Source organism: Rattus rattus, chromosome 10, assembly GCF_011064425.1.
Source record: "Rattus rattus isolate New Zealand chromosome 10, Rrattus_CSIRO_v1, whole genome shotgun sequence".
Classification (NCBI taxonomy): domain Eukaryota; kingdom Metazoa; phylum Chordata; class Mammalia; order Rodentia; family Muridae; genus Rattus; species Rattus rattus.
In genome coordinates, this window is record NC_046163.1 from 59,503,532 (window position 1) to 59,647,710 (window position 144,179).

The following is a 144,179-nucleotide window of genomic DNA, read 5'->3' on the forward strand; positions in this document are numbered from 1 at the left end:
ACATCAAAGCATATAAAATAAAACGTTAATAAAATAAAAATACTGTCAATGTCAGAGTCTCCTGGGCCTCTGCAGTGTTTCACCCCCCTTGGCAGACCCTTCTGGGTCCCCTGCAGGGTTTGACCCCTGCTGAGTCCTGCTGATCCAAATGGAAACCTTTTGTTCCTAACTATGGAACAGTCTGGCCCCGTAAGGACACACCTGGTCAATTTGTTCCTGTCTTTTGTCTTCCCCGTCTTTTGTTTTTGAGACGTAGGCTGGTCTTCCTGGATTTCTCCCCAGCAAATTGGGGGCACAAATTCGGTCTTTTGTTACCGAAGACTTGAGCCGGGATTTCCCACTGTGCTTCCTAGATTTTTCCACCTGGTCAACTTGGGGTATATATTCGAAAAATAAAGCCACAGAGTGGGCATTCTTTCTTAACAGGAATAACCCACGTGTGTGTGTGTGTGTGTGTGTGTGTGTGTGTGTGTGTGTGTGTGTGTGTGGTTTGTTTTTTTTTTTTCTTCTTTTTTTCCGGAGCTGGGGACCAAACCCACGGCCTTGTGCTTGCTAGGCAAGCGCTCTACCACTGAGCTAAATTCCCAACCCTGTGTGTGTGTTTTTTAATCCCGCAGGCTTATACCCGGTTGTTCTCGGTGCTGTGTCGGTTTGGGCATCGACAAAATACTTAATTTTTTTTTTTTTTTTTTAAAGGCAAAATCTGGGGCTGGAGACAGCTACCAGTCACTGAGGAGCGGTAACTAGGAAGCTGGCTATAAAGAATTCAAGAGACCTTGTCTCAAAACAGTAACAAAAAATAGGTAAGTACACCCTTTGGGTAAAGAACTCTATGGCTGGTTGGTGGTGGACCGTGACACCTTCATTCCCAAAACTAAGAAGGCCGAAGCCAGCCTGATCTACAGAGTGAGTCCCAGAACAGCCTGGGCAACACAGAGAAACCCTGACTCGGAAAGCAAAAAGAAAACAAAACCAAACAAATTTGGGTGGCAAAGTACATATCTCCTATTTAAAGGTGTTAGGTTGAATGAGATTCAGCAGAAAATATGGGAATAAGAAGAGTACGAAGAAAAAAAGGGAGACAGGAAGCACAAGGGATTGAGAACTTAAGAGAACTTTCGGACCCCAAAAGACCCAAGGGCGGCAGGTAAAGGAAAAACATGCGAAGTTGTTGAAACTCCAATTTGAAAAACTCTGCAACTCCACCAGTGAAAAATGGGAAACAAATACAAATGCCTTGCGGGGCGTGGTTGGTGAAGCCTTTAACCCAGCACTGAAGCAGAGGCAGATGGGTCTCTATGAATTCAAAACTAGTCTGGTCCACAGAGCGAGTTCCAGGCTAGGCAGGGCGACGGAAAAGAATCCAAGTCTCTCCTTCCCTTTAATTCGTATTGGTGACTGCTCCACTGAAGGCATCCATCACACAGTGCTCCCTAGTTATAAAAATAAGAAAAACGCCGGCAAAGTATCCAGGCTCCTGGGCCTGTTTTACTGTTCCCTACGGTCCCTACGGTCCCCGCAAACTCTGGAGAACGGCAATTAATGTTTGAATTATGGCACTGGAAGAAACCCCCCCGTCCTCATGAAGAGGTCCGAATCCTGCTCTCAAAGGGGAAGATAGGCCGTTGTGGACCTCCACTGTGGAAACATCCACAGACCATGCCGGAACCTAGCGGCGGCCTGAGGCACCAGGCCACTCAGCCACGCGAAAATGGAGTTGCAGTGTCCTCAGATACACACGCACCTGAATGACTCGTTGCTTCAGTTTCCTGTCTACGAAAACCGCGGGTCTGGGCTTCATGCTCCCACTGCCTGGGGCTGATGTCTCACGTTACCGGGGAAGACTGCAGCAGCCTCCCTCTCCGCCGCACCGGAAGCTCCGCCCACGCGTGGTCCTGCGACATCGGAAGTTCCCCCCGCAACTTCTGCTCAACACGAAAGCTCCGCGAGTAGGGAGGACCGCGCTGTTAAGGAATTCGGGAAGACCTGGAAGTGCGCGCGAGTTTCCAGTCTGGCTCCTTTTCGGGACTGCCCAGCAATGCCTAAGCTGCTAGGCCCGCTTTGAAGACATTCAACTTTATTGGTTCCCAACTGAGCAAACGGACACGGACTTCATTCTTTGCGGCTGCGCAGACTCTCACAAGCAAGCAAACTTGATGCCAAGCCAGGAAAAGCAGGAAAAAACTTATACTTTAAGTATTCGGGAAACCGAGACAGGGATGATTGAGGAAGAGTTCAAAGGCAGCAGGTCCAACCAGTAAGATGCTGTCTCAAAATAAGAAAGTTTGGGAACCGCAGTGTGTTCGCGGTTTTTGTTTGTTTGTTTGTTCTGTTCTGAAAGAGAGAGTCTCACACTGTAAGCCCAGGATAGTGTAAAACTTAGTCTGCAGCCTAAGAACTTTTCCCCATAGGTACGTCTTCTCAGGAATATACAAGATTCATGACTTTGTTGCAGAAAATAATTTCAGGACAAACGTATATGAAGCAGAATTGGAATTTATTAAAAGATCGTTTTAACACTCTTAAGCACAGCGGTTAATAGAGAGGTGCTCAGAGAAAGAAGATAGAACACAAGTGTGAGTATGGGCTTCTTGGCCTTTTCAAGGGAGAATTGTGCGTAGGAGTTTTTTGCAACGGCTATATGTAGGAGCCTCTGGTTATTGGTGTTTTTAAGGGAAATTATTCAAAGAGTAATTTACAAGCTTTAAATGGTTGTTCAGAAAGTTGGATTTGGGTGGATGCGATGACGCACACTTTTAATCCCAGTGCTTAGGAGACAGAGGCAGAAAGATCTCTGAGTTTGAGGCCAGCATGGTCCACAGAGAAAGTTCTAAGAGATTTATGAGGGAGACATGCCTAAGGTACTGTCAGTTACTTTCCTATGATAAAACGCATGACCAAGGCACATGCAGAAGGGTTTATTTGGGTCTCACGGTTCCAGAGGGATAGCTGTCCATTATGATGGTGCAGAGGTAGCAAGCACCTAGGGCAGCAGCTGAGAGCATATATCTCTGAGCACAAACAGAAAGCCTTGAGCTAATTCAAGTGGATAGGAGTCTTTTGAAACCTCAAAGCCTGTTCTCAATGACATACTTGCTCTAGTAGGGCCACACCTGGTCCTCCCCAAATAGCCACAACTGGAAGCAAGGGTTCAAATGCCCAAGTCTGTGAGCAACATCTATTCAAGCAACACAGTAACCATGCCTGGCAGTCTTAAGTTTTCAGTTCTGGATATCAAACCCCAAAGTCTCATACATGATAGGCAATCGCTCCACCAGTGAGCTACATCTAGTGAATTATATTCCTAGCTTCATTCTTCTTAATGCCAGAATGATATTCCATTGTATATGTATATATTTTAATCCATATCTTGGTGGGTGTCTGGGGTTGGTTCTGTAACTTGTCTGTTGTGGGAGTAGCGTTGTGATAAAATATGGGTATTGTAGGCCTCTCTTGTGTACTGACAACCATCCATTTGTATATATACGTGTGTGTGTGTGTGTGTGTGTGTGTGTGTGTGTGTGTGTGTGAGACCTAGATCATACAATAGCTCTAGTTTTAGGAATCTTTCTACTGTCTTTCATAGTATCTGTTTATAGCCCCACACATAGTATATAAAGGTTCCCTTCTTTCCAAACCCTTGCCAGCATTTGTTGTTAATTATTTATTTTTTAATGATTGCCCTTCTGACTGGAGCGAGATGGACTCTCAGCAGAGTTATTCGCATCGGCGCACACAACACCGCTCTCAATAGCAGGTATATAATTTTACATTGCCACCAACAAGCATAAGAATTCCAACTGTTCAAGCTCAACACCTTGGCTCATTTTGTAATTCCGGCATTCAGGAGGCTGAGGCAACAGGATTGCTGCAAGTTTGAGGCTAGCCTTCGCTACTTAATGAGTCCCAGGCCATTCTTGGCTACTGTGTGAGACCCTGCCTCAACAACAATGAATAACATTTCATATCTTTACGCGTATTGTCTGCTCTTTCGATAGTAGCCATTCTAATAAATGCATCATCTCATTGTAAATTTGACTTACATTTCCCTAGTGATTAGTAATACTAAAAGTCTTTTCTTGTGCTTATTGCCTATTTGTATAATCTTGGGGAATTGTTCTTGAGTTCTTTTTCCTTTCTTTCTTTCTTTCTTTCTTTCTTTCTTTCTTTCTTTCTTTCTTCCTCATCCTTCTCCCTGTCCCCTCCCCTCCCCCTCCTCCTCTTTCTCTGTATTACAGCCCTGGTTATCCTGGGACTTGCTTTGTAGACCGGACTGACCTCGAACACACAGAGATCTGCCTGCCTCTGCCTCCCAGGTGCTGAGACTAAATTAGGAATGCACACCATGTCTGTCTTCCATTGACACCTTTTAGTTCAGTTTGCTAGATATGATGGCTGTGTTGCATTTCAGGAATTCTTGTATGTTTGAGATTACTAATCTCTGATGAGATATTCAAATCATAAATATTTTGTTTAATTCTAGGGGTAGCCTTTTGCTTTCTTGAAGCGATTTTGTTGTTTTTTGAGACAGGTTCTCTCTATTATATATCTCTGGCTGTCCTGGAACTCCTATGTAGACCAAGCTGTCCTCACTGAGATCCACCAGCCTCTGACTTGAGCTGACATTAAAGGTATTCAACATGATGCCCAGTGCCTCTCTTTTTTCTTTTCTTCTCTTTCTCTTTCTTTTTCTTTCTTTCTGTTACTGTTTTGAGACAATGTGCTACTTGGCCCTGTTGCCTATATTTTTATATTATAATATATATATTTACATTTTCATTTAGATTCATTGTTGAGATTACTTAGAGATGTTCACCGCTCATTTCTTCTGTCATTTCTCGTTTCCTCTTTGGTTGTTGAGTAACGGACGTTTTGACATCGCATAGCAACTTCCTCCATCTGTTTCGTGTCTGACTCAGTTAAGCCCCATGTGCTTTTCTTTTTCTTGTCTTTCTTTCTTCCTTTCTTTCTTTTTTTTTGTTTTGTTAGACAGGGTCAGAACTCACAGAGATCCACCTACCTCTAACCTTTTTTTTTTTTTAAAGATTTATCTATTTATTTAATGTATAGGAGTACACTGTCGCTGTCTTCAGACACACCAGATCCCATTACAGATGGTTGTGAGCCACCATGTGGTTGCTGGGAATTGAACTCAGGACCTCTGGCAGAGCAGTTGGAGCTCTTAACCACTGAGCCATCTCTCCAGCCCCGACCTCTAACTTTGAGTGCTAGGATTAAAGGCCTGTGTCACCACACCTGGCCTCAGCTGGTTTTCTTCTAAAAAAAGATTATTAGGTTTATTATTTTTGTGTGTGTGTGTATCAGTAAAACTCCTTTGAGACAGTATCTAGCTATATAGTCCTGCCTGGCCTAGAATTCACTCTGTAGACCAGGATACCAGGATGGTTTTGAATTCAGAAAACCACCTGCTTCTTCTTCCTGAGTGCCAGGATTAAAGGCATGTGCCACCTTGCAACCACTTAAATCTAGTGTTTATACTTATAATAAGTCTAGACAGGGGAGGCATAAACTGAGGTAAAAAACCTTCTGGCTCAGCAAAGTCACTTTATTTTCTTTACTATGTAAAAAAAATCTATTTACAAACCTGATCCTACAACTAACAATCTCTATCTTCATCATTCTACTGAGCTAGTCTACATTTCTCTCCGGCTCCTCCAAATGCAAAAAGGCTCCTTAGCGCTGTTTGCTGGCTTCTCTGTTGTTCAAGAAAGCCCAAAGAGAGAATCCCTATCTCTTAACCAGAGCTCCTTCCATAAAGGCTCTGCCGAGCCAAAAGAAAGCCACAGCTCTAGTAAAAGTCGGTAGCTCCTCCCACACACCGTTGGCAGGCTGAACACCTTAGATCTCACTACAGATGGTTGTGAGCCATCTGTAGTGGTTGGGATTTGAACTCATGACCTCTGGAAGAACAGTCAGTACTCTTAACCGCTGAGCTATCTCTCCAACCCACAAAGCAAGATCTTACCACACACATACAAAACGCATTCCACAGAATCCAACAATGGTAGGCAAGTAAGGATGGATAGAAAGTAAAAGAGACAGAAAATTTCATACAAAGTGAGTAAAACTTTCTTATAGTGGATATTCTTGAGGGTGAGGCCCGCCTCCTACGCGCCCGGGGTACTATTGAACTGCATTTCCCATCATGCATTTCCATGCTTTTCTGGACCACAACTCCCGGCATGCCGCCTGTCCGGGCGGCGCGGCCCGGAGCTGGTTTGACGGGCGGAGCGGCGGCAGAGGATGGAGGCGGTGGTGTTCCTCTTCTCGCTCCTCGACTGTTGTGCGCTCATCTTCCTCTCTGTCTACTTCGTATCCTTGGTTGAAGCGGGCCGAGGTCCCTGCTCCTTCCCAGGGCTACCGCCGGGAATGTGGGCGGAGGGTGGGCCAGGCGGGCGCTGGCAGGTGTGGGGTGAGGGGGCGGCGGCGCGGGCCCGGGTCGCAAGCAGAGGAGCCGCGCTGAATCTCTGGCGGGCCTGAGCCGGCTCCCTCGCCTCCTCTCTCCCTGCCCTAGCCGCCGGGACCCCGAGAGAGCGAAGCCATTCCGAGCGTAGCCGGCGGGCGGAAGGCTTTGCTGCCTTCTCTGGTCCCCGGCAGCACCCTTGCCCCTTTGTCCTCGTGGGTGTCTGCGCTTCTGGGCTCTCCCCACACCCAGGAGATGACTCATTCCAAGAACCCGCGATGCGCTTCCTTCACGTGCAGTTCTTTAGAGAGTTTTTGAAAGGAGTTAGGGCAGAAGCATCGGCAAAGTGTTTCTGGTTGCCTTCAGCAGTGGAAGATCTGTAAACTCAACAGCTACATGTGACTTAGTCCCCAATTTCTAAACTTAAAAAAATTACATTGTACGTGTTAAAATTCAATATTTTTCTGTAGTTGTCTCTGTTACAGGCTTCAGACATTATTTTCCAGACCAATAAATGGTGTTCATCAACCTAGCACTGTAGTGGTTGTGTGGCAACAGTTCCCCCAGTCCTTGAGGGGTTGGCAGTCTTTGTTATAGCAATGTTGTAATGCAGTACTGTAACGCACAGACCAGTTTTAAGTAATTACATATGACTAGAAAAGTGCTTTAGGACCTTTGGCTGTTGCCCCCTTTCTTGTGAAATCACGTCCTCTTTTCTGATCGAATTTAACTTTTTATTTGGCACTGTGCAACTTTGGAATGGCTGCACAGAGTATATTTCCCACTTTATGGTGAAATGACAACTTTGTTTTTTTTTTTAATAATAAGGAGCAAAATTTAGAACTACGAATCTTGCCCAGTACTGTATCTTACCTGCTTTGATTTTCTTTAGAATTGTATTTATTTATTTCCTAAATATACGCAGTGAGAATTTTCCTTAAACACCCAGTGGCTGCCCTATTGCAATTGTCTAGTATCAGCTCTTACTTTGATGAGTTCTGATGTAAAGAGCCCTGCGTTTTATTAGCTTTGAGGAACCGATTAAAAGGGCAGGCTCTCCTACTTAAGTTCTGATGGCCAGTGCTTAGCTTGTGATGTAAGGGGCCAGAGCTGCTTGACAGAAGTGCAGCAACAGTTTTTTTATTATTATTATTTTTTTTTTACAGTTTGGAAAACTTGACCACTAAAACAGTCTTGGTGTATACCAGGTCATGTATATATGTACATGTTAACTGGAATGTTTAACAGTGGCTACACAGGGCGCATTTTGGTGAGAATTTGGCATTTTACAGTGTTGTAGGATTGTTGCGGTAATAACTTTATAGGGACTTGGTAGAAAAGGTCAGAATAGGTTTCAGGTAGACTATAGGGGTGTGTGGAATTTGAATAATGAAAAAATCCACAGGAAAGGGGGGCAGGTATTTGCAGTCACTGGCAAGAGCAAGGTGCAGAGTGGGTATGCTCACTTTGGGGTGGTGGGAAGAGATCATCAGGAGTACATGGTTGCTTTTGGTTGTAGCAAGAGATCAGGTTGGGAAGGAGGAATTAGATCAGATTGGGGGGGGCGGTGCTTTTTTATCCTGCAAGCAGTAGTGAGTCCCTGAAAACTTTTGACATAAGCAAAGTAGCTTTAGGTCAAGGATGCACAGCATAGAAATCAGTTTAAGAGATTTTTGCTGATGTAGGGGCGTGGCTCAGTGGTAGAGTGCCTCCACAGAATGGATAAGATGTTGAACTTGGAGTAGGGGAAATAGATTCATCTGGTGACTACAGTTAACAATGTATCCCATTTGTAAAAGGTGCCAAGACAAAAAATAGCCATTTTTACAACAAAGTTACCATGTGAAGCCATGAATCTTGATTGGCTAAATTTTATCATTCTATAATATACATATTATTTCAAATATGTTATGTATGATAAAACATATAATTCTGTTACTTTAAATGCTCAAAATACAGTAGGTTATTAAAAAGATGAATCTGCAGAGTAGATTAAATATACGAAATATTAGAAGATAAACCAGTTGAGATGAGAATATTCTGAATTTGAATTATAGTGTTAATTGTATTAGCATTAACTGATTATGAATTTGTGGGGAAAGTGGTGAGTAGGAGATACTTGGTTGAGAATATTTTACTTTTAAACTAAATTTACTTTTTTTTTTTTTTTTTTTTTTGAGACAGTGTTTAGTGTATCCCATCATAACCTTGCAATTCAAATTCCTCTGTAGCTGAGGGCAGGCTTGAACTTCTGATCCACTCATCTCCTGAGTGCTAAAATTGCTTTCTGAAACATAAATAATCAGAAATTGTAATTCCTGAGGCTTGACAGATGACTCACAAGGTAAATCGGGTGCTGTGCAAGTGTGAAGACTTAGTTCTGAGCCCCAGCAATGGAGAAAGAAGAAAACAGAAAGGTCCCAGGGCCTGTCAGCCAGCCAGTCTAGTCAAACAGCAAGTTTCAGTTTTAGTCAGAGGCGATGTCTCAAGAAGTAAGGTGGAAAGAAATAGGAAAAAAAAAAGGCCATTATCAACCTCTGCTGCATACATGTGTACATACCTTACAAACACCAGCATTATGTATATATAACTCCTTATCTCAGTTACCAGATCATTACACTGTCTGATTTAGAATGTGATTACATTAACGCTAGATCATGTTGCTCAAAATTAAACAAGGTAAGACATTTCTCTGCTCATTTTTTGGTTAGTGCCAATTCTTTTCATATTAAGTTTTATTATTATAAATATTTGCATTTTTTATTTTAGCATTTTTTGTATTCATTGTAATGTCCTAGATAGAACTGCTGTGTTTTACAGTATTTTAGATCATAAGTTACACTAGATCTGACTTTAGATTGGTTTCTTTACTCTGGAAGTTCCTGGTTGTCTTGTGTGCAGGAGGCTGGCTCTTGTTTTCTGTGCCATACTGCCACCTCCCACTCATGGAAGAAATGTTCAGTCTGTCTTTTGTTGAGTGAAAGAAGCCCTTCCTTGTGTGGTTTGTGGACTTGATTTGTCTTAGGGTCATTTTATATTTAATATAATAAGAACTTTATATTGGCATAAACCCTCTAAGTCAAGGAGTTTAACATAGATACAGGGAAAACATTTGTCCCTGACTCTTTTTATGAAATGAGCAGACAAAGAAGCTTTCTGGATGAAAGTCTGTGTAAAACTATACTGAAGGGCCCTATTGCTTGACTTGAAAAACAGTTCCCAGGGAATGGAGAGATGGCTCAGCAGTTAAGAGCACTGACTGCTCTTCCAGAGGTCCTGAGTTCAATTCCCAGCAACTACATGGTGGCTCACAACCATCTGTAATAGGATGTGATGCCCTCTTCTGGTGTGACTGAAGATAGGAACAGTATACTCGTCATATAACTAAAATAAATAAATCTTTAAAAAAAGAAAAGAAAAAGAAAAACAATTCCCATGTGACATCACATCTTCAGTCTACTGGAAAAAACAACAGCAAGAGGTTCAAAGAAGAGTTGGTTGTTAGGCGTTCCCTCACTGAAAACACCCACTTCCTCAGTGCTGTACCCGGCTTGTGCTAGTTTCTTTTTGTCTTTTTGGAGTAAGTTGGTCCAGCATTTGTGTCCTTGTGCTCTGTTCTACTCTGGTAAAATCCATCCTTGTTGCTGCACCTCAGGAGACAGTGATAGTATTTCCCTTGAGTTTCCCCTTCCTCCACTCCCAAATCTTTACTCTCCTGGTGTTAATTGTCACATTTCAGCCAGGCAGAGATGGCACACACTTTCCAAGCACTGGGGAGGCAGAGGCAGGCGATCTCTGAGTTTGAGGCCAGCCTGGACTACAAAGTGAGTTCAGGACAGCCAGGGCTACACAGAGAAACCCTGTCTCAAAAACAAACAAATGAGCAAACAAGAAAGAAAAAGAGGCAGAAAGGGAGGGTACTTCAATACTATTTTCTACAAGGTAAAGTGCTGGACATAATAATGACTGCCTGTAATCCCAGTATTTAGGAAGCTGAGGGAAGAGGCCTGCCTGGGCTTCCAAGTAACACCCCTTTCACTGTTTCTCCCACAAATGAATTAGGAAAAGATGAAAAGGATGTATCAGTTTTTCCCCAGGACAGGCAGTTGGGGGCCACCCCTTACAGTGCTGGGAAACAAACCCAGGTCTTCTATGAGTAACAAGTGCTCTTAACCACTAAACCATCTCCTCAGCCTGCTTTTTAAAAAATTTCTATTCTTATTTTGTTGTTGTTTTGAGGCTGAGTCTCACTAGGTAGTCCTTGCTGGCCTTGAACTTGCCATGATTCCCTCTGCTTACCTAGTGCTGGGATTGCTGGCACTTACTACTCCACCTGGACATTTTTAAAAATTTTATCTTTCTGCATGGCATTTGCTTCCTCGGGATTTTGGACATGGGAAAATTTTCGCAGGGTGCAGGGGCTGTTACTTTAAGATGGGCATTTTGATTGGAAAGGCATGCGTGTGGATATGTGCCCTGTGTGGTTATGTGCTGCGTATGGATATGTGCTGTGCTAATCTAGAGCAGGAGGCTTTAGCATATCAGCACAGATGCTGGAACAGAAAGTAACTAATACTCTGCTTTTTCCTTAGTTATTCCGAGCTGTTCAGTGAAAGAGTCAAAAGCCTTTGCTTAGGGTGAAATAATACTGAAATTTAATTGCTTTAGGTTTGAGCTGTTACCTGATGTATTTGCCTAGGTTAAGAAGCTATATCTCTGTGTGGGGTTTTGGGTCTAAAGTAAAAATCTCTGTTTATTCATCCATTTGGCTTGAATGTCGTGTTCAGCCAGGAAACAGGTCAGTGATGTAATGCTCTGTTCTTGGATTGTAGTGGGTGATACCAGAGTTGGTTGGCCACACCATTGTCACTGTGCTGATGCTTGTCTCCTTGCACTGGGTCATCTTCCTTCTCAACTTACCTGTTGCCACATGGAATATATATAGGTAAGTATAGTCTGTTTACTGTTTTCTGACAGTAGTCCTTAAAAAAGCATTAATAGCCCAGTGTGATGGTGCATGTCTGTCCTCCCAGCCTTTGGGAGGTTGAGTTAGAAGGAGCAGGAGTTTAAATCTAGCTTTGCCCATTTAGTGAATTGGAAGACATCCTAGGCTACATAAAACTGTAGAGAAAAGAAAATAATTAACAGGTTCTCCCCACAGAAACATCCCAGTGATTAAATAAAGAACAACAACAACATATGAAATCAGAATAAATTATTGTTCACTCTGGTATATTGGGCAGATAAGTTTGCATGGCTCGATCTCGTGCTAAAGCACAAAACTCACATGTATAAGAGTAATCTAGTGTTTAGTCATGGAGCCTACAGACTTGTGCGATGTTTGCATGCCATGAGTATCATTTTCCTCTAGAGCAGTCAAAGGCTTGAGACAGTTGGGCCTTACTTAAATCTGTAATCTGAGAGTCCACCAGACAGGGCTGCATTTAAATCTGTAATCTGGGAGTTCACTAGACAGAGCTGCATTTAAATCTGTAATCTGGGAGTCCACCAGACAGGGCTGCATTTAAATTTGTAACCTGGGAGTCTACAAGACAGGGCTGCATTTAAATCTGTAATCTGGGAGTCCACCAGACAGGGCTGCGTTAGTGCCTGCAGCAGGTGACTTGGGTTTGGGATGTTTGTTTGTTTATTTGGAAATCTTTGTTTTTGCAGTGAAGATTAACACTAAAATTTTGATTTTAAAAAAAATTAAGAAGTAGGGAGCTAGGTAGTCAGTGGTTAGGAGGACTTACTGCACAATAATGAGTTTAGTTTAGATCTAGCACTCAGAAGCCCTGAATCCTGCATTCCTACACAGGCAAACACACACACACACACACACACACACACAAAGAAAGAAAGAAAGGAAGGAAGGAAGGAAGGAAGGAAAGAGAGAGAGGGGGGAGGGAGAAGGGAAGGGAAGGAAGGAAAAGAAAAGAAATTAATTTAAAAAAATTAGGAAGTGTATTAGCCAATTTTCTCATGGCTGTAACCAAAATGCCTTATAGAAACAGTTTAAAGAAGAATTATCTTTAGCTCACCATGTCAGTTTTCAGTTCATGGTTGCTTGGACCCCAAGCCCTTGGCCAGGAGGTGCTTCTTCACTCCATCTCAGCTGAAAGTAGAGAAAAGGGAAAATGGAAGGGACTAGGGCGCGAGGTACAACCCCAGCACAGTCCTCAGTGACACATGTCTGTGCAGGCCCCACCTGCTGCCTCACTACTTCCAATGATGACTTCCCATTATAAGTACACTGAGGGACTGATCCGTTGGTAGAGTCCTAGTTCTCACGATCTAATTGCTTCTGGAAACTTGTCAGGCACACTCAGAGGTGTGCTATACTAATCTGGCCTCTCTTTATCTTCTTTGTTGACAGTCAAGATTAGTGATCCCTAGCTGGGCAGGTGTGGTGGAGAGAGCCTTTCATCTCAGCACCCAGTGGGCCAGACTGAGCTCTGAGTTCAAGGCTAGCCTAATCTACAGAGCAACTTCCAGGATATCAAGGACTAAAAAGAAACCCTGTACTTTAAAAAACCAAAATATCATCATCATAACACACACACACACACACACACACACACACACACACACACACACACACATACACACACACCCCAACCAGGAAATTTGTTTAGAAATAGAAGTCACCCATAGTCAGGCTATTATAGTTTGTTATCTAGTGAAGAATTGTAGAATAATACTTACATACACACACATACACATACACATATTAATATATATATATATATATATATATATATATATATATATATATATATATATATATGTCATTGTGTAGGTGCCCATGGAGGCCAGGAGAAAGTATTGGATCCCCTGGAACTGGAGTTACAGGTTGTTTTGAGCCATGTGGTATTGGGACCCAAACCTGGGTTTTATGTAAGAGCAGGCAATGAGCCTTTACCACTGAGCCATTTCTCCTGCCCTAGAATTATTTTTTATGTTAATAGATTCTCTCTCTCTCTCTCTCTCTCTCTCTCTCTCTCTCTCTCTCTCTCAGCTTTTATTTTGTTTATATTTAGTCTTTTATAAGGGCAAAACCCACTCATTGACTGACAGTTAAGTATGATGTTATAAAATACTGTTAGGATAAAAATAAGTCATGTGTGGTGACAAACACCTTTAATCTCAGTACCTGGGATGCAGAGGAAGCCAGCCTGGTGTACATAGAGAGTTCTAGGACAGCCAGAGGGAGACAGTGAGACCCCTCCTCTCAAACAGCAAAACATACAGTAAGGAGTGGTAGTGTGATGCTCAGTGGGTAGAGGTGTTGACCGCCAAGCTTGATAGTCTGGCTTTGATCCCTGCACTCCACATAGGAGGACAAAACTGAATCCTGCAAGCTGTTCTTGGACTTCACCCTTACTCCTCCGATCTCCGTAGTTTTCTCATGACAGAAGCATGTGCCCTCCTTTCCATCCCCTCCTGCCTGAGGCCAACCTAGGTACACAGCAAATCCTGTCTCAAAAAACAAACCAAGACTTCCTAGGACTGGTCCTAACCAGACTGTAAGGAACCTATATTCCCAGGATGAGGCTCAGATTAGGATGTTGGCCTGTCATGAGAAAGCAATAAGAAAGTTCAGGGGCTGGGGACTTAGCTCAGTGGTAGAGCGCTTGCCTAGGAAGCTCAAGGCCCTGGGTTCGGTCCCCAGCTCTGAAAAAAAGAACCAAAAAAAAAAAAAAAAAAAAAAAAAAAAAAAAAGTTCAAATTCTACCCTGGTGTATGCTGTGCTATAGAAAAGAGGTAGATAGACAGCAACTTCCACAGCGGAGGCAGGGACTGATAACAGGCCATGGAGGAGTGCTGTTTACTGGCCTGCTCTCCCTGGACCACCATCTCACATCAATCAATCATTGGTAAATACAATGCACCACAGGCTTGCCCATAGGCCAGTCAAGTAAATTCACTTCTTAATTGAGGTTCCTTCCTAAATGACTCCATCTTGTATCAGTGTGCCATCCAGTCTTATGGCAATGTGACATAAGCTAGAGTCATCTAGGAGGATGGAACCTCAGTTGAGAAAATACCTCCATAAGATGAGGCTATAAACAGGCAAGCCAGGGCTGGAGAGATGGCTCAGCAGTTAGGAGCACCGACTGTTCTTCCAGAGGTCCTGAGTTCAATTCCCATAACCACATGGTGGCTCACAACCATCTATAATGGGATCTGATGCCCTCTTCTGGTGTGTCTGAAGACAGCTACATTGTACTCATATACATGAAATAAACTTTTAAAAAAAAAAAAAAAAAAACCAGGCAAGCCTATAAGGCCATTTTCTTAATGATTGATGGGGAGAGGACCCAGCCTGTTTTGGGTAGTTATACCCCTGGGCTGGTAGTGGTCCAGGGTTCCATAAGTAAACAGGCTGAGCAAGCCATGAGGAAAGGTTTCTGCCCTGCTTGAGTTCCTTCCCTGACTTCCTTTTTTGATGAACTGTGATACAGAAGTGTATGTCAAACGAACTCTTTCCTGACCAAGTTGCTTTTCATCATCGAAATAGTAATCCTAACTCAGAGAGTCAAGCTGATGTAAAAACTAGCCAGGACAGTGGATAGGGATGTTCCTGAGTCTCTGACTTCTCCCTTCTAAGTCCTGAGAAAGCAGGCACACACTTGCACGCTCACTTTAGTCAATGCCAGGGCCACACCCAGTGCTTTGTGCATGCTAGGCAAGCACTTGACTAGCAGATTCCACCCACGGCCCTAGCTACCTGAGCAACATGTACAGATTCTAGAAAGACATATATAAAGATGTGTAAAATGTAATGTTTATTCCAGTGATCTATACCTCTAAGCCTTCCTGCCTCAGTCTGCTAACCTAAGCATAGTCCTGGAAGCTTCTAGCCTCCATGTAATCTAATCCAGGCCTAGAATGTTCTCAGCCTCTGAGACTGACTGCTGAATAAGCTCACCCTTTCTAGCTTTGCTGAACTCTGGCTGGCTGGTTCAACTCTTGTTCTGCCTCAAACTCCTCTCCAAGCTGACTGACTCAGCCTGGCTCAGACTAATTCTAGCCGTCTGTTCTGATCTTCCGGCTCCTTCTCCCTCTCTGGCTTTGTTCTGTCTTCACCTGGAGCTTATATTTTCTCTCTCTGCAACCTCTCTGTACAACTGTCCCAGTAAAGCCGCCTACTCCTCTCTCTCTGCACTGTTCTTAAGCAGATCCTTTTTCCTCTCTCTTCTCATGAGAGTTGAGCGTATCCTATTCTGTCATATCTTTCCCTGATTGGTCATTTGGTCTGCCACCTAATTAGACATCACTTCCAAACATGGTATTTCCTTCTACAAACTAAATTTATCTTTATCATTTGTGATTAAAGGTGTATACTAAGGATGTGTCTGTATCCAGCCAGAGGTCTTAAAGGTGCATGTAAGGGTGGAGCCACACCACAACTACAAACAGGCTTTTCTAGTAGGTAAACAATCTCGGGGTTCACTGTGTGGTCAAATAGCCTGCAGCAAGGCCAAGTGCATGGTCCTTCTTGACTGGCCACTTAGAACGTCAAGGTTGATTTGCAGTTCATTTCATCACTTAATGAATTTGGGATTAGAGGTGTGCCCACCACAGATGGCTGAGCTCCAGCTTGGGAAAGGCTGTTCCACTGAGTCCTATCTCCAGCCCACGTTTTATGTTTTTAAGCAGCAAGATGACATAAATGCTTTGAGGAGATTTTTTTCATAAGTAGTATGTGTTGAATAGAGAAGTATTCACTCATACTAAATAGAGAAGAGCCAGGACATTACAAATTCAGTTCAGAGAATGGAGAAAAGATTGTATTGTTGGTACAGGGTTGTATTAGTGGGAGTGAAACAGAGACAGCCGATAAAAGGGCAGGAGAAAGCCAATTAGCAGGAGTTCAGTGGGCTGTGAGAGGTGAGAGAGACAAGAATTGCATAGGAAGAAAGTTTTAAGGATCACCACGGGGCTTAAATACCAGGTTCTGAGCTGGAAAACTTTTTGAGACTACTTGGAGGTATTACTTGATATTCAAGTAAAAGCACCTTCTGTTCAGGTACAGATAGGCTAGTAGGATTTAGGGGACAGTTTAAGATGTGCGAAGCTCAAAGAGGCTTTCATGTTTCACAGAAGTGACATTGAGAAACTATGTGTGGCAAGAGTAAGGAAGTCAAGAAGTCTGACATGCAAGCAGTGGGAGGTCATTTACAGATCCAGGCTCAGACATCACACATGGCACAGCAGAGGAGGTCATTTACAGATCCAGGCTCAGACATCACACATGGCACAGCAGAGGAGGTCATTTACAGATCCAGGCTCAGACATGTACATCACACGTATGGCGCAGTCTGGATGGTAATCATAGTTTTCCTTCTTAATTCATAGAAACAAGTTTCTGAAAGCCAGATGTGATGCATGCCTGGAATCTCAGCACTCAGGGTCAAAGCTAGACTGGGCTGTATAGTGAATTAGAAGACAGTTTGAGCCACAGGGCTGGACCCTGTCTCAAAAAAGGGGCCAGGGGGCTGGGGATTTAGCTCAGTGGTAGAGCGCTTACCCAGGAAGGGAAAGGCCCGGGGTTCGGCCCCCCGCCCCAAAAAAAAAAAAAACAAAAAAAAAAAAAAAAAAAAAAAAAAGGGCTACGGAAATGGGTCAGTGGACCAAGTGCAAGCACAACGACAACTGGAGTTCAGACCCCAGCCCCAACCTGAACTCCAGATGGGCATGTCCACCTGGGCCTTCTGTAATCTCTCAGTTGGAGGCAGGCTATCCCTGGAGCAAGCTTACTATCTCAACAAGCTGGATTAGGGAGTTATTGGTTTGAGCAAGAAACACTGCTTCAATATGTAAGATGAAGAGCAATTGAAAAATATACTTGATGTTGTCCTTTGCCCTCCACATGTATACACACACATAAGCAAACATAGATACATGTACACCACATACACGAACACACAAAAAGATCCTTAGAAGTTTCTGAGAACTTTATGACATTAATTTGGCTTTGGAATCTCCTTTAACTTGTATCCAATGAGAATGAGCTAAAGAAAGACAGATGTATTAAAGTTTCTCAGTATTTATTAGGTATTATACTATGTTTGTTTTAGTGGAAAGAAAAGTAAATGAAAAGTCAAGAGTAGCTTCCAAAGGAAAGTCAGATGGTAGACTTCATCAAACAACTTTATTTTGTCTGAATTTGAGGCTGCAGGACCTGGTTCACATTTGCAGGTTTACTACTTGTCTTAGGGTGAACAGACACCATGATCAATGTAAGTCTTATAAAGGACAACATTTAATTAGGGCTGGCTTACAGGTTCAGAGGTTCAGTCCGTTATCAACAAGGCAGGAACATGACACCATCCAGGCAGGCATGGCACAGGAGGAGCTGAGAGTTCTACATCCTCACCTGAAGGAAGCCAGGAACAGACAGCATCCTCATCAGCTAGGAGGAGGTCTCCAAGCCCACCCCACAGTGACACACGTCCTCCAACAAGGCCCACTCCCTGGGCCAAGCATATGCAGACCATCACATTCCACTCCCTGGCCTCCATAGGCTTGTTAAACACATGAGTCTATGGAAGCCATACCTAAACATAGTATAATAAAAAAGTACATTAGTCCAACTTCCAAAGTCTCCATGGGCTATAGCATTATCAGCAGTGTTAAAAGTTCAAAGTCTCTTCTGAGATCCATCCAATCACCTAACTGTAATCCCTAATTAAGACAGGCAACTGCTGGGTACACACTAAACTGCCATCTCCATGGCTGATATCAAAGCGGTCTTCAGATCTTCAACTCCTTTTTATCCTTGTTGACGGTAACAAGCTTCTTTCTCCTGAGCTGCTTCCACTCCCTGTTAGCAGCTTTCCTCAGCAGATAGCCTGTGGCTCTGGCATCTTTAACATCTTTGGGTCTCCAAGGAAGCTTGTTTCAGTGTCTTAGATCCACACATGATCCTCCAAAAGGCAGGCTTCACTTCTCCAGCTCTGCCCTCTGTAGCACTCAGGTTGATCCACTCCATTGCCTCAGCTGTTCTTGGGGATCATCCCACGGTACTGGCATCTCCAATACACTGGGGTCTTCCATTGCAACTAGGCTTCACCAGTAGCCTCTCACAGGCTCTCTTCATGGTGCCAAGCCTCAGCTCCTTTGCATGACTCCTTCAGTCCTGGGCCATCAATTACAACTGAGGCTGCACTTTCACCAATGGCCTTCCATGGCCTCTCCCAGTGCCCAGCCTCAGCTGCTCTTCATGACCCCTTCATGCCTTCAAAACCAGTACCACCTGGGCGACTCTTACACATCACCAAGTCCAGCTGCAGCATTACAGGTTCAGAGATTCCGTCCATTATCACCAAGGTAAGAACATGGCAGCATCCAGGCAGGCATGGTGCAGAAGGAGCTGAGTTCTACATCTTCATCTGAAGGAAGCCAGGAACAGACTGAGCATCCTCAGGCAGCTAGGAGGAGGGTCTCCAAGCCCACCCCACCTCCAACAAGGCCACACCTTCTAATAGTGCCACTCCCTGGGCCAAGCATATGCAAACCATCACACTACTGTTTTGAAATTGTTTTTTAGTATTAATGCCGAGATCTGATTTCCTTTTATGTGTGTGTCCTTTGTCAGGTTCATTATGGTGCCAAGCGGTAACATGGGAGTATTTGATCCAACAGAAATACACAACCGGGGACAGTTAAAGTCACACATGAAAGAAGCCATGATCAAGCTTGGTTTCTACCTACTCTGTTTCTTCATGTATCTCTACAGGTAAGTGTAGAATAGTCTTCACAGCGTACCGAATGCCATGCCTGCTTTTGGTTCATGAGGTATTAACATTGTAACACTTATGGGAATTATGTGAGTTTATTGTAGCTGTGTACATTTTTAATTAAATTAGTGTTCTATCTAACCTATAGAAGAGTTTTCTATACCACATATGTCTTAGCTGCTGAAGCGATTAATACACTTAAAACTGCCATTGCTATTCTTTACTCTTAGAATCTGAGAGCTTTCACTGTTCTGTTTCAGAAAACCAGAAGGAAAAATATGTCCATGCATACATATGTATGCACACATACATACCCAGAGACAGACGGACAGATGGACAGATAGACATACCGAAAACCCTAGAACTTGAGTTACAGTTATGAGCCACTGTATAAGTGCTGGGAACTGAACCTAGGTCCTCCACAAGAGCAAGAAGTGTTTGGCTTGTTTTAAAGATTTATTTATCTTCAGACACAGCAGAAGAGGGCATCAGATCTCATTATGGATGGTTGTGAGCCGCCATGTGGTTGCTGGGAATTGAACTCAGGACTTCTGGAAGAGCAGTCAGTGCTCTTAACCACTGAGCCATCTCTCCAGCCCCTGGGAGGTGCTAATAAGCTTCTGCATACCTCGGGTTTTCATCTGAGCATGGGCTCTTACTACAACTTACCTCATGGGATTGTAGCATGAGCTAAGTGCTATGAAGTGCTTGAGTTTATCATCTATAGTAAACTCAGAATCTTCAAAATATCAGCGACTGCCTTTACCCTGCACTGTGCATTGAGTGTTTACTGGGCCTGACCTTTGGTAGCCCAGTAACCCTGAGGGTTTGTCCCTGTGCTGCAGCAGTTTTAGTCTGTTAGTCAAGGTTGACCCCTGCACATCAGGGGAAAGGATTATATTGCTCTGTTTTATTTCATTGTTTTCAAGACATGGTTTCTCTGTGTAGCCCTGGCTGTCCTGGAACTCACTCTATAGATCAGGCTGGCCTCCCAGGTGCTGGGATTAAAGGTGTGCACCAATATGTCTGGCTATATCTCAGTTTTTTAATTGTTTATTTTTATTTTTTATGTGCATTGGTATTTTGCCTGTGTGTGTGTGTGTGTGTGTGTGTGTGTGTGTGTGTGTGTGTGTGTGTGTGTCTGTGTGTCTGTGCAAGGGTGTTGAATTCCCTGGAACTGGAGTTAGAGACAGTTGTGAGCTACCATGTGGGTGCTGGGAATTGAACCTGAGTCCTCTGAAAGAGCAGCAGGTGGTCTTAACCACTGAGCCATCTTTCTAGGTCCTTTATTTCATTTTTTTAACTGAGGTGATTTTCTTGAGTATTTCCTGTCCTGATGTCACCTCAAGTGACAAGAAGAAACAGTATCAATTCCGACAGTGAAAGTGTTCAGCTTGGCAGTTGCAGTCTGTGATAGCACAGACTGAAGGAGGAGATGCCTGGGTCTTGCTGTCCTCACACCAGCTTGTAAGCCAGACTATATAGGAGCATGATGGGCTGAGGCGGAGGCCTCACAACTGCACTGAGCTAAGGTCAGCTCCGAGAGGAAAGTGCATCAGAGGCCAGTCACTGGGCTCATAGCAAAGTGCTAGGATTCTGCATGAGGCAGAGATCTGGATAGGGAATTAATGTGGCTTGTTTTGGCCTGGGCATAGCTTTCATTTATTTGTTTTAAATTTATTTATTACTATTATTTACACAGTCTCTCTCTGTATAGACCAGGATGGCCTCACTCTCAGAGATCTACAAGCCTCTGCCTCCTCAGTGCTAAGATAAAGGGCATATGCCTGGCCACCATATTTTATTTTTAAGGGGGGGGGGGAGAGTGAGTATGTATGTGTGTGTGTGTGTGTGTTGGTGCACACATGTAGATCACATATTCGGATATGTGCATGTGAGTGCAGGTGCCCATGGAGGCCAGAGGCATCAAATCCCCTGGGGTGACAGGTAGCTTTTGTGAACCACCTGACATGGGTCCTCTGGAAGCAATGAGTGCTCTTAACTGCTGAGCCTGCTCTCCATCCCCGATTTGTACTGACAGCACCAAAGTGGTTTTAGGTTTACTCTCCCCCTCGTCTCCATCTGTTTATTGTTTTAGTGATAATGTTAGAGGCTCTCAAGAACATTTGTCCTATTAGGTATTAAGTGATGAACTGAGTGTTTCTCAATGGACCTGTGCACACAGGTCTGAATGTATTGGATTCCAGGGGAGCCCTAAGGAAACACTAGTAATTCAGTGTCTTCTTTCCACAGTATGATTCTAGCGTTGATAAATGACTGAAGCTGGAGTAGCCGGTTGAAGCCAGCCTACACTACACCCTGCACAATCGAGGAGCCAGAGACTAAAACCACCCTTAGAACCGTGACCAGAGCAGTATATATTTTGGTCTTTGAACAAAAGAACTATTTTTGCTGTATTTTTACCACATAAAGTATTTAAAAAAATAAATTGAGTTTTTGTAGATTTCTGATTTCTCAACCCCAACACATGAAGGTGTTTTGTCTCCTCTGTGGCTGTTTGGTAGAAGTAGGAATATATGCCAGCTTTGCATGCCAAAGAGATAAAGGACATACCTGAGAGTCCTTAATCCAGTGTTCTCAACCTGGGGGTCGCACCACCCCTTTAGGGATCAAATGACTCACAGGGGTCACCTAAGACCACTGAAAACCTATTTACATTGTGATTCCTAACAGTAGCAAAATTACAGTTATGAAGTAACAACAGAAATGATTTTATGGCTGGGGGTTACAACATGAGGAACTGTGGCACAGCATTAGAAGGTTAGAACCACCTTAGTAGATGGCCGACTGTCTGAAAAGCCAGAGCAGAAAGCAACACAGCTAACCTGGACAAATGAAGAAAGTCACGTTAATGTCGCCCACGGATCTGAAGACATTTCAGCTAAGCCTTTCAATAGAAAATGACGTTTTAAAATATATTTATTTGCAGTATTTGAAACCTTATGAGCCATGTGCCCAAGTACAATGTAAGTCCTGCTTACAGAAAGGGAAAGTAAATTTAAAATCAAGATTCTATTAAGGGCTTTCATTTTAAAGCTTGTACCTCCATAATCATCCCCACCTCTGTCTAATCACCTCAGCTCTTGCCAGACCTTATTTTTGCACTGTAACTGTTCCATTTATATTTGATTTCTTTAATAATATGTTTTAATGGATTTGGAGAAGTGATTTGGTAGAGTCACCCCACGTCAGAATGAGGAAATCGGTCAGTCATTGTTAAACAACGGAACAAGAACAGCCTGCGAGTTGTTCACTTGTGCGGAATTCACCGCAGCTCCTTTCTCTGGCACCGACCACACTGTGGACTGGGAACCCAGCGGAGCCACTGTGCGCACGTGGCAGTACCTAGCTCCTCCGGGAGAAAGCCCTTGCTCTGGGTCAGAGCAGGCGGTTAGCCTAGTCTGTGCTTATCATATCTCGCAGGGTGGTGTGAATCTGGCAATCCACCCTCTTTCCTAGTTGTACTTTGGTATCATAAGCACTGACACGTAAGGAAGCGTGACTGCACACTCTGGCATAATGAACCCTGGTGGCAGAACAAAGTGTGTGGTTCTCCAAAAGATCAAATGTTTAAATGTTGCCTGTCTTACTGAGGTGGTAGAAGGGCCAGGATACTGGCTTCCCTGTTAGAATGGGACCTGTGCTCTGACCGCAGAGGAAGGAAGGATTGGGATGGCATGCAAAGGAAACTTGGTTCCCTGGCCTCGTGAAAGCAGGGAAACTCTCCCTGTAATAATCTTGTGTTTCTGCTTAGAAAAGCAGCCACAACAAAGGAGTTGTTATATGTTCTCGTACCTTTCCCTCTGGGGCACCTTCTGCTTACAGCTCCGCCCTACCTTCCAGTGTCCTCAGTGTTTGTTATTCAAGCTTTTCAAACACACCTGCTGGGGGCTTCGTAGGACACACACAATGGAGGGCTTTTGTCTAAAATGTTTTGAGTTTAACCCAAACTGAAAGCCAAGTAGCTAAGTACCTTGGGCTGTCGGTTACTTGTCTTGTTGGGCAGAAGCTGGAGGAGTGAATGAGAAAGCTGCCTTGTCTATAAAGACCCAACTTAACTCTGAACCACTAGTTACAAACGAATGCCCTTCATTCCTCATAACGCTTGTGTGTATCAAAGCTGGGAAAGAATGTTATTGTGGGGGAGAGGGTTGGAGGGAGGAGGATGCTTTTATAAATGCTGAGAAAGAGAACAGGAGTGCTGGCCCTAAGTGGCTGTGGCTCTGATACCTGTGGTGCCACTGTGTAGTGATCAGAGTGAAGACCTTTGAGATCATGTGCTCCGGCATTTTCATCTCAGAAAGAGAGAAAGCAGAGGCCTAGAGGTTGTGAGCGGTCTCAAAGGTATGACCATGGGGGTTCAGCTCAGTGTCCTCTCACACCCTCTTCCCAGCCCTCTTTAAAGCTCTAACACGGAGAGCCTGGCCAGTGCAGCCACACCTGTCCTGTCCCCCTTTCCCAGACTTTTAACCATAGCAGATGCTGTGTCTAGAGCTGGAAGTAAAGCCCAAGATGCAGTCCCACTCCTCACATCTAGCAGGTCCCCTTTTGTGCCTGCTGCCCAAGAAGACAGTGTAGCAAGAGCCCAGCGGCTTCCTTCTGACCCGGTCTGACTTTAAACCTCTGTGCTGTTTCCTCTGGGAAGTATTCACCACTTTCCATGTGGCATCTCTTGTGTGCAAACTAGATTGTGCGCTCCTCGAGAGCAGAGTCTACTCTGATCATTTGTGTTGTCTACCTTTCCCTTCTGGCGCCTAAAACAGTGCCTTGCACACAGAAACAATAAATGGCTGTTGAATAACAAGTTAATCTGACTGTTCTGTTGCTTTAGTCTGACTTAGCGTCCTTTAGTTCAGAGATTATGGAACAACATAATCACACTCACCAATACATTTCTTTTTCTTCAAGGTAGTGAGCTTGAGGAGTATTCTCTTAAATGGTTTATTTTTATATGGTCTTGGTGTTTTAGCTGCATGTAAGTCTGTGTGAGGGTGTCAGATCCATGCAACTGGAGTTACAGTTTTAAGGTCTCATTGGTGCTGGGAATTGAACCCAGGTTCTGTGAAAGAACAGCCAGTGCTCTTAACCTCTGAACCACTTCACCAGCCCAATAGCACAGTGAACATTAGAAGAACTGTAAAACCTTCTGGATGTATAAAAGAAACTTTTATTGAGTTTACTTCTGACTGCTAAAATTGATTTTGCTTACAAGTAACATTTTATCAGAAGTTATGAATTATCATGTACTAGGTGTTATTCTCTTTTAGAAAAATTTGACTTAATAATGCCGAAATAGAATAAGCCAGGGAGTGGCTCAGTGTTAGTGCAACTTTCTGGCATGAGCAAGGCAATAATAGGTCCAACCCCAGCTCCATAGAAGGGGGGAATCTGAAACGTTTTGTCATCCAGGGTCAGCAACCTGAGGTTTTGTCTTTTTTAAAGTGTGCGTGTGAGTGCGTGTTTGTTCTGCCTGCTTCCATCTGTGCACAAGTGTGCAGTGCCTGTGGAAACCAGAAGAGGGTATCACATCCCCTGGAAGTAGACTTACAAATGATTTTGGCTAAGTGGTTTTTTAGAGCAGTCCTCTCTCCTTCACCTGTTTGTTTTTAAAGACGGTCTGGAACTCAGTACCAATCAAACTGTATCCCAAACACGCGATTTTGCCATGTACTTAATAGATTGAAATGTAACGCTGGTTAGCAAAGCTGTTCAAAAAATGGCTGTACTCAGGATTTTCAGTGAAGCCACTTCAACTTAGAGGATTAAGGCCACTTTTCTCAAATATTTTTAAAGGCAGAAGGCTAGCCAGGGTCACTCAAAGCCTCAACTGCAGCTAGCACAGTAAGCCACAGCACTAACTGCACTCAAGTTACTCTTAGGTCTTTTCAGATAAGAAAGGTATCGTTTCAGTTGCTCCCGTGAGGTTGGGTGTGTTGTCAGTCAACTGGAAGAAGCTGGGAGCTTTGGTGCAGCTTCCTCTTGTCTGCTCTGCTACCTTTGCTCAACTGCAGTTCTGGGTCTCTTCCGTGCCATTACGACCTAGTCAAGTGTGGCTGGCGTAAAAGCCAGCGGAGGACTCCTGTAATGGCCGAAGCAGCACTGCTCCCAAGTGTGCTACACTGCCAGGCATGTCTCAAAACTGAAAACAGAAAAGCCTCCAGTAAATCAGGTTTCTGCTTTCTCAGAGAACCTCTGTATGTCCATACTGGAAGGTCGTGGTTAAGGTTTTGTTTTTGCAGTGCTAAGGAATGAACCCAGAGCCTTGCATATATTAGGTAACTACTCTACCAGTGAGCTCTACACCCCAACCCTGGTATAAAGATGTTACTATTCCATGGCTCTGACAGCTCTTCCCTATACCTCACTGCCCAGGGCCTGTGATGTCAGCGTAGGGAACTGGACCTCATCTTATATCCACTAACTCCTAACCTATCTATTGGCACTGGAACAAAGTAGTTTTACTCATTCCCAAAGGAAGAGAACACGGACCCAGTTGTGGATAGTTTCCTTCTAGACCTGCCCAGGGCCTGCTTATTCCACACACTAGATCGTTGAACCTCACTTAATTGAAGGCAACATATTAACTGCTATGATTGCTGATGAGATCTCCACAGGGCAAAGCAAGTAATTCCTCCATAGCATATGTATAGATCCCACCCCCACCTCCAGCTAGGGAGGGCATATGGATTTCTGGACAACTTTGTGGACTTAGAACACTTGATTCTGGGGCCGGAGAGACACAGTCCCCGCAAACATGCCCAACGCTGCACACTGCTAAAACTCCAGGGATCCCACTCCTCTGGTTTCAGAGTGGGAGCAGATGTACATGTGCTTACACAAAAAAAGATTTTCCTTTAATTTCCTTAAAGATTCTTTCGTGGCGGGGGTGGGGGGGGCACATTGTTGCGGACGTCAGTTCTCTTCATACAGGTACTGGTAACCAAGCTTGGGTCATCAGGCTTGGCCCACTGAGCTAACTCAACGTTTTTCCCTCTAATGAGTGATTGGAAGATTGAAGTCTTAACCCAGCACCACTGAGGTGAGTCTCCCATGCACTTCTACTTAAGTACAGGTTTGGGATCTACCTTCTCTGTGACTGGATACACGGCGGCCTTCAAGTACACTAAAAACTGTTCTCTTAGACTCCGTCATCCACGAACCTAGGTCTGGCTATGGCCACCGGCTCAGCAGTCTGTTGAGATGCGATGCCACAAGAATTACTTCATTACTCATTCTGTTTATTGAATCGACAGAGGGAATACAAAGACTGGGCAAGTGCTGGGCACTGACACGGAAAAGGTGGAATTCAAACGAAATTTCAAAATCCCAGGAAAGCAAATCAAAGTTACTGTAATTTCAGTAAAACAAAAAAATTAAAGACATTTAATATACCACACATTTATAAAATAAATGTCAACCAAAAGGTGTCTTGTAAATAATTAGTAGAACAAGTGAAAATAAATATAAGACCTGAAGTTTTTATACTTTAATGAAATAATAAAACAAAGAAATTTAAACTACTAAATATAATCTGAGAGGCAGTTAAAAAGCAAACCCCAAAGTTTAAGAACACAATCCTCTGGCAACATCTTATCAGTCCATGGTTAACTCCATACCAACAGCTCTGTTAGCTACACACACCACAATGCCTTAGCACTTTCCACAGCTCAGAGATCTCTGGAGCAGCACCCAGGTTCTTTACATGATCTCTACAGCTTGGTTTATAAGCATATACATGCCTTTGTGATCTATCTCCCCACACACACACACACACACACACACACACACACACACACACACACACACACACACACACACACACACGCTCTCTCTCCCCTCTCTCTCTCCCCCCACCCTCTCTAGGGGCCAATAACATTTACCATCGAGCCTATAAATGTTGATTTAATTCTAGCATGTTGATCCTGATAATGTAAATGTCTAAGTTAAAGATGGGACACAATTTCATTCTTATAAAAATAGACAAGTATTAACCAAGCCTTAAACTCAAGAGAGTACTTTACATGTGCACAAGACGTTCAGTAAAAATGACAACCTAAAAATTGTTCCTAGTATATTTTATGAATCAAGTTCTTTCTTACACACTTAAACACACACACACACACACACACACACACACACACACACTTTTATACGATTAACTTCATTAAATCCAGGCAATCTGGATTAAGTAGATAGGGATGGGTTTTTGCAACTCTAGGGCAGCTGCTATGACAGTAACTCAACACTGCAAAGTTCAGGTTGGTCTCACCCTGTTTTTAGAAAGTGTCTAAGTGTAACTGCAAATTCACCTCTTTTAAGTTAGCAGTTTATGTGAAATCAGGTATGGTTTTGGAAATGGTGGTAATGCTTTGGCCAGCAACACAAAGGGAGAGTTGGTGAAGTCTAAATGAGACATTAAAGTAAAATTACTAAGTAAAAATGTGTTTTTAGAAATGGGAACAACGGATCTTAAGACAATTATCTTCTTTCCCCCCATCCTTCTGCTGTAAAGCAAGCGATGAGAGGTGTGCGAGACATGCACCCACTGGGAGGCAGGGGTCAGCTCTTGTTTGCAGGAACCAACATCCTAAAAAAGAAAATTTCAACATGGGGAGGGGTGGGGAAAGAATTTTCTATTAATGCCACAGAACGCCAGTTGAGGCAGTGTACTCCTAATTGACTAATCTTGCAGAATTACTGTTTCGGTTTCCCTAGCAGGTTAATTTAATTACTTATAGTTCAGAGAATTCCATTTTTTGTTCTCCCACCCAATAAAATGAGTCAATTTATGGGGACATTTGCAAATAAAATGTCCTGTTATGACCACTTACCTGGGTTACCAGAACATTTATCTGGCCAGGAAGAGCAGCGCCATACAGCTGGCATGAATACTAGTTAGAATCAAAACCCAAATCTCCCCTCACTCACTCCCTCTCCGATTCTTTCCATCACCACCCACAAACCAACCTCAGTGATCCCCGAATCCAACACTTTACCACTAAGAACCAGTTATTTAGAGGAAAGAGACATTTAATTTCATTCTTACTCTAGCCCTTAATCGATGCATTAACAACAAAAGCATTTCAAGCACATGGAGTTGAGCCTACTAACCTGATTTTTGGAGGCAAAATTCTCCACTACTTTGATCTATGTGCAAAAAGTCTTGGTACTTTTCAGCTCAGACACTGGCTAACGCCCTGTGGCAGGCCTGACAGGATTCTCTCAAGCCTTCCTAGAGTTAGCACATTGTCAGAGACCCTCACTTAACTCCTGCCACCAGGCTCTTCCACCACAAACCCTAGGTCTCTTCACCACCTCTCTACCACACTCACTTCATGGCAAGTGTACGAAACAGACACTTACAGCACATTGGCACGGTCAAGTAGCAGTCTCTAGAGGAAGCTGCCAGCTATGACAGACCTGGAACCCAAACTCACCTAGCTTCTATGAACACCTCTGCATAGCTCTAACTCCCCTCTAACAGGGTTATGTTCTGCTGATGTCCCTCACCTTCCGTGTTTTAAATGTACTTCAGAAGCACTGTGAAAACTTCAGAAGCACTGTGAAAACTCAGCTCTAGGTGCAGCGGGGTGTGCTAGCAGAACTTAAGTGCCAACTGCCCTGCTGGGTACAAACCTCAGGGAACACTATGTATGTGCCACGTAGTACAATGTAACCACATCTGTAAACAGCTGTGGAGTTCTACGCCCACACGTTGTTAGTGATTGTTACTGTAGAGACTGGGGTATGTGGGTTAATGGCTTCAGGGTCTATCAATCAAAAGATGGTTTTAACTGCACTGAGGTAAAGAGGAGTTGCCACTTAATTATATACAGTTATGAATGAAAATTTTTATTCAAGCTTAAAGTGAAAAGTAATTTTAGTCAAGAAAATGAAGTACCAGATAAACGGTAACATATTATTTTAACTAAGAAGTATCAAAACAGGATTTCTTTGATTTTCTAAAGTGGTGGTCTTTGAAAAATGATGCTTAAAGGATTCTCTTACATACCCATTCGAATTAATAATCTGCTGACTATGATCTGTCATCTCCTTGCTGTGGCTTTGGGAGAATGAACACTATCTTAAGGCCAAATGTGTTTTCTTCTCCCACTTACTACCTTTTCCCTCCCTCTGACCCCCACAGTGGGAAGACTCCTCAGTACAGGCCTGGCTCTTCTCAGGGTCCTGAAGGGTGTGATCATGGCAACTGCTATGGACTTGGCTTGCCTCAAGGGCAAGTTGTACAAGATTCTTTTTTTTTGTTCACCGGAATACATTGGGAGTAATTCCACTTTCCAATAGCTGTGGTCACCCTGGTTATCCCCGATTGGAAAACATGGATTTCGAGGGAAACTGTTAGACCCAACAGTTATGAGGTTTAAAGCGCATCATGAACATCAGTTGGGCTTATGTTAGCTAGAAGGTCTTCAAAATGAGTAGTCTTTTCTTCCATAAAGGAAACATTCCCGTGAACTAAAGGGGAGGAGAGGGAAAGACTGTCCACAGCACCAGTTTGAATGAGGTTCATTATGGCAACATCTGAGAAGCTGAGAAGGAATCTTCTTTAAATGAGTGTCCCTACGTATGTTGGACATTAAGGGCAATTAGGAGAAACGATTCAGGCTTTAATTCCAGTTTACATGTTCGGAGCCTGCTGAATTCCTCTACGATTCAAAATTCACCTACACTACCAATCCCCGAAGTGGGTCTATCTCCTGATGTCTACTTTTGCTAGATCACACCAAAATGATTCCCGCAAGTTCAGAAGAACTTGGAACAAGCTGTCTTGAAAACCTAGACTGATGCTGATCTCCCGTGTTTATTTATAAAATTTTCCTTTTTGAATCTTGAATTTCTTCAGTATTGTGTACTGATGTTCCTTCGGGAAGAAAATAAAAAGGGGGACCCTTCAGAGTATCTTTCTGGCTTTCCTGTGCCATGTCCTTCTAACACTTTCTGACCATGCCATGTCTCACGTGGCACTCAGAAGAGCATCGGTTACACTGTGTATCTCAATCACAGAGGACACTGTTTTTAAGCTGGTTTAGATTTCAAATGTATACAAATGAAGTCACTTTAATCCTATAAATACTTCTTAATTTATTTTTAAAAAATTGTGCTGTTAACCCTTTTACGGGGCAACAAGCTATGTGAAAAGTACAAAACTTTTTGTCAAATGTAATATTGAGAGTGCTTTAGACATAGTTCACTGGTTTATCATCTGATCAGTATATACTGCGCAACGGGCAAGGCTAGAATCCATGAACCAAGCTGCAAAGATCTCAAGCTAAATAAGGCGGAAAGATTTGGAGAAACAAAAGGAAATTCTTTCCTGTCCAATGTATACTCTTCAGACTAATGAACTCTTCCTATCAAGCCTTCTAAACTGTTAAATAAAGTTTCCAAACAAGCATTTGAACTTCATTACACAGAAGAGCAACAAGAATGGTATCCCACCAGACAAAAGGCAGGAGGGAAAATATATATACTGAGTTCAATGGGTAAGCCTGAATGTAGCACAGTTCTTCACAACCGATGGGGATAATTCAACATGGTGTCCAACAACGTTCTAAAGACGTGCTTCATCACTGGTTACTATGAAGCAAGGTGTAAATGTTTGGCCCCAATCGGGCTTCAAAATGGTTCTTTTTTCACGACGAGCATGTCTGTCCAGCTATCAATCATGTTTGTTTGCACCAAATCCCAAGCCATTAAAATACGACTAATTTTAAGTTAAACAGAAGTCGTCTGCTCCAAATTCGCCATCAACTATCCATGCTACTGCATTCCTCTGAATGAAGACCAGATGAAATGTGCAGAGAAAAGGGAAGAGAGAAAAGAGACCAGTTAGAAACTTTCAACATCTGCATCAAGAAATAACAGAGTAAGTAACAATAAACAAATTATTAATACTTTCATAATCATTGAACAACAGGCCGGCCTCTCAGTTTTTAGGTGATACATTAAATTATAACCTTGTGATTATTTTGAATAATGGAGAAGAGGGGATGAGTAATTATGTTAGAATTTCCCATTTCTATGTTACTCTTGAAGGAAAGGGTAGGGTTGAGACAAAGTCTCACTGGGTCAGTCTGGCTGGCCTGGCACTCACTAGGTAGACCAGGATCGTCTTGAACTTGAAGAGATCTACCTGCCTCTGCCTCCTGAGTGCTAGGATTAAAGGCGTAAACAACCATGCCTGTCAGATTTCCTATTTTTAAAATAAAGCTTGAAATAGATAATTAAATAAGAAAATTTTTGCTAGTTTACAACAAAAAAGATGGAAAGGGAACTCTGGGTGGTATGAGGCGGAGCGGAACATTCTGTCTGCTCAACTCCTCCAGCTGGTCCCAGTCCACCTCATTATCCAGCTCTGTATGGGAAAAGGATATGTGACATTTCTTAAGTTCACATACACCAAGATACGTTCATTTAGAGTGTCTAAGTTTTAGTAAACCCAGTTTGTATTATCAGTATACAACGTTAGACCACCTTCTCAATCTTATAGCAATCATACATTCTGATAAAAACAAAACCGTTCCTCTGGCCTGTGGATTGGCCTATTTTTATATCACTTTAATATAAAATGCAATTACAGCACATGCTATGTCTGGTATATTTTTGTTTCTAGTATGTTTCATTCAGCCTACTGATTTCTAGGTTCATGCACCTTACGCTAATAGCATGTGTAAATATTCCACTTATTCATTCTATTTTATACCGCCCCCAAACACACAATCAAAAATCAGAAAGTAATCAATTCTGCAACTTAACACAAAAAAATCAGCAACTTCTCCTTAAAAAAGTTTTGGGGCGGGGGTTGGGGATTTAGCTCAGTGGTAGAGCACTTGCCTAGCATGCCCAAGGCCCTAGGTTTGGTCCCCAGCTCCGGAAGGAAAAAAAAAAAAAGTTTTGGAGCTAGGAGCTATGATGATAGACAAGCAGCTAAAAACAATGGCTGTCCTTGAAGGGGACCATGATTTGATACCTAGAATGCACATGGTGGGTTTGTAAACCTCTAACTCCTGTCCCAGAGAAGATGGCCTCTTCTGGTTTCTGGGAAAACACCCATAACATAAAAATAAATTCATTTAAAGAAGTTCATGGGGGCTAGAGAGATGACTCAGCAGTTAAGAGCACTGGCTGCTCTTCCAGAGGTCCTGAGTTCAATTCCCAGCAACCACAAGGTGGCTCACAACCATCTGTAAGGGGATCTGATGCCCTCTTCTGGTGTGCCTAAACTCTTATCCCATGCTGGGTAAAACAGCTCTCATGAGCTGCTGCCACATGACCAGTACTTTCATACTTCTTCCAATCACATTCTGAATGCCTAACAAAATAAAGAACTATGGGATGTAAGAGAGTGGGCCTTAGGGTTGGGGATTTAGCTCAGTGGTAGAGCGCTTGCCTAGCAAGGCCCTGGGTTCGGTCCGCAGCTCCGGAAAAAACAAAAACAAACAAACAAACAAACAAACAAACAAAAAAAGAGAGTGGGCCTTGGCAGAACCTAGGACCCACGCAGGAGAAGCAACGGTAAAATCTCCAAGGCCCAGCAGCCCCACTCCGAGTCTCACACCTTTTCACTCTCAGCTCTGTGTGGATTTTTTTTTTTGGTTTTGGTTTTTAAGACAGGCTTCTCTGTGTAGCCCAGCCTACCCTCCAACCCAGAGAGTCTCCCACCTCTGCCTTAAAGGTGTGTGCCACCACTACCCAGCCTCATCTATTTATATATTTAAAACAAAACAAAACAAACAAAACAAAAGCTAACTTCCCTCCAATGGAAATCATTAGTTAAATTGTTGGATTTTTTTTTTTTTTTTTTTTTACTAAATTACTGGGAGGCTGGAGACATAGGTGGCTTTAGAAGTTAAGAGTCTTTGTTACTCTTGCGGAGGACTGGCATGTGGATCCCAGGATCATATCAGGTAGCATGGGCACACAGGCACACACACAAGAAAAACAAAACAAAAACACCAACATAGGTGCAACACACTGAACAAAACAATCTGTAAGTCATTTCCTTCCAAACAAGACATTTTTACTTCTTCTCTTTGAGGAAAATAAAGATATTTACATAAAATTATTACTTCTCTCTAGTACTATTATATTTAATCAAGAATTTGTCCTCATCTGTTAGCTTTATGACTTTCTTCATCTTCAAGTATCAAGGTGGTGGGGAAAACCTTGCAGCCGAAACGGCAGCATTCAACACGTTACTGAGCTCTGTCATGTTTTGGTTCCTTCCTATAAAATGAAAACGAAACTGTGTCGCCTACAAGGTCATGAACATATGTGAGGTTCCTTCCCTATAAAATGAAAATGTATCTCCTCTAATACCATACACATATGAGAGAGGAAATCCTCTTGAGCATGCTACTTGGCACATAGGCAGCCCAGGACATTTTAGTTTCTCCTTTCCCTCACCGTCAGACACAGTTCATGTCAGTATAGCACATTCTATACAGTGCTAAGATATTAGGAAAATCCCAAAATAATGATCATTAAAATTAATGTTTCTCAAGTTTTATACATGTTTGTTCTCATATGTATAAAAATGTTTCATGTAATATCACATTTACATGACAAAACATTTTAATAGATTTGTATGTGCATGCAAGCAAGGTGGTAAGATATATGGTGGTCAAAGGACAATCTTGAGCATCGCCCTTCTTCCAGTTCAAGAGGAAGTCTCTCATTCGCTGCACATGCCTGACAGTTCTGCTGCCCCCTCCCACATCCCATAGAAGCAAAGGGATTGATTTTAGATTCACATTGCTGTACACCAACATGGGGGTTCTGGAATCCAAACTCAAGTCCTCATGCCTATGTGGCAAGCACTTACCACTGACCCGCCTGCGAATCCAAAGATCTTTAATTAATACTACAGCTAATCTGATGCAAATGAGGCAGCATATTCTAGCTTACTTCTTCATTGCCTCTCTAAAAGTAGTAAAACCTAATCCTAGATTTCTTAAACTCTTTCCATAAAATGAGATAGGTGAAAAGAAGAAGAAAAAAAAAGCCATATTGCATGTTTCAACCACTATATAAAGTACTGTCAACTTGGCAATGCTTCATCTCGGGAACAGAACGGTATGACCTTACCTTCAATATTCTGGTGGTCTATGAAAGGCGCTGGTCCCCATATTCTAACAGTGCCATCGTCTGAGGCGCTGGCCATCATGGATGGGATCTGTGGGTTCCAGCTAACACAATTTACTGTGCGCGTGTGCCCTGTGAGCTCCGCAATGGGCAGTTCGCTACGTTTGTGCCAGATGTAAACCTTGTGATCTAAATGTACAGCAATTCAGAGAAATGTTAGGAAGCTATAATTGACAAAATTACTGAGCAAAAATTACTATTTACTATGATTACAATTTACAGGGAGAAAAAATACAGATAATTTAATAAATTAATTTTGTGAAAGCCATGTTACCTTTTTCTGTTTGAGCTCTAAAAATCACAAAAACATTTGTAAGAGTTTGTTCACATATGACTGATAAATATTGCAACCTGGGGCAAGATGGCTCAGCAGTTAGGAGTGCTTACTGCCCCTTAGAGATGGCCAGAGTTCAGTCAGTCCCAAGCACCTATGTGCTGGCTCCTTCTGCAGGCACCCGCACTCACATTCATGTGTGCACACCCAATAGCATTTTTTAACAGAAAAACTCCAATTACAATGAGGGTGTATGAACATAGGAAAGTACAGAACAGAGATGATTAGTACACTGTGGGGAGATCTCAGGTGACAGAAAAAACAAGGTATCCAAACTGAAAACCAGCAACAATTCAGAATACTTTGTGTAATTAAACTATCGCCATGCTATGAAGTGGGAACTATGCTTCCCCCATAATGTAAAGACAGTAACCAAGTTAAGCCACCTCTTATCCAAATGCAGTTAGCCTCTTAATTGTAACAGCCCTGCTTAGGGATTACTATAGACAACCACCTTACTTCTATCTGCATCTTATATGTAGTTTCTAGAAGATGCTAATCTCATGAAGTGACCATAGGAAAAATTAAATCCATTGCACCTTAGTGATAAGCTAATTACATGACCTCGGTTCTAAGTCTGAAAGCAGAACTCAAGGATAAACCAAGTTTATTAAGACATCTATTGGTGAACCAAAGGGTCAGTGTGGAAATCTGTGAGTGAGTGAGTGAGTGAGTGGGTGGGTGGGTGAGTGGGTGAGTGAGTGAGTGAGTGAGTGAGTGGTGGGTGAGTGGGTGGGTGGGTGGGTGGGTGAGTGAGTGAGTGAGTGAGTGAGTGAGTGAGTGAGTGAGTGAGTGAGTGAGTGAGTAGGTGAGTGGCCTGCTCTACGTTTCAGGAGCTAGGACTCAGGGCACGCACTGCCATACCTGGTGGTATGTTGTAGTTCAGTGAAAGAGCACAGGCTTGAAAAGTGTGGCGATAGATACACACCTTTGATTCCACAACCTGGGAGGTGGGCAGATTTCTGTGAGTTGTGGTTCGTGTGAAGACATGTTCATGGGAAGTATGTGCTGACAAGGCAGCAAACAAAGTAGATCTGAAGCCATCAAGGTCAGAACTAGGCATGGCTTATGATGACTATGTTCTAATCTATTCCTGTGTAAGACAGTTGTTCTTTGTTTCTTTTTTTCCTGGGAGACAGGCTCATGTAGCCCAGGCAGTCTCACACTCACCATGTTGCAGAGGATGACCCTGAACTTATGACCCTCTTGCCTGTACTCCTAGTGCTGCGATTATAGGTGTGAGCACTATGCATGAACGTGTGAGGGACTGAACCCAGAGCTTTAAGCACATACACCAACTGAGCCATAGCCACACTGGTGTGGGCCTATGCTCTCTGTGTAGCCCTGGCTGTCCTAAACTCAGAGACCTGCCTAGCTCTGCGTCCACCTTCAGAGATTCAAGGCATGTGCCACTATGACCAGCAAGGCTGACTGTTACCAACCTTCGAAAATGCCCAGTCCCATGAACAAACAAGTGTAAGGATTAACTTGATTCAAAATCTCACACACTTCCAAACCACAGCCATCAGAGGCACTACTAATCCGTAACAGTAAGGACGGCTCAGCCAGGGAATGAGAGCAGCTTGAGGCCCTGGGTCCTACCACCACCACCACCACGACGAAGGAAAACAAACAAAACCTAATAACAAAATTAACAACAAAATTAAGGACTCAAGCCATTTCCCGAAAGGTAACATTAAGAGTACTGGATGACAGACTAAAAAATGTAAGATCAGATCTTACGCTTGCTGAGAAATACGCTCCCCTGAAAGGCAGGGAGAGAACTGCACCAGTGGGGCAGGAATACTTTACCTTCACTGCCACTAGCGATGAAGTCTTCATTATGGCCTCCAAAGCACGAATGAATTGTATAAAACCCTTGTGTAACACCTTGATATTTCCTTACTAAAACTCTGTCTTGCAAGTCCCATAAATGAACTCCCTGTAGGGAAAAAAAAAATCCTTGTTGCTGCTGTTTTCTGAGACAGGGTCTCACTCTGTAGCCCTGCAGGTTTTGCCGGTGTGTGTGTGGGGGGGGGGGCTTTTTATTTTTAAAGTTAATCTCATTGTATGCCCCCAGCTCCCATGGAACTGACCAGCTTCTGACATCCTCCTGCCCACCACCATGCTTTTCTTTAAAAAAAAAAAAAAAAAAATACAAGAGGATTTCTCTGTGTAGCCCTGGAACTCACTCACTCTGCAGACCAGGCTGGTCTCAAACTCAGGCCCACTGGCCTCTACTGCCCCTAACTGGGGTTAATGCTGTGCAGCACTGCACCTGGCCCTCCCCAGCAGAAGCGCATACAAATCACTGGTTTGTTTTATTTTTTAAGAGACTATCTTCATGGGCTGCTCGATGGTTCTAAATCTTCCTAATGCTGGGACCTTTCAAGGCTGCTCCTAATGGCGTGCTGACCCCCCAACCATAAAATTATTTTGTTGCTACTCATAACTGTAATTTTGCTGCTGTTACGAATCTTACTGTAAATATCTGATAGGTAACCCCCATGAAAAGGTCACTCCACCCAGAGAGGGGTTGTGACCCACAGGCTGAGCTGAGAAGCACTGACCTAGCCCAGCTGGCTTGGAGCTGCCACGCACACCAGGAGTGTTAGGTAAATTCCTAACACTTGGGCAAGTGCTGGGACAGAAGGTGTGGTCTCTCCAACCCAGTCTAATAGAGTTTAACAGTCACTGTGAATAGTCCTTCTTCTATTGTCAAAAATGTCAGTTATTTCAACTAACTTATTCCTGATCCTTACACATTTAAACACTAAACTCAGGTATTTTACACTTATACTAAAACAACAAAAGCAAATTTTCACTAAAACAAAAATTTTTAAATGTTTTAAAAAACCATACCTGAGTTGCTACATTTAACAAAGCTAGTCGGCCGTTTTTTGAAATAGTGAATGACATAATAGGATGATCCTCTTGTACTCTGTAATCAGAAATGATTGGTCAGGAACAGCAAATGAGGAGCCAAGTATTTCAAAATAGGAGACTATAAAATATTATAGTTTAAATGATATTTTGCCATACATAGGTCAGAATGAGCGAGCAAATACTACCTAAATGCCAGCTCAGATTACCAATCAAAATAAAAAACCAAACAAACAAAAATTGCTTTTCTGAAAAAGCCCAACTAAACACACATTTTGGTATATTAGAGCATTTCTTTCTTTTTCCTTCCTTCCTTCCCAACCCCCTCCCCCGTTCTTCTAAAGCAGGGTTTCTCTGTGCAGTCCTGGCTGCTCTGGAACTCAGAGATCTGCCTGCCTCTGCCTCTGCCTCTGCCTCCTGAGTCATAGGATTAAAGGGACGGGCCACCACCACACCAGCTAAATGAGACCTGTTCTAATGGAAACAAAGTATTACATGTTTCTATCTGTCAGGTCCTCGAAGTTGTAGCCCCGGATTCTCTGGTGTGTGTCAGAAGCCAGCACAGTCTTCCCGTCACTCAAGCACCACAGGCATTGCACTCGCACTCCCTCCCAGGAGTCCAGAAGATTTCCATCCAGGTCCTAAGCAGAAAAACAAGAAACCGAAACAAACCTCTCAGAAACGCTTGGCACTGCTTTCTGAGAACAATGTGACAAGGAACTAACTGCTGGGAGTTTGACTACAGGTCTGTGTGTCCTGTAACACTAGGACATGCAGCACTGACACATGAAAGGAGAACTAACAAGTAATAGCTTGTAACCTGCGCAGATAAACAGCAATGAATCCCATAAGCTTCATCTTACTAGAAAGTAGTGAGTCTCGACAGCTACCCAGGAGATCCTGGGCTACCGGTGAGCTGAGCCTGGAGTACAGTAAACCACCTACCCAGAAGAAAAGCAGGCGGTTACACAGCCTGTTAGATGCCACAAAGACCAACTATGAATGAGTCTCTGTAAACACCTAACGAATGTGATACAGTGAGGGAAAAATAATCTAAGAACCAACCCGTCAGCCATGTGAGACAGGGACAGGACAGACAGAACCCGCACAGCACAAGGACACTTCATTCATCACAGCTCCCAGGGTAATACCTTAACTTAATTAACTAAACTACAACTGCCTGGCATGGTGGTGCGTGCCTCCAACCCCAGCACTCTGTAGGCAGATGAAGGAAGCCCTCTGAGTGTGTGAAGTCTGGTCTACAGAGGGAATGTCAGGACAGTCAGGGCTACCGAGACCCTGCCCCAAAAATAAGAACACAAGTGCAATCCACACAGTAGCTGGTGACCATAAGATCCCTGAAATTCTAGAAAATTCTTCAGCGGTTGGCACTTCTTAAAGGGCTTGTAGAAAATCATGTGTCACTGTGAGGTGTGTACACATGAGCACAGTCACTCATGAAGCTGGAATGGGACACTGGACCCCCTGAAGGCAGAGGCAGAGGCAGCTGTGAGCCACGCAGCACAGGTACTGGAACCCAGCCTGGGTCCTGTGGAAAAGCACCGCGTGTTCAACCTCTGTGCCACCCTTTCAGCTCAGCATCGGTTACTTTACTCTGCAGATGTTTCTATCCCGTCTGCTCATCAACACCAGCATTCTTGTGGGTGGTTGTAGTTCCACACAAGGTCTCATAAATCCCAGGCAACCATGCAGAATCGTCTTGTCTCCCAAGTGCTAGAACTGCAGTGTGTGCTACCATGCCCAGTTTTACTGGGTCCTGGGGAGCAAACTCAGAGCTCTGATATGTTAGCCAGACATTGTACAATCTGAGCTACAGCCTACAAATATGCTTTATTGCTTTTTGATTTCTTGAGATGGGGTCTCTCACTTTATAGTCCAGGTTAGTATCTAATTCACTATAGCCCAGGTTATCCTTTAACTCTGCAATTTTTCCCATTCAGTCTCCCAAGGGCAGGGATTATAGGCATGGCCACCATGCCCAGCTAGTAATGTTTTACTTACAAAGGTCTAAACCCACTCAAAAGAAATTGCTGAGATTTCCAGTCCTATAAATTAGTACCTTTGTTTTTGAGACCTTTGTTTTGGTAGTCCTGGCTGAACTAGACCTCAATGATGCACCACCCTCTGCCTCCCAAATACTGGAGTATAGCTAATTCTACATTTTTCATGAATACCTGAAAGAGTTTTAAAAATAGGAAAAAAGGACAGTAACGAATATTCTATCAAATACTCACTTAGGAGCAAGGTGAACCAGGTTTTCATGCAGCGTGTCAAGTGAATCTGCTTTTATTTTATGTTTTCCTTTTTTGAGAAGGCTCTCACTGTATACATAGCCTTGGCTGGCCTGTAACTCAGGGAGATCTGTCTAGCCCCACCTTTCAAGTGCTGTGATTTAAAGCATGTGCCACCATTCCCAGTAAGTAGAAATTTAAAGGATCATTTAAAAAATAAAAAACGATTTCCGTTTAAGTAGTCAGACAGTGGCGAGGAGGCACTCGGTACTTACGCACTGGTAGAACTGGCCGCGCTGACCTCCCGTCACAAAGCGTTTTCCATCTGGGTTCCAGGCTACACTGGTCAGGCTGTCTTCATGAGATTGGCTCATTTTCGTTCTTAATTCTCCCGTCTATAAGGAAATAGAACTGTGGATAAGATGTTTGAGATTTATCTCTAGGGGGTTAGAGAGTAAAAGACTGTGAAGGAAGAGGAGAAAGGAGAGAAGATTTTCCTGGTCAGAAAAACACATTTTGTGGCCTCACCAGAAACAAGACTATAGCACTTAACAAAAACTAACAAGTTCAGATATGAGATAACCTTTAATAAATTCTAATACAATTTTTATCTTAAAAGAATTATATTCATAAACTAACAATTTTTCACAATCAAGACAATGAAAATCCCGAAGTTATACCCTAAACCCTTCTGATCTTCCATCTAACTCCAAAATTCTTTATGAATTTTATCCTAAAACTGTATTAATGCAACTAGCAATTCTTTAAAAAAAAAAAGTTATTTATTCTATATGAGTGCACTGTCACTGACTTCAGACACACCAGAAGAGGGCATCAGGCCCCATTACAGATGGTTGTGAGTCACCATGTGGTTGCTGGGAATTGAACTCAGGACCTCTGGAAGAGCAGTCAGTGCTCTTAGCCACTGAGCCACCTCTCCAGCCCCTTGAGTGTTTACTTTTAACAAATACATAAAAACAGCTTGGGGCTGGAGAGACAGCTCAGTGGCTAAAAGCACTGACTGCTCTTCCAGAGGTCCTGAGTTCAATTCCCAGCAACCACATGGTGGCTCACAGCCATCTGTAATGGGATCTGATGCCCTCTGCTGGTGTCTGAGGACAGCTGCAGTGTACTACAGTATACTTATATATAGTAAATAATTGTCAATAAAAAGAACAGTAAGCTCTGGGGCAGAAGTTTTCCTTCTACTCTGCACAGACATGAAGTCATTCCATTAGAAACTATGGTAAATACAAGCAGTCTGTGGGCTTTTCTTGTTGTTTTGGTATTAAGTCTTTATTTATGTGGATTTTCAAGACGGGGTTTCTCTGTATAGTCCTGGCTGGCCTAGAACTCAAGAAATCTGACTGCTTCTGCCTCCACAGTGCTTTACTCCATAGGGAGTAAAGGCATGTGCTGCCATCACCATGACCAGTACCAGCACCTTCAGACTTCTTAAGGACTATCCGTCTAGGAAAAGCCCTAACTTAAGACTACCTAGGAACATATATATATATATATCATAATAACCTTGACCCAGATACTAAACCCTGACCACACAAGTGCCAGTCACTGTATCCTCAGTAATACTATACATGCCTACTTAGGAGGGCAAAAAAGCTTTAATGGGGGAAAAAAGGTCATTTAGATCAGATTCTCTGTTTTATTCCAATTTTTAGTCATTGTTTTGCCATCTCCCTAAACCCAAACTTAACAATGGTTAATTGCTAACTTAATACAAATAGCACAAAAGACATTTCTGGAACAAAATGAGATATGGTTAGGTGTTAGAAAGTAACAGGTGCTAGAGATGGCTTAGCCATTATTAAAAGCATTTGTTGCTCTTCCAGAGAACCAGGTTTGGTTTTTGCCACCACATGGTGACTTCCTGCCACGAGGACCTGATGAAGCAGTAGGGAAGCCCTCCTCAGACAGCATCAGGACTGCACCTCTGTTCAGTGTCCACTCTCTTGCCCAGGCCTCCCATGCTTCTTGACTCAACTCTGTGAGGTATCCTTATTCTGTCCTGGAGCTTGCTATGTAGACCAGGGTGCCTTGAACTTGGCTGCCCCTACCTCCACCTTCCAAGTGCTGGAGTCAAGGTGCATAGCACCACAGCCTGCCTGCAGTATTATTTCAGTCTTGTATTAAAGTTACTGGATTCAAAGGCCCATCCCATCGAGTTTGACTTTTACACTCAAACCATAGATTATCATTTTTTTACTCGAGTTTAAATTTTGAATACGGGATTTAAAAAACATGTAAAATGGAATCAATCTAATGCCAAGTTTTTCTAAAATAATATCATAAATTATATTTTAAATTAGAAAAAGTAATATAAAAGTATGTTCTTAGAACATTCTTTAGTGGTACTAAACAAGCTCAGACTACTAAATGTAGGTTAAGAGATGCTGTGCTTGCCATCAACATATGAAATTACGGGCTGGAGAGATGGCTCAGGGGTTAAGTGCACTGATTACTCTTGCAAAGGTCCTGAGTTCAATTCCCAGCAACCACATGATGGGTCATACCCATCTGTAATGGAATCTGGTGCCCTCTCCTGGTGTGTCTGAAGACAGCAACAGTGTACTCATATATATAAAATAATTAAAAAAAAAAAAACCCAAAATATGAAATTATATTTAACATTTGAAAGGTTACGTTTTATACACAATGATGAAAACATAAAAATCTTTTCTGATTCAATAGTATAAGTTCCACTGAGCAAAGCACACATGTTGGAAATGCTTACTGGGCATCTAAGCTTTGATGCCTTAAATAGATTTAAATTTATACTTGAAGCACCACAACTTACAGGAGACGAGTTACAGTAGTTTAAATAGATTTAGATTTATAAATCCAGACACCTGGGCTCTCCACTCTTGAAGCACCACAACTTACAGGAGATGAGTTAGAGTAGTTTGGGTTAAACAGTTTTGTTGTATAAACTAAGAATAGTGTTTGTTTGTTTTGTTTTTTTCCCCTTAGAGACAGAGTCTTAGTGTAGCCCTGGCTGACTTGGAACTCCTTCTGTAGACCAGGCTGGCCTCAAACTCCGAGATCTACCCGTCTCTGCCTCCTGAGTGCGGGATAAGGATAAAAGTTTTAATAAACATATGTATTGAGAGTATGTTGGACATGAACTAAGGATAGAACTTGCTCACTTGTACATTCCAAAGCCAAAGCTCAGAGCAGTCGTCTGGACCACAAGCAACAAGGTAGCTGTCATCTGGACTCCATGCTATGTAAGAGACACCATACGCATGTCCTTCTAACGTTTTAAGCAGTTTTAACAGGTGTGTATCCTAAAAAATAAAATAAAACAACTGGGTTAAACTCCTACCCTAAAAGCTACCATTTTCAGGCACAAGAACTTAAGTACATTGATGTTCTCATTTATTCTTTGTGTTTCTACACCAATCCCGCGTAAGCTCGGCCGCTTGCTTCACAGACATTCACTCACACCGACAGATTAATCACCGACTATAAACAAGAGGTTGTGTACATACAAATATGTATTTGCCCTGAGAAAACTTAAGACTGGAAGTAGATGTGTATACTAAGTCAGCTCTTCTTAACGATTTGGAAAACTTAACCGACACATTAAATGCATAAAATACATCCTCTGAGGGTAATAAATTTCAACAGTTTCAACTATCACTATCTAATAACATTCTTACCATCCCCCCCAAAAGAAATCCTGTATCTGGTAGTGATCATTTCTCTCCTGCAGTTTCCAGAACCATTGCTTTGTTTTTACTGATCTGTCTATTCTGGGTCTCTACTAGTTGGCTCCTTTCACTTCCGTGTCTGTGGTTCATTCGCACCGTATCTGATTTTAGTGAGTGATACTCCACTTTACACACACAGTTTGTCTGTTTGGTGTCTACAATTTTTAATATTAAGAGTGAAATAGCTAAAACTGTGTAGGACTTTTCTGTGGGCATGTCTTTTACCACTAACAGTGTAATCTCGACATTATCCTGCTAATAACGACATACTCCAGGGCTCAGATGAAGTTTTAGGAAGATTAAGCAATCTGCCTGCCTGGATAAGGAAGGCACCTCAGAATCAATGGGGATGACCTTAGAAGTGACTCACTACACTGGGGACACGGAACCCGAAATGGCCACCTGCTGTAGTCAGGCAGGAACCCTGGTAGAGTGACAGACACCAACCCACCCAAAACACGTTCAACCCCAAATTTACCTTGGCCAGAGGGAATGCAGGGCAGGGCATGGAGGAGAGACTGAGGGAATGACCTTCCGATACCCGGTCCAACTGAGACCCATCCCATGGGCAACACCAATCCCTAACACTACTAAGGACACTCTGTTATGCTTACAGACAGGAGCATGTGGTCCTCTGAGAGGCTCCCCCTAGCAGCTGACTCAGATACAGGTACCCACAGTCAAACAGAGGATGGAGCTTGGAGACTCTTATGGAAGAACAGGAAGGAGGATTGTGGCCCCTGAGGGGGGTAGGAACTCCACAGGAAGACCAACAAACCTGGACCCTTGGGGACTCACACAGCCTGAACCACCAGCCAAAGAACATACATGGGCTGGACCTATGCCTTCCTGCATACATGTAGCAGATGTGCAGCTTGGTCTTCATGGAGGTCCTGAACAACTGGAGTGGGGGCTATCCCCAAAGCTGTTACCTGTCTGTGGGACATGTTCTTCTAGCTGGGCTGCCTTGTCTGGCCTCAGTGGGAGAGGAAGTGCCTCACCGGCAGAGACTTGAAGTGCCAGGATGAAGAGATATCAGGGGGCCCCAACCCACTTGGAGAAGGGAAGGGAAGCTGGGGGAATTATGGGAAACAGTGACTGGGAAGGGGACAATGAATGGAATATAAAGTGAATAATAAAAGAAATCTGTCTTTGCCAGTGAAGAGAATGTGCAAAGGCTGCCTCCTTCGGGCCTATGCTGTGCACGCTGAGCTACACACAGAGCAAGTGGGTAAGTGGCATGGCCTGCAAAGTTGGCATGTTCACCTCACGGTAACAGCTGGATTTGACATGGTGGGTTAAACCACTAAAAAATGCCAGTCTAGGGCTGGAGAGACGGCTCAGTGGTCAAGAACACTGACTGCTCTTACAGAGGTCCTGAGTTCAATTCCCAGCAACCACATGATGTAATGGGTTCTGATGCCCTCTTCTGGTGTGTCTGAAGACAGTGACAGTGTACTCATATATAATAAATAAATTAAAAAAAAAAAAAGCCAATCTAGGGACAAGGACTTAAGACATTAAGGGCTAGGGAGTGGGTGGGAGCACCGATGCTGAGGATGAAGCAGAAGGAAAAGACCCAAACAAGCTAACCCAGCAGTCTCAAACATGCGCGCATACAAGAGTGAGCATGTGCACACAGAGCATAACAAAAGGCCCGACCTGTCAGAACCACAGACTGGAAGAGAGCACAAGAGGGACAAGGCAAAAGATTCTAGCAGTACGTACGATGCCTGAGGTCCAATCCCCAGCACTCAGGGTGGGGTAGAAAACAAACTCCAAATTTCTGGTTTAAGGAAGGTAAAAAGAAAATAAAGAGGGGCTGGGGATTTGGCTCAGTGGTAGAGCGCTTGCCTAGCAAGCACAAGGCCCTGGGTTCGGTCCTCAGCTCCGGAAAAAAAAAAAAAAAATAGAGGAAATGTGACCCAGTAATATGGACTAGAGATTTACTGAGCCCAACTCAAAAATAAACTATGTCTATTTGTGTACTTGGTAGGGTGGGAAGTGGGGTGCAGAGGCCAGAAGAGGTTACCTGTGGCCTAGGACTGAAAGTTACACGAAGTTCTGAGTGGTCCGAATGGCCTGATATTGATGTTAGGAACTAAACTGGGGTCCTCTGGAAGAACAGGAAATGCTTGATCACTGAGCCATGTCTCCAGCCCCTTGAACGAAATTTAAGCCTGGAGTAGGGAGGATCTATTAGTGATGACCTCTAAGAAACTAAAAACAGGTCTGAAAATAGTGTAATAAACTGAAATCTCCTGGCTCCAGAACTGTAACTGGGAAGTGGACTGTTTATTTATAGGTCCTAAGCTTATCTTACATGACAGTATAGTCCAATCCATGATCTTCAGAAATCAAAATATGTAATAATACAACAGTTTAAAATCAGATCAAGGGCAGGTCATTATTGGCTTACATAATTTTAAATATTTTTTGACTAGCTCAACATTGCCAAACGCAAAATCTGGACAAAACAGTACTCTAGATGTATACAAAGATTTGCTTCTAAGTTGACAATAAATTTCTTTACAAATATTTATCTAGAAAACCAACTGTTTTATGCAGGCATGTTATCTCAGTACTTGGAAGGTTAGACATAGGAAGATCCTAAGTTCCCGCCTAGGCTAGGCTACACATAACATCCTATCTCAAAAGACCACAGGAGGAACGAAGAGAGGCTGGTAGGGAAGGAAGGGAAGAGAAAGACAAAAGAGGGAGACAAAGAAAAGAGACCAATTGCCTTAAATAACTCAATAGAAAATAACTATGACCGGTACAGGTGCTGCTCTCTCCCGGGCCCCATCTGACTCCCAGCACCTGGCGGCAGCTTACAGACATCTGACTCCAGCTCCACGGGGTCCGACCCTTCTCTGGCCTCAGAAAACCAGTTGTACACACACACGCAGGCAAAACACCCACTGTTGGGTTTTTCCAAGAGCATAGTCAACTTTTCTAAACAGTATTTGAAAAGTGCCATCACACCAAGAGTTAACCAGCCTCAGGGAACCTTCAATATAGTGTAACCATCTAAAAATTATCCTCACATTTCAGATTGGAATCTAAGTATTAATTCTGCATTCCTAAATTAATATGGCCTTACAACTGATACCTAGTACATTCTGCATAGTCAGTATTACAAGAAAAACATTCTGTGAAACACTGGCATACAAATCTAAACTCCTCAGCAAAAGATTCAAAAGATTTGCTTCTTTAGGTTCATCTCCTGGTCTTCTAAAAACTCTTCTCCCAAGTGAGCCTAGGCTGTTCCTAAAGGTACTCAGTCCACTGGTTGACCTTATCTTTAAGAGAACAATGTAGCCAGGTGTGGTAGCGCAAGTCTTTAATTCCCCCTCACTCCTGAGGCAGAGGCAGGTAGACCTCTGAGTCTGAGGCCAGCCAGGACTACACAGAAAGAGAGACTCTGTCTCAAAAACTAAACCAACAAAAAAAGAGATCTATGTAAGCTACAACCTCACTGGCCTTGCCCTTTGTTTCCCAGGTGATCAACTTTCACAGCCTAAGCTTGAACATACAGCCGGAACTTTAAGTTATGTGTGCTTCCACGCCTGGACCCACAGTAGCGTGTGCATGTGTGCCTGCTATGATCATCAGTTGCTGATGTAGGATGACAGTGGCTTCATGAATATCTACCAGAAACATCGGGTAAAACATACGGAAATTACTTGGTGCATTTGTTTGCTGTCTGGGTCAGTTGGCGTCAGTGACTTCATTCCTTGTATAAAAGTCTGTTAAAAGACTTCTATAGGGCTGGAGAGATGGCTCAGTGGTTAAGAGCACTGACCATTCTTCCAGAGGTCATGAGTTCAATTCCCAGCAACCACATGGTGGCTCACAACCATCTGTAATGGGATCTGATGCCCTCTTCTGGTGTGTCTGAGGACAGCAACAGTGTACAGTGTACTCATATACATAAAATAAATACATAATTCTTAAAAAGATTTCTGTAAAAGTGTCTCCTATTCCTTCCCCACGTGATGCTTTTCCATCAGTCATTTAAAAAAATAAGCCCTTTGTTGGGGACAGACATAAATACACAGACAGGCAGATTCAGATTTGTACCACAGAGAGACAGGGAACGGGAAAGGCATCAAGAGGAGGAAGAAGGTGAGGGTTCAAACCTGGGCACATTGTTGGTTAAATGGCTCTAAGAGGGCAGGCTTACTGTTTCCCTTCCTTAGGGATGCCGGTGAATTATTTGTGACTGAGCTTACCACTAATGCATTTAAACTGAGAGTACATTGCATTACAGAGAAGTATTAGCAAGTATATTAGGTAACAAGGTATAAATGCAGTATTGTCCCGTAACAGAGAAATTTCAAACACTCTCATTTCATATTATGATTGCAGCAGATACCTTACAAACGTTACTAATTCACAATGCTGGTAGTCATTATCGGCTACTAAAATTTAGTGCTAATAAAGGAGCATATTTTGTACTTCTGTGGGTTGAGAGCCCACATTTCAATATAATTAGGTTTCCTAAGTAATTAGTGTGTCATTTATTCTGTGTGTGTGTGTGTGTGTGTGTGTGTGTGTGTGTGTGTGTGTGTGTGTGTGTGTGTGTGTGTGTGTGTGTGTGTGTGTGTCGCCTATGTAGGGAGAGATAGATAGGCTATGTGTTTTGGCTTGTATATTTAAAACAGCACCTCTTTAAGACAGCGGACAACTGTCAGACTGTTAAGTAGGAATCGCAGTACAAACAGGTAAGAACTCCTTCAGTGAAGAGTGCTTGGCTCCCTTCAACAGCATGTCAGAAGTGAGTGTCCGAGCGCCTATCTCAAATGTGTATGTTTCCTTCTAGGGTGCCTGTGAGTATTTGTGTGTGTGTTGTATGTTCAGATACGTGTGTGGGGACCAAGCGCCATGGCCTACATGTCAGGGTAACTTTGTGAAGCCAGTTCTTTCCATCTTTCTGTAGGTCCCAGGGAACAATACCAGGTCTCCAAGATTTCCTTTACTACTGATCTGTCCCGTTAGCTCCTAAAACTGCTGTTGTTAAAATAAATTTCAGGCCAGTCTATTTATCAAGAGTCAGAAGCCGATTTTAGCTCTAAGCTAAGTTTTATTTACTCAGATCTTAGGTGAACAGCTGAACAGGTATAGTTCATTCTGTTTTGACTAACAGACAGGCTGTCTACGTGTGTGTGTGTGTATGTGTGTATGTATGTGTGTGTGTATGTATGTATGTATGTATGTATGTATGTATGTATGTATGTATGTTCAACTGGTTAAAAGAAATGAACTCATTTATTTATATCTGTGGGCCATCTGGTAATAAAGACAATTGCTGAGTAGAGAAAAGTTAGCACTTAAAACCTATATGCAGTAATTTTCAAACGCCATCACTGGGGAAACCTAGGGAAGACTGCCCATGGGATCCCACTGTATCAGCACGCAACACCTCACCCCAGTCTCCTCACTGCCATTCAAGAGACTGTGCTTCAGCACCTCCGAGTTGCTCCGACAGTTTAATAACGCACACCAACTTGGCACAATCTTTAGTACTTAGTACAATACCGTACAACTGGAATAATACTAATCATAAACATAAAAGAAAAACACAAGCAGGAAAAAACTCTAGGAAAAGTGATGGACATAGGCACATCTCTATCTGCCCGGCATTCAGGAAGGAAGGCTGGGACGGGGAGTCTTCAGTTCTATAAAAGCCTGGAAAACTGAGTAAGAACTGGTCTCAAAAAAACAAAACAAAACAAAACAAAACAACAACAAAAAAAAGACCCAAAAAATGGACCAGCAGAAGACTACTTATACATACGTATATTAAATTAGGTAAGCAGCCGGGCAGTGCTGCTCTCATTCTTTTTTTTTTTTTTTGGTTCTTTTTTTCAGAGCTGGGGACCGAACCCAGGGCCTTGCGCTTCCTAGGCAAGCGCTGTACCACTGAGCTAAATCCCCAACCCCTACTGCTCTCATTCTTAATCCCAGCACTCAGGAGGCAGAGGCAGGCGCATCTCTGAGTTTGAAGCCAGTCTGATCTACAGAGCGAGAGCCAGGGCAGCCAGGGCTACACTACAAAATAGGGACAAAAAGGTAACCAGTGAGTTAAGATCCAAAAATACCCATTTTAGGGCTGGAGAGATGGCTCCGCACTGCTACTCTGGCAGAGAACTGGGCTTTCAACTGCTGGAATGTCCATGGTGGCTCCTAGCCATATAGAACTTGGATCACATGCACTCTTCAGGCCTACGTGAGCGAGGCACGCCCTCGTGCGCACAGACACACGCACACGCAGGCACCCTCACACAGGAGTACATACCGCATCAACTTGCCATACGATCACTGTGGTGTCCTTTGAGCCTGTTGCGAGTTTAGTGCCATCATTGGAGAATTTACAGAACCACACTTCATTACAATGCTCTGTCAGTATCTGCTGAGTGTAACAGGGAAACTGCCTCCTAGAACAAACAAAGCCACACAGAATTACTCTTTCAAAGCATATTCAGCAATAATGAGAAGGACATTTAACAACTGAGAGAACTTTTGGAGATCACATCATAAACCTCAATATAAATATGAGTGCATTTAAAGAATCAAATTTACTTTGGTATGGTTAAAAAATAAAACACTATAATAACAGGCACTTTTTTTCCAAGCCAACTCTAATGAAAATCTGTTAATATAAAACCAACTTCAACCTAAAGTTTACTTTTTTGCTCCCTTCTGAAGACTACTTGGTCTGATTAAGACAATTCATGTAAGTAATTATTACTCAGGATTATGTTTCCCCACTTTGTAGATGAATGATAGTTGTTTTACGTGGAATAAGGAAGCGTGTTTAAGTACATGAATCGATAGGTAAGCTATGGTTAAAAGACTTGGTATGACAAAGAAAACAGAGGGAGCAGTGAGATGGTAAAGTGTCTGCTGCTAGTCAGCCGACACCCCCAAATCCCAAGCCAGCTCCTAACACTGCCTGCTGCCTCCATATAGGCACTGACATGCATGCACACTCATTAAAAACTAATGAGTGGCTGGCAAGATGGCTCAATGGGTAGCAAAGTGCTTGCTGTCAAGCCTGACTGCCTGGTTCAATTCCCAGAACTCGCAGGGAACATGTTGACTGTTTCACCTGCATGTGTGTGTGTGCATCATATGCATGACTCATGTACCATGTGGAAGCCTGGGAAGGGGATCAGGTTCCTTGGAGCTACGTGTGAGCACTGGGAACCAAACTCATGTTCTCTGCAGGAACAGCAAGTGCTCTTTTAACCACTGGCCGTTTCTCCAGACCTCAACTCCACTTTGAGAGTGGTTCTTACTACTGTAGCTCAGTCTCATCTGAAACTCTTCATTTTCTGGCCTCAGTCTTCAAGTACTGGATTAATAATGGACAAGCAGGTATGATTTTTGCTGAAGTTCATACTTTTAAGTTTATCACCAAAGACTTCAACAGTCTTCTCTATTTTTCCTACCAGTGAATAACAGGAGCTAACATACTGGCATGAGCCGGGGATCCCAGCACCTGTAAAGTTCTGGCAGGAAGACCAACTGAGCCCAACAGTTTGAGACCAGCATGGGCAACACAGCAAGACCATCTCAAAAGGAAAGTTAAGTGTATTGGTACACACAGAGAGAAGGAGCGCACTGTCAACTGTCAGCCTGATAGGCTGCAATTAGCTTTAGGAGGTAACACTTGGTAACTTTAAACTTCTAGAGAACTTAACTAAAAATTGCATCAATAATATTTTTATTACTGATTATTATTTTTCTCTGAAACAAAACACACATTTGTATTTTATTAAGCAAGGGTATTAAGTTTTATTTTTGTCTCATGTACACGGTGTTTTGTCTGCATTTGCTTGTACGCCCCTTGTATGTAGTGTGTCCACAGAAGCTAGAGGAGGGCACTGAATGCCCTGGAACTGGAGTTACAGACAGCTGCTAAGCATGTAGGTACTGGAAAGCAAACCTGAGCCGTCCTCAAGAACAAGCACTCTTAACTGCCGGGCTGCCGAGTGCTGAGCCCTGGAGAACCAGTGTTCTTAAACTAATCGACAAGAGAAGTGTTACCAACCCTGTTTTTACAAGGCTCAAAAAAGCCAAGTATCTTAGCAGATTTTGACAAAACTGTTAATAGCTGAACTAAAATTTGAATCTATGATTAACTGCACTAATTTTCCAAATGTCAACTTTAAGTATTTTTCAAAGACTGAATTTCAATAAAAATAAGTTTAAATGCCTAAAGTTGATCACAGTAAAAAAGATTCACTCACATTAGCAAATTACATGTTAAGGAAGGACTGACTCAAACTTAGGGCCATAAACCACTTCATCTTTGACAACTGTCAGTTATTTTAATATTACCATTTAATCTTTATTAAGACTATGGCAGGGCTGGAGAGATTGCTCAGTGGTTAAGAGCACATGCTGCTCTTGTAAGGAGACCCGAGTTCAGTTCTCAGTCCCCACAAGGAAGTTCATAACTGTCTCCAACTCTAGTTGCAGGACACCTAGAACGCCCATCTGGGCTCTGTGGGCCCCAGGCGTGCACACAGTGCACAGAGGCAGGCCATTCATACACACAAAATATTTTTTAAAAATAAAGACTACAGTAACATGCAGATTTAATGGCCTTTTTCACATACAAAACTGATAGCTTCCCAATAAATTTAAAATTAGAGATGGTATTTAAAATCAGTACCATGTGAAAGAAAACACAGTTAAGTATAGCACTTTGACCAACATCAATCTTTAAATTAGGTCTACAAATATTTGTAATAAACCTGTACTAAAAAATTAACATTTATCAAACAGCCTACAAAAAAATACTTCCATTAATTACTGGTATTAAAAAAAAAAGCTCAGAAAGGCATTTCCCCTTTTTAAAACTCTATTCCTTACTAGTCAAATTTAACCAAAAACACGAGCACCTTAACTGATTAGGCCTCTCCAGTGCTTACATGGCTTTTCCAATGTCATGACTCAGCTATTCGTAATCAATTCTCCAGAGAGGAAAGAATGGGTCGCTTTCAATGTTTACATGTAATTTCAGAGAATCTCTCGCTCCAATGCTAAAATCTACTTTCTAGAAGAAAATAAACCAGATGGCTAAAAATTATCAACTTTTCTTTTGAAGACCTCCAGCTAAACTTAAGGAATTAAACTGAGGCTTTATTTTCCAGTTTGGCAACGAAGTGTACAACTTACTGAGTTAATGCCTGGTGTTAATCTCTTAGTGTCCTTAAAATCTACCTCTAGAATGAACAGCTGGGGATGGCTCCTGGTTTTCCGGCTTGGTAAACTGGGTAGGTAGATTCTCCCTGAGATAGAAAGTGCAGGGATGGGAAGAAGGCTTGGCAGCTGAAGTTCTTACATGCAAGCAAGAGGATGGGAGTTCAGATGCCTGAACCCCATGGAAATGCCAGGTGGACATGGTGACCAGCCTGCAACTCCAGCCTCTGAAGGTGGAGGCAGGGGTCCCTGGAGCAAGCTGGCTAGAGACTTGCTGGGAGTGGTGAGCTCCAGGTTCAGCGAGAGACCCTGTCTCAAAAGAATAAAGTGGAACAACAACTGAGGAAGATTTCCAACACCAACCTTGGGCCTCCACACAGATGCACCCACATGTACATGAGTACCCACACACGAGTGCCCACACATGTAAAAACACATTCACTCAAGCATATATATCATCATGTGAAAAAACAAAAAAAGAATAAAAAAGAATTCAAGTGTAAAATACAGCCTTAGCAGGTCTGGGTAAGAGGCAGAGAAATCTGTTTGGATCGGCCATGTTTAACTAATATCCAAACTGCACTCAGGTCTGAGGCTTGAGAGACAAACTGCAGCTCTGCTGTTTCCGATTGTCGATGCACAGGAGTAGAGCCTGAAGGAGGGTGAGCAAAGAAGGGATCCTGGACAAGGGGGGGGGGTTGGGGGGGGGAGACACTAAGGGACAGGAGCCCCGGAGGGTCAGATAATCCGTCTGCAACTGGGAATACTCATTTCACAGAAGAGCGCTCAAATACTATAGAGAACACAAAACAAATTGCAAAGCAGCTGCTGACGAACAGACTGGCCTCACCAGCACCCGTGCAGGCACTAACACCACAGAGACCTGATGAAGAAGAGCGACAACACGGACAAAAGGACTGCACGGCAGGGATGATGGCAGGAGTTTCCTTTGAAGGTAGGTGAACAGGAGGCACAATTTTTTAAAAAATTTTTCTTATTTTTTTAATTTATTATGTATGGGTGCTTTGCCTGCAAGTATGTCTGTGCACCATGAGTGTGCATGTTTTGGTTTTTAAAATCATAAAGAAGACCGGAGGAAAAATTACTCTAGAAAAATAAGAACTTTTCAGTCCTAGTAAAATTTGAGTGCTTTATACACAGACTGAGGAGCAGCCCTCCGCACGGTGAAGGACAGAACAGACGGACAGGTGTTTGTTTACTGGTTCCACAGACAATGCTATGAGGAGTAAAGGAGTCTAAGGGAAACGTACCCACCTAGGAAGGAAAGGCTTCCGCTCTCTAATACCCCTGCACCAGCAGGGCTGGCTTCACCTTCCAGTATTCTCAGCAGAAGTTAACTTATGAGTCACAGAGACTTTGGTCTACAAGTGTCTTAATTTTGTCAGTTTCCAACCACCTAAAGGAGCTATTAAACAAGGGACTGACTACAGAGCATTTTGATCCATTATCTCCCTTTGCCCCAAATCTAAACAAAAACATTATTTAAAAATCTCCCAAACGAGTAACAGTGTTGAGGAGTGGAGGGGCCAAGAATGAGCACTGATCACTTCCTAGCAGAGCTGTACCTCACACAAACCACGGCCCAGCACTTCGTGACAAGCACCATTTCTTTTCTTCTGAGTGTGGTGAGTGACTGTACACACTGAACACACAGGCAGGTTACAGGCTGGGGATGTAGCTCGGTTGGAGCCTTTGGCTAGCACTGAAGGGACTTATGTTATTTCCCAGCACTAAAGAAATACAAAAACCAAAGTAAAATACCTAATTTAAAAAGTACACCTCAACGTTACTGTAAACAATATCTAAATGTGTGCGTGCGCACGCGGCATCTACGGTTACCGGAAGTCCCTTTGGACTCACACACACACTTCTGTCTTTCATTACTGAAATTCATTATTTCATTAATTCTTCAATGAAGTCAGCAGAAAAAATGTCAGCTGCCTACTTTTCTAGAGTTTGAAAGGGTTTTTATAATTTCTATCTTGGTATTTAAAATGTAAAGTTCTAATTCAATTTTGGAGAGCATCATTAAAACGGAAAAGACATTTTTACTAGAAAAATACAATGCCAAAAGACAAACTTGAGTCCTTCCAAGTTCAGTTAGGTGCCTGACTTAGTAAGCATGAACACAGAGCTAAGTGCCCGTTAGTCTAACCGTTACTCTTGGAGCCCTTCCTTTACAAAAACAGAATTTTCATTAAGGAAAATTCCATGATGCAGAGAATTAATCTGCTGCACAGTCAAACTGTTGAACGCAGGTGATCAAATCTACAGACAAGAACACAAAAGCCTGGCTTCTGGGCTTCCGCTCCAAACTGTGTTATAAACACAGGCTTACACAATAGAAACTAGTTTCTTATGATTTCTTTTCTACTAAGTTTTCATTAAGTGTTAATCAGGTATGAACTGTTATACAAAGACACCCTAGAACGTATTCTAATAAAGTTAATAATTCCATCTGTAAAATGCCAGCGTATTTGAAAATATAAGAAATGTTCTCTTACCTACTACAAACATGATCTATGAGTAGAGACACAGAATCTAGATTGTTGTCAAGTTTGGTATTGTGATATAGGCACCGATCCCTTTGTAGTTCCACTGCCTGCCGCAGGAGAGTCTGTAAACGCCGTGGGGGAAGCATCACTGATGGTGGTAAATAGGCTTTAATAAAAGATATTTTAAAAAAGAGAAATAAAAACAATAATAAACTGTAAAATGTATGTAAGACATTTACTCCTGCCATTCCTCTCACCTCAATATTACTGTTTCCTTTACAATGACCCAGCTTAGGGAGGTGACGTGCGTAAGGTGAAGTTTTCAGGACTCAGCAAAAGCTACAGTGACACAGCCATAAGGAGTGCACTGGCTGCGTCTTGTAGGTGGTTTCAGGGGAAACACCACACACAAAAAAATACTAAGCAAGTGAAGGCAAGTGGAACAGAAAACTTGATGGTGATTATGCATCAGCAGACAACCAGGTTAAAAAGATTCCTAACCAAAAATAAGCCCAAAGCACTGATGGCCAAGTTCTGGCCGCCTCCAGTGGCGACCAACGCTGGGGTGCTGTGGGGATGCATACAACAGGGTTTTAACATCAATACGACTTATTCCAGTCCTCATGCATTTCTCCAAGGCATATATATAGAGTGTCTATTTTCTGATTCCTGAGATTTCTGCTCTCACTGCAACAAGATAGTACAGCATGATTTGAACAGAAAGGAGGTATTTTATATAAAGATATGGTAAAAATGAAATTCCCAACTCAACCTGAAAGTGCTGTAACATAGCTGGGAAAAACAAAATAGAAACAAACAGGAATATGGAACCCAGCCAGGCATGATGGGACACACCTTTAGTCCCTCCTGCACGCAGGAGGCAGAGGCAGGTGGATCTCAAAGTCCAAGGACAGCCTGGTCTACAAGGGGAGTCCAAGACAGACAGGTCTATGGAGAGGAAACCGTGACTCAAAAAAGTCAAAACGTAAAATAGAAAAAGAAATCTGGTCTCTTCTAAAGAAAAAAGCCAAACAGTGCAATGCTGTGATGCGAAGCTGTGGCTCACTCTGTCCTGACTCGAGAGCCCTTGAGAGCGTTGCTGAACAACACAACCACAAGGAGAATGCCGAGACAGTATTTCCTCACTGACTCCAGGTTACATCTGGTGAAAATCTTTGGTTTAAAGGGCTCTTTAATGGGTCCCTCTTCTTCCACAAGCACTCAGTAATATGACTAAGTACAAGCTCCCTATTTGATCTCCGGTATCTACTTCTGACCCAAGAGGAACTAAACATCAGAAATGACTCTTACTCTGAAGCTTGTCCAGCAGTTTGGATCGGGAAGCTGCCCCCTTTCCTTCCCATTCAGCTTTTGCCCGCAGGTCTTCTGCATGGCTACACATCAGATACCTGTAACAGAGTAGGAAACAATCTCAAACCCCTTTCCTTGATTGCAGTTTCACAATCAAGTTCTTCTTTACACAAATCAAGAAAAATTTTACAGTGATTTCAATTTATTAATACAATCTGGTGACTTCATAAAATCACTAAAAGGGAAAAATGTATTAAAAGGTAATGACAGCACCGAGACACCTAATGCTACGGTTGTAATTAAGAGTACTCCCTTCTATTGTTATATATTATATGTGGTTATCCTTCAGGTTCTCAGCATATGCTTCATTAAATGCCCATGACTATCCCACATGAGGCAGACACTATTATTCTAGTTGCATAAATGAAGAAACCAAGACATGGAAAGCTTCGGAAGCAGTCTTGAGGGGAGGTAGGCAATATGGGAGCATTGAACTCAGCTTCTAGCTGCAGACCTTGCTCTTCCCCACTGAGCTAACTCCACAGCTTCTCTCTTTACTCTAAGTACTAAAAATACAGATCAAGATGACATAGGGACTAAGAAGGTGAGCTCATGGAAAATAGCATTCACTTGCATAAGAACCTGAGTTCAAGTGCACAAACCCAGGCAGGGCCATGTACGCCTGAAACCCCAGCACTGTTTCTCACTATGTGCAGGCAGTGGTGTAAACGCTCAGATCCTCAACTCTGGGGAGATAAGAACCTCCCGAAGGGAGCCTATCTCCAACCTGGCTTTTCTCGGGAACAAGACTGAGCAAAAGTGGTAAAGGCCTTCACTCAAACTGAGATGTGAATCAGGCAGGCAGCTTTCCTACGAGCTCTGTCAAACACACCTCCATGCCACCTGTATGAGGGACACTTAGGGAGCAAGGGCTCCCTCTGCTCCCTGCTGCACAGGTTAAGACTCCATGTGGCCGCTCAGGTGACAGAGTTAATCAGAGACAGGGTGAACAGCACATTGTCTTCTTGCTACTTAGTGTGGATGCGTAATTTGGGTTAATGGAAAAACTTTTTAGAAAGTGTAATTATACTTAACATGCCCATGGAGAAACTGGGTATTGTGAATATTTTGTCTCTAAACTAATTTTGGGGAGCCAGTGAGAGGGCTTTGCTGGACAAGGCTTTTTGAACATGAGCCTGCTTTCCAATCCAAGTTTGAACCCTGAAACCCACAGGCTGGTTGGTTCTCTAACCAACTCACACAAGCTGTCCTCTAACCTCAACATGTACATGTACACAAAATAAGCAAAACAAAACAAAACAAAAAACAAAAACAAAAACAAAAAACCCAAAACAAAACCAAAAAAAACGAACGGATGGACAGACAGACGGACGGAAGGGGAATGTTGTGGGAGAATTTAATGTCAGTAGCTCAGTGGGAAAATTGTTTACTTTAAAATTTTGCAAAAAGCACATGCCTACAACCTAAGGTGTTTGTTTTGTTTTGTTTTGTTTTGTTTTTCTCAGAGCTGGGGACCGAACCCAGGGCCTTGCGATTGCTAGGCAAGCGCTCTACCACTGAGCTGAATCCCCAACGTCACCTAAGCTGTTTCAAAAGCTGAGGTAGCCAGGGAATCTAAGGGAGACTGTCTCAAAATAAAAAGCAGGGAAGGGACTGGGGACATGTACCTCAGTGATAGATGCTTCCTGGTAACACATGAAATCCTAGGTTTACTCACTGCCAAAAGTGGGGATGGACAAACTATGCATGGTTTGTGCTCTTTACAAACACATGCGTTATTAACTTTGGGTTTCAGATAAACGCTTATGGTAGGTGACACCGGACGGAGAACAGAGAGGACACAGCACTGACAGGAGACACTTCTTTCTTTCAAGATCACTTCAAAATAAAAAACTATGTATTAAATTATGTTCTAATCCCATGTGGTAGCTAAAACCTTTAATCCCAACATTTGGGAAGCAGAGGTGGGTGGATCTCTGTGAGTTCAAGGCCAGCCTGATCTACATTCAAAGTATTGGGACAGCCAGGGCTTCACAGTAAGAACCAGCATCAAAAATAAGTGTGAGGACTGGAGAGATGGCTCAGCGGTTAAGAGCACCCGACTGCTCTTCCAGAGGTCATGAGTTCAATTCCCAGCAACCACATGGCGGCTCACAACCATCTGTAAAGAGATCTGATGCCCTCTTCCGGTGTATCTGAAGACAGCTACAGTGTACTCATATATAATAAATAAATCTTAAAAAAGAAAAAAAAAAAAGTGTGAGTGAGCGAGCGAACAAGTGTGCGTGCGTGAGTACAGGTGCTCTGTTACCAGAGCAGGAAAGGAAACAACAGCATCATGTGAAAGGCATTTAGCTGGTAAAGACAAGACACCTATGAATAAGGTGACTAGATAAATAAATAAATAAATAAACTGTCAGCCACAGTACCAAAGTGTCAGGCAGACTTTAAATGGCCCATATGACTGTCATCACATTAGACACACTCCAGATGCTGAGACCACAGTACACAGCAAAAAACATCACGAAGGAAAAACCAGAACAGATGACTGGTCTGAAGGCAGGACATTTGGGCTGGACATGCCTACTAGAAATCCGAGTGGAGACTGTCGAATGTGTGATTAGGTAGAGCACATAAACAATCACCAGCACAGCCTGGTAAGTTCGAGGCCAGCCTGTTCCATAGTGAGTTCCAGGACAGCCAGGGCTACACAGTGAGACCCTGAATCAGAAAAACAAAACAATACAAAGACCAAAAGGCAGGCCCAGTGTGGCGTCCAGTCTAACGGTGCAGTAAAGGGTAAGGTCGACCAACATGGTGGCACATCTTTATCCCAGCACAAGCACAGCAAAGGCAGGCACATCTTTTAGGAATTTTAGGCCATTCTGGTCTCCACTGGGAGTTTGAGGCTAGCCAAGGCTATGTAATGAGATCATGATTCAAATACACAAAAACACAACAGAAAAATAAAGGCCATGGGACTAGTTAGGTGACTGATAACTCAGCGTGCAGAACACTGTGTGCCCTTTACTGCTTGCTCTGATTCAAAATCATGAGGTTTATTCTTTTGCCTTTTTCCTCTTTTCTTTGACAAGATCTTGAAATAGTACTGCTATTGGCTTTATGGACTGCCCCCCAACACCTATTAAGTATATCAAATCTTAATATGAACAGCTGAACAGCTTGTGCACACAGAAGTAAATTTATCCAGCACTGAGAACTTAGTAATATCCAGGTACTTTTCTATCTTTAAGAAAGTTAATGAAATATAACTTCAGCCAACAGTAAACTTTTATGAAAAAGTAATAGCCCTCATGGGTCTGGGTGTACGCCACTTCCTTACCCACTAAGAACATGGATGCGCTCTGTGTTGTATTTCAACGGCGTCAGTTCGCAGCGTAGAACTTGAAGTGCCTCCAGGACCTTGCCGTCCTCCAGGTATTCCAGGTACTTCTGCTGCAGCAGCAGAAACTTCATCCTCTGACATGACAGAAAGCAGCAGTCAGGGGAAAAAGTTGCTGGAAGTTTCAGAAAACGTTTGTGCCTAAACAGAACAGTAGAAACCATCTACTATGCCTTCTGAAAATAATTTTATAACGCTTCATGATGACTCAAAATATTCTGGTTTGAGAGTCATCCTAGGTTAAATATGACTGCTCAAGGCTACACATCAATAAAACTCTTAGAATGAATGAGTAATCTCCATTAGTGGCTGAGGCATTAAGATAAAAAAATGAATACTGTTCTTACATTTCCTTAGAATTTTAAATTTTATGTATCAACATTTAAAACTATTCCAAGAATTTCAAATTTGCTTTTCGAAATTTCTGACTATCTGAATAGAGGTCTTATGCAGCAAGCTTTGAAAAACCTAATGAAAAAAAAAATGCCCATTAGGTCACTGAAAGTCATGATGTAGCAGGGCCACGCTCAGTGGACAGTGCTGGCAGAGCATGAAGGGCTCTGGATTTGAACCCCAACAAACAGAACAGAGGCACTTTGGAAGAGGAGCTCAGGGGACTGGAAGGCAAGACTGGAACAGGGAGCACCAGAGTTGGGCGTCTCAGAAGCCAAAGTGGCTTTCTCAAGAGACATACTACATGCTGCTGTGCAAAAGTCTGGAGATCCCGTAAGTAAACTGGGCCAACACAAGCTCACTCCCGATCTCTATGGTTACAAAGACACACTCACACCACAAGGCTGGATTTAATAGCCTGTAGGAAGAGCCAGTGTCTACTACGCCAGTGTATCTGTAATATCTGCTCACCAACGTGTTTAGCAACAAGGCATGGATAAGTCATTTATTATCTATCCACAACGATAAAACACTTTTAGTTATGAAACATTTTCCCATTTTTTCCAAAGGGAAACGTTTGGTTTCAGTATTTTTAATGTCACATCATCATCTTACTCTAAACTTGAGGGTGATGATCAGTCCTTGCAGTTTTCCCTAAATAGGAACATCATCTATCAACATTCTGTCTAGGAGGGCTTTTAACTCTAAACCTGACCGAGGCCCACACTCCTCACACTCGATGCTTGGCTTTAGCAAGCAGAGCAACAGAGAAATGGTCATCAAGAGCTCCACGAAAAGTGGAAGAACTAAGTCCACCCTAAAATAGTTTCCTAAGCTGTTACAAAATGGTGTACAGAAATTACCATGTAACAACACAATTAAGAGTATAATGAACTGCTTTATAAAATTTCTACATTAAGTAGTTTCTAGATATGTTTCAAATACAGCAGTTTATTTAATAAATCCTTACCTGACACACACACACAAAAACCCCTCTTATATAAACCAGGCAACTATTTAAAGACATCCACTGTGAGACATGTTACTTCTGTTTGGTAATTTAATCTTAAAATTTTAAAAGATAAGACAAAAAAAAAACCTTCTAAACTAACTGGGAAAACTGCATTTACCAATTTTACATATAAAGTTGGACTAATCTGAAAGATTCAGAAACAGCTAATTACCAAGAGGCTTTAAAAAGCACACGTGCATGCGTGCACATGTGTGTGTATGTGCTTAAGCTTATTTTTATATGTCAAATAAAATACTTTGAAGTTCAGTTGACAAAACCCCAAAATGAAATTTTAAAATCTTAAAGAAGGATAGGGGGACTTATCTTTCAAATAATTAAGCTACTCTCACCTTTGTCTAAAAAATATTTAATTTTTCAAAATGAAGTTTCTACATTAGCATGGTATTGAAAGTTCCATCAATTTAGTGTATTTTTAATTCAAATGTAAAACAATGCCATATTCAACTAGTCATTTCCTCATTAAATTTTTTCAGCAATTGGGAATTTGGGAAACATTTTTTTTCCTTTTAGTTCCTGGCAAGTCTTTGATAAACTATTATTGATCATAAAGTCCTAGACTCTCCCTCCTCCCTCAGTCCAGCATGTCCCAGTGTGTACAGGGACAGTGCCCAACTGCTATTTATCCCTTCCTTTCTCCTCTAGACCCTGGCAGAACATCTCACTGTAGTCTAGGAGGCAAAGACGGGGCAGGATAAAAAGAGCAAACATACTTCTGTATGTACAGGGGACACTCAAAGCAGTCCAAGAACAGTTTTCTGAGTCATTTCATCCACATTAAGATAACCAAAACCCTCAAACAGCCATCAAAGCTCGGCCTAGTGCAGCTAAACAAACACAGCGCCAGAGCTTGTTGAGGAAAAAATGTTTGTCCGTCTGGACCTTTTACTCAGCTTAAGTATCTGGCACAGGAGAACAATGAAATGTATTTTACCCTCCTAAATTTAAAGCTCAAAATGTAAGACACTCAAGAAAATAAAGACCTCTGAGTGCACAATGATGCTCAGTCCTGACAAAGTCTTTACCAGGCCATCCTGCAGCCTGCTCACGGGCACCTTCTTTCCTTTCTTTTTTTAAATCAGAAACTTCTGAAAAGAAGCCAGAGGGTAAAGATTCCTTTTTTATTTTTATTTTTTAAGATTTATTTATTTAATATATGTCAGTACACTGTCACTCTTAGGACACACCAGAAGAGGGCATCAGATCCCATGACAGATGGTTGTGAGCCACCATGTGGTGGCTGGAAATTGAACTTGGGACCTCTGGAGAGCAGTCGGTGCTCTTAACCTCAACCACCTCTCCAGCCCCTCACCTCTTTCTTTTAAAATCCTGAAACTGAATTTCTTCTCGGTCCAATATCTGAGTCACTGTTCTCCCCTACATTGACACAGTATACACATGGAACCTGACTTTGTGACGGCTGTAACTCTGGAATAACGTTACAAAGCAAATTTTGCCAATCAAATCCTGATTCCAAGCAGAGGAGAAATAAATTATATTTAAACTATGGATCTCAAAACTCTTTCTTACTTGACTGAGTTCACTTTTTTATGTCAAGTCGATATTCTTCCATTTTTATTTATATTATTTCTATTATATTAAAAACAAAAAATTTTCTAAACAGCAATTTTTCGTCCTTAGTCTCAAATGCCTATCCAGATTTATCAGACACGGCTGAGCACATCAACTCAAACTGACTGAAAAATATTAATTCATGACCTTAACAGCTAAAACCCACAACACCCACTATTCTGAGTGCAGTGTAGGGGCAGGAAAAGTGAGGTTAGAGTAAACTTGATCAATAAAAACATTTGAGTTTGGAAAGCAAAGTTCAGCCTAAAGGCTAGGGATGGAGCTCAGCGGCAGAGCACAAGTTACCCAGAGGGGGTTCAGGCTTCAATTCCCATCACAAGAAATACTACTACTACTACTACTACTACTACTACTACTACTACTACTACTACTAATAATAATAATAATAATGATAATAATCACGTGTTGTTGGAGACTATAGTGTCACTAAGTGTCTGGGTAAATAATTAAGTAATTATGTTAAGAACCCACATAGTTGTCTTCTAAGTCATTATTACGAATTCCAACTTACAGTAAGTGATCTTCTAGCAAACGGGTTGGAAGAAATAATATCAGAAAGGGGAAGAATGGCTTCAAAAAATGCTCAGCTAGGCTGTTACAGCCATCAACTCATCAGTGCTTGGGGGACAGTCGGACCCTTTCTTTGTATAAATACCTAAACAGTCTGATGGCGTGAGGCTCAGCCAGAGATTTAATCTCCATCTCTTTCTTATGAGATCCTACAATGGTCTACAGACTGAACAGGCTGCAAAAAGAAAGGATTCCTCCTCACTATCTAGAACTACCTTTCTTCAGTTCACACGCTGCTTCTGCTGAAGTTTCTCATGAGTTATAATCTAATTCTAAGTAGAAGTCTCAAACTACAATAAGTCAACATTTAAAAGAAGTGAATCTATTAATTTTTTTAGCGTACAGATACAATTTGGATAAACTTAAAAAATGAAAACATACTCCAAGAAATCACATAAAATACTCCACAAATAATTTCTTTCTAGCCACCAATAAATCCCAACTCAGATTTTGGGCACTTTATTCTTTGTTTTAGCTCATTCGGTTTGAGCCAAAATTTGTGAAAAACTTTCCAATTAAAAACATACTCGGTTTTTAAAGCCCAGACATATCAATTGAGGCACTCTCTAATTTCTGAAAAAAAATTTAAATCCCTTCAAACATGGATGCTTAATTACTTTAGCTCATTTTTAATTTTAAATTACACTATGGAATTCTTTATTCCTTAAGTTAAATCACTTGACTGGATACTGGTTAACTTTTTAACACTTTGGGTATTTATTGAAAGAGCTGAACTAAGAATTTAACTAACTTCATGCTTGTCACACTTCCTTAGCCCTTTAGTTTGCCTGAAGCCCACTTTCTAAGATTGTATTACTGCATAGAATTACATAAAGAATTTCAAACTATTTTGCAACAGTTTTGTTTGAAACAAACAAACAAACAGCCATGGCTCTATCTTCTTTATAGACAGAGATAGACTGGGTTAATGTTTGACCCAATTTAAAAAAGGAAACGTTAATGGTCGCACACTAGCAGTGAACAAGCGGCTGCCCTCCTGCTTCACTTCCTCCTCTCCCCTTTGTCCCTCCCCCAGCAGACAGGAAACGTCTTTTGACAAGACATGGATCAGCTGCAAGCTCACAAGCCAGCAGCCCATTCTTTATGCTCTCCAATCACAAAAACAACATACCCTTCCTAAAGAATGAAAAACCCCAGGATAAAAAGGTTTATGGCAGAGACTAGCAAGGATATAAACTACTAAACCGATCTTGCCAAGAAAATAAGAGCTGGTAAGCAGGGCCCAATAGCGGACCTGCACCTAAGCCTCTCAAGGTGATGACATCATACAAACTTCACACCTGTCATTCAGAGAACTTGAATGAAAGATCGTGGTGGGCATCAACAGTAATAATCAGACTTAACTATGTGATTCCAATGATAAAAAACCAGTGTGCCAGCTTCTGCAGGCTGTACAGTATATACACACCCAAGTACATTTTCTCTTTAACACGCACATTGAGTATTTTAAATATAAGTATAAAAGTATATTTTATTCTTAACCTTAACAATATAAGGTTCTTATCAACAGCACTAAAAGCAGGAAGATCTTTAAATTTTTATGAAGCTTAAATTACCAATTGTTTCAAAAGACTAAGTATGACTTAACACAGTTAAAGTACACAGCTTACAATCATAAACAACTCATTCTTATTTATAAATTATATAAAATTTACTTTCAAGCCTCTTAAGATCAGATGCCTATAGTTATCAACAACCTAAAATAAGCATAAATGTGAAACTAAGAACAAAAGTGTATTTACCACAATTATTCCCAACAACGTTTGAGAGATTTCAAGTGCGCCTCTTACCACAATAGCATGAGGAGAATGCACTAAAGGCTTTAGTTCATTCAGGTCATTTTCTGCCTGCAAAAAATTGATATAAAAGAAAAACAATGTCACAAAATTCCCACCAAACACATAGCTTCATCAGCAGTCACACAGCTCTACGCCCTACTTTACCTTATCCCAGTCTCCTTCCATGACATGATTTCGGAATTTGGTAGCAGAAGGATGCTCTAAACGACATCCTGACTCTTGCATGAGGAGATCAACAGTCTGGCTGCAGGAGAGATACAGTGTGAAAAAGACCTGACCAACTTTTAGGGCTTTACTCTTCCTAATAAACTAGTACCTACAACTTCATGAAGAAGAATAGCTTAAAAACCCTTCATTAAGTAAATGATTTAAAATGCCACCTACATTTCAAATTAAAAACCTTTCTTGAAACTGGAATTAGGTAAGTTCTTCCTACTTTTGCCATTTAATGTTTCAAAAGTTTAAAGGAGTATACAATTTCTAAAAGTGTGCTCTAACACATTGGCTAAGTAAAACCTAGGGCCTAGACGTTAGCTATGGCACAGCACTGTGAGAGATAAAATACAGGGCAACAGATGGCCTGTATTAGACAGAGCTTTCCTTCCAGATATTTTGCTGGTATGGAAATCCTGCTAGGTCAATCTTTAAAATTAAAACAAATCCAGCATCCCAAACCCTTTCCTTTCTCTCCATACTAAAAATAGCCAATTTACTATGCTGTAGGCTCCAAACAGTCACGAGCTATTTCCGCCCGCTGCTGTCAGCTTGCTGCTTCTCTCAGTAATACATTCTGTTAGCATTCACAAAAGTTATTTTCACACTTATCCTCTTCCTTGGGGACTACAGTGAAACCTTTCTGGATTTTTCTTTGGGAGCCGTTCATGGCTTTAGTTTGGTGTTTCTTTAGCGATCCTCATTTTCCAGCTCAACAGGGTAATTATCAGCTTGGGAGTCAAAATACTTCTGTCACTCTGAGTAAGTGAAGTTCTCCTCCTTTCCCAATAAATGTGTGTACGTACATACATACATATACATACATACATACATACATACATACACACACACACACACACACACACACACACACACACACACGAGCTCAAACACAAAGCAAAACTAAACAAAACAAAAAACCCAGGTCGCCTAAAAGTTTAATTTAAAATTCGCTCTGACGCTAGGAAACTGTTGCATGTTTACTCGGTCAGCTCCTGGCTCTGCACCTTCATTCAGGTCCAGGACACTCCCACCAACCCCACCTCAGGTCCCTCAGCTTTTCTTTCATGTATGTACAAAACAGTTGAGTTTTGGTTGAACCCGCTGTCTACCTTTCCCCTAAGTTAAAGGCCACCCAAACTGTATTTGAAAACAAATGATTCACCAGACCAGACATCACTTTCTCAAAAGGCAACCTTCTGGGTTTTGAAGTGGGATTTTTTTTTTTTTTTACTAGTGCTAGGCCTCTAGCACACACACACAGACTCTGCATGACTTCCACTCCGCATCTGACTTCATTATTCCCATCAGATTTACTCGACAGCCTCTTTCCAAATTATCCCAGCCCCTTAGTTCCCATAAACACTTGTAGGCGACTGTCCTTCCTGATTGGTAGTTTGCCTGGGCTGTTGTCGGTCAGGGGTGGGGGTGGGGAGGTGTCCCACAAAGATGCCTCTGAGACACACTTGAAAAACAAATCCTCCAAGGTTCATTATTTCCACCGCTCTGATCCACCCCTCCCCCAGCATAAACACCCTCGGTGTCTGCCTTCCCGGACGGACAATCCAGCTCCGGAGGTGCGTGGGGAGGGGTCGCTCGGGGCTCCCACTACCCCTCCGCAGCCTACACGGCTCGGCTGCTCTCAAGACATCAGGCCGATTCGTTTTCTTCGACCTCCCCTCCGCTCCTCCCAGGGCTGTCTGTCCGCGGCCTCCTGCGCACTGGGCCCCGGGGTCCCCGCAACCCACCCGGTGGCTCGGCCAGGCCTGGCCCTCACTAGTTGTTGGACGGACACTTACTTGAGCCCTAGGCCATTGAGGTGCTGTCCTATGAGCCTAATGACATCCTCATCGGACTGCGAGAGCCGCTTCTTCTTCTTGAGGCTGCTGCCCAGCTCCGGGGTGGCCTGGGCGGCGGCGGCGGTGGCGGAGGCCGCGGCGGCCCCGCCGGGAACCCCGTTATTGACACTCAGGCTGTTGCTATTGTTGCCAGCGGCGGAGGGGGCGGCAGGCAGGAGCCCGTTGGCGTGGGCCAGGTCCCCCGCGGACGTCGCCGAGGGGGATGACTCCCCGTTCTGCGCCGACAGGCAGGCGAGCTCCGGGGTCTGGCCCTGGCCCCCGCCGCCCCCGCCGCCGCCTCCTCCCGCCCCGTTGGCCTGCATGGTGCCGCCGCTGACCAGGCTGTGGCCGCTGCTCCGCTGCGGGGCGGCGGGGGCGGCCGGAGGCAGTCCCACCACCACCACCACGGAGGAGGAGGCGGCCGGCGAGGGCGAGGGCGGGGGGGGGAGGCCTGCTCGGCCGGCCGAGGCCCCGGGCTCTCCTGCTCCCTCCGCCGCCGAGGCTCGGGGCTTCTTCCGCGGGGGCGGGGAGGCTCCGCCGGCGTCCGAGTCGGAGGAGGAGGAAGCGGAGGCCAGAGTTTCCTCGCCGAGAGAGGCCGTGGTGGGAGGCCGGCGGGGCGCGGCGGGGGTCGGTGGGGCGGGAGGAGGGGGAGAAGGAGGACCGGGCCCTTCCCCCCCCCTCCGGAGGCGCTCGCGGCGCGGCCCGGGGGCTCGCGGGCACTGGGGGGGGCGCGGGCCCGAAGCTGGAGCCCCGACGGCTGCGGCGGAGGCGGCGGCGGAGGCAGCGGCCGCCTCGGTGCTCGGTCCGCGCCGCTCCGCTCCCTGGTGTGTTGATTCTTCCCCCAGCTGCTGCCTAATGGAGTCCGGGCGCTGGCGTCACAGGAAATGCCTATACTGCCCTCCTCGCTCACTTCCGGCAGCAGGTATGGAACCTATAGGGGGCTGTCACCCGGCACGTGTGTGTCCGGCCGCCTGGGTAAAGCCCTGGGGTGAAGGCGAGGGCCGCCGGGTTCCGGCCGGGGGTGAGATGCGACCCAGCACGACCTGGCCCGCCCGTGCGAGCCGCCCTGGCTCCTGGGCCTGGCGTGCGAGCTTGGCCCGCAGTAAGTTCGCAGCCACCCTCCGAGGCCCTGCAGGGTGGGAGGTAGGATCGTGTCCGCGCTGTGTACCCGGAGTGACCCAGAAAGGAGCGACCGGCCGGCGTGGAGGGGGCCGTAGACGCACTGGCACGGGCCGGGGTGGGGCCGGCGGCGGCCTGGTTTTGCAGCTGTAACTTCGAGCACAAGGGTGTGCTAGGCCCCTGTCCTCTGGCTTCAGGCTCAGCACCCAGGATTTAACCACTGCCTCGTTTTAGGGTGGAAACACTTGAACTTCCACAGCCAAGCACCACACACAGTTGTTGTATCCGTGTCACCCCAGGACAAGGGAGATGACAGCAGAGCAGAGTGTGCTCCACCCTGGGAAGGCGAAGTCGTCTGTAACTGCCTTCCCTCTGGGAGGAAAAACAACTCGTGGGGGCAAGAAGTTTCAAAGACTGAGGGTGTGTAGAGGCGCTTTGCTTTGGAGTTTTACTGGGATTGTTTTGTTTTTCTTTTAAGTGCTCGCTCAGATGTCTTCTTCCTGGTTCCTGCTACCTCTCTGACGGGGGACTGGGGCATCGGTTCAGATCCTGGTTTGAAATTTTCAAGTGGCCCGAGTTTCACTGTCCCGGTGCTTTAAGCGGCTTTTTTGAGTGGAGAAACACAGCTGCGGAGAGCTGAGCTGTATGTTATTCAATGGCGAATGGTCCACAGGACCCCTAGTCAGTTACATGTAGTTGTGTGGTAGCGTGTAGGACCTGGTGTGTTCAGATATTTTCCCTGACGTTTAGGAAATTCTTGGTGACTTTGGGAGGGAAAACAACAATAATAACAACAAAAAGAACAAACAAACAGGCAAACCTCAACAGCCTCAAGCAATACATCTTATGTCCCTAAAGTTTACTACACTCAGCTCAGTAATTTTGAGGTCTTTGGGGACAGCCCCTTTTAATGTAGAAGTGTAATAAAATGTAGCCTATGATGTGTCAAGAAACCTGAGCTCTGTTTATCCCGAGACTGAGAAGAGAGACGGTGCAGTCGCACAGAGACTTGAGCTTTGCTGCTGTCAGTGCTTTAAATTTGCTTCAGGTGTCAGCTGTAAATGCAAGGTGACTCACATACCGTGTTTGTGTTCACCTGAGACAGACCTTCGTTTCAGCCGAGGTTCACAGGGCACAGACAGTGTACATTCAGCACAGCCAGAATTACTAGATATAGATAGTTAATGCCACCTTCCTAGATCCCTGTACTTTAGAAATCTCATTGTCATGAAGGTTGTTACTGTTTAGGCAAAATTTACTTTCTGCAAAGTAGTTTATGGGAATCTGCTAGGTTCCTAGCAACCTTCAGAGGGATGGAGTCTGGAACTTAGTTTGAGTTAAGTCTAGGTCAGGCTTACGCTCATTAACAAAGGGAGGAAAGGAGCAATGATTAGGACCTTACCGCCATCCCAGCTCAGTATGCATAGCCAGCTTCTCCTCCTCCTGGGTAACCAAGACTGCTCTTAAACATGTACACCTTTTTATCCCCAGTAAAACATTGGGAACCTGTTGTCTGAATCTAGGTCCTTTTAGAGACAGGTTTCAGCTCCACTTGCCCGTGAATGATTTTGAAATACCATTCCGCACATCCAGAAACCTTTAGTAACCTCATGTTACTCATCATATAAGAATGTATAATTGCCTTTCATTCCCTGGTGGGTCTGGTCTTATTTCAGTCTTTCTTTTTGGCTACTTGTCTTTTAAAAGGCTTTTTGTTTTTGTTTTACTTTTAGTTAACTCATAAATTGTTTCAGATTGTACCTTTATGGAAAGGTTTTAATTTCGTGCCATCTCTTTGAACCTTTGTCACTGTCACCATGGTGATGTGCTAGGCTTGTTTCTCCTGAAGACCTCCTGTCTTCTCTACCAGTCTGATTGTATGGAGTTTCTCTGTCAAGACTCAGATCCTTGTGAACGTCCTCAGGGGAGCACTGCCCAGCTTCTAGCCTTTGCTATAAGTACGATTTGTTGGGACTCTCAATACTGAAGATTGTGTGTGATCTCATCCACTGATACTGCTGAGGTCACTAAGGGGAACTTTCCAGACTTCTGTCTCCTGGCTTTATCTCTTCTGTCCTCCTACAAAAGACTAAGCTGGGTCTAGGATTAAGTCAAAATGTCTCTTAGGAAAAAGAATTGCTTAATTAATCTACAGTTAATCCCTGAATGGGATCCTATGAAAGCCCTGTGGTGGGTGCAAAATGAAGGGGCCATCTAGTCCTGTGTGTTCTGCAGTGTTAGGGAAGCAGGGGTCCTCTGTGTGCCAGGCTGTACCCTCCCTCCTGCTAGGAAGCAGAGGTTTCGGTTGTGTCACCTTGTCGGCAATGCTACAGTCTGCCACTCGGTAGGTTGTTGACGTAATTGGCACTAAGGCCTCTGCCAGTCCTCAGGTCCTCTTGGGAATGTATGTATTTGAGACTGACAACAAGTGTACGGATGCCTGGAGGGCACAATCCCTGCATATTCCTCTTAAGGCTGTGTTTTTCAAACTGTAGGTCATAACCCATTTGTGAAATGGATGTATTGAGCCATAATTGGTGGATTTCATGAAGCAGAAAGTTATACAAGCATGAATATTCAGGTATATCACTTGAGGGTGGCGTGGTTATTTTGTGAACCTTTTGTTTTAGTGACAGATACATGTCTGGGCTTTATAAAGTAAATGTATTTCTTCTCAAAAGGGTTTGAGGGCTGAAGAGATGGCTCAGCAGAGCACTGGTTGCTCTTGCCAAGGTCTCAAGTCTGATTCCCAACACCCGAACGTCTATAACCCTAGATCCAAGGGACATACAAAACATGCATACAGATAAAAAAAATTAAGTAAATCTAAAAAAAAAAAAAAAATTGTTCTAGAGTTTACAGAACAGCTGGGTGGTAGTGGCACATGCCTTTGATCCCAGCACTCAGGAGTCAGAGGCAGGCAGATCTCTGAGATTCAGGCCAGCCTAGTCAACAGAAGGAGCTCCAGGGCAGCCAGGGCTGCACAGAGAAACCCTGTCTTGAAAAGCTAAAACCCAAACCAAACACAGTGATGTAGCAGGTGTGTGGCACACGCCCTTAAACCCAGCTGTTGGAGTAGACAGCTCAGCTTCATCTACGGAGTGAGTTCCAGGACAGCCGGACCCTGTTTCAAAAAGCCAAAAGGAAAGAAAATGGGGGTGGGCTAGGACAGACTCGATCATTTACCTCAGTCCTGATTGACTAAAAGGCAACTCAAGAAATCGAAATGACAGGTGACTGGTGTGTCCCAAAGCAACGTTTCTCATCCGTAAAACTAAAATGATCAACTTTCAAAGGTTGAGGTGTTTTGAATAGAAAGGTGTTTGTAATCACAAAAGTGAATCTTCATAGGCGATGGTTAAACTGGTAAAAGTTATGTTTCTGTCAATGTTTAACTTTAGGATTTGGGAGTGGAGAGAGAAGTTTAACATACAGAGCCCAGGCTGGCCTGGGGTTCATTATGTAGCTCAGGCTGGCCTGGTGCCTATCCTCTTGCCTTACCTTTTGGAGTGCGGGGACACCGAGTATGCACCCCCACACAACTCTTCCTACCTTTTGTTTGCTTGAGGTTGTAAAATGGCAGGCTGGACTTGTTGGGCTTGGGTAGGCTGGGGAGAAGCCGGAGTGAGTATGGGAGCGTCCAGGAGTCAGAATGCTTGGTCAGTTGCCTGACTCGAAACAGGCCATTTGACCTCACTGCTGCTCAGATAAAATGGCATTGTTATTTAAAGTAGATAATAACCCTATGAATCTGTCTGATGGAGTCGGTGGATGGGTAAATGGGACTGGAAAAAGCAAACAAGTAAATAAAGAACATATTAAAATCTTTCAAAATATATTTAAACCCTCGATCTAAATGATCTAAAGGATTCAAGGCAGCTGTGTGTCGTGATGTCAGGTAGCTTTATTGTTGAGGTGATGACTGAGCCATACTAACTGCCATCCAGCCATAGTCATGCAGCCATATACAATCATTCCCATCAGCCTTTGCGAGGGGAGGGAGAGTCCGGCCACCAAGCAGAGTTAACCACTGCCCTGTGCATGTCTCTCTAGCGCAGGCAATCAGGAGGGGCGAGGGAGGGTGGCGGTGTCTGAAGCCCCAGGTGCATCTCGTGGAAGACAGAGGCCTTTGAACTCACAAGTGAGCTGCACCGGCCTTTGTCCCAGACAAGTAGCCTTTCCCTAGTCGTCCTCTCCCCTGCTCAGAGACGAGTAGCCTTTCCCTAGTAGTCCTCTCTGCTGCTCAGAGACGAGTAGCCTTTCCCTAGTCGTCCTCTCCCCTGCTCAGAGACGAGTAGCCTTTCCCTAGTCGTCCTCTCCCCTGCTCAGAGACGAGTAGCCTTTCCCTAGTAGTCCTCTCCCCTGCGAGATTTCCCTAGTCGTCCTCTCTGCTGCTCAGAGACCCACTTGGTATGAATGTCTGGGGGAATTTTCTGAAGGAAATGATTACACTAACAACTTGGTTTTTTTCCTACCACACAGCTCTGAGAGATTGCCTGGATTAGTTTTAGAATTGCTCTGCCAACCTGGTCTGACACTAACGTGGGGGTACAATGACACTCGTTGAAGCAAAGTGTCTGAAAGGAAGAGTAATTCACCAGGGCTGGGAAGGACACAGAGGCCAGGTACCCCGCTGCAAGGTTTCGAACACTGTCTAGGGTTCTTGGGAAATACGTACACACATATGCTTACATTTCTGGTAGGACAGAAGTGCGGACAGTGGCTTTCTGTGCAAGGACTGAATGAAACTTCCCTCCCTTTAGGTTTTCTGTCAATATTTTTTTGTAAGTGTCAACAGGGTTTATTTGGGTTATAATGATAATAGATTAATTTGCTTCTTTGTATTAATGTTACACTTTTAAAACACCAGTGTTTGTAAAAGAACACTCAAAAACAATCAATACAAGAAGTTAACCCTAATAAAAACATGACAGATAAAGCAGTGTGTGTTCTGTATTTTTCTTTAAGAATCTCCTGTCCGTAACCTGGCTGTCCTTATATCCTTAGGCTACTGTCTCCCACATACACACCCTGTCATCACCTCCCACCACACACACACACACACACACACACACACTCACACACATTGCATGTGGCTAAATTCATCTGGGGAATAAGGAGCAGAAAGGCATTTCTATTTATTAACTTTGAGAAGTAGTTAAATAATGAATAGCCCAGGGAGTCCCTGCCCAGATTCTTAGACAACAGGCCCTTTGGGCAGTCTTCCTTATTCACAGTTCAAATGAACTCTTCCTTCCGTATTCACTGTGTATCCCTCTGGCATTAGGATAACTCATAAATAATGATGGGACAATATGACTTACGTAAATTCTGGTTATTAAAAATAGAGTCCATATGGAGATACTAGACTAGGAGATATTTAAAACTGAATAATTTTGAAGCAGGTTTTTAAAAACTCGAGTTGGGGGAGGCATGGTAGTGAGTGCCTTTAATCTCAGCAATCAGGATGCAGAGGCAGGAGGATCTCTCTCGAGTCAGAGACCGGCCTGATCTACATTCTGCCCACACACATACACCCACAGCCACCTAGTGAAACCCATCTCAAAAAGGTATTTAAAAAGTATCTAGACTTTCTAGCTCAGTATTTTTATTTTAAAATTGCTAAGGTTCTGGGGAGACGGGCAGCAGTTCGGAGCATTTGTTCTGGCAGAGGAACCCGGTTCTATTCCTAGCACCCATGTTGTGGCTTACAACCGTCTGTAACTGCAGTTCTGGGGATCTGACCTCCAAGGGAAGCAGACACACACAGACGCAGCAGAGCATTCACACTCGGGAAATTAAAAGTGCGAAGCGACCGCTGGGTCCGTAGGTCAGGGGGCAGAGCATGTGTCGGGCCTTGAAAGCAACCCCCAGTACCAAATAAAGATTTTTAAACCGTGCCCTTTGATATTAACTGATTTTAATGATATTAAACACATAGGCAAATGTGAAATAGCCTAAATTAAATAAATTAAATTAAAGTTTGTTGAATGAGAGGCCAGCAAGCCATCTGTGTTAGCCAAGTCTACAATCCTAGCATTTGGGAGGTGGGGGCAGGATCAGAGGTTCAGAGTCCTCAGTTGCTTGGTGACATGTGTCACCTAGACTACAGGAGACATTGTTCTACATGCTTTACAGGTATTGTCCCATTTTAATCTGCTGGTGTCTTTTTTTAAATAATGAGAGGCCATAATGCCAGTGATTGGCAACACAAGAACAAAACCTAGCCTGACCCTTCCTGAGACTAGTGGGAGAAAACCAGGGCCAGGTCAAACCAGAGAGTCGCAAGTTCTATTTAACAGTTCTTCTGAACACAAACTTCCCGTGTTTCGTTTTGCTCTTTGAGACATGGTTTCATGGTTTCAAAGACCAGTGCAGCCCTGGCTGTCTTGGAGCTCACTCTGTAAGGCAGGCTGGGCTCAAACGCAGAGATCCACCTGCCTCTGCCTCCTGAGGGCTGAGATTAAAGGCACGGCCACCACTGCCTGCCTACAAACTTTCTCTGTGCATTTCTGAAAGGTGAGAATGCCCATTTCCCGATACCCCTTTGATCCTTCTCTCACAGTGTCTGCTTCTAGCTCCAGGTCATTTGTCAAATACTATGGCATAGAAATAGGTATGTTGGTAAGGCTTAGCCAGAATTAGAGCAATGTTCTTGTTTTCTGGTGTCTAGGGGTTCTACTCTTTTCTATTACTATAGTTTATTTATTTTGTGTGTGATGGGGAATGTGTAGGTAAGAGACGACCTCAGAGAGTCAGACCTCTCCTACCATGTGGGTAATGGGCATAGAACACAGGTCCTCAGGCTTGGTGACAAGTGCCTTTATCCCCTGAGCCATCCTGCCAGCCCCTGGTTCCATTTTACCCTTTCTTTCCTGTGATGAAAAATGTCCACAACAGAGTTTCCATAATCATTAAGGAAGACTAGGAGCTGACACTCCGCCAGACATTGTTCTACGTGGCATGCATATATTGTCTAATCTCACTCTTCCCAGCACCCGTATGAAGTACAATTAACCCCATTTTACAGGTGAAAAACTGAAACCAAGACAATCTGAGGTCACAAACCTAAAATATGCTACTTTTCAGAGATAGCCGTTGGTAGACTATGAAAGGAAGCCATTGTTTAAATTCCTTCAAGGTTAGAAGAACAATTAGAGAAAGTCCTATAAGTTATTTTTTGTGCCTGGTCAGTTTTTGTGTATATGAAGCCTTGGTCTTTCACCTTTGACGCCTGTCCCATTTCACCAGACCGACTGATAGTAAATCAGGGTACCATTGAGGGACACCGAACGGTTTACCTTCCTTCAAAAGCTGCCACAGAGGGCTGGGGATTTAGCTCAGTGGTAGAGCACTTGCCTAGCAAGCGCAAGGCCCTGGGTTAGGTTCCCAGCTCCGGAAAAAAAAGAACCAAAAAAAAAAAAGAAGATGCAGCTCACTTCTCCAAGGAGTCCTGGGTGGAATGCAGATGTTCCGTCTGGTAGAGATTACAAAGTCAAGTATAACCTGTAGACTTAACCAGCCAGGGCACAACACCAGACAGAGACAAATGGCAGCAGAAAGGAATTTTCTTTCCCTGTAAGGAAGAAAGCTCTCACGGCTGAAGTCCTCCTGAGAAACCAGAGGAAATCCCTGAGCATCAAGGTGCCCTGCCAAGCTTACCTTGCATTTGCATCTGTCAAGACCCACGTTTGGGCTGAGGATTCTGGCGTTGCAAACAGCCAGACTAGATTCATTCGGGAATGAATACTTGATTTCTTACTCTTAGCACTTTCAGCCAGGTCAGCTTGCAGAGGAGGTCACAGACAAGTGAGAAGAAGTTACTGGCCATAGGCTTGGTTAGTAGCAGTGATACAGAGCCTAGGCCAGTTCCAGGAAGCTGGGGGAGCTTCTGTTTGGGGAGGGCAGCTAGGTTGCTCAGAGCCCTTAGACTGGTGCACACCCCAAAGAAGGTAGCTTAGTTTGGCTTTCTATTACTATAATAGAAACCATGATCAAAAGCAACGTGAGGAAAAGGGATCTATTTTATCTAACAGCTCACAGTCCACCATGAAAGGAAGGCAGGGCAGGAACCTGGAGGCAGAAACCCGGAGGCAGGAACTGAGGCAGAGGCTATAGAGGGCTACTTCTTATTGGCTTGCTCAGTTGGCTTTCTCTCTCTCTCTCTTTTTTTTTTAATCTTGGATTTTTTTTTAACTTACATTTCAAATGTTATCCCCTTTCCCAGTTTCCCATTCATAACCCCCCATCCCATCCAACCCCCCTGCTTCTGTGAGGGTGTTCCCCCACCCACCCCTTCCCACCTCCCCACCCTGACATTCCCCTACAACAAGGCATCGAGCCTTGGCACCAGTTGACTTTCTTATACACTCCAGGACCTCGTGCTCTGGGGCGGCACTGTCTCCAGAAGGCTGTGCCCTTCCACATCAGTCACTCAACAGGAGCACGCACCACAGGCTTGCCTGCAGTCCAGTCTGACAGGGGCATTTTCTCAACTGAGGTTGTTCTTAGGTGACTAGCTGTGTCACATTAACAGTCAGACAAACAGACCATAACCAGCACAGGGTAACTTTTTTTGTCTTGTCTGGATGAGCTCTCTAAGAAGTGGCACTGTGTTACCTGTTGTGCAGGTCAGTGTGCAGCTTGATTTAATGTTTTCTTTTCTTCTATTTCAGACATTTCGAAAGTGGGTATAGGTAAAGATGCGGGTAAAGGAGAGTTTATGTTTAGTTTATGGATATGAGTGTTTGCCTGAATGTATGTATGTGCACTGTGTGTGTCCAGTACCCTCAGAGGCCAGAAGACAGTGTCAGGTCCCATAGGACTGAAGACATAGACAGTTGTGAGTTACTTTGTGAGTTCCAGGAACCAAATCCTGGTCCTTATAAGAGCAGCTAGTGCTCTTAATTGGTGAGCAGCCTCTCTAGCCTCCCCATACCATTTCTTTTCTTCTTATTTTTGGGTTTTTCTGAGACAGGATTTCTCTGTGTGGTTTTCCCTGGCTGTCTTGGAACTCACTCTGTAGACCAGGCTGGCCTCAAACTCATGTAGACCTGCCTGACAAGTACAGGGGCTTAAAACGTGCCACCACTGCCCAGCTTGCCTCCCCTCCCTCCCTCCCTCTCTTCCTCCCTCCCTCCCTCTCTTCCTTCCTTTTCTCTCTCTCTCTCTCTCTCTCTCTCTCTCTCTCTCTCTCTCTCTCTTTCTTTCTTTCTAGACAAGATATCACTATGTGACTATGAAGTCTGGCTGGCCTGCAGCTTGTTAAATAGATCAGGCTGGCCTCAAGCTCATGGAGTCACAGAGATGTGCCTGCCTCTGCCTTCCCTGTGATGAGGTTAAAGAGAGCCCCCACCACCCTGGCTTTTGTTTCCTCTCTCTTTTAATTCAGTAGTATGAACTGAATCTAGGGTCTTATACATGCCAGGCAAGCATTCTACCACTGAAGTCTCTTCTTCAGCAAGGTTTGTTTTTTTATTCTGAGACAGGGTCTTTCTGGTTCGTGCAGGCTGGCCTTGAATTCACTCCATAGCCTGGTCAAGCCTTGAACTTGGGATCCTTCTGCTTCAGCCTCCTGAGTAGCCTGCTTTTGTAGAATGCTGGAAACGTGGGTCCATCTCCCATCACTGCCATAAGCAATAAGGAAACCATTGCTGCAGTCCCCTTCTGACACCTGACCAGTTCACAGCCCCTTAATTATCATCGAATGTGCAGTTACTGTTGAGAATTCCTCCAACAGCCATAGTCCTTTTAAACAGTTGGCTTGTCTGAAGCAAGATCCAAACAAGGCCCACACATCACATTTCTTTGAAGTAGTGAGTGTCTCTCTGTCTTTTTTAGTAATGATTTTAATTAAAGTGCCATATATAGAGAGAGTATATAAATCCTTAAGTGTACGACTTGGCTTTTCCTGCCTCCGAGTGAATATGCATGCCGCCATCACCGGGCTGTGGGGTAGAGCACTACCCAGATGCGAGTAGTAGGTAGCTATAGTCTCAGTTGGCATCCTCTTAGGACTCGTGTCGAGCCTATACACACACGTAAGCACGTGTGTTTGCTCTGCTGTTAGCACACGCTCGCTCTCTTGTGAAGTTTTCTTGTACTGCCTACCCCCACCCCCACTTTTTTCCTTTTTATTTTTTATTTATTTATTTATTTATTTATTTATTTATTTATTTATTTATTTGAGACAGGACCTCACTACATAGCTCTGGCTGGCTCGGAACTCGATAAGTAGTGTAGGCTGTGACCTGAGAGACCCTTCTGCCCTTGCCTCCCAAGTGCTAGGATTAAAGGGGTGTGCCACCACGTTCAGCCCTTATTCCTGCCCTTTTAAAACTATTACCTTGTGGATTTATTAACTTATAAAGGTAAAAGCAAATTTGTTACTTATTCATTATGTATATGTTATTTCTATTGTATGTTTATGAGCGCTCTGTCTTCATGGATGTAAGGGCACCACGCATATGCCTGGTGTCCACAAAGGGTGGAAGCGGCTGCTGGACGCCCTAGGACTGAAGTTACAAACAGGTGTCACGTCAGGAATGGGAACCCAACCCAGGTCAGCTAGAGGGGCAGCGCGTGCTCCCCCTGATTTGTGCGATTCTACCTTTCTTTTTCATTTTTTAAAGCAAGGTCTCATGTAGCCTGTGCTGGTCTTTAACCTCCAATGTGACTGAGGATGACTTTGAATTCCTGATCCTCCTGCGTCCACTTCTTGCTTACTAGGAGTAAAGTGTTAGAATTACAGGTGTGAGCCACCATTTCTGGTTTTGGGTGGAGCTGGGATCTAACCCAGGGCTAACTGCATACTAGAAAAAATGGCCTACAGCCCTGATTCCAGGTTCTTCGTGTGTTCTGGGTTTGAGTCCTTTTGTAGATTTCTTCTCCCACACTGTAACTTGCTTTCACTTTTATTGACCTCTTGATGAATTCTTTTTTTTTTTTCTTTTCTTTTTTTCGGAGCTGGGGACCGAACCCAGGGCCTTGCGCTTGCTAGGCAAGCGCTCTACCACTGAGCTAAATCCCCAACCCCTTGATGAATTCTTAAATTCAGTTACTCTCTTGTTCCTATAGCGCTTTGTGCTTTTTTATGTTTCACTTTAGAAGACACTGCTGTGTCCTCAAGGATGAGGTCAGCCTACCACGGTGTCCTCTAGGCTTGGTGTTTTCTCCATCTGTGTCTGCAGCCTTTATGGACTGATGTTTTGGGGGGTGCAGGGAGCAGGTATGAGTTAGGAACCCCACAGTTCCAGCTGGACATACCGCACTTCTAGAAAAATCTTTGCCCCTGTGCCCTTCAGGGCAGTCACTGAAGCACATGCTTGAGCGCACTTCTAAATACCTCTTCATTTCCCCGGTATGCTCAGGCGTCTCTGCAGTCCCCTGCACAAGTCTGTGCCCTGCCATCGGCTCGGTGGCTGTAGTTCCCTTAGGTTTTGCACTTAATAGTGCAAGTCTCTCCACTGGTTTCCTTTAAGGTCGTCTTGGCTCTTCTTAGTCCCTCATGTTTCCTATAAAATAGTAATTATTATTTGTTAATTATTGCAAAAATATGCTTGGATTTGATTGCAGTTGTAATACATCTGTAGATCAATTTGGGGTAAACAGGCTTCTTTCTAATGTCATAGCTTCACTTAAGAATGTGGAAGGCTGGGTGTCATGGCACACGCCTTTTATCCCAGCACTCAGGAGGCAGAAGCAGGCAGATCTCTGAGTTTGAGGCCAGCCTGGTCTATGAGGCAAGTTCCAGGACAGCCAGGGCTACACAGAGAAACCCTGTCTCCAAAACCTCACCACCACTACCACCACCAGCACCACAGTCACCACCAGCACCACAGGTACCACCATCACCATCACCACCACCTCAATGCCAAAAGAATATGGAATATTTCTTTGCTTTTGTTGTTCTCTTCCTTCTTTTATTTGTCTTCCTCTTTTTTTGTCTTAGTTTTTGACTAAATATTACTATACAGCCATGCTCTCAGGTGCCGGCATTTTAAGTATGTATCCCTATGTCCAGCTCTGTATCTTTTTTTTAACACAATCTTCCCTTTTTCTTTTATTTATTATTTTTGCATAGAAGAGGTACATACATACATATGCATGCCAGGATGTGCATGTGGAGGTCAGAGGACAACATATGCGTACTGATTCTCCTCTTTCATCTTTCTGTGGGTTGCAAGAATTAAACTCAGGCCATCGCCATCGGACTTTAAAGATCAGCAGCTTGGGCTGGAGAGATGGCTCAGTGGTTAAGAGCACTGACTGCTCTTCCAGAGGTCCTGAGTTCAAATCCCAGCAACCACATGGTGGCTCACAACCATCTGCAATGGGATCTGATGCCCTCTTCTGGTGTGTCTGAAGACAGCTACAGTATACTCACATACATTAAATAAATAAATTAAAAAATAATAATAAAGATCAGCAGCTGAGCCATTCCACCAAGCCCACGCTCACTCCTCTCCTGGGTGCTTTGTGGCTTTTCTATACAGGAATCCCATTTCCTGACTAAATGGTATTCCATTTGGATTTTCACTTTCTTTTCCCTGCCTTAGTGCTAGGCTACGGACAGGTACGTCATCATCAGGATACATTAAAGCCTGTGTCGGGCCTGGGCTTCAGTCTTGACTGAGTGCATTTCAACAGCGTGTGATTGTTTCCCACTGCCAGTCTTCCGTACGGCTGGTGCCTGATTCTTCTCGAAGCCTCAGCCTTCAACTCACCCTGTAACGAGGTTGAGAGGAGAGACTCTGGAGTCTGCGGAGGATGATGGAGGACTGGGATGGGCCAGGTGCATCCTGGGAGCTAAGGCTAAACCCACCGGCCCTGGTAGAACTTTAGGAAAGGGAGGGTGTGTTGTGGTGTGTCACCCGTGCCTGTTTATAGCATGGGATATGCGGACTTCTGTCTTCAGTCTTCCGGAAGTGGGTGTCCTGAGAAGGAGTGGGGGTGGGGTGGGGGTGCGGGTGAAAGGTCGGCTGTTAGCTTTAACTTCATGATGAGGTCTTAGAGCTTTGGCGCCTTGTGGCAGGACCCACCAGAGGCCTCCCGAGACCTTCAGGTACCATGGTAGTAGCATAACAGCTTATGTTTATCAAGTGCCATGCACTGGGTGGCTTTTTATCTACTTCATGAATATTAATACTGTTCTTTGAAAATAAATTCTGTGTATGTATCCATGTGAGAGTATGCCACATACTTTGTGGTGCCCAGAATAAGGTGCTGGATCTATCCTGGGGCTGAAGCTATCGGCAGTTGTGAGCGTCCTGACATGGGAACTGAACTCAGATCTTCTGCAAAAGCAGCAAGAACTCTCAACCACTGAGTCATCTCTCCAGCTCCCAATATTCTTCATTTAATTATTTTCACTTTGTGTATATTGGTGTTTTGCCTGCATGCGCGTCTGTGCGAGGGTGTTGGATCCCTAGAGCTGGACTTACAGACAGTTGTGAGCTGCCATGTGGATGCTGGGAATTGCACCCTGGTTCTTTGGACAAACAGCCAGTGCTCCTAACCACTGAGCCATCTCCCCAGCCCCCTTCTTCATCTTCTTAAAATGATGGCAGAAACTGCACCTTAGAAAGGCTCATGACCAAACCACATAGCTCATACCCGGCAACACAAGTATTCAAACAAAGGTGGCAGGTCCCAGAGCCCATGCTGCTCAAACGACCTTGCATGGTGGCTGCAGATGGACGCCGGAGGAAGAGTGAGGGGATTCGGGGACCCCTGCAGTATGTCTGCCCAGACAGCCTGCTATGCTTGCTCTGAACTTAGCGGTTGTGAGGTGTCTCATGAGGATTGTCAGGAATACCTTACACCTAGCATTGGGCTGAGGCTGTACACAGGTCTGAGAGCGACTCTATGGTAACACTAAGGTCAAGAGACGTGAAACACAGCTGAGGTAATCCTAGCTTAAGCTAAGGATAATCAAACTGACAGGAGAAGTAGACCATCCATTGATTTATCAGTTTTATCACCTTAAGATTCCCTTGAACTAACTGGAGTCCTGACTTTTAGTCTTTTGTTCCTCCTAGCTTACAAGCATGTCTATATTTAGATCAATAGTCACGCTTCTGTGGTGATGGACCAATGTGTGCCTCCAGAAACGGCTGTGAGCTGAAACCGCATGTGTGTCCTTAGCCGAGAAGTCATCGGCACTGTAGCTCTGCCACAGCCTCGCCAGAGGGACTGCTGCACAGACTCGCTTAGTAAGCAGATTATCGAGCTTGTGCTAGGCACATAGTTGGCCACTTAGGCCAGCATCCACCCGCTCACGGAAGCCTGGGTGCAGCCCCACTGTATCACCAAGGGGACAGAGAGAGTCCGAGCCTTTCATGTGGACAAAGTCATCAAAGCTTCTCCCGCTGACACGAACTGGAGACTGGAAGTTTCTTTCACCTTATCCTCTCGTCCCCTCCCACATGCCACGTGTCACTGAGCTCTGTTGACTTGCCTCCTTTAGCTCCCGGTCCAGCTCTCCTCTGCCATCATTTTCTAATCTGGATTTGACAGCAGCCTCCTAAATGCTTTGTGCTTTTGTCTAATTGCCTTTACCAAAATCATCACGATAAGGAACAAAACAGTGTCACTTGGAACAATTTGGATGGCTCTCCATACATATCAGCCACAACCCAATGTCCAGAGACTTAGAAGTTGGCCCCCTTTTTATGGCCCCCGTCCCTCACACCAGCTACACCAAATCTCCAGGGCTCTGTGCCTTCAGAGTTTGTGCTTTTTCCTCACATGACAATTCCTCAATCTCCATGGAGAATGTCCTCAAAATTGTCTCAGGAAGAAGTAGTTCTCTTACCCTACCCAGGTCTGCCTTTGAGGAAGGCCTTGCTGTAGTCTCAGTCCACCAGGGCATTTGTCAAATGGATTCTTCTGTCCACCCAACTCTGCATCCAGCTCCAAGCAATGTCTAAAGCCCTTGCCGTATATAAGGCCCCATTCCAGTCCCTGGAAATATGTGGAGAGCAAGGCAGACCCCTAGTTCCTATGGAGCTTGTATTTCTATAAGCTCATATCACTGTAAATGCTCATTTTAGATGCTGTCTTCTAAGGAAGACCCAAAATAAAGAAGAAAGAAACAGGAAATACATCACATGGTGTGTGGTGCTAAGCTGAAGCCTTAAGTTGGGTCCCATGACGCAGACGCTTTGCCTTGGAAGGTTAGGTGGGGCCTCCCTGAGGGGCATCCTGGAGGCTGAGGTCTGCATCAGCTGCTCTCAAGATCCGGTTAGAGAGCATGCCAGGCAGAGTGGGGATGACTACACAGAGGCTTTAGAGAAGGCAGAACCCAGCTTTTAGAACAAGCACCCCAGTTACCGGAGCAGGGGCAGAGCAGACTGAGAAAATGCCCGTAGGGCGTTGAGAAGTGAACACGTGGACCGAAGCTGGTCTGAGGACCAAAGGTAATCGTCCTTTAGAACATTGCATTCTTGCTAGCAGCCGCGAATAGCAAAATAAAAAGGCCTCGTTGTTCCCAACCGATGCACAAAAGCTCTCGGGAATGAGAGTTCCACATACCCTCTTCTTCCTGTCACTTGCAGCCAAGTCACCATGCCAGAAAGGCCCGTGTGAGGAATGTACCTGACAATAATTCACACGAGTTTCCATCATTCCTTGGGCCTTTATTTTGCCCAAGACGTGATTAATAAAACCATGAGAAAAACGAACGCCTTCCTTTGTTCTGCTTATTGTATCTGCTACAGTGAGAAGTTTCTATCTTGGGGTTGGGGATTTAGCTCAGCGGTAGAGCGCTTGCCTAGCAAGCGCAAGGCCCTGGGTTCGGTCCCCAGCTCTGAAAAAAAAAAAAAAAAGGAGAAGTTTCTATCTTAATATCTCTATTTCCTTCCTATGTTCTTTGTAAAATAGGGTATCACTTCCTCCGTCCAATTCATTGTGTGCAGGCCGAGCCATGTACTTAATACCTACACCAGTCTGGACTGATGAAAGCTTGTCTAGTCCCTTGGTCCTATTAACCACGTGTTGGCCACACCCAGGCCATGTCTCTGCTGTGGTGCATGGTCCAGGTGTTGTTTTGTTTTTCCTTCTACCATGGTCCTAGATTTACTTATGGGAACTGATGTCCTAAAAAAGAGTCGTTCAGTCAAACTCGACTGTGATTAGGGATGGGAAGGAAGTCTGGACTTGTAAACTTTTCAGACAAAGCAGGTGAGGGACAAAACAATGATGAGCCTCGCTCAGGGGAAGCGTGGGCTGGTGTCAGAGCTGGATCTACCAGTCTTGGGCTCTTAGTTTCCAGGGTGGTGCTTCTGTTTCCACTCAGACTGCTGCCAGCCTGTGCAGACACATGGCAAAGTAGAGACCAGATGAAAACAGCCGGAGTCCACATGTAGACACTGAGCTAGTGAGCAGAAGAACCCGTGGCAGGCCGTGTGTGTGTGTGTGTGTGTGTGTGTGTGTGTGTGTGTGTGTGTAGGGGGGAATCATACTCACAATCCTGACACTTGGGAGATGGATAAGGGAGGATAGAAAGTTCAAGGTTATTCTTGGCTGTGTAGTAAATTTGAGGCCAACTTGGGTTACTTGAGACCTTCTCTTTCTGTCAAAAAAGAAAAAAAAAAAAACAAAACAGAATTTGGATTTCTGGTTTTTCTCTTCAAAGACTTGAGTACAAATTTCTGCAAGGCCAATGACGGATGTAAACAGAGGCTTCTGCCCTTAACAGGCGATATATGCTTCTTTTCACCTCAGTCTCCACTACTCCCTGTTGCCTCCCAGACCTTAGATTGACTGTCAACTGGTCTTTATGGCTAAGCTTTTGTATTTCCGATGGCCAGAGTAAGAAAAAGAGGATCCGTTTCTTCACTGTGTCTCTATTAAGTGTGGGCTATATTTCAAGAAGAAATGGGTATTTTAGAAAGCACAGTGTTTGATGGCCAGAAGAACACAGGGTATTTAGGATTCCTGCATGAGTACAGCTATGAAGGAACTGGAGGTTACAAGTGTCGTTAACCCATGGCACCACGATCAGAAGAGAGAATCTGTGTGCTTATCTTCACCATGAGGTCCTTGACAGGTTTTGAGAGCGGTTTTCGTAGCACGGGGGAAGGGATAGAATGAGGAACGAGTGGGACCTTCTCCTCGGCCTCTCAGCCCAGGCTGTTAGGACCTGAGGTCAGGTCACTCAGACCCTGGACAGATAAGACTACCCAAAAGGTGCAGAGTGAGCATCAGAATTTACAGAGAACCGTCCGAAGCCGTTCTATTGTGATCCAGCCAAAACCACAAGGAAAACGCCAGAAGGAATGCACTGTGCTCTGAGAAGCAAAGGGCACCTGAACCGTCCTGCTAGCGCGGCTCCCGGAATAAAAGACGCCTTGCTCCGCCCATCCAAACCTGAACACTGCTGTTTATGGGCCTGTTTTTATGGGTAAGCGCCCCCTCCTCCGCCCCCTCCCCCCCTATCTCTGTCCTTCAACTCCTCCAACTAACATCTCTTTATAAAAGCCAGGAGGCTCTATTGTACGGAACTGAACTGAAATGTAAGGTGCCACACGGGGAGCAAGGGAAGCCACCCTCTCTGTCTCCATTGGTGGAGTCGGTTTGCTTTTCTCCTGGCCGGTCAGGTCAGGAAAGCCGAGAGACCTGCTGAGGAATGCACCCTTCTCTGTTGTTTGCTGGGATAGGCATGGCAATAGGTGTCACCACCTCCCTGCTGTTTGGCTGTAGGTGAGGAAGGCCACCTGCCCCTGTGGGAGGGATGCTCGTGACCTCCTTGTGTGCCAGGCTGGCGTCTGATGCAGGAAGTACAGTTTGTATGTTCACCTCAGCAATTTCCTGACTCACTCGCTAGAAGGGACACACCCCGTGGCCCTGCAGAGGAAACCTTGGAGGTTGCAAAGCTGGCCTTTGCCTGGCTGACCCTGGGGCTTGGAGGCGGAGCCATTCAAGGAAGGATTAGCAGAGGATGGAGCTGTTGTCATTACGATGCCACACGTGATGTGACAAAACAACAAGACCGCCCACCTCTTGGATGACTCACAGGCCTGAAGCTGAGTAACTTAGAGGGTGGGCAAGCAGGTATTTGATTCAGTAGGGTGGGGCTGAATCCCCTCCTCTCCCCTCAGCACTCACTGCTCCCATTCCAAAGGATCTGGAAGCCTGAAGGTTTCAGGTCCGGGTGGGCCTGTGAAGTCCCTTTTGGCCCATGGAGCCCTTGTCATTTGAATGGTTCAGTGACGTGATGCTTGTGACTGAAGCGAGGCTTTTCAGAGATCTGGGTGCAGTTCGGTTTTCCAGGCCTCTAGCTGGCCCAGTATCATCCAGGGGTTACTAAGCAGCTGAAATGGTGGCCAACAAGGGGGACAGCTGGTTTGGCTCAGCCTGGAGCACATTTTCAGTACCTGCCATCAGGGCTGGAGTGGGGGTGTCATTACAAGAGGTTCTTCTTCTCACCTTCATACATCACAGGTGATAGGAAAAAGGGGGAGGGGCTCCTTGCCGCCATCCCTCTGTAAGCCACATCAAAGCAACAGCCATTATCCTGCATATTAAGTTAATACCCATCCCAAAGGCAGCATCGTTTCATCCCCTCATATGATTACATGAAGCATTGGCTCCTACATTATGAATGGGACATCAAACATCCTGTGTAATCGTATTTGACTGTGAATAGAACCTATGTTTTAATAATAACCGGCATTTTTTACTATGTGTGTGGCATCACAGATGTGTCACTTTAAATTATGCATATAGCTTTTACAATGTGTAGTGACTAAAATAATGACGGTTGCTTCACGCGGCCTATATAGGATATGCCAGTTTAGCAGACACAGACTCTCAACTCCCATAAAAAGGTCACCTCAACTTGCCTGTCAGGAAGCATGGAAGTCACATCTCAAGTAGGACAGGGATCATCGTTGCCTGAGAAGGGCAGGGCTCTTCTTACACCTCCCTCCCATCCCACCAGCCCCTGCTCCTTCCACAGGCGTATGGAGAGAAAAGACCTGCGGCAGTATGTAATGAGTCTGAGTTCTGTGTGAACCTTCCCATCATCCCTGGCCCAGAGGTGGGACGGGGTCCACAGAACCCCTACACAAATGCTCACTGGGATACCACGGAGTGATTTGCCTGCCTCTTCGAGACATTTCTATTGTTCCCCTCCAGGGCCCATTGTGCCTTCCCAGGATGAGGTCTCTCACGCTGCACCCTCTCTGTGTCCTGTCCCCCTTTGGATGCTGGCAATCGAGGAAGGAGCAGGAAGAAGCTTGCTCCTAGGAGTCCCTCTGTATCCCACGAGGTGTCAGCTCCATAATGCGGGGTACCCCTGGCCAATCAGGAGGAGCAAGGAAGAGCAGCAGTGTAACTCCCTTGGAACAGCAGCCTGAGAGCTGTGAACAGGGTGCTCCTATGCTCCCTGAAGGGGCTGGCGCTTCTCTACCAGCATCTGGAGATGGCAGCCTGGGCCTGGACAGGAAGCGTGTGCTGAGTCAACTAGGAAGTGGCAAAAGCTGGTGTTCTGCTTACACAGAGCTCTGTGTACCCAGAGCTGGATGTTCCTCCTGAAACACGATGGCATGGCTGAGTCCCCCCTTGTTCCCCAGCTTTGAACAGGAAAGGTCTTGACTTTAAAAAGCAGCCTTGCAGTCACAGGAGGGCTGACCACGTTTGTACTTCTCACGGAGATTTGACAGTTTTAACAGCTTCTCTAGAGACCCAAGGGAGGCTAGCTGAATGTGTGTGCTTGGTCTGTCACCCCAGTGTTTTTCCCGAGGATCCCTTTCCTAGAGCACTTCTAAGCCGGCGGGTGAGACACTGGGCCAAAGGGCCAAAGCAGCTGCCTGGGGAGGAGTCATCCACAAGGCCTATGGACCCTAACTTGTAACTTTCCAGTACGCCAGGATTCCGACTGGCAGCTCTGACACCTGGTGGCCATTTCAAAAACTGCACTCTAGAAGAATTGTCCATTTTTATTGTTTTTAGCTGTTTTAGTTTTTACTTCCAAATTTCAATATAAGATAGACCTTATACATTAGCAGTCATTACTGTTACTAAATGAATTATTTATAAGTAAAACTCTTGCAAATGCAATCAACAAAATATACTTTTGTAGAAGATTCTGGAAAGATAAACCAGAAATTCTGTGATCTCCAGGGAGCACTGCTGTGGGACAAAGATTTATTTTGCTTTATATATGTGCTTCTCTCTAGAATGTATTTTACTTATTTTTGAGTTTTTGAAAATTTTCTCGGGCTGGAGAGATGGCTCAGCGGTTAAAAGCACTGACTGCTCTTCCAGAGGTCCTGAGTTCAATTCCCAGCAACCACATAGTGGCTCACAACCATCTGTAATGAGATCCGATGCCCTCTTCTGGTGTGTCTGAGGACAGCTGCAGTGTACTTAAATATAATAAATAAATCTTAAAAAAAAAAAAAAAAAAAAGAAAATTTTCTCTTAGTGCTGGGCATGGTGGCACATTCCTTTAATCCCAGCACTGTGGAGGCAGGTAGATCTCTGAGTTCAAGGCCAGCCTGGTCTACAAAGTGAGTCCAGGACAGCCAGAGCTACACAGAGAATCCATGTCTCAAAAAAACCAAATATATATGTGTATATATATATTTTTTTCCTTTTAGGTTTATTATTTCATGTGTGTGGGTGTGTTCTCTGCATGTAGTCACATGTACCACCTGGATACCTATGGAAGGTATCTATGGAAGGTGCCTATGGAAGTCAGAAGAGAGCATGAGATCCCCTGGACCTGGAGTTACACGTGGTTGTAAGCGACACAGTGGGTGCTGGGAATCCACCCTGGGTCCTCTGCAAGAGTAGCCAAGGCTCTTAACTGCTGAAGCAACATTCTTGCCCCACCCCCAATTTTTAGTTTTTTGAGACAAAGTCTCTCTCCATAACTCTGGGTATTCTGACACTATATAGTCCAGGCTGGTCTCAAATTCAGACAACTGTCTGCCTCTGCCTCCTGAGTGTTGGGGTTAAAAGTGTGCACCACCCCCAGCTGACATCTATTTTAAACAAAGGCAGGTAATTACAGTCAAGAGCTGACTCTGGGCAGTCCCAAAGTCCAGGATTGTTCCCTCCAGGTCTCCAGGTTTTGTGCTCAGAAGCCTCTGGAGTGTTTAAGGGAACGAAATACGGCTGAATCCACTCTGGTCTCATTCACTAACAGTAGTGGGAGGATCGCAGAGAACGGGACAAAGCAGCTCTGGGGAGTCCTGGGGTCAGAGAGCCAACAACAAGAAAGTCTTCACTCTTGATAGATCCTCCCACCTACTGTCCCACCACCACCCTCCAGGGCGTCCCACCTATGGATGTGTGGACACACATCTTAAGAACATGGTCATAGATAAGAAGTCTTCTTTAGTTTTCTGCCCATAGCCTAGAAACAGTGGCTTTGTGTGCGCACAGCCTGCTCACTGCGCATGCTCAGAGTAGGTGAAGGCATTTGAGGCTGAGCATTGGTGCCAGGCTCCCAGGGCCAGTTCTCACCACCGTCCTAAAGGCTGGGCCAGAGCTCGGCAGAGCTGCTGTTTTTGCAGCATCTAGCTCTTCGGGGAATGAGAAGCCTTAGCATCCGAAGATGGGGTCCTCATCCCGCAACTGTGCTGTTTCAGATCCAACCTGTTTGTGAGTCTGCCCTGTCTCAAGCTCCAATCGGCAGGCCTGGTGGAGAGGTCTCTGCTCCCTCCTTACTTGCAGCCGGCCTGTGTCTCCTTAGGTGACCAGGCACCTCCCTTAGTCACCCCACTCCTAGCTTCCCACTGACACTCAGAACAGAACGTCTGCAGCTGTCATGTGACCTTAAAAATGGAAGTCACATGCCAGAGAAGACAGAAGGCAGAGACCCTGATAACTTCAAAGAGCCAACCACATGTTTACTCCTGGTCCTAGTAAAGTGAAGAGAGTAAACCTTTGCATGTCAACAACTAGATTTCTTTTCCTATCTTAGGCAGCTGATTGTGGCAGACCACTCCATAGCTGAGTGTTTTTCTGTTCTCATCCACACTTGCAAAGGAACAGAACTAACTTGACTTATGACTGAAGTCTCTGCTGGGGACTTCCCTGTGGCCAGCTCTGTGCACACTGGAAAATCTGTGTGTGCTGGCTTCCTTACACTTACTGGATCCGAAGTCTTCCTTAGGATGGGGGTGGGTGGAAGCTGGACTTTCAGTAGCCGTTTAAAAGTGGGGACAGGATGAGCAGGACTGTAAGGATTCAGAGTGGGGAGACAGCTGCTCTGACTGCCTTTTCGAAAAGCACATTTGGAGTCTGCAAAACTCTGGCGAGGAGCTCTGAGAAGCAGGGCAGGTCCACGCCCTTGGTTCAATTTCCTAGCACAGCCCGGATGGCAAGAGGAGGTGAAGTTAGAATCACATGGTCTTGATCCTGGAGCCACCTTTTAAAATTAGCTTTATTGGGGTATAGCTGACGGGCAGCCAACTATAAAAAATTAAAGTATGTAATCTGACAGTTTTCCTTATGTATATGGGGGTATATCACTACAGCCAATAAAGTGCTCATAACCATTAGTCCCCAAAGTTTACTTAAGCCTCTTGTAACCCATCACCCTACCCCTGGCAACTAATGGGCTGGCTGCCCTCTATGACTATGAATTAACGCACGTTTTCTTTTTTAAAGTTTTGAGATTACAATTACATCATTTCCCCTTTCCTCTCTTCCCTCCAAACCCTCCAATATCCCCCCACTTTGCTCTCTTTCAAAATCATGGTCTCTTTTTCTGTAATTGTAGTTACGGGCTGAGTGTGGGTACGTGTGTGTGTGTGTGTGTGTGTGTGTGTGTGTGCATACGTGTGTTTATTCCCAAATGCGACCTGCTCAGCCTATCTAATATTACTTATGTGTTTGTTATGTTTTCCGGGTCATTATAGTACCGTACAGAATAGTCCGCTGCCCTGAAAACCCATTGTGCCTATGCTTAATGCATTTGTTCGTTTGTTTTTGAGACAAAGTCTCACTATGCCGTCCTTCTGGCCTGAAGCTGGCTGCGTGGAACTGGCTGGCCTCAAACTCGCAGAAATCTGTCTGCTTCAGTTTCCTGAGTGCTGGGATTAAAGGTCGTACCAACATACCAGACTTGTGCTTAACTTTTAAAGAAACTTCTTAACTGTTATTCAAAAGTGGCAGACTGTGTGAGTGCCTGGCTCCCCCACAGTCTGCTTTATTTGCCTGCTTGCCTTTTGAGGTACTAGGGATCAGCCGCAGGCCTTTCCATGCTAACTGTGAGCTTACTTAGAGCTCGGCCGCCCGCAGGCAGCCTCCTCTGTGTTACTTAACACTGGGGGTAGCAAGACTGTTTATGTTGGTCATGTGATGCCGTTTAACTTCACTTACTTGCCACATGAACAGAAGTATCTGAAGAGATGGTGAAATGGACTTTCTTGAAAATCCCTGGCCCATTTTCACATACAAATCCTTCCTCAAGTATTTGATACATGAAGATTTCTCCTAACCTGTCTGTCATCTTCATTCTTTCAGCAGTACCTTCTCTCTCTCTCTCTCTCTCTCTCTCTCTCTCTCTCTCTCTCTCTCTCCAGATTCTTGCTATGTAGCCCAGGCTGGCCTTAAACTAGAACTTCTGCCTCGCCACCCAGATGTGGAACGCACTACCACGCATGGTAGTTTTGCATTTTGATGGTTTGCTTTATTCTTTTAATTTTTGTTTTTAATTGGAGGTAGGACACACACGTGCCACAACGTGTATGTGGAGGTCAAAGGACAACTTCTGAGCGTTGACTTTTTTTTTTTTTTTTTAATTTCCACCGTGTGATTTCTTGGGAAAACAAGCCGGGTCATGTGGGGGCTTCTTTATCAGCTGCACCATCCCGATGCCCCTCCTTCAGCCTTCCTGGACGGTGGTGAAGGCCTGAATCCAGGACCTCACTCACACTAGGCAAGCCCAGTTCACTGAGACTTGCCCCAACCCCATTTCCCTATTCTAGTCTATTAATTGATGGGCTATTTCCCCCACCACCACTAAGCACTTTTTTGATTCCTTTAGTTTTTGAATAAATCTGGAAGTAGGCTGTGGTGTTCTTCAAGGCTGTTGTGGCTGCTCTGTAAATTCTTTGCATTATCATATAAATGTTAAAATTAGTTTGTCAGTTTCTGTGCAGAAACTCAGACGCCCGGGAATGGTGGCACAGGCTTTTAATCCTAGCACTTAGAAGGCAGAGACCTGGAGAATTGCAAGCTGAAGTGTGAAGCCAGCCTGGACCACACAGGGAGGCCTTGCTTTAAAATAAAAAGAACAACCAACTGGAAAAACCCTCCCTGAGATTTAGGGCCTCCAGTCAGGGGCAGGGGCAGTTGACCTTGATGTTGAGCAACACAGCACATCACAGTACAGGTACGTGATGGAACAAAGCCTCTCACTCATGGCCAGAAATAAAAAAGAGGAAGGTGAAGGGGCCAGGGCCCCATCCCCTGTAAGGGCATACTCGGTCATGTCAAAGCCTCCCACCAGGCCTCACCTTTTCCATCACCTGCCAACAGCAGCATGCCGGAAAGCATCCCCCAGTCAGAGCCTCTGCGGAGGGCATTCAGGAGGCATGGAGCAGAGCCTCTTTCTCCTGCCCCCTTTTGAAGTACTTTATGTATCCATGTTATGTATCAGATTGCTGGCCGTGGTGCCTCCTTTTGCTCTTTTAGTGCAGGCAGTCTTTTCCCGGCCTCACCACAGCCTGCATCCAAACAATGTTACACCTTGTATATTATAACCTTGTTGCCCTTAAGTTTTTACTCTGTGCCCACACAGTTATTTATACATTTGTTAAAAGTCTAGATTGTTATTTTTCTAGGTGGAAAGATGACCTTTCCCTATCAATTTTGTAATAAGATTGATGATGTCTACAAAAAAGCCTTGCTGGACTTATTAATCTTTTAGAGAAGGCTGGGTTTGAGGCCGAGTCCCTCTATGTAGCTCAGGCTGGCCTCATCTAGCTCAGGCTGGCCTCCCCTGGCAGTTCTCAGGCTCTGGATGGTGGAGTTTGCAGGCCTACACTGCCCAGCTACTCTGTACTCTCTGCTGGAAGGGAGAGCTTTCTTTCCTCCCCGAGTCGGCTGCCCTTGAAATGATTGATTATTCTTCCAGACTTCTCTGTTTTCAGGTATCACCCTTTGCCCATCTTAGGTGGATTCCCATACATCTTTCTTCCTCCTCCACCCTTTCTTTTACAACTCTACTTATGGAAAAATTTAAGCAGCACAAAGCTGACTGGTACAACGCGCCTCTGTACCGAGCAGCAATTATGAACTTGTGAAACCGCATTTTTCTAATTCTTCTGCAGAGGAATCACATGGAAGGGAACATATAACCCTCTCCATCTTGGGCGTGTGTGGCTTGCCATCCCATCGAGGCAGTTTATTATGTATGTTAAGATGCATTCAATATGAAAATGTAAGAGTCTCCAGTGACTTCCAGCAGTCACCACAAGCTTTCAAAGTTTCTCTTCATGTTTTATGTATGGTTTTTTTTTTTAAATATTTTATTTATTTATTTATATATGAGTACACTGTAGCTGTCTTCAGACACTCCAGAAGAGGGCATCAGATCTCATTGCAGATGGTTGTGAGCCACCATGTGGTTGCTGGGATTTGAACTCAGGACCTCGGGAAGAGCAGTCGGTGCTCTTAACCGCTGAGCCATCTCTCCAGCCCTTATGTATGGTTTTTAAGTGTAGCCTGTAGCCTGTAGCCTTTAGTATGTGTTATTTAGTGTTGAGATGATCTGAGCTCATTACAACACTCAGTAAAGTTTATGCTCTCTGCAGTTCCTGTAGGATACACACACAGAAACCTATCATCTGTTTATCTATCTATCTATCTATCTATCTATCTATCTATCTATCTATCTATCTACCTATCTCCTATCCTTATCTATCAGTTTATCATCCATCACCTGTCTATCATGTATCTATTATCTGTCTTTATCATCTATCATTATCAATTTATCACCTATCATCTACATATCATCTCTTTATCACCTATCTATTATCTATTTACCATCTACCTGTATATCATCTACCATCCATCTATGCATCTATCATCAATCATTTATCATCTATGTATCTGTCTGTCATCAATTTATCAACTGTCATCTATTATCCATCTTCTGTCTATCATCTACCTGTCTATCATCTATGTCTACCATCTATCTGTCCACCATGTATCTATCAACCACCTATCTATGTCTATCATCTATCTATGTCTGTTATCTATCTGTCTATCATCTATGTCATCTGTCTATCATCTATGTCTGTCATCTATCATCTATCTATCTGTCCTCTGTCATCCATCTGTCTTCTATCATCATCAATCACACCCTTTAGATCTCAGTAATGCTTAGCGATTACACAGCACAGTGAGAGGCAGCTGAGAGATCCTGGCACCACCACTGAGTAGCCATTGTGGCTGCTTGGGTTCAGATCCAGTGTCATTACCTGCAAACTGAGCAACAGCCACTTCCAGATGGCTGTTAGGATTAGAGACCCAGCCTGAGGACTCTGGGGACACAGAGCTGTCGGACAATGGACAGACAGCAGAGTGCCACCCATGGCTGGGCTGGCTACAGATGCACCAGGGAGACTGAAGCCACTAAAGAGCTGTGACAGAGTCAAAATCAAGCTTATAAAATGCTACTTCCTGGATGCTGAGCCCTGTGCATACACCCAAATCGAATGCCTAGTAATCATAGCTCTTTATGATTCAATTCTGTTTTATAACAGAAACAGATAGAACCAGAAGCTCATTCAGGAGATTTGCAAAGTTTATGGTCCAGGCATCAAATCTCAATCCTTGTGCCTGAACCCGAGAATTTGTACCAAATGAGCCTTTCAGATTATCACATCGCTCAGGGTGCTGGGTGGAGTTCGTAGGCAGATGTGTTTCCAGGACCACAGAGTCTTACAGAAACCGACTGAGGGAATGACTCCAGGGTTCACACAGAAAAAGGAATATTAGGAGTCTCTCTCTCTCTCTCTCTCTCTCTCTCTCTCTCTCTCTCCCCCCCCAACCCCATCTTACACACAGGCACACACAGGGATGAAATCTCAGTGGGCAAAGTGCTTGCTGCTTAAGCTTGCGGACCTAAGTTCAGACCCCTAAAACCCATGTGTCCTGAGTCAAGATGGGAGGCAGAGACAGGAGGCTCCCCAGAAGCTCTTGGACCAGCTAGCATGGGGTACACAGCTGCAAACTAAAGTTTAACCTTTCGATATGTATTGTTATGATATGTGTATTGTTATGATAAATACTGCCCTCCCCTTCCAGGAACAAGAGAAGCCTCACTTACTGTGTGACCTTGCTCCTTAATTTAAAACTATTGGTTAAATAAAGATTCCGACAGCCAGTAGCTGGGCAGAAGAGACTCAGGCGGGAGTGGTGGAAAAGGGTGGGGGGTGGAGGAGTAGGGTGGGGGTTGGGGGGAGTGTTCCTGGGTCTGGGATCTGAGGAAACCAAGAGGAGAGGGAGGAAGGCGAAGAGAGGAGAAGACAGCATGGGATAAGAATCTTAAAATCATGGCCATGAGGGCTGGCCAGTTAAGAGCAGCCCAGATAGAGGGGTTGGGGATTTAGCTCAGTGGTAGAGCGCTTGCCTAGGAAGCGCAAGGCCCTGGGTTCGGTTCCCAGCTCCGAAAAAAAAAAAAAAGAGCAGCCCAGATAGAACATTGTAAGTAATAACATGGGGTCATCGGTAGGAAAGTAGGTTCTAATAGTGTAGCCAGTAGATATCTGCCCAGCTTTACTGCTGATAAAGGCTTATTATAAATTAAAGGTCCGGTGTGTCTTTTATCTGGGAATTGAATAATCAAAGGCGGGGTAGAAGCCTCTGATTGAGATTAGATGTTTTTTACAACAGTAAACAACACAAGACCTCAAACAAGGTGAATGGTGACAACAGACCCTGAGATCAGCCTCTGACGTCTACACACACGCTGTGGTGCAGGAGCACCCATAGTCACACACACAGAAGAGGCACATGTGCACATACACACAGCTTTAAAACACACACAAAAACCCTACCAAAATCATGGTTTATCAGCTCTAAATGTCTGAAAGCCGTCTAAAAGGCAAAGGCAACATCAAGCAAAAATAACAAAGCTCAGGACTGGGACCTAAGTTCAAATCCCTGGTGCCTATCGAGAAGCCAGGTACAGTGGGGATGCTCCTGTCACTCCAGTGCTGGAGCAGGGAGGGTAGAGGCTGGCAGTCCCTTGGGCCCTGTGGGCCAGCCAGTCCAGGTGAGACAGTCAACCCAAGTTCAACGAGCCTGTCTGCATACACACTAAAGTGCAGAACAGGAGTGGAAGACACTCAACATCGACCTCCTGTCTTCACATGTATACCTACTGAGTGCACAGATGTGGGTACGTGTGCATGCAGGAGCACACGCATACTCAGGCACACACACAGAGGCACACACGTGCATGCACACATACACACATATACACATACATGTACATAGGCACACACATATAGAGGCACACACACACAGAGGCACACACGTGCATGCACACATACACACATATACACATACATGTACATAGGCACACACATATAGAGGCACACACACAGAGGCACACACAGGCACACAGTATCACACACTGATACATACACACACACAGGCACACACAGACATGCACACATATACACATACTCACACTTACATAGGCGCTCACATATGCACACACATACACGCGGGCACATACTTGTGTGAAGTTGTAAAGCAAAGGCCTCCCCATTTGCGCTGATTGAAGGCACAGTCCATTTGGAGGTCTCTAGGAAAAACCCATGGTGACTGGCCTATTTATGAGACAGGCCTAAAAACTCTGAACTCAGTTTGACATTATTTTTTTTTCTATTTAGTTTCTCTTGTATTTCTTTTAAAGACTTTATTTAGTTTACATATGTGAATATGCTGTCGCTGTCTTCAGACACACCAGAAGAGGGCACCAGATCCCATTACAGATGGTTGTGAGCCACCATGTGGTTGCTGGGAATTGAACTCAGGACCTCTGGAAGAGCAGCCAGTGCTCTTAACTGCTCACCACCACGTCCAACAATTAAAAATAATTTGATAAGATTGAATAGGTTCCTGAACAGTGTTAGTTTTTTTTTAATTATCCAATATTGTTAATTTTATGTATTAATTTTTAAAGATTTGTTGTTTATATTTTATGTTTGTTTGCCTGCGTGTAAGTCTGTGGATTATGTGCCCAGAGGGTGTTGAGAGATCTAGAACTGAAGTTACGATCGGCTGTGAGCCACCTTGTGGATACTAGGGGTAGAAGGCCAGTCTCCTACAAAAGCAACAAGTGCTCCTCACCACAGAGGGAGGCATCTTCCCAGCGCCAGCATTGCTGATTAAAAAAGAAAAGCAAAACCCACACACTTACTTTGCAAGCTTCTCAGCTCAGGTAAGTAATTTACTAATCCGAGCTCGCCAACTGTTTTACTGCTATGCTCATTGGGTAATTTTCAGTGAGGACTTTTCTGTTGTATTGTATGTGCATGAGTGTTCTGCCTGCACACACACATGTGCACCATGTGTGTCTGGTGCCTGCGGAGGCCAGAAGAGGGCATCAGTTCCCCCAGAACTGGAGTTACAGCCGGTTGTGAGCCACCAGGTCAACGCTTGGAATCAACACTGGGCCCTCTGCAAGAGCAGCTGGGGCTCTTAACTGCTGAGCGCTCCTCCAGCCCAAATGTTTTGTTTTGTTTTGTTTTTTTAAAGAAAAAAAAGTGTTCTCTTTTGGCTTTGGATGTGAAATGCTCTCCTGATCCCCACTAAGGCAGACCTGCATCTCGGCGGGGTGTGAGTCGCCTTCCTTCCATGGTGGTTTCCCGTTCAGTGACAGTCACAGTCCCTCTGTCATGCAGACTTGATTTCATACACTTGGAGATTTTCTGACTCAGTACAAGTTGTGTACTAACCTGGCTGTTTTCATTTACACAGTGTATAGAAGAAACAAACACAAAGAAGACCTTGTTATAAACCAGGGCCTCTGCCTGAGGCCAACAGTCTTCTCTAGTCTTTTTTTTTTTTTATTTTATTTAATGTATATGAGTACACTGTCGCTGTCTTCACACACACCAGAGGAGGGCATCGAGGGCATCGAGGGCATCGAGGGCATCGGATCTCATTATAGATGGTGTGAGCCACCATGTGGTTGCTGGGATTTGAACTCAGGACCTCTGGAAGAGCGGTCAGTGCTCTTAACCACAGAGCCATCTCTCCTGCCCAGTCTTCTCTAGTCTTAATGCACATTTATGCATTGGGCTGTGTACTGAGAAACAGAAGAAACACTCAGGAGTCTGTCTCTGTTACCCATAAGGACCCCGTTTGTGATACCCTCAAGTTTATCACGTTCCTGACATGCTAGGGGATTGCATTTTTTGTTTGTTTTTGACAGGGTCTTACATAGCTCAAGCTGACCTTGAACTTCTGTTCCTCCTGCTTCTGCCTCCCAAGTGCTGGGAACATAGATTAGTACTACCAGGCCCAACTTAAGGAAATTCTTTACTACCTACAAAGCCGATATCCATTACATCAGAGAGTAGTCTCACAAAACAAGATAAAATAAAACAAGCAACAACAACAACAAAATGGTCAGTAAGATGGCTCAGCAGTAAGGCGCTTACCACAGAGCTTCATGGCTTTACTTTGATTCCCATAAACCTACGTGGTAGGAGAGAGCTGTCCCCTATTAAGGGACAGCTGACTCCGTTTCTCTTTTTAGTTAAATGATGTTAGACTTTGATCAGGTCCTTGTCTAGAGGTCACCTTGGTTTTGTTTTTGTTGTTTGTTTGTTTTGTTTTGTACTTCCTCAATAATCTTGTGAACTACCCATTGTAAATTGTTCACATTTTTCTGAGGATTGACTGACCAGAAAATGTTTCATGATATGTTAACTGTCTGACCATAAACCCACAACATGTACCTTTCTTGTGCTCATGAAAATAGCTTCGAAATCTTGTTTTGTGCTTTAATCACTTGCTCCCTTGATACAAAAGGGTCCTCGTGCTTCCGGTCTGTGCTGCTTCATTTCCTGCCAAAGGAGAGTGTTAGCCTGACTTAAAAATAAAATTTTGGGTTGGGGATTTAGCTCAGCGGTAGAGCGCTTGCCTAGCGAGCGCAAGGCCCTGGGTTCGGTCCCCAGCTCCGAAAAAAAAAAAAATAAAATAAAATAAAATAAAATTTTGCCTTGCATCATCTTGGTGTTAGCTCCTGCTTTCAGACACTTCAAATGAACTCTGACCTTTATACGTGTGTGTGTGTGTGTGTGTGTGTGTGTGTGTGTGTGTGTGTGTGTGTGAGAGAGAGAGAGAGAGAGAGAGAGGGAGAGAGGGAGAGAGAGAGAGATTCATACTTTGTCTCTCTCATACACAAATAAGTAAACAAAAAGTTAAACTAATGGGCTTCAGAGCAACCTCTGGGAGTGGTGTGGTTCGTCTTACAAGAACTGATTTTATAAACTGTTTATTAAACATGGTCATTGTTAAATATTGAACCTGCTAATTTACCATGAACTACATTATATTGGAAATGAGGACAGTAAGTCCCCAGCACCTACGCTTAGAGGTTACAGCAGTTACTTTCCCCTCTGCTCCTGGAGTTTGTTTTGCAACAACTGTATCTTTCTGGTAACTTCTCGTGTTGTGACTGTTTTTCTCTTCCCAGGTCTATAGCCAGCTGTCCCTGTTGACGTTGGCCACAAAGGGGTATTTATACAGAAACTGCCCTGCACTACAGAAAACCGCCTTTTCTTCTATGGCAGGGACAGTTAACCACTTGCCAGTCATTACCATGAGCAATGTTCCCCCCAAGCCTGCAAACTCAATCCTTGATCCTTAGTAGTGGCTTGTTATATTCAATTAAGCAAGGTTTGTTTCTTGGTTATTGTTACACATTTGGTTAATCCAGCTGAAGTATTAGAAGAATGTATATCTATTAAGCCTAAGTATTTATATGATTATGAAAAAGAAAAAAAATTGAGTACATAAAAGCATTTGGAGAATTGCTGGGCGTGCCTGTAATCCCAGCATTTAGGAGGCAGAGGCAGAAAGGCGATAAGTTCAAGGCCAGCCTAGGCTACATGGAAAGTTCCAGGTTGGGCTATACAATAAGACAGCCTTTTCCTCCCCCAAACAAATCCTTTTGCTTTTGGGTAGTTTGTAGGTAGTCTATTAATCTAGAAAATTAATATCTTGAAGGAAGAGTATTGGGGGTGATGACTTGCAAAGCATATTTCATTTCTGCTTGCGTGAGTGTAGCCTGCTACATTTATAATTACAAAGAAAGAAAAGGACTTTCCCCCATGAACCAATGAGACATAAACATTAGTCATGTGTAAATCTGTTCTCTAAACTGTGGAAAGTTCACTTGTGTTTCATAAACCTTGGGCTGAGCAGTCTGCCTTCAAGACATCACCTGTCTGCTAGGAGTTAGGGGTCCTTGCCCAGGTGCCTCTTAAGATTGTCAGGTGTGTGATGTGGCCCAGGCCGGCTGGCGGGCTTTCGTTCTGAGGCTGTCAATGCACTTCCCAAGCCTCTTCCTGCTTCTCCTGTTGGGCTTTCTTTATAAGGTTGCTTTTCTTTTCCGAGTTGACAGTCTTCAGTCAAACTGGAGGGAAAACAGACATCTATTGGCAGTAAAACTGATTGCTTTGGGTATTTTCAATACAATAACCAGCAGTGTCAGAATGGTGACAGCCAGGCCCTTGAGTCCCAAGGAGCACAGGCAGGGTTCAGTAGGATGCTTGTGGTTCCTCGGAGACCCAGAGCTGAGAAAGAGCAGGTGAGGCAGAGGCCCCCAATTAGAAGAGAAAGCCCTTACCCAGGAGGGCGTGGTCTTGCCTGGCTGCATCTGGGCTCTCTGGTGACTGCTTACAACAGGAGGGCAGGTTTTAAGAGACAGACTTGTGCTTCCGTCTGTGTGAGTAGAACATGTTTACAGCTGCTCTATTTTTAACTTGGGGCTGCATGCGAGTCCAGGGTCTCCATTTATGTCTGTCTGACTTTGCTGTGGAACCACAAACAGGTATGGTCTCTGTGGGGCCCCCTTCTCAGCCTCTGGGTGGGCCCAGGCTTTCCTGTCGTAATATAGGGATTTAGTTTAATGACCCCACTGGAGTGCTGAGGGCACCGACCCCAGGCCCTTTAATCACCTCCTAAAATCTTGTTTTGCTTGTTAACAGTTGACAAAGCTATTTTAAGCCTAGAAATAAAATCTTCCCACTTCTAAATTTTTTATGTTTGGCGTGACTCGGGATTTTACCTAGGCCTGGGGCATGCGAAGCAAGCGCTCTGTTATCGAGCTACCTCTGCAGCCCTTAATTTTTAAAATTATTTTTACTGTGTGTGTGTGTGTGTGTGTGTGTGTGTGTGTGTGTGTGTGTGTGTTTGCCTACATGTATATATATGTATATCATGGGTATGTCTGGTACCCAGGGAAGTCAGAAGAGGGTGCTATATCCCTTGAAACTGGAGTTACAGATGGTTCTGAGCCACCATGTGGGTGTTGGGAATCTGACCCAAAGGACCAGGTTCTCTGACAGAGCAACACGTGCTCTTAACCGCTGACCCAGCTCCCCAGCATTCCCTACCTCTTGTTTGTTTGAGACAGGCGCTCTCTTTGTATCTTTGGCCCTGTAGAACAGTGTGGCCTTGAACTCGTAGACAGCCATCTGCTTCTGCTCCCCCATGGCAGTTTAAACACGTGCGTCACTACACCAGGCTCCTTAGGGTATTTTTGTTTTTGTTTGTTTAAGGAATCATTTTATTGAAACTTATTTAACTGACTTTAGTTTACAGATTTGGTGTGGTAGGTAATAAAGCGTTTATTGGACACACAATAGACATGCAACCGGTTTATGTGATAAATACCCTGAGACGTTTTTATTCGTGGAACTTATAAAGATTTCCAAGCCATTATATCGCCAATAACCGTCTCTCACCTCTGCCTTTCTGGATGTAGTCACATTACTATTATTTCTGGACCCAAGCTGATAATTGTCCAACTTTAAAAACAGAATTTACCACAGGGCTATAATTTCCATTTTAGCTTGAAATATTAATTTATAGACTGTGATTTCCTTCTATAAAATCATGTCTGTAAGTGTGCCTGCGTGAATTTATGTGCACCGTGTGTGTGTGCAGTTGCCTGAGGAGACCAGAGAAGGGCTTTGGTTCTCTGCAGTCCCGGGTGGTTGGGAGCTGCCTGGATTCGTGCTGTAGACTGAACCTGGGTCCTCTGCAACAGCGGTAGCTTTCCTAACTGCTGAGCCATCCTCCTGCCCCACTCACTTAAGGAAGTCTGGAAAGTGAAATGAAAAATAACTCACTGACATTCCGTCCCCTCCGTGTAGCTCTTGCCATTTTATTGAATTCTACTCTGGAATTTCATTATATGTACATCATGGTATTTAAGAATTTTAATCATGATTCACAAAGAGGCTCGACGGGAACGTTTTTCTCGTCACCCCAAGTGATGAGCGTTTTCTGTGTTGCTCACGGTCCTTGAAGCCCCCCACCCCCACCCCCGTTACAATATTTGCTCACTGGACAGTTTTTCGCCTTTCAAATGTGGTGCGGCTGACAAGACGTCAAATGCACAGTTTTCCAGGAACAAGGGGAGCTACTGTGTGAAGTGAGTTGGAACCACAAAGAGGCTAAAAGGAAGGCAGCCGTCCCTTTGGTAGCAGGGCGTGGTAGTGTGGGCATGGGCTAGGGCCATACATAGAAGCAGTGACCGTGACTTCTCAGACCGGTGGGCAGACAGCAGGCAGACCTTCACAGTGACTTAGTTATGGTAAATGTGTTGGGATTTGGGGGTGATTTGCTTTGATCATAAATTGGGTCTGATCAAATACCTCTCATTCCTGCCATCTTACATGCTTTGTGGCTCCACGGTGGAGAAGGGAGTAGTGCTGGGTGTGTGGGTTGGAGGCCAAGGGAACAGGGAGGAGACTGAAGATCCCTCTGTCCTGCAGGCCAGGGAGGCCTGGCCAAGGCCCTGTAGCCCTGCTCTGCTTGTCTCTGCCCAGAAGCAGCCTCACTGCAGTACCGTACAGATAATAAACTTGAATGTACTGAGGGGTGGGAACAGAAGATGCAGCAACTTGATTCATGTGTGCGTGTGCGTACGTGTGTGTATGTGTGTGTGCATGTCTGTGTGTGTATGCGCGAGTGTGTGTGTGCGTGTGTGTGTGTGTACATTTGCGTGTGTGTGTACATGTGCGTGTTTGCATGTGTGTGTGTGCATGTGTGCATGTGTGTGTGTACGTGTGTGTGTGTGTGTGTGTGTGTATTTCTGTGTGTTTCTGTCTGTCTGCATATTGATGCGTAGAGGTCACAGGTCAACCTTGGTGGTGTCCCTCTGCTGCCATCCACCTTGTCTTTTGAATCTGGTCTTTCATCGGCCTGGAGTTCCCTGATTAAGCTAGACTGGCTGGCATCAAGTCCCAGAGGTCTTCCTGCCTCTGCCTCCCCAGTGCTGAGCTCACAAGCTAAGCACCGCCATGCTATGACTTTTCCTCATTGCTTCCTCGGATCTAACTCAGGTCCTCATACTTGAGTGGTAAAGCTCTTTCCTGGCTGAGACACCTTAAGAGCCTCTTGTCTTGTTTTTTAAGAGATAAGATCTCATTACGTTGCCCAAGCTAGTCTTGAACTCCTGAGCTCGAGGGAGGCTCCTGCCTCAGCCTCTCAAGTCTCTGAACCTTAGGACCCACACCTGTTCCTGGCTCTTGGATTATTTTCTTTTACACTAGAGGACTCTCTGTCCTAACCAAAGCTGAACTCCACTCTCCAGGTACTGTAAGAACAGGCGATCCAAGGCTGGGGCTGGTAAGAGCACGTTTGACCAGAGTGCCCAGCAGCTTTTCTGTGCTGAGCTCATTCTGATTGTCCTTCTGCACTGTTACAACACTGACTCTATCCGGGGTTTTAGAGAGACCACATTGGCTTCCTGTGGCTGTGATAAATCACCTAAGACAAAGGGCTTGCAGGGAAGAAAGGTTACCACCCTGTCTCGTTGGCCTGTGGACGGCTGAATATCATGGCAAGGAGCCTGTGCTAGGGTAAAGCTGCTTGTCGGGGAGGCCAAGCAGAAGAGGGACAGAGTGTGTGTGAGGAACCAGTCCCACTTTGAAGAGTACGTTCCCCCAGTGACGTAGCTTCTTCCTATGAGACCCTACCTCCCAGAAGTTTCACTACCACCCAACAGGGCTATCAACTAGGAACCAAGCACTCACCACATGGGCCTTTGGGGGTCACAGAAGATCTGAAGCAAAATCGATGTCTAGGAAGTGGCTGGCTTTCTTCTGTAGCTTCTGCTTATCTGTACTCTCCATGTTGGGGAACCACGTAAGCCCCACATGTGCTCCTTCTCAGCACCAGAGTTCAGACACATACTCAGGCTTACTCACACTCAACGTACACACATACGCTCTTGTCATGGAGACCTGTTACACATGCTAGGTGGTGCTGATGGCTGGGTGTCTCTTCCTTTTCCAAGCTTGTATCAGACTCACCAAGTTTGCCTCAGATAAGGACTTGGGACTCTCTCTCCCTAGAGGCCTAATCCTGAGCCCCAATCCCCTCTTAATCCAAGCACCATCCTTCCTGTGGCAGAGAAAAGGGTACTGGGATTAACCTTGAACTTTACATACTTGGATTTTTTTTTTTAACTACAAGATCAATGGGATATGCCTGTATGCTTAATCCAAACCTGACTTGCTTCTTTTCTGGACAGAGAAAAACATTCACTTGCTCATGGAATATTATTGCCCCGAAGGTGTCAATCTATGTGCTGTGGTCACACAGTCATACATCGAGAGCACAGAAGAGAGGTGCACACAAGTATGTGGTAACATGTAAGGAAGGGCTCAGCATAGACATAGATGGGCCCCTTGACTCGTATGTTACTATGACAGAACACTTGAAAACGGGCATTTTGTAAAGATAAGGGTTTTGCTCAAATCTCAGACTGAGAGGCTGAAATCCAGGAGCACAGACCTCCGTCCGCGTGGCTCTAGGGAGGCCTTTTTGGCTCCCTCACACCCTGGTAGAAATGCGAGCACAGCGTGAGGAGGCCTTGGCTAAGTTTGCTGACTTTGCTCCATTTCTTGTTGTTTTGGGCTCACCACCTTACAAAATTACTTTCTCTTAAGTTAAGGTCCCAGAAAAACTATATTAATCTCTTCAGAGGGTGACATCTTCAATAACACAGCCACCTCTTGTGTGGCGGTTTCTCCCAGGTTGAATGCCATCGCGTGGCCATTGCCACATCTCTGACCACTCACAGGAGACCCCTGTAAGACAGGGCCTGACACTCCTGAACGGAAGCGGGAAGGGCTGATGGTGGATGACGTTCACAAGGTGCACAGGACCTCTCCCTCGCTGAGGGTCTAGCTCTAGCTAACTGTGTCACTGCAGGGAGGGAGGTTCTTCTTTGGTGAGGTACCTGACCGTAAGTCATCTGTGTGTTTCGAGTAATCCCTATAAACTCATTGGTTCACCGAGCTAGACTCGGAGGGATAATTTCTTTAGTCTGTCATTGTCATTTCCAGGGTGACTAGAAGTAGATTCATCAGGGAAAGTCACATAACAACCTTCCACAAGGATTGTGCCCTTAATGGTTTGCCCACATCTTGACATTTCCGCACTGGGGAATCTAGCTGCCAGAGTAGGGGTTTGGGGGTGCATCATATCAGTGGCAGTCCTTCCCTCGAAGAGCACTCAGGACATCTGTGGATGTAGGTGACTCAGTATGCTGGGCTGCAGCACCCTTGGAAGAGGGTTCCCTGGTGAGGGATCGACCACCAAGTCTCGCCTAGAACAGGCCTGATCTAAACACACTCTAATGAGTGCCCTACCACAGCAGATAACACTTTCATTGTTTTACAAAGTCGCCCGTATTCCAAGCATGTAAAAACCAAAGAGATCCTGAGAAAACAGACACCTACACAAAAATATGAACCTGTTCATAGCAGCATTGACAGAAACTAAAGGTGACAGTAACTCAGGTGAGCATTGACAGATGGCAGATAAAATATAGGGTAGCCGCAGACTGGAATACTGTCCAGCCATGAAGAGGAGTGAAGCACCGTGACATGCTATAGCATGGATGGATCTTAAAACAATCCTCAGAAAGAGCAAATAGATTCGTGGGGGGGAACAGAAAGACTTCTTTTGGGCACAGAGTTTCTCTCTGAGGAACGTACATGAATCCACTATAGCTTCTTCACAGTGGTGCATTTCAAGTCATGAGAATAATATCTTAAACTTTAAAGTCTAGCAATTACTCCCGGTGGGTCCTGCGTGCAGCATCAGGAGCTGTACTCACTAGGATGTTAGAGAACATGTGTCACCACATCCTGCAGGGCTTGGCTTCTGGAGTCCTGCCTAGGGGTGCTGAGGGCATGAAGAAAGGACACACGCTTGTACAGTGCAGCTTGAGTCAGTTGTGGTTCTCTGACACTCCAGCTACCTCCACAACCTGGGAGGGACAGCGTGGGGACGGCTAGTCTCTCAGAAGAGGAAGCTGCAGGTGCCAGTCAGCATATCAATATATCATTCATTCATATTGATCAATATGACCAATCATTCATAATGCTACTTTCAGTTGTCAACTCGACTTTAGTTGCAGTCAGGTTTTAACTAAAACCGAAGCAGTTGGGTACACCTGTGAGGGATTTTTGTTAATTGAATTATTTAAAGAGGGAAGACTTACCTTTAATCTCATTTTTTGTTTTGTTTTGTTTGTTTTTTTGAGTTAGGGTGTCTCTATGTAGCCTTGACTGTCCTGGAACTAGCTTTGTAGAGCAGGCTGACCTTGAACTCACAGAAATTCACCTGCCTTTGCTTCCCAAGTGCTGGGACAAAAGGCGTGCAGCACCACTGTCTGGCTAACCCAGATCTTTTGAAGTAGGGTGATAAACCTTAAATCAAGGCTGTACTTCACGGTGACAGCCTATATAAAGGAAAAAGGAAGCACTTGCTCTTTGCCTGTGCACTCTCATTCATGTTAGCACATCCATTCCTTCGCTTACTTGCCTTAGAGCCCACTTCTTTGGGATTCCAGCATATACTGTAGACCAGTTGAGGCATCCAGCCTCGTGGACTGAACAACTACTGGCTTCTTGGACTGTGTGTTGGTGGGCAGCCACTGTTGGACTAGCTGGCCCACAGCCTGGGATCTACTCTAGTACATTCTTTTTCTATTGTCTCTGTCCCTCTAGAGAGCCCTAACTGATACAGACAGCCAAAAAAAACTTGGCATTTCTCTTGAGCCTGGTCCCTGTGGACAACAGCTTTACCATTTGGTCTTGGTCTTGGAGTCCTTAGCAGGCTATGTCTGTGTCAACACACACACACACACACACACACACACACACACACACACACACACACACACACACACACACATAGACACACACACACACAGACACACACAGATACACACAGACACACACAGACACATACACACAAACACACATACACACAGACACACACAGACACATACACACACATACATACACCCACACACATACACACAATACAAACACACATACACACAAACACACATACACACACAGACACACACACAGACACAGACAGATACACACACACAGACACAGACACACACACAAACAGACACAGACAGAGACACACACAAATACAAACACACAGACACACAGACACACAGGCACACACAACACACACACCCACACACACACACACACACACACACTCATGCTCTCAAAGCGTCCTCTGCTCCCCAAAGCACTGGGGCTGCAAGGAGGCATGTCAGTGTTCTTTTTCATGCCTGGGACATTCTGGGACCCTACTGTCATCTCCTGCTGTTTGCCAGGGCTACATCTTGGAATGAGAAGACATCTCTAAGGTAACCTCATAGCAAGGTAGAAAGGAATTCTCCACTGACCCTGCTGCCATGCTTGGGCCTGGGCAAGAAGGTAGCTGTTTCTCTCTGGCCTGGTGGTGTTTGGGGCTGTGCCTTAGCACCCCACCCTCTCCTGTCTCCCAAAGGATGAACATTTTCCCAAACGAGTTCATCACGTCCACGTTCTAGGGCATGCGCAGCCCTTTTGCCTGTATGAGTGTTTCAGACAAAGGCTCGAGGCTGCTTGGGGGGAAAGTCTGTCCAGAAGAGGTTCCTCTGAAACTCAGGGCTTCTGGTTTGGTCTCCTGTCCTCAAGGTCAACCCATTGTGTCCTGTGGTCCCTGCTGCCTGTCTGGGAGGCTCCAACTACACCTAGGGCAGCAGCAGCCATGACAGTACCAATGGCAAGGGTGTCATGGTGCTAATGAGCCACTGCAGAGCCTGGTTCTCCGTGACTCAGACAGGAAGCCACTAGCCAGTGAAACCAGAAGTTTCTGTGGCCCTCTCTGGGCTGGAAACCCCTGGGTGTGTTTTAAGCTTCTATTTCTAGAAGCCAAAGGAAACCGGCATCAGAAAGACTGATTTACCCATATTGGGCCAAGTGGAGAGACGGGACTGGGAGAGAGTGGTTCTGAGCCAGGGCCCTTGTTTCTTAAATCAAACTAAAAAGTTCCCTCTAGGAGTTTACAGCCGGAGGAAAGCAGCTGGGATTATGCAAATGGACCATTTGGAGTGCGGGTGGGAGGCTGTCCCGGGATAAGGGAGTGAGTGGGGCTGAGGGGCTGCTGTGGCACAGGGCTCAGGGCAGAGAGAGGGTGGTGATGCTCAGAGCCCTGCCGGGGTCCGGCCCAAGGGGAGGCTGGAGCAGTCAGCCTCACTGCAGCACGAAAGGCAGGCCCTGGAGTCAAGAGTTAAAAGAAAGCAATTTGAAGTCCTTTTATCTGACTTTTTTTCACTTAAAGGAAGGCAGGAGAAGTCACCATACGCATTTTTAAAAAGCTTCAAGGAACTGCTTTAAAATGTAAAATGATGAATTTCCCATTTCTTGAAACATCTAAACTACTAGGTCACATCTTAGTGCTACCAGAAGTTTTTAGACAAAAGCCTGAGCTCTGACAGCCTGGCAGACAAGACTCCAACTTCCCCTGTCCTGCTTAGTGGAGCCAAGCTGGGGAGGGAAGGGATAAGGGGACGCAGTGACTGTGGGGTAAACAGAGGAAGAATTACCACAGGGGCAAGAGGTCTGTCTGCACAATGAATCAGTCCTGGTCAGGGGTGGGCTGGTTGGTTAAGTCCTGGTCAGGGGTGGGCTGGTTGGTTAAATCCTGGTCAGGGTGTGGTCTGGTTGGTTAAGTCCTGGTTAGGGGTGGGCTGGTTGGTTAAGTCCTGGTCAGGGGGTGGGCTGGTTGGTTAAGTCCTGGTCAGGGGGTGGGCTGGTTGGTTAGTGTCTCAGTCCTGTCCTGTAAGGTGGTATGAAGAAGTCCTCCCTTGTTGGGGATCTGCCTAGTTCACTTCTGCCCCAGGTGCAGCCCCCACATCACGGACAGTTGTCCTCGTTGGGGGGATGATTGTCTCTCGAGGTTTTGCTGTTCCTAGAGTCCCAGGTGACTGCAGGTTTCAGACAGTGATTTATCTCTATGTCTTGAGGGCAACCCTATAGGTTAGACACTTCTGGAGACCAGTGCGACAAGCAGGCGCGAGCGAAGGCAGGCATTCCAGGCTCCCTCCCAGCTTTCATTGCTTTGTGAGCCTAAGGGAGCAGTCCATGCTTTTTAGCAGAAACAGCTTCTCTGAGACACAGTGGTGTGGGCTTTTGGCCTCTCTGCTGGGTACTACAAGCTCTCAAGGGGGAGAAGAGAAAGGCCCCTGGCACCGATAAGGTTTGCTTAAGGAGCTGCCTGCTGGCCCACTCCCAGCCGTCCACATCTGGGGTTGTTTGATAAAATACCTAGGCTTATTACTTAAGCAAAACAACTTTTTTTTTTTTCTTTGACTAGGAATGGTGGTGCATGCCTTTACCCAAAGCATTCAAAGAGGCAGAGGCAGGTGGATGTCTGTGAGTTGGAGGTCAGCCTGGCTTACATAGCAAGTTCCAGGCCAGTTAGGGCTGTGCACTGAGACCTCATCTCAAACAAACCAAAACAAAAAGCTAGTTCTTCAAGCGTCCTTCCCATCTGTCATGCTCTGGCCATCAGAGCTAACCCTCCTAACACACATTCAGTTGGGCTACTTTAATTTTTTTTAAGTTTTTGAGCAGGGCTTCCTGTGGTACCTTGAAGTTCAATAGTTTGGCTCAGAGCAAAGAAAACCTTTGTTGGTTTAACCCTCTAGTCGCCAGTTTCACCACCGACTGCCACGCTTCGCATCTCTTGGTGTTATGCTGATTCTGGGTTGTTTCTTGAACATAGACTGAAAGCTAGGAGCTCAGACTGGCTTACAGAATGTAGAGGGCTTTATTCATTCTTGGGGGGAAAAGCCTACAATCAAATCAGGCTTCAGGCAAGGCTTGATCTAGCAGCTTAACAGTCTTCTCCAGAACCAAGTCCCCTTTCATCTGATTCTGGTCCCCAGATGGTCCCCGTAAGCTCTTGGGCTGCTCAATGGCTCTGCCCCAGGAATCCTAGTGGATCTTCAGTCTGACTACACACACATACCATGTCTACCCCAAGCACACTGCTCCCTGTGGGAGGTGGAATGAGGTGCGCTGACTGGCTGCTTGCCACAAGGCTTCTTCCCCTCAGTTCCTCCAGATGAAGGGGATACCCAGAGAGCACTGGGGTGTCCGGGAAGTGGTGGGAGGCTAAGGAAGCTAGGCTTGACTCACTGCACAATCTCTTCCTTCCCTCAGCTGACCGATAGCTTTCTAAGTGTCCATTTCACGAGGCCACATTAAGAACAGAGAAAGGGACCAGTGACCTGCTCCTCCATCAAAGCCATACTAGTAATGTCAGTGCAAGCACCGCTCAAGGGGCTTTCCTGGAGGAACGTCAGGTCATCGTCTTCTTCCTCTTCTTCCTCTTCCTCCTCTTCCTCTTCCTCCTCCTCTTCTTCCTCTTCCTCTTCTTCCTCCTCTTCTTCCTCTTCCTCTTCTTCCTCTTCCTCCTCTTCTTCTTCCTCCTCTTCCCCTTCTTCCTCTTCCTCCTCTTCCCCCTCTTCCTCTTCCTCTTCCTCCTCTTCCTCCTCTTCTTCCCCTTCCTCTTCCTCCTCCTCTTCCCCCTCTTCCTCTTCCTCTTCCTCCTCTTCCTCCTCCTTCTCCTCCTCTTCCTCCCCCTCCTCCAAACTGCAAGGTTTTTGTGTCCTGGGACAAGAAATTGGACAGAGATGTATGATATGCAGACACCAAGTAGCAAATAGGAAAATTTAAGGAATATACTAGGAGCCTGGTGTGGTGGCACACACCTTTAATCCCAGCACTCGGGAGGCAGAGGCAGCCAGAGCTCAGCCACACCTCAACCTCAGCTATCGGAAAAGGGTGTGTCTCCTCAGTAATGCTTTGAGATGTAACCCGAGAGCCACCAGAATTGTATTTGTGGCTACCACTAAGACACTTCAGGAAACTCCCCCTTGAGGGCCCCCACACCTGTAGACCAGTGTGCATTATCTCTGACCTGAGCTGCCCCTCTTTTTCTTCAAGCAGGCGTGGCTTCTTAATAATCCCCAACTGTGTGTCCCACTGGCTTGCCCTAAAATTTCTCTCTGCAGTGAAATCAAGACTCCCACCTGCCCTTGAGTGGCAGAGACAGAGTCCAAGCTGCTTCAGGTAACAGACTGGAGGTGTGTCCCAGGCCCGCTGCTGGGGACACGCATAGCATGGGCGACGCCCCTGGGCTCCATTCATAGTAGAGAGGTCAGTGAGGAAGCTGGATTCACTCTCCTTTCATATGGGCAGCAGGCAGCCCTCGAGCACAGATGATAAATCCGCAGGTGAGGAACCTGGAGTTTAGCATGATTCAGTGACAGGCTCAAGGTCACATCCTTAGACAGTCGCTTAGAAGCTTGAACATATCTCTACTCTAGCATGGATGCTTTAATCCAGAAGTCTTTCTCGACTGGATGGATTAGTGGTTAAGAACATTGACTGCTCTTCCGGAGGTCCTGAGTTCAAATCCCAGCAACCACATGGTGGCTCTCGACCATCTGTAATGAGATCTGATGCCCTCTTCTGGTGTGTCTGAAGACAGCTACAGTGTACTTATTCTTCCTGGGGACGGGCAGGGTGCGCTGAGATGTGCAGAGCTCCCCCCGACCCCCTCCCTGTTCTGGATGGTTGCCAGCGTGATTGCGCGGAAGGGACTCCCTTGGACAGATTTTTTTGAAATTTCCGTGGCAGATTTCAAGAGAACTGCCGAGAATGATCCTAGAGACCTTGTTTTCCCCAGACCCTCAGAAGTTGGAGTCAAGCAATTTTATTTGCTGGCAGAAATGGAAATTAGGGTCTTGCTCAAACTCTGTTGGAATATACGGGCGGGCATGAGATAGCAGCTGCAGTTGTCTGTGGGAACGGAGCTAGTCAGGAAGGGTCTCTGATGGACAGGGGAGGAGGCAGTACGCCACCATCTTAGTAAAAAGTCCTGATGTCCCGGCAGGCGCATGAGAGTTGTGAGCATTGGCTGACTTCAGAAGCCTTCCTGCTCAGAGAGAGGATAGACAAGCCTTCCAGCTGGCAAAAGAGGGGTTGGGGGAGGGGACGGGGCGAGACCCCGCGCGCGGTCCACCCGGAAGACAGCTGGCCGGCGGGCGGGCGGCAGGTGGATGGAGGTTATCGAGCCACCCCTCCCTCTCCGCTGCTCAAGTAGCCCAAGAAACTGTTCCCTTTTATCGTCTTTGCCACTGGGTGTTTTCTGAAGTAATTTAAACACTGGCAAACCCAAGCCTCCCATCCTTTCTCTAGCCATTGAAAGGAAGCAGCAGACTTAAAAATCATCTGAGTGGCGAGGACAGGGCCAGGAAGACGGGGAGGGTGGAGGAAAGGGTGAGACGATGGTGAAAGTATGTGGTTTGGCGGGTGGGACCAGGCTCGGGTGATGGGCCGAGACCTGCGGCAAGCGAGGGAGGAGTGCCCAGGCATGGCTGGGTGGCGACCTCAGCGGGCAGGAGGCTCCGGGGAGGGCGCGGGGCGGGGACGGGCGACCTGCCAGGGCCTAGTCACCCCCAACTCTGTGGGAGGAGGGCAGGAAGGAGGGACGCCTTTATTCTGTATTAAACTTCTCCGCTCTACCTAGGACACGGTGTTCTAACCTTGCATGGTATTCGATCCTGTGCAATCAGTCTGCACTTGCCAGGCAGAGGCTTGGGGCTTGGGGCCTCACACTCTGCTGTACACGCAGGGCGGAGGCTATTGAGCCTTCCTTCCCCCCTTGCTGGCTTTGGTTTTCCTCCCCAAGGCTTTCCCTTCTGTCTGACACCATCCCACCCTTCTATTTCCTTCCTCGGGTTTGGGCTCTAGGAGCTCAGAATCCGCCTCTCTGAATTCCAGGTTCTAAGCGAGGAGGTATCACCAGTCCGAGGCAGTACCATCCCCAGGATGTCAGGACTCAGGGAGCCCCCTACACAGGGTGGGTCTTCTCTAATCTTGTCTCCGCACAACCTGATGATTGAACAGGACATGGGGTGCTGTGTTTGGTAATCTGGAATATTTCTTCCCAGGGCTGTCCGGGTGTGAGCCGCAGCTGTGGAACTTAGATAGACAGACCCGAGTTTTGGGTGTGTCTACCCATGGCCAGTGGCCTGCTGCCTCCTGCAGGCTGTCTGTGCTTCTCACGTCTGGGAGTGGGGACACGGTGTCTGGAAACCTGGGTTAGCCATGAGCAGAGTGAACCTGCTAGGGTCCATACTCACTCAGAGCCTCTCCAACCTGCAAACAGTAACTTGCTTGCTTCTTAGGTTGTTTGGGGACTGCGGTTAAGCGAGTTCTTCCCGAATTAGATCTGGGCTCCAACACCACTGTTGCCACATGACAACTGACCTTGGCCTCTGTTTTCCAGTCTGGGAGGGACAGTAACAGAACCACCCTCATTGGGCCCGCGGTGAACTCAGCTCGGTGCAGGATTTATAAGTTGCCCAACACGGGTTGCCTGTCCTCATAGTGAAACGGGACATTTTTGTGCAAGTAATTTGTAAACTGTGGTGTGTTCTTTAGAAATGTAGGTGGTTACTCAAATGCCGACAGGGTGAAATTCTGGGTTCCTGCCCCATTTTCTAAGGAAAATCCACCCCCTAATCCCGCCCTGGGCACCCTAGAAGTTCACTTCCTCTGCACTTCTGGGACCTCTGGGTGGGAGAGGCTGTTCCTGTGGTCTCACTCTATTATCCACCCCTCCCTCTTCGGTTCACACCCTTTTCCTGAATCCTGTCCCCCAGCCTCTCTCAAAACAGAGAGTGGACCACTAGGCCCATCCTGCTTTTCCTAGAGAGCCCAACTCAATCCTCCCTAGAAGTGGGGTGTCATCAGCCCATCCCATGAAGTCTTCCTCTGAGTTCTCCTGTGATAGAGTAGTAAGTAGTCCTCTATGCCAAATCACACTGTTTGACTTCAAAGTCTACTTGGAAGCTAGATGGCACAGGCCTGTAACCCCAGCACTGGGGAAACCCTGAGACAGGAGGCTCATGAATGCCACACCGGGTTGTGTTACGAACTTTCAGGCCTGTGTGAGCCATGTTGGGAGGCCTCGTCTCAAAGCAAAACACACAAGAAAACTAAATACAAAGCCAAGCCCACCCAGAGCTTTGTGGTGTTAACAGCCTTGCCGAGCCTCTGTTTAATCCTCTGGAAGGATGGGAACCAGCAGCAAATGTGGCACCGCTTTGCTAGAAGGAATTGGAAAGATTGCTTTCGAAGAGGCAGTGTGAACGGTCAGGTGTGGGCAGGGGCACAATGCCTGGCACAGCACGCCTGAAGGTAGGTCCAGTCCGTACACTGCGGGATGCTTTACGTGAACGTCCTACCTCCCTGGGAAGAGTAAGAGCCCTTTGAAATAGACCCGCCTTCTTACGAATCACAGACCCTGGCGCATGCGCCTTGGGTTCTCAGTGAGATGTGACCTCATCCCCTCCATCATGGCTCTCTGCAAATGCGCAGAATATTATGTAACAATAACAACTTGCCTCAAGTCTCTGCAGGGGTAAGACTAAGACTTCCGGAGTTTCGGAGTTCCGTAGGTGCCAGGAACTTTCCCTGCTATCTCAGTGAACTTGCACAAGAACATCACACTCCTGGGGCAGACATAAGTATCCACTTGATCATTGAGAACACTGGAGCTCAGGGAGATTGACCAGAACTTGGGCGCTGGGAGGACTGGGGTGATCTGTCTCTAAGATTGTTTCTTTTTTAGTTTATATTGTTTTGCCTTTCAAGACACATTGTAGCCTCGCCTCCCCCTCCGTGTGTGTGTGTGTGTGTGTGTGTGTGTGTGTGTGTGTGTGTGTGTGTGTCTTAGCCATACCACACAAACCACTGTTGGTCAGTAAAGTTGATAAGCTGATTATTGAGTTTTATAAAGTCTCTGGGTGCAAAGGAGTTTACAGAGACCCAAGCTCTAACTGTAAGCTCTTTGATCCTGCGATCTCTTGCACCAGAAGTCTGGTTATTTTCTTGAAATGATTGGCTTTAGGGTTTAATCTCTCTCGTTACTGGTAAACCACACTCCCCTTTATTCCCCCAGAAGTCGGCAGGAGAGGCCCATAGGCAGGTTCTCTCTATTTTAAGGACTCTTAATGACAGAATTTTGATCTTTTGGGAATGAATCTCTCAGGGCTAGTGAATCTTTAAGGGATGAGTTCATTTATAACAAAGGCAGCTGGTGTTAAAGGAAACCAGGTAACCAGGAAATGGCCTATGAGGTAGTGTGATCATCAGACAGGGGCCACACTCTGAGGGCCGTACACACGTGTACTGGTACACACAGTTTATCTCTTTGTTCAAGACTCCGGGCAGTGAGAAAGCCAACACGGTTCCTGTAGTCTCTGCTCTTCTGCTGTTCAGCCCTGCTGTTCAGCCAGCCTTTGCTCTGCCATCCAGTAGGCCTGTAATGCCCTGCTGGCTGTGGCAATAGAGCGTCTGCCCTGAGCTGCCAGTTCTACTGGGGTGTGGGGGTGAAGCGCCCAATGTGACCCTGTGGAGCATTTGCAGGCGGGGACGGCTGCAGAACGAAGAGAACATTGTTTCTAATTAGCTCTGATTAATCCTTTCGGGGGACCCAAGCAGCCTGTGTGCAGCTGCCGCCCTTAGCAAACGAACTTGGTTGTCTTACAATGGTAAGAGCCTTTCCTGGATTGAACTTTTATATAGGTTCACCATATAATCAGATTGTGCCCATCATTGGACCAGAGAGAAAAATGATCACAATGGAATCCTCACATAGTTCATTATCTCAACAGGAAGTCCTCTTTTGCATAAACAAGGGAAGTACCAGGCGACAAAAATATAACAAGCACATGTACTTCTACCAGGCCAAGTAGAGGGTTGGTGAAACAGGGCAGAACACGAGTGTAGGAGGCTAGACAGATCAGCCTTGAATCCTGAGCCCGCCACTCTATGACAATAACCTTGGGCAAATCAAGCACTCTGTCTGTGCCCCAGTCTTCCCAACTGCAAGTGAGGCTGGCGTGAGTATCGCACGGGGCTTGCCATGAGCATTGAATAATATTTATGAGGCAATTAAAATGGTGCCTAGGCCACACAATAAGTTCTCGGATCTATAATATATGTACCAGTACACCTCAACATTAGATGCTGTGTGCGTAGGCTGGAGGACGGCCTTGAGTGTCTTCCTCTGCTGCTCTCCTGTGGGGACCAGATGGAGCTCTGAGAGAATGTGTGTTGTTGACTTGGGCATGGCCTTATCAAGGACCCTAGAGCCTCAGAACCATGGGAACTGGCAAAGCCTCCCTTCGGTCTGTGTGTTGGCGGTATATGTGGAAACGAGCATTCTTTGCACTTCTTCCTCCCTGCTGACTGAGAGCTGGGACTTCTCCCCTTCAGAGACCTCCCACCGAAGCTCGATACCTCTTTTTCCTCTTCCTCTTCGGGTTGTACAACATAAAATGCATCGAGTTTCTGGGTTATGACATTTAGGGGCTCCCTTTCAGAATGAGCACAGTCCATCCAATCTCAGCTTTTCTGTGTGTGTGTGTCTGTCCTTTCATCATTCCCTGCGACCCCAGTCAGGTTTTCACAATCAAGCTATGCTGACCCAGTGTTCTTCAACTTATTTTTGGAAGCAGGCTCTCCCACTGAGCCCATGACTCATTGTCGTCCCCCCCCCATGCCCCCCACCACTAAACTACAGGGATCATTCTGTCTCTGCCTCCCCAGTGCCAGGGTCACAGACATATGCTGCTGGGCCTGGCTTTTAACATGGGTACTGGAGATCCGAACCCAGGTTCTGCTTATGCAGTAAGTGCTTTATCCGTGCAGACTCCTCCCCAACTCTTAATCCTGGAAACTCACCCTCATCCCTGTTCTGTAACAGGGCAGTGGCAAAAGGGGTAGCTGGTATCTTATTCTGTGGTAGGGCCTGCCGGTGTTCAGAAAGACAGAGTTACCATCGAGGGAGACCAATTTATGGCTACCCCTCATACTTACATAGACCTGTAATCCCAGCACTCTAGGAAGCTAAGGAAGGAGGATCTTGAGTTCAAATCTTGCCTGAGCTTCACAGTGAGGCTCTGTTTCTACAAACTCAAACCAACACCAAGCAGAGGAACAAGAAATGAGTTATGATTTCTCATTAGGCCAGTTCTGCAAGCATTCCCACTCAGAAGCTCTCTGCATGGCACCGCAGTGACAAGTCGGAGAGCCAGTCCCAGTGCCTGCTCAGGAATGCCACTCTACAGGGAACTGGATGCTGCCCGGGTTGAGCATGATCTGCAGATCCAGGATGGCTCCTTGTCGTTTTATAGGCCTTTCTCTCTGATACTGATAGCAGAGTCTATCCCTGACTCTCCAGAGAGGGTCCTTGGCCACACCAGCAGCAAAACAGAGGCATCTCCCTCCTCAGCTTCCATTTTCTGGTACTTTGTGAATCCAGGCCTGAAGCGTGCTTGGCAGTGAGGAAGTTTGTCGAACAGAAGCTTCAGGGCTGGAGATAAAACGTACCCCTCTCCTCTTTCCCCATCAAGCAGACTCCATACTCTCTGAGTCTGCAGACATGTTGCTTTTTCCAGATGATGGTCATTAAAGCCAGATGTGAACCTCTTCAAACTCACAACCTGGCAGAGTCGTGAGTGCTCTTGGCATTTACAGGAGTGAGCTCTCCTAGCGAAGACAAAAGTATTTGAGCTGGTGCAGTTGGGTTTTTATACTGTGCTTGAATGTGTGTCTTAATTGGAATTCCTAAGTAGTTTTCGTTTCTTCTTTCTTTTTCCTTTGAGATACAGTTTCACTGTGTAGACCTAGCTGGACTGGAATTCTCTGCATAGACAAGGAACTCTGCCTGCTTCTACCTCCCTGAGAGCTTCAATTAAAGGCAGATGGTATCTTGCCCTTGCTTCTGAGGTGCATTTTAAAGTTAAGGGTCATACGCTTAGCTTCCAGGCTGTAGACTATGGCCATGGGCTATTATTCAATGTAGCAGAACCCTGTATGATAATATTGCGTATTAATTTCATTTCCATATTAAGCCCCCACCCCCAGCCAAAATCCACTCAGGCCTTGTGCCTGTTTACTTTCTCTAAGTATATTTCTGATCAGATTTCACTCTTTTCTGTAAAACCTCAACAACCTCTTACCGCTGTCTTCAGCCTCCTCCAGAGCATGGCTCAGTTTCTGACATCTATGGCTGGTCATATCTATCCATTCCTGTATTCTAGCCGTGAGGCCTCATTTATTACAAGCCCATCCTATGTGAACTACAGTGTTGGGACCAGGGGGGTCTGAAGATAAACTTTTTGTTTCTTTTGTTTTTGTGACAAGGTCTCCTTGGGTAGCCCTACTAGCCTAGAACTTGCTATGTAGACCAGGCTGACCTCTAATTGATATTTCTGCTAAGCTTCCCAGCTTGTAAAACCCGGATATAAATTAGGTTCTTATTCTGGAAGAGCGTACAGTCTCACAGTGGAAGCTGTCATTTGAGCGAAAGACAGAAACAAAAACGTGCTCTGTGGTAGAGGAAGGGGTGTCTGTTGTCTACTGTAGAACAAACTTTATGGTTAACAAAAACCTGGTGACTCTCGGCCATGAGAATCCCTCTTATTCTCTTCTGAGTAATGGTTCTGCCTCAAACAGTGACCAGAAGGACCCCCCCCCCCCCGCGACTCCACTTGGATCCTGTGATCCATGAGGCTGGCGCCAAAAGGTTTGTCTATATGGCACAGCGTGCGGTGCCTGTGCCAGACCTGTGCTCTTTCACTGTGGTTTGTACCCATGCCTCAGCGTGGCCTGCTGCTGTGTATCTGCCTGAGGAGTGCCTCCATAGCTCCTTTCATCATCAGCCTCAGTGGCCCTGCAAGCAAGCCATCCTAGGCTCTAAGGGACCGGAGAACGTCCCTTAGAGGTGCCTCTGAAACCCCGTCTCAGGAAACACAAAGGAAGTCAACTTAGGGACCGACTCTGGGTCTTTGGGCCCGTCTACTCCCAGTTCATTTTTGGGACCTTTTACAGTTTGGGGCCCTCTTGGCCGATTGCCCTTGCTTCTCAGTTACCTTGCTTAAATTTGACAGCGGAGTACCAGACGTGCCCTTTCGGTTGTCTGCTGAATAAACTTCCTTCTCCGTCAATTCATAAAGCACTAGGAAGTAGCCTGAGGCATGGCCTTCTGGAGTAAATTTATCCACACATGACTCGCTAGGTTCCTTGAATGCATACTGTCCCCCGCTAATGATGCCCCATGCCTCCTCCTAACCCTTCAGCAAGTGAGCCATCACCAGACGTGGTCCTTAACCTGTCACCAGCCGTCTGTCAAAGTTAACCTCCCTTCTTCGTAACTTAACTTGCCCATGTTATTAGCAGCAGAAAACAGACTAAGGCGGAGAGGGGAGGAGTCTGCCCTAACCAGCAACCTTTACCACATGCAAAGGATCTCAGGCTTATCTTCCAGACATGGCGGTGGGGAGCCAGGGTGGGGCAGGAAGGGCCCCAGGAAACAGCATTTCCAGGGGGCTATAATAAAATGAGGTTTGTCAAGAGCTGTGGACCGTGAGACTGAGAACCAAGGTTACGGAGGACAATCAGAACTTGCCGTCCTCACCAGTCCTTCGTCATGATGGCATAGATGGGTAGATAAGAATTTAAGATTGGGTTCCAGGACTGCACAACTAAAGCCCACGGATTTTGTGGGACTGTGGATTAGGGAGACTCTCACCGGGCTCCCCACAAATTCCCACGAGTGGCTGCTCTTCCCGACCTCATCCTGTGGTGGTGCCAGAGAAACCGGTGTCTTATGCCACTGTTAAGGCCAGCATTTTCATAAGCCTGGCTGGGCAGCAAAATAAAAAGCCAGAGGACATGGCCGTCCCTGAAGATGATCTCCATTGTTCTGTGGAAGGAGACGTCTTCAGATGGGACTTCATGAGAGGACGGGGAGGCTGGCATCTTGCCACACTGTTCCCTGAAGCTGGTACAGCCCGGCGTGTGGGGAGGTGCCACCTTAGCTCTGCTCGGGCGGGAGCCTGACAGTCTCAGATGCATTCTCAGCTCAGCCTGCAAGTGTCCCTGTGAGGTCAGGCCAGGCACCATCTCTACCAATCTATAAAGTGCTCTTCTGTCTTTTAGGAGGTGACAGGAGGTGCAATTAACTTGTGTTCGTCAACTGCTTAGAAGTCCCCAGACAAAAGCCACTGTGAGAGTTAGGGTTGCTCATGCAGAGTGAGGCCTGGGCTAGTGAAGCTCTGTGACGGCTGAGGGGGCATGCTGGTGTCACGATGTCACAGGAAGATAATCATCTTCTCCCAACTTCTTCTCTGGAAATATCACTCAGGAAAAAATTTAAATCTAGAACTACACAGAAAATAAAATAATGACCAGCATGTTACCTTTCAACCTCTAATGAACAAATATCAACTCTTCACAATTAACATTTACATTTTACTAGAATATGTGTGTGTGTGTGTGTGTGTGTGTGTGTGTGTGTGTATGTGAGAGAGAGAGAGACAGAGACAGAGACAGAGACAGAGAGACAGAGAACCTGTGAGAGGCCAAAGGAGAGCAGAGAGCAAACTGTGGATTAAACCCAGGGCCAGGTGACTGTTGGGAAAAAGCTCTACCTACCTTTGGCCCTTAAAACAGTCTTGCTAACAACATTCTGTCAATGTATTTTGGACTTCAAGAAATTCTTCTTATGATTAAATTTCAACTCTCTCTCTCTCTCTCTCTCTCTCTCTCTCAGTGTGTGTGTGTGTGTGTGTGTGTGTGTGTGTGTGTGTGTGTGTGTGTGTGACCCGTGCATGTGCATACAACAAACACATCACGGTGCCACTGCCTGCAGAGGCTGTAAGATTGTGTGGGATGCCTTGAGGCGAGAAGTAGAGGAGCTTGCGAGCTGACCAGTGTGTGGGAAGCCAGCTCTGGTTCTCTGGAAGAACAGTAAGCACCCTAATGGCTGAGCCGTTTCTTCAGACTGACCCTTGTTTGTTTTGAAAGAAAAGAGTTAAAACATTTGCACATCCCCATCCTACTCCACCCTGCTCCTCATCTGGCCCATCCACCAGCCTCTCACCTAGGGTGACCACTGTCCTAGATGTGTGGCTTCTGTCCACGTCCATGTGTGTGACAGACGATGAGAGTGGACAGTATGGGGTTGGAACCGTCAATGCTGGAGACTGCGCCTTTTGCTTCTAATTGTGCTCTCTGGGCTCTGTGAAACTCAGTCTCTCCCTCTTTACTTCTCTTCTGCTGGGTAGGTTTTGACCTATAACATTGCTGTTTCTCTAGGGGAGAGTGGCAGATTGCTGGGCTCAATAAATGGTGGCAAATACCATTGGCTATTCCTCCCTCTCTCCCTCTCCCTCTCCACCCCCCTTTCCCTCTCCTCCCTCCTCTCTCCTTCCCTGTCTTCACCCCCCACCCCCACCCGGTCCTCCTCTAGAAAGTTCCTGGAGAACAAGGACCCAGTCTGTAGCCCGTATCCCTTTGTGCCATTCCTGGGGTCCCCTGGTCACTGCAAGGCTTACTGGCCGTTCCTTACGGGATGCCTGGATGCTTTGTGCGTCTGTTCAGGTCTCCTGGGATTAGCGTAGAAACCAATTCTGCTCTGGGGACACCCCGGAACTCTGAGGCTAGAGAAGAGTAACTGGTCTAAGAGGTTTGGAGTTTTTCTCCTAGGTCCTGCTTCTTTTTAGGCTCCAGGAGAGCCGTGTAGTGGCATGGGAGCCAGACTCAGAGCCACGCGGTTACGTTTGATTTGAGGGTTCAGGTGCCTTTCCGCAAGATTCAGCTCTAACATAAGATCGCCCGCGGTCAACCTCCAGGGCACGGATGTCCATCTCTGGCAAGGGACAGTAGGGGGCGCCAAACCCGCACAGTTGGCAGTGGACCCTGCCTGGCAGTGTCTGAGCCCAGAGGCATTCTCCCCCAGGTCCCCTTTTCCCTGGTAACTGGACACTTCTTGTAGATTCCCACAGTGGCACTGTAGAGAACATTCTTTGTGAAAACAACAAACAGCCCCCCTGCCTCAGGCCTTGCCTCAACAGAGTAGCAGAGGCCTTCACCCCACAGACAGAACCGTTGAGTCAGCTTAGATCCGTATTAGTTCTTAAAGTAGGGCCAGAGCCTCGGACTCCAGGGGCGAAGCTCCAGAGCTGAGGCGTGCTTGTCCAAGTCCCGCAGTTGTTTCAAAGGCTTTGCAATGTTTTCATTTGTGCACAAGCTGGGAATAGCTGTGGAGTTTTGGCCCTGAGCATTTAAGGCCTTCTAGCCCACGCTGCCCTTAGCCAAAGCACATTTCTGAAACTCCACCTCCCAGTAAACACACAAATCTAGCTATCTTACATTTACTTAGCATATTAACACCTATGCTTCTAAAAGCTACATAAAGACGCCAACTATCCAAACGTGACCTTAATAGTTTTGAAAGTTGTATATTAAGGTAAAGAATTAACATCGGGGTCGAGGAGATGGCTCAGCCTTTAAGAACCGGTGCTGCTCTCACACAAGGGGCAGCTAGAATAGAACACTGCTATGAATATTGTCCCGTGTAATAAAATAATACCAGGACCCTTTCTTCCTGTCTGACTGAGGCTTTGTAGCCACTGGCCAGTCTTTTTTATCCTCTCTCCCCACCCCCATCCCCCCAATGCCTGGGTCCCTTCCCAGCCTCTGGACCACTATTCTAGTTTTTACTTCTGTGAGCTCAGCGTTTTTAGTGGAGTGAAAGATGCAACGTTTGTCTTCCTGTACTTGGCTTAGTTCACTGAATATTATGATCCTCATGCCCATCTGTGTCACACACATGATGGCCAGATTCCTTTTCACAGCTGGATAGTTACCTTATCCTGTGTATGTATGTAAATGTTCGCATGTATGGGAAAAGGGAGGAAGATGCTACACATTTTCTATGAGACATAGCCATTCAGATTATTTCCTATATGTCTCTCTGTCGGTCCGTACATCCATCCGTCCGTCCATCTGTCTGTCCATCCACCATTTATCCATCCACCCACCCACCCATCCACCCATCCATCCATCCATCCATCCATCCATCCATCCATCCATCCATCCATCCATCCATTTATCTATCCATCCATCCATCCATCCATCCATCCATCCATCCATCCATCCATTATCCATCCATCCATCCATCCATCCATCCATCCATCCATCCATCCATCCATCCATCCATCCATCCATCCATCCGGTGGTGCTAGGATTGAACCCCAGGCCATGTGCCGCTAGGCAAGCACTCTACCAAAGAGCTATATCACCACTTGTATTGATTGATCATTATTTGTTAGAAACACTGAATCTTTGGATGTTCTGGCGTTAACCCCTTGTTGGCTGGGTATTCCCAGATCTCCATTCTGTAAGTCACCTCTTCACTCTGTCAGCTGTCTCTCTTCTGAGGAGAAACAACCACTGTGACATCATTCCATTTGTCTAGTTTCGGTTTGATGCCTGTGCTTTTATCCCTGCTTAACAAACAAACAAACAAACAGCAAAAAACAAACAAACAAACAAACAAACAAAAACTTGCCCAGACTACTGCCATAGGCCATTGGCCCTGTTTTTTTTTTTTTGTTTTTTTTTTAAATGATTTGGGGGTTTTACATTTAAACCTGACTCCATTTTGAATTCCTCTTTATTGTGCTGGGGGGGGGTTGAACCCAGGGCTTTGCACATGTTAGACGAACATTTTCCACAGAGCTAAATTTCCAACTTATCGATTAGATTTTTGAGTCAGGTGGTAGTGACACCCACCTTTAATCCTAGCCTGGTCTACACAGGGAGCTCCAGGACAGCTGGGGCTACATAGAGAAACCCTGTCTCAAAAACCAACCAACCAAGTTACCAACCAACCAACCAACCAACTAACCAACCAACCAACTAACCAATCAACCAACTAACCAACCAACCAACCAACCAACCAACTAACCAACCAACCAACTAACCAGCCAATCATCCAACCAACCAACCAACCAACTAACCAACCAACCAACTAACCAGCCAATCATCCAACCAACTAACCAGCAAAAACCCGAAGGGCATGTATGTCCTTGGTACCTTTGTCAGAAATTATTTGCCGCGTGTGCTTTATTTCTGGGTTCTTCCTACATTCCATCTGTACTGGCCGGTTTTGTGTGTCAACTTGGCATAAGCTGGAGTTATCACAGAGATAACTCCATGAGATCCAACTATAAGGCATTTTCTCAATTAGTGATCAAGAGGGGAGGGCCCCTTATGGGTGGTACCGTCCCTGGACTGGTGATCTTGGGTTCTATAAGAGGGCAAGCAGAGCAAGCCAGGGGGAGCAAGCCAGTAAGTAACATCCCTCCATGGCCTCTGCATCAGCTCCTGCTTCCTGACCTGTGTGAGTTCCAGTCCTGACTTCCTTTGGTGATGAACAGCAATGTGGAAGTGTAAGCTGAATAAACCCTTTCCTCCCCGACTTGCTTCTTGATCCTGATGTTTTGTGCAGGAATAGAAACCCTAACTGAGACACCGTCTGCCACCGTTTCTGTATGCCAGCACCAGGCTGCTTAGATCACTGCACTGGGATGAGTTTCAGAGTTATGTCGTGGGGGTCCTCTAGCTGTCTTCTTTTTGCTTAAGATCATCCTGCCAGCTCCTCTTTTAAACTCTTTTCCACTGAAGATGTGAGCCAAAAAATGTCCCTGGCAAGAACAGATTTGGGGGTGGTGCTTATGAGGCCCACTGAGGGGATTAGGAAAGGTCCTCCCAAGCCCACTTTGTCCCCCACTGCCAGCAGCAAGCAGCATTGAATGTGACCTCATGACACGTACATGTGCATTTAATGTAATTTTGTGCCTCCATTATAGCAGCAGTGTTATGTTCGTTATAAGGCATGTGTTTAAGTATCGATTAAAAATGCAGTAAAGACAGTGCAAGTGTACTTTGTAATGTCTTGTTTTATTCCTGCCATTAACGAATATCTCAAGGGCAATTTATACTTCAGATTGGATTTCTCATTCCCAATATGCAAAGCCATATTTCAAACCGAGTTGGTAACTTACATACTTGCTGCTAACTTTTGAGACCTGAGTCCTTGTCACTGTCATCCCTTGTTTTGTGACAGATTGAAGACTCTCCAGATCTCCCTCATATGCCTTGTCTCACATAATTACTACTCAACCAGGATTTTTTTTTTAAAGAGGAAAAGCCTGTGTACTCCTTGCACATTTTGAGATGTTTGAGTTCTTAAGAACTAGCTCTTGGGTAGATCCACTTACTCAGGTTGTCTGTGAGGGTTGTTTCTCACTGGAGAGAAAATCAGGGGGTGAGGCTGCCACCTTCCCCAGAGTCCCTCAAGATCCTGATGGTTTGTAAATGACGACTATGGGAACAGGTGAAGCTGTGAAGACTATTGCTTATAGACCATTCCATGCTTCTGGTTTAAAATTTTTATTATTAATTTTTTTTAGTTTGTTGGGCATAGTGATACTGCCTTTAATTCTAGCACTCAGGAGGCAGAGGCAGACAGATCTCTGTGAATTTGAAGCCAGTTTGGTCGATACAGCAACTGAGGCTCCGGGTCAGCCCGGATATGTCAGTGTATACAGCAACTGAATCCGGGCCAGCCAGGGATACACAGTGACAGCCAGGGATACACAGTGAGATACTGTTTCCAGACTTAGTTATTTTACAAAGCAATAGGTTTCATTATGACATTTTAACACATGTGTCCCATTGGTTTTTTTTTAAAGATTCATTTATTTAATATATATGAATACACTGTTGCTGTCTTCAGACACACCAGAAAAGGGCAGCATGTGGTTGTTGGGAATCAGACTCAGGACCTCAGGAAGAGCAGTCAGTGCTCTTAACCACTGAGCCATCTCTCCAGCCCTCACACTGAGATGTCTTTCTGGCCCTGATATGCATTTTCTTGATATTTAAGGTTGTGGAACCTTTTAAAATGTATTTATTGTCCATCTGTACTTATCTTTCCAGAGCTGTCTTCTTTATTTCATTACTCCATTTATTGTTTAGGTTGGTTTTATAGTATTTAGTTTTTTGAATATTAATCCTCTAAGATACTATGTTGGCTAGATTTTTTTTTTTTTTTTTTTTTTTTTTTTTTTTTTTTATTCGTGAACTTGACACAAGCTAGAGGAGGGGTCCTCAGTTGAGAGAAGCCTCCATGAGACCAGCCTGTAGATGATTGATGTGGGAGGGCTCAGCCCCTGTAGATGGGGCCATCCTTGAGCCAGTGGTCCTGCCTGTGTGATGCCATGGGAAGCAATCCAGTAAGCTGCATTTCTCCATGATTTCGGCTTCAGGTCCTGCCTCCAGGTTCCTGCCTTCAGTTCTTGCCCTGAATTCCTTCACTAGTGGAAGGTTGCCTGAGAGCTGTAAGGTGAAATAAAACCTTTTCTATACAAATTGGGTATGGTATTTTATAACATCAATAGAAACCCCAACTAAGACAGATGTATAGCTAGCTAAGATTTTTCTCCCATTCTGTGATTAACCATTTCTTTTACATCATAGATTTTTAAAAAAAAATTTATTTATTTATTTATTATATTTAAGTACACTGTAGCTGTCTTCAGACATACCAGAAGAGGGCATCAGATCCCATTACAGATGGTTGTGAGCCACCATGTGGTTGCTGGGAATTGAACTCAGGACCGCAGGAATAGTAGTCAGTGCTCTTAACCGCTCAGCCATCTTTCCAGCCCTACATCACAGATTTTTTAAAAGTAAATTTCTTTTCTTTTCTTTTCCATATGTATGTGTGCCTGAGTGTATGTCTGTGCACCACATGCATCCAGGAGCCTAAGAAGGTCAGAACAGGCATTGGAGTGCAATGCCTGCAAGTGGAGTAACAGAGCTGTGAGCTGCCCAGGGGTGCCGGGAACAGAATCTGGGTTATCTGCAAGAACAGCCAATGTTCTTAACCGCACAGCCGTTTCTCCAGCTCCCACAGAACCGTTTGATTTCATGAAATCCCGTTTGTCACTTCTCGTGTTACTGGGGCCCTTCTCAGAAATACTTGCCCGTATCTACATCTGAAATGTTTCCCCTGTTTTTCTGCATCTGTTTCTAGGTGTCAGGTCTTACATGAGGGTGTTTAATCTATTTTGAAATGATTTTTTTTATAGGTCAAATGATAAGAATCTATTTTCATTTTTCTGTGCATAGATACCCATAGTTTTCCTAGGGCATTTATCATAGAGGAGGTCGTTTTTCTTGCTCTTTGGCGCCTTTATTGGAAGTGAGGTGGGTTTATTTCTGGGTCTGCTATTCTGTTCCATCCGTCTACCTGTCTATTTTTGCACCGGTACCGTGCAGCTTTGTTACCATGCTCAGCGGTATAATTGGAAGTCGGGTATTGTGATCTATGCACACTATTCCCTGTGTTCTTTCCATTTGGGATTATTCGGGCTCTTTAGTACTTCTGTGTGGACTTTAAGGTTGTTTTAGTCAGTTCTGTGAAGAATGGTGTTTTGATGGGGATTGCATTGAATCTAGAGGTTGTCTTTGATAATATAGACATTTTCAAAATGTTAACTCTGCCGATCCACGAGCATGAATTGTTCCTCCATCTTCTGGTGCTTTCTTTCTTTCTTTTTTTTTTTCTTTTCTTTTTTTTCGGAGCTGGGGACCAAACCCAGGGCCTTGCACTTGCTAGGCAAGCGCTCTACCACTGAGCTAAATCCCCAACCCCTTATGGTGCTTTCTTAACCTCTCTTCTTAGAGATTTAAAGTTTTCATTGTAGAGTTCTTTAACCTCCTTGATTAAGTTTATTTCTAGATTGTTTTGAAGCCACAGTGAGCAGGATTTTTCCTGGTCTATTTCTTGGAAGGTTCATTATCGGTGTTTAGAAAAATCTACCGAATATTGCGTGTTGACTTTGTGTTGTCCTGGAACTTTTTTGAAAGCATTTTTCACATCTACAAGTTTTCTAGTGGAATGTTTAGGGATTTTTAACTATAGGAGCATACATTATGAAAATAGCGATAATTTGGCCTTTTCTATTTGTATTCTTTCTACTATTTTATCAATGTAGCTAAGACTTAAAGCAATATGAAAGCTGAGAGGGCGGACACATGGTCTCATACAAAATTAATTCAAATAGAATCACGTCATCCCTCCGACCACTTTCATGTCTTCTTCTCAATTCCTCCATGCTCCCCTTTCTTCCTTTCAAATGTGTGTCCTCTTTTTCTTAGTTATTATATAGTAGAGGGCTTGCCCATCTGTTAGTCATCATTTGTTGCTGAGAGCTTTTTGTTTAAGGGGGCCTCTTGAGATTTCCTCCTTCCACACTAATGTGTCTATCAGTGTTGCCATTGTTTGGATTTTGTTTAGGTAGACATATGTTTGTTTTTTTTTTTTTTAAGATTTATTTATTTATTTATTTATTTATTTATTTATTTATTTATTTATTTATTATATATAAGTACATTGTAGCTGTCTTCAGTCACACCAGAAGAGGGCATTGGGCCTCATTACAGATGGTTGTGAGTCACCATGTGGTTGCTGGGATTTGAACTCAGGACCTCTGGAGGAGCAGTCAATGCTCTTAACCACTAAGCCATCTCTGCAGCCTGGTAGCCATATTGTTATGCTGTCATGGGTGTAGCTTCTCTGTCATTTCTAGGAGGCACAATCATACAGCAGACTTCTCCTTCTTCTGGGTCTTACAGCCTCTCTGCTCCCTCTTCTTGGTGTGCTCTGAGCCTTGGGTGTAGGAGTTAGTTGGGTGGCAGATGTACCTGTTTTGGGTGGATGCCCCTTGATTAATTGTTCTCTATATTTTGACCAGTTATGGCTTTCTCAGATGGTCTCTATCTGCTGCAGAGAGAAGCTATTCTGATGAGCGGTGAGAGCTACATTTATCAGGAAAAGGAGGCTTATGAATATGAAATGTTTTAGAATTTTTCCTAGTTACTATAATTTGGCTGTAGGTTTCTGGTATATAGCCTTACTATGTTAAGATATGCAAATGTTGGTCTTATTTCCTCTGACGAAATGATGAGATGAGAGCTGCACCCAAGCTGTGCAAACATACAGCTTGGGCTGGGCCCAGAGCATTTCCTTTCCTGTTCTAACTATTCCTAGGCCTAGGTCTGGAAGCTTCTCGCCTCCATACAATCTAACCTTCCAAGCTGACTGATTCAATCTGGCTTCTCTCAGCTTCTGACTGAACCGCTCTGCCTGGCCTTGTACTCACTTTGGCAGTCTGTTCTAATCTGGCTTTTCTCACGCTCTGGCTCCTTCTGCCTTCAGCTGTGTCTAGCTTGTTCTCTCTGCAACCTGTCTCTGTAAAACTCTCCCAGTAAAAACTGCCATACACACATCACATACCTCATACCCTCTCTCTCTCTCTCTCTCTCTCTCTCTCTCTCTCTCTCTCTCTCTCTCTGTGTGTGTGTGTTGGTGTTGGTGTTTTGTTTTTGAGCCATTTTATTGGGTTTCTTATACCTCTACCTCCTTTCCAACCCTTATTCCACACGAATCCCTTCTAAGCAGCAGCCGCCACAGGCCCTCTCAGGGCTCCCTCATTCATACACTGTCCCCAGAGTCCCCAGAAGTAAACTATCTATAGCTGGTAAAAAATCACGCCTCCTGCACTGGCAAATCATAATCACCTGCAGTGAAGCAGCCTCTTATCCCATACCCGGGATTAAAACAAAAACAAATTCCCATAACATTACTGGGTTTTAAAAGAAAACAAAATTCTCACTACCTCTCTCTCTGGTCTTTTAAGTGGCCTCTTTTGTAACTTTCTCATTCTGTCAAATCTTTCGCTGACTCATCACTTTGTCTGCCCCCTCAACTAGATGTCTCTTTCAAACATGGCCGCTTCCTTCTGCAAACTAACCTTACTTTCATTGTTTGGGATTAAAGTGTAATATTAAGAGCATGTCTATATTCTAGCCAGAGGGAATAAAATTGTGTGCTAAGGTGTATTCCAGCCAGATCATGCTGTAATCCAGATTTTTGGGTGTGATCCTTTGCCAGAGCAGAGGAGTTCCTAGATTAAAGTTTCTCTTCAGAGATATGTTCTTTGAATTCCTAATTTTTGTCAAGATCCTTTCCTTTGTTTATCGATATGACTTTGTGGTTTCAGTCTTTGAGTTTATTTATATGCTAGATTACATTTATTGTGTGCAAAGTAAAATGCATTCCTGGAATGAAGTTAACTTGACTATAGCGTTTGATCTTTTAGACATATAATTGAATTCATTTTGCCAGTGCTTTATTGGTTATTTGCTTTTATTAACATCTGTGTTCATCAGGGGAATTGGTTTATAGTTTGTGGTTGCTGTTTTTGATATATCCTTAACCAATTTTGACATCAGGCTGACCCTGACTTCGTAAGATGGGTGTGGTGGTGTTCCCACCCTTTGTATCTAACCTGGCATCAAATCCATGTGGTCTGAGCTTTTCTTTGCTGGGAGACTGCCTACCACAGATCCAGTCTTGTTACTCATCGTAGATCTTAGATTGTTAGTGTCCTCTTGATTTAATTTTGGTATGTCCTAATATATAGAGGAACCTATTCATTTCTTCTAGATCTTCAATGTTTTAGAATACATGGTTTTAAAAGTACTCTCTGGTGGCCCTCTGGATTTTAATGGTATTGGTTGTAATACCAATCCCTAATTGTATTAAATCGTTTTTTTTTCTCTTTTATTTGGTTACCATGGCTAAGACTTTGTTAACCTTGTTTATCTTCACAGCGAATTTAATATAAAACGCTCTCTGGCAGAGTTTTGGGTGCATTTTTACTTCCATGTTGAGGAAGATACATATGAAGTGCTTGTAAAGGCACAAAAGGCAGAAAGAGGAGGAGGCACTGACACCTGTGTAGCGCAGTGTATCAGACGGATACTGTTGTGTGGCTCTCTCCTTGGAAGCGTAGTATTTATTTATTTATTTTTATTGAAAATATTTATTTGTATTTTGTGTGTAGGGGTGTTTTGAGGCCAGAAGAGGGTGTTTGATGCTCTCTAACTGGAGTCACAGGTGAGTGTGAGCTTCCCTGTGGGTGCTGGGAACTGAGCCTGGGTCCTCCACAAGAGCCACCAGTGCTCTTAACTGGGGAGCCATCTCAGCAGCTCCCAGACTCTGCTTCTTAATCTGGTCAGATGGTGGCCGTGTTTTAACTGGAGCACTCACGCTGTTTACGTGGGGCCTCGTAACTGACTGACGTGACTGGCTCGGGTTGGCTGATTTCTGTGGTCTCGGTCACGCGCTGACCTTCTCTTTCTCTTCTATTCAGTATGGATTTTGATTCTTGTCTGGTTCTCATGTATCCAGCGATATCTCTTATGACGTTCTTTCCTGTGCTCTCATAATTGAGATTGTTTTACTTCCTCCGTGTACAGCCTCTGTGATCATGACTTTGATATACATATATATATATATATAATACCAGAATTCTGTGTATCCCCGAATGGCGTATGACTCAATATGATGCCCAGCAGGAAGTGCTCTTAACCACTGAGCCGCCTCTGCAGCCCTGAAGTCGTCTTTTGAATTCTTTGTCCGCACGCCGTCCATGCCAGTGCGCTCAGTCAGTGTCTGAGGATCTCGTTTGGAAGGTTGGGTGTTGCCTCGCTCTTTCCTGTTTTTTCCAGTTTCTGTTTTGCTCCTAGGTCCCCTGACTTGTGATTGATTAGATCTTGTGATCACATCCTTAGAGTAACTCGGGGTTAAACAACAGGCTCCCTCTTCAGATGTCCTCCAGCTGCATCCCTCTGAGACATGGGGGGAATGAGAACATAGTCGCCCACGGGGGTGTCACCATCTCCCCAAAACCCTCAGCTAGATTAGAGGCTTGTGAGAACCATGGCTCTGTCCCATGGGTAGGACTGCCAGTTTCTGTTTACCAGGGACCCTTGGCTGACTTTGTCTCTGTTGGGAGCCATGGTTGGAGTGGCACATCGTCCGCTCCTTTTGCTGCACGTCCTTCTGTCCGTCCACACTTTCCATCTGTCTTACCAGCTCCTTTGTGATCCCCAATGCTCTTCTAGTCGTACACAGGAACAGTCTACGTTCATTGCGACACATGGAAGGAACCTCTAATCTGCATTTCAGCCTGGAAGTCCCTAGATTGAACTGGCAGATTTGTTATGCATTTGGTTGCATAGATATGCAGAAACTAGTTTTCTTCCCACGCTTCTGGATCAAGTTTTACAACCATAAAAATAGAGGTCATACATGAGAGAGATGCCCTAAGCACTTTGGCTTAGTATACAAGACCCAGTACAGTCTAGCCTCAGTTTACCTTTCTAACTTCATATTCAACTACATTTGGTCACTTGTGTGGACATCTTGCGAGACTTTGGACTCGGAGACTGGAATCCAGATGTGTCAGAGTAAGTGCTGGCATGGAGGGCAGCAGGCACTCTGCCTTTGGGTTGGACCGTGCAAGTTCTGGGAGACTCCAGACAGCGAACCTGGCCTTCCTCCTTTCTACAGACTTTCCCAGACAGCCTGGTCTCCACATGGGTCTTCTCTGCAAGAGCAGATGAGCCATTCAGTGCCTGCCATGGATGGAACAGCACGGAGCAGATGGGGACAGACTGCAAACTTTGCAGTACGTCTTCCTACCCTCTGCCACTGTGTCATCTCTGCCAGACGCTCTCTCGCTCCAGGCTGTGCTGTTGGGAGGCCTCCCTGGGCCCTGCCTCAGACTTCTCAGGAGCGGTAGGTGTGAGGCAGGTTGGCTCCTCTCCTCCCCTAGCTTGCTTCCTTCTCAATAATAAGGGAGTGAAGAGTAACTTAGAGTTGGGTAGGGATGTTTCCGAGGCCCCGTAGGTAAGGACATCCTGCATGTAGTAATGGCCAGGCTGTTCTGGCCCCAGGGTGTTTGATTTCTCTGTTTCTTAACCTCTGATGCTGTCCCGGTCCAGTCCAGTCTCTTCTTCTGACCTGACCGAGGCCTGTTGGTGGAACCTCCATGGGCTCTGCAGACGTGAGCTGCTATGGAGAGGAGGTGTGGATCTCAGAGAAAGGCTGCTCACATGGCATTGGCTGTGGTGCAGGAATGGAGGACTGGGAGCTACCGGCTGAGCTGTCTCATAGACTGGGCCACTTCCTCCCAGGGTGTGAGTGTCTTCTGTGGATGGGCCAAGGCTTGGCTCTTACTGCTGGTTTATTTACTCCTGTAGACTGGCATTCAGGGCTTTGTGTTTCAGAACATTCTTCTTCTTCTTCTTCTTCTTCTTCTTCTTCTTCTTCTTCTTCTTCTTCTTCTTCTTCTTCTTCTTCTTTTTTTCTTTTTCCACGTGGAGATGTTTAATGAGAGAAGAAGAGTGGAAGAGGAGAGGAAAGGCCGGCCATGAGCATGTGGAGGGAGGTGGGGAGGGGAATGGGGGAGAGAAGGGACAAAGAGGAAGAGGGGAAGAGAACAGAGCAGAGAAGAGCAAAGGGCACATTTTTTTTTTCTCTTTAAGGAAAAGTATACATTTGCTCAGCAAGTCTATGGTGTGGCTGATGGGGACGACATCATCGAGGCCACAGTGAGGGTAAGGCCGGGAGTGGTGTGGGTCTGGGACCTGGGTCTCAGAGAGGTGTGAGGATGGGCCAGGCAGTACAATAATGGCTCCCCACTATTGCAGATTGGGTAACTGAAGGATGCTTTGGAGCTGCTCAGCAGGGCAAGGTCTGCACCCCTGAGAACCCACAGCTCGTCGTGGGGGGCTCTGCAGCAGAGCTGGCCCTGAGCATCATCTCCTCTGGCCCTGGGGGCTTCAGATGGGAAGCGGTCCACACCAATCCTCTGGTCGCCTAACTGCGGGCAGCAGCTCGTGGGGATTCTCAGCCTTCATAGCCATCAGTTTTATAAGGTCAACTCTGCCTAATAATAAGGGCCAAAGGTGACAGTCTGGGACAGTAAGAGGATGCAGGCTTGTGCCCTTTCTTAGACTTGTGGGATGGTGAGCGTCCAGATGCTTTTGCCTTAGCAGGGGATGCTGGGCAGGGCGCCTGCTGCCTCTTGCTACTCTGCAGGAAAAGAAGTGTATCTGTGGAGAACAGCTATAAGAAAGGCAGGGCGCTTCCAGATCCAGGAGACAGAAATCCCAAACATCCCTGGCATTGTCCATAGCCTTCTGTAAAGAAGCAGGGGTGGTAGTTGTGTATCTGTTTGAGTCATTTCACTTTGTTAGATTTCTAAGTCAATGGCTTTGTAGTTACCGTGGCTTCCCCCAACACTGTTCACAGAAGGGCTGCAGCAGCTCTAACCATTGTGTCCTCCTATATCATCTAGGCCCAGAGGGAAGACCTGGGAGTGAGTTCCGGGTGTGCAGGAAAGCAGGCCAGCTTTGTACACAGTTCTTCCCTTCAGTAAAGAAAAAAAACCACCTCCCCAGATTTCTCCTTCATCTAATTCCCCGGAGCCTGTTTCTAGTCTACCAATGAAACGATCTGGAAAATGGGAAGGCATGCGTGAGAGAAGTAAGGACTGAAGTAAGGACTGACACCAGGTAAGAGGCTCAGCACACAACGCCGAGATCCTATCAGAAAGGAAGGGGAGGAGAAAGGGACGGGTGAACAAAAAGATGCGTGTGCAAATTTTGAGATGCTTTTAAGGCATCAGTGAGGGTTGGGAACATCTTTGGTTCTCATGACCTGCCCCCCTGTCATGCCTCCTTCAGAAGTGGACTTTGAGTTTCCAGGGCTCCCGTTTGAAGTACTGGGAAGATAAGTTCTTACTGAGGGCTGTATGAGGGAGTGACAGGTCAGCTTGGAACTCTGCTGAACTGGTTTGCCTGCCTGAATGAGTAAATGATCAAGTGAGGCCAACAGGAGGGAAAGGACCAAGCGCCAATGCAACCTCGGGTTTTCCCACCTGCCCCGAAATAATGACCCTGAGGCTGAATCACGTATGAATAAATGCTTAGGCCATAAGCTTGGGCCTCTTCCTGGTCTAGCTCATAACTCAATTGCCCATTCGTTCTATTCTATGAGTGTCACACAGTTTGTTCCCTCTCATCAGGGTTCTTGCAACCGTCTTCACCAGCATTTCAGGGCAAATCCCCTTCCAGAGCCTGTTTCCTATCCCAGAATTCCTTTCTCTGTCCTGAAATTTCCTCCTCCCTATTTCCTGCCTGAGCCAATAGGCCAACAGCATTTTTATTGACAGGTTAAAGCTTCCACACAGGGTACAAGAGAATCTCTCTACAAGCCAATGGGAAACGTGGGTCCAGATGAACCGCCTAGACCCCTGAAGGCAGTGGTGACAGACTTACACTGGATGGCTCAGTGGTCCACATGGCACAACTACGCCATCTTTACTTCCTGCTAGGGACCAGAAACAAGTGATGAAATGTCATGGCAGATTCTAAGATTGGAATCCTTGATTGGCGATGAGGTGGAAGGCAGCGAGTAAGGAGTTCTATCCTGGGCTTAGAAGATCGCAGCCATGTTAGGTGCTTATAAAGCAGGTAGTTAAGTTTCTGCCTATCCCATCTTGGGCCGCACAGCCAGGGTGGGATTGCACAAGCGCTCGGAACTTTCCAGGCTGTGGAGTGTGAGAGCTACTTGCTGAAAGTCTGAGTTCTGTGATCAAGAGGCCAGCTTCTCTCAGAATTGGCCCACCTGATGTTAGCCGGGGAAGAAACATGTCTTTGTTTACACACAAGAGGCCCTTTGTGTCTTTGGATGCTGAAAGCCAGGTAATGCTGTGCCTTGCAGGGCTAGAGCAGGCCAGTTCCTTGCCAGGTGATGAGCCGGAAAAAGAGAGATGAGAGGAAAATCAGAGAGCGGCAGGGGTTGGCCTCGCATTCCTTCAGGGTGGGAGGCAGCAAGGGACCTGCTGGGCATGGAAGGCATTCCTGCCCTGCAAGATCACCAGCCGCAGGGCGGAAGGAGACCCGTGCACAGGATTGGCTGGCAGCCAGATGATGGAAACAACTTTTTTTTTTTTTTTAAATAACTGTTTCAGGACTGGGGATATGGCTCAGTGGTTAAGAGCACTGACTGCTTGCTCTTCCAGAGGTCCTGAGTTCAATTCCCAGCAACCATGTGGTGACTCACAACCATCTGTAATGAGATGTGATGCCCTCTTCTGGTGTGTCTGAAGACTGCTACAGTGCACTCCTATAATAAATAAATAAATCTTAAAAAAAGACTGTTTGGTTGCTTTTTCAATTTCCTTGTTTCTTTTCTTTTTTTAAAAGATTTATTTATTTTATTTATATTAGTATATTGTAGTTGTCTTCAGACACACCAGAAGAGGGCATCACATCTCATTACAGATGGTCATGAGCCACCATGTGGTTGCTGGGATTTGAACTCAGGACCTCTGGAAAGCAATCAGTGCTCCTAACCACTGAGCCATCTCTCCAGCCCAGTGGAAATGATTTCAGTAATGATCCTAATAGAGAGTGTGTGTCTGGTCAAACGCAGCTGCTCTATACTGTCATTCTGTCTTGCTCTTGTCTGCCAGGTGTGTTGGGGGACACTCACACTCCTCGTTTGGTTTATAAGTGGTCAAACTATGAGCGCTATATTTAAAGCTCATTGAGAGGTCCCTCATCGTGGGACTGAATGCAGAACAAGACATCATTCTGGGCTACCTGTGACTGGAGAGGCAAGGAGTGAGGTGTGTGTGGTGTTGGTGTGTTATGTGGTATAGGGAGGTCGTTGAGATTGTGAGGAAGGGAAGACAGAGATGTGTAGACGAGACACTGAGCGTGGGCTGTGTGGATGATTGCTCTCATACCCTTTGCCTGGCAGTATCCTCCTCTTCTGAAACAGCACTGAGTATCATTTGGGAAAGGAGCTTCTCACTGACAGTGCTCAAACTCCACCATGATGCCATTCCCTCAGGCACAGGAGCCAGTTCCTAGCTGGAAATAGCCCAAGCCAGGGATCTCTGCAATGGGATTCAGTTCCTGAAGAACTGAGATCCTGTAGAGGAGAGAAGCCTCATTCTGTGTTCCTAATGTGGTGAAGCATGAGAGTAGGGCCACTGGGGAAAAAGCTGCAGGGGAAGCAATTGCCTATGTTTGCCAAGAGAAATGAAAGCAGGGTAGGGGATGGTAAGAGGTGAAGCTGGGCACCTCATCCAAGTTCTGGAGACAGTGACACCCCTGGACTTGTTAGGTACAAGAACCAAAAAATATTCATACTCTTGTTATGAACATGTAAGTTTGGCTTCTGAAATTTGTAAGTTGAGCATCCTGATCATAGTTACCTGTGGCACATGTAAATATGGCTCAGTGTGCATCGAGTGTGTTGGACACTGTGGCATCCCAACATATAACCAATCAAGGAAGGATGGATTCCTTGGGGTGTGATGGGAGGAACCAAAAGCCAAGTAGAAGGTTTCAGAACAGCAACAAGAAAGTGTAAAACGAATAGTCAGAAATGAGAACCCATAGCATCGGGAGACAGAGAAGCTGGTAGGAGGCACTACTAGGTAGGTCTGCTGTGTCCATGGGAGGGAGCGTTTATGGCTATTTTGAAGGGTTGTCCAAGCCCCCTTCTGCCACTAATAACTGTAGTTCTCCCTTTGTCTTCTGCCTCAGTGGGCTTGGGCCTGACACCATGCAGGGTTGTGGGTTGGAGATTAACCCAGGCACAGTAGATTCACATAGTCACAGTGGTATTTGCTGTTGTTTTTCTAATGATGGATTATATGCTGTCTTAGTCACTATCCTATTGCTGAGAAGAGACACCATGACCAAAGCAACTCTTATAAAAGGAAGCATTTACCTGAAGGCTGCTTATGTTTCGGAGAGTGTTCCATCATTGTCACGGCAGGGAGTAGCCATGGTGCTGGAGAAGTGGCTAAGAGTTATTTCCTGAGCTGCAGGACTGGACAGACTCTGGACTTGGCATGAGCTTTGAAACCTCAAAGTCCACTCCCCCCGAGTGACACACGTCCTCTAAAAAGGGCAAATTCTCCAGATTCTTTCAAATAGTGCCACTCTTTGGTGACTAAGAATTCAAATATATGAGCCTACGTGGGCCATTCTTATTCAAACCACCACATACGCATTTGATCTTTCCATAAAATTTGGTGTCAGAACTCCTAAGCATGTGTCACAGTCTAGACCCGAAGTAGGTGCTCGTTATGGTTTAAATATTGATGTCTTCAAAATTCTTAGGTTGAAATAATCCTCAGTGTGAGCCATTTCAGAAGAGCTCTGTCCTCACAAATGGAGAAGCATCCTCTAAGAGTTTGGGGGGAAGTGTGTTTCCATGGGAGCAGTAAGAAGGTGCCATCTTTGAAGCAGAGCACCTCATGAGACACCACGTCTGCTGGTACCTTGGCCTTGGGTTTCCCAGCCTCCAAAACCACAAGTGATATATTTCCGGTGTTTGTAAGCTATCTCTGGCTATGGTCTTTTGTTATAGCAGCACAAGCAGGCCAAGACAGGGTTAAAAAGCTCAGTAAACTTGGGTACTCTTTGCAGACACAGTCATGTACAGGTGGTACCCCATAGGTAGAAAGAGGAAGTCTATAGAACTGGGGAGGTTGTGCTGCTCAATGAGGGCATAACAGGGAGAAATCTGCATTTGAATATCCCCAGCCTGCTGTCATTCCTGTGTCTTCATGACACTGTAAACAACCAAGTTTATTTATCAACCATCCTTTCAAGGCATTGTGTGAACCACCAAGATAAACTTTAATCTCAGAAGAGAGAGAAGACGTTCCTTTCCATAGGAGAGCATTGCCTTCTTCGGTTCACAGAAGCCCCGGTGAAATGGCTGTTGAATCACTTGAGAGCTTTGCCTGAGGATTGTCACTGAGGCAGCAAACCCTGAAATGGGCTGGCACATGCTGAAGCCAGGCTCTGTTTAATGAACACATTGTTAACCAGTCGCTCTGCCCTGTATTTATAGCACATGATTTTGCTAAAAGTCTATGATGAAACATTATGCAGAATTTCATGCAAAATGTTTCTAAAAAGACTTATAGTTATGGAAACTTGACATGGATACAATGACAGGCAATAAAAACAGGATATGACACGTAGAGATGTTTTCACACAAACATGTACAAATATCTATGTATCTTTACACAGGACTAAAGGTCTGGCTACCTTTGGATCATAAGGTTACAGGTCACTTGGGGTGTTTTAGTCACTTGTATTTCACATTTTTTTTTCACCATGATTATAATATAGTGGTTTTCTGTGTCATTGTATCTTTTTTAAAGATTTGTTTATGTATATGAGCACAGTGGTTTTCTGTGTCATTGTATCTTTTTTAAAGATTTGTTTATATATATATGTATATATGAGTACACTGTAGCTGTCTTCAGACACACCAGAATTGGATATGGGATCCCATTAGAGACAGTTGTGAGCCACCATGTGGTTGCTGGGAATTGAAATCAGGACCTCTGGAAGAGCAGTGAGTGCTCTTAACTGCTAAGCCATCTTTCCAGCCCCATGTCATTGTATCTTATAATCAGAGCACAAAGACAAAATCATCTTTAAAGATAGTATCTTCCTGTCTCTGACTTACTGTAGAACTACAGGAATATGCTGCCATGCCTACCTAATGCTACATCTCTGATCAGCTCACCTGTGAGGATTGTCACAAAAACACCACGTTTTAGAGATTATCCAGTTTGCTAGTGGTCACCCAGGACACTAATGGTAGAATCGAGGATCAAATTTGGAGAGCTGTGGGGTTCTCTGCCATCTTCTAGAGAGTTATGCTTGTGTGTCTGCCATAGGCGGACTGCTGGTGTTACCCATTCCCTGGTCTGCTCCGTGTGTAGAGATAGGGGGTAGGCCTGTAGGGAATGCTTCCCACCTAGCTATCTAGCTTTGGAAGGGGAAGGCAAGTGGGTGTGGCGTCAGAGGCTGACAGGGTGGCCTCCTGGATTTGGGGCACCCATTCTAGTTTCGAGTTTTAGCTCCAAACAGTTCTGGTTTGCTCTGGCTTCCTTTGTGTTGCCCTGCAATCCTCCCTGCCAGGCAGAGTGTCTCCTTTTGATGCATCAATTCCTGCCAACTGCCAGTGGGTTTATTTATTTATTGTCAAGAAAGGGTGGAAAAGGAGTCACAGCAGCAGCCTCCAGGGGTGAGGAGTGAAAAGAAGCACAATTATTTTATTCCGCCATAATGGCCAAGGGGTTTACTGGGAGGCTAGAGTGGGAGCAAAGGGTAAATACCAGCAAGAAGAAAAAATTGTTCAAGAGATGTGTCAGTCTGAGGGACATGAGAGACTGAGTTTCTTTTAGGCCCACCCACAGCCCTTGGCACCATCACTCTAAGTGAGGCTTGTGTATCACCGTCGTGGGTTGGTCTGATGCTGCTTGTGGACTAATGCTAAATCCTGTTTCCTCAAGATGTGGTTGCCGGTCCTCACACACACCAAGTGAAGCATGAACGTGCTCCTCAATTTAACTGGCCCAAAAATAAAAAGGTTAGAGCCTGTGATTGGGCAGTGGAGGGAGTAGGTGGGACTTGAGGATGGAGTGAGGGGGTTACAGGGGAGAGGGAAGAAGGAAAAAGACAGAGGTGGAGGAGGCTGCCAAGAGAGGAGATGGACTGTGAGCATGTGACCAGGAGAAACAGCAAGTCACCAGGGACTTCGTAGCTGGGAAATAGTTAGTATATTGTATACCTGCCCAATCTAGGCTTACGGTTTATACATAAAGGATCCGAGTTGTGTATGTTTTATATGGGCTAGCTAGGATTATGAATTCTTTCTATATTACCAGGGTGGAAGCACTGTAGGGCACATGTGGGAGGGAGGGAGGAGGGAGGGAGGGAGGAGGAGGAGGGGGAAGGAGGGAGGAGATAGATCACTTCAATGCCCACATCAATAGGGATCAATAAAGGACTCTGTAGCAAAGGAAAGCATAGCTTACATAGTCCCCTGAACTGTGCAATGAGGTCTCACGGCTGCAGGCAGGGTATTCTTTCTGATGGCGGACTCTGTCTTCACGGCAGAGGCGTCAGGAGGGCTTAGAAGCTGTTGTAGCAATTGTGAATTATGTCACTCACTTCATGTCTTTGATCACTTGGCCCCAGCTCAGGGTATAGTTGGGAGGTTGTGGGGCCTCTAGGATGGGAGGCGTGGCTGATGGATGGAGGTCACATGGAGTGAACCTTAGGGGTTAAACTGTGGCCCGCTTCCTGACCAGGCTGTCTGTTTCCTAATCAACGCCAGGAGAACCTGCTGCTATAGACCGTGTGACTCTGGCCACCATGCTTTCTACACCATGCCGGACGTTATCACCTAAACCCTGAACCCGAACAAATGTCTCATCCCCTAAGAAACAATGATGTGGAGGGCCCTGGGTGGTGCTTCAAGGATATTGGCCAGACAAGATTATTGGCAAGAATATTCACACTGGGCTAGGACAAAGGAGAGGTTCAGATAAGAGTTTGGCACTGGGCTAGGACAAGAAAGTAGGCTCAAGATGAACACAACGGAGGGACGTATTGTATTCCTTGTATCCTGGTCACCCTGATAAACCCCGAGACACAGAGACCACAGGACTTTATTTATTGCCTTGTTTGTTCCTTGACCACCTTGTCTTTGAGCTTTGCATGTACCTAGATGGTACAAAAGTAGACTGGAAAGAAAAAGAAACCCCCCTCAGCACTGTCTGGAGTCATGTTGTAATGTTGTCTAGTTGTCTTTTCTTTCTTTAATCTTTACTCCTTCTCCTGAGACCCTGTTGACTGACTGAGCTGGCTTGGTCACGATAAGAAAAGCTCACACAGGGATATAATCCTGAATTCCTACATAGTGATGTAGACATGGGGACCGAGACGGCTTCAGCCAAAGTCGATGTTCCCTGACCTTATACTGTGGTGCAGAGGCGTGGAATGCAGTCTGTCTTCTGGGGAGAGAAAGGGGACACAGCGGTAAAGGTAATCTGGGCAGAACCTCTCAGAATTGCTGTCTCCAAAGTTCTCCAGAGCCAAGAGCAAGGCTACTTGCAGGCCAAGGCCTGAGGGGCCAGAGGATTCGCCAGAAGGTCTGATTTGGGTAACTTAATGAAACAACAGTGTGTTTTGACTATGATGTCTGTGTGCCTTTTGTTTTTCTGAAGTGATTATTCAATTATTTATTGCTTACTAAGTAAATGAGGTGTCAGAGGTGGTCGCAAATTGCGGTTGGCTGTTTAAATGTAGTTACTAATGAGCATTGCTAGCAATGTTAATTAATATTCATGTTGCAGGCTCTGAGGCTCCTGAGACAGTTTCACCATGAACTCACACTTGCTGTACCAAAAAGGAGCCCATGCTATTAGGCTTCTTCTCTCACTGACAGGTGGGCAAGAATGAGACATTCAAATGGGAGACACAGCCACCGAGAGGCAGGACCACAGTTTTATTTTATTTTAAAATTAGCTTTCTTAGCATACAGAATAATGTGGTTCATTAAGGTATTTTTATATGCGCTCATCATTATGGTGGGCTCCTGTTCGCACCCACTGCCTCTACCTGTCCTTTACTCTGGGCTGGTGCTCTCTTTTCACCGCTGGCCCACCTTTTGCTTTCTTGTTACACACTCATTCTAAATCTAGAATCTTCCCGTGGAAGAAAAACAAGATATTCTGTCTCTCCCCTCCCTATTATGCTGTATTGCAGAATTAGACTTCTAAAGTAGGTATTTATTTAGTAATAATTTATTTAATGTGGACGTTGTTTGTGTGAATTTGTGTGAACCACATGCATGGGAGGAGGTGGGAAAAGGTGATCAGATCTCTTGGAACTGGAGTTACAGGCAATCGTGGGCTGCCAGGTAAGGCAGGGAATATGAGGGTTTTTATCCTTATACTAAAAGTAAAAAAAAATCAATTGAAAAGGGAACTAAATGGTATCATTTATAGAATAAACATTATAATACATATATTGGTCTGTTCAGGGGAGGTTTATGTGGGCAGGCATCATTCAGGAATTGTGAAGGAACAGAGAAACCAGATTTAGACTGTGAGGAAAGGCTTGATTTGGCTGACTCATGCTAATAGAATGGCCCAGAAGCAGCCATTCCAGACAGAAGAATGTAGCGGTCTGGTCAGAAGGTGGATGGAGATGAGGGAGTATGGAGAGAGCAGCAGAGAGGGCAGCCTGGTTGCCTTTAGAGAAGATTTCCTTTCAAATTGCATGTGTACGTG

At 45.1% G+C, this 144,179-nt stretch overlaps 3 protein-coding genes across 9 annotated transcripts in view; 1 reads left to right on the plus strand and 2 right to left on the minus strand.

Moving 5' to 3' along the window:
* The window catches only part of Nvl (nuclear VCP like), a 51,317-nt gene extending 49,418 nt beyond the window's left edge, over window positions 1-1,899 (minus strand). For all 4 annotated transcript variants that reach the window (XM_032914847.1, XM_032914845.1, XM_032914844.1 and 1 more), the window contains exon 1: window positions 1,745-1,899. In XM_032914847.1, coding sequence (XP_032770738.1) covers window positions 1,745-1,801 — 57 coding nt within the window. In that variant the 5' untranslated portion in view covers window positions 1,802-1,899. The remainder of the gene's footprint in view (window positions 1-1,744) is intronic.
* Window positions 1,900-6,166: 4,267 nt separating this feature from the next.
* On the plus strand, window positions 6,167-24,000 carry Cnih4 (cornichon family AMPA receptor auxiliary protein 4). Its single transcript, XM_032915131.1, has 5 exons — window positions 6,167-6,333; window positions 9,035-9,103; window positions 11,257-11,369; window positions 19,029-19,169; window positions 21,424-24,000. Exons 1-5 carry the CDS (start codon window positions 6,265-6,267, stop codon window positions 21,449-21,451), a joined length of 420 nt encoding a protein of 139 aa, XP_032771022.1. The 5' UTR covers window positions 6,167-6,264; the 3' UTR covers window positions 21,452-24,000.
* A 2,408-nt stretch (window positions 24,001-26,408) lies between these two features.
* On the minus strand, window positions 26,409-68,343 carry Wdr26 (WD repeat domain 26). Of its 4 annotated transcripts, none has more exons than XM_032915710.1 (14): window positions 67,442-68,342; window positions 65,574-65,673; window positions 65,373-65,477; window positions 59,964-60,100; window positions 56,600-56,697; window positions 55,298-55,454; window positions 49,858-49,996; window positions 42,990-43,130; window positions 40,101-40,220; window positions 38,069-38,214; window positions 37,553-37,631; window positions 36,503-36,632; window positions 34,300-34,485; window positions 26,409-30,985 (listed from the first exon to the last, which is right to left on the minus strand). In XM_032915710.1, the coding sequence occupies exons 1-14, from the start codon at window positions 67,801-67,803 to the stop codon at window positions 30,960-30,962; spliced, it is 1,926 nt and encodes a 641-aa protein (XP_032771601.1). In that variant the 5' UTR covers window positions 67,804-68,342; the 3' UTR covers window positions 26,409-30,959. The 4 variants fall into 4 exon arrangements, with proteins under 4 accessions (XP_032771601.1, XP_032771600.1, XP_032771599.1 ...); XM_032915709.1 differs by having other exon boundaries at window positions 65,421-65,477; window positions 67,442-67,906; XM_032915708.1 differs by lacking the exon at window positions 26,409-30,985 and adding an exon at window positions 32,809-33,438 and having other exon boundaries at window positions 67,442-68,343.
* Window positions 68,344-144,179: the final 75,836 nt, after the last annotated feature.

Coding starts and splice junctions, on each gene's coding strand:
- Cnih4 (XM_032915131.1), top strand. CDS start 6,265: ATGGAGGCGGTGGTGTTCCTCTTCTCGCTCCTCGACTGTTGTGCGCTC. Junction 9,104..11,256: donor GTTGCTCAAAATTAAACAAG/GTAAGACATTTC, acceptor CTTGGATTGTAG/TGGGTGATACCAGAGTTGGT. Junction 19,170..21,423: donor TTCTTCATGTATCTCTACAG/GTAAGTGTAGAA, acceptor TTCTTTCCACAG/TATGATTCTAGCGTTGATAA.
- Wdr26 (XM_032915708.1), bottom strand. CDS start 67,803: ATGCAGGCCAACGGGGCGGGAGGAGGCGGCGGCGGGGGCGGCGGGGGC. Junction 60,101..65,372: donor CGTTGTTGGGAATAATTGTG/GTAAATACACTT, acceptor CTGTCATGTCAG/AGGATGAAGTTTCTGCTGCT. Junction 33,439..34,299: donor AGACCACCAGAATATTGAAG/GTAAGGTCATAC, acceptor TTCATTTTATAG/GAAGGAACCAAAACATGACA.